The sequence below is a fragment of the Ursus arctos genome, unplaced genomic scaffold (genome assembly GCF_023065955.2).
Source record: "Ursus arctos isolate Adak ecotype North America unplaced genomic scaffold, UrsArc2.0 scaffold_28, whole genome shotgun sequence".
Taxonomy (NCBI): domain Eukaryota; kingdom Metazoa; phylum Chordata; class Mammalia; order Carnivora; family Ursidae; genus Ursus; species Ursus arctos.
Window position 1 is genome coordinate 9799243 of NW_026622963.1, and position 141293 is coordinate 9940535.

A 141293-nucleotide genomic window follows, 5' to 3' on the forward strand; every position below is an offset into this window, starting at 1 on the left:
GGTCAAGTTTATGTCTTCTCCATACAAGAGACCTCCTGGGCTGAACCAAAATCTCTCCATCCCAATTCCACTTCCTGGGAATTGTCGGCTCCATTTGCTCTCACTGAAATTCAGCTTTTTCCACTGTGAAAAACAGATCAGTTGACAGTTCCCAAGTTCTCTCTGTGTCCAGTCTTCAGCCCTGGAGAGACTACGATTATGTCTCCAGTCTAGTGATCAGGAAGGGCCCATTGGCTCAGCTGGGCTCGGGACCCAGTGCTGGACCCATCCACTGAGAACTCAGCAGCCCGCACAGCAGTGGTGTGAATGGCAGGGAGGGCAGAGAACATTTTGCAGAAGACGACGCTGGAGAAACAATCTCAGAAGTGTTCTGTCCTTCCACCCTGCCAGAGTCCCCGTCTGCAAAACTCTGCTTCAGTTAGGTCAGTAGATGGAGGGCGTATAGAGTGACGGAGTTGCGTAGGATTCCGATTCTGGAAGCACGTGGCCCAGCTGACAAAGCTCTGTAGGGCAAGGAAACACACAGCAGAGTGGGGAAGGAAGTTCAGAAAGAGAAAAATGGCCAGGTGACCTCGAGGGAGGTTAACTCTAAGCCGGCCTTGCCTGTGGCCATTGAAGATGGCCATTCTATCAAGCTCAGAAACTGAGAAACCACCTTTCTGGGACAGGTTAGGGGAACCAGGCAGCTTAGCTGCTGTTTTGCTGTGTGACTTTGGGCACGTTACTGCCCTTGTCTGGGCAGTTTCCCTATCTGTAAAATGGGGACTATAGAGTGATCTGAGACAGAAGTGAATCAGAACTCACTTTGAAAACTCTAAAGCCCAGTGCCCAAGGCCTTCCCCAGTAAGGCAGAAGGTCCATGGTCATCCTTCTGCCGGCAGCAGAGCGGTGAATGGATCCACCAAGCCCCACGAGGACCCCAGCACCCCACTGGCCACTCCCTGCCCAGCTCTACTCCTAGCCACAAGGGTCCCCCTGGGAAAGAGCAGGTGGCCTCATCCACCGAGAGTCAGGAACTTTGTGCCAACATGGGCATTTCAGGCCCTATGGCAGGCAGGGGACAGGGAGGCTTCTGACCACAGCCACCTATGACAGGTCCCATGGCTCAGGCCTGACACAAACCCTGGCATGGGGGGCTAAAGGCATAACCATACAGGCCTCCCCTCAACCCAGGGAGTCCTTGCCCACTCTTGGTTCCTGAAGCCTGTCAGTCCGCTGTCAGCTCACTGAGGCACAGGGCTGACCTCAGTCTCTTGTGTGGCAGAGTGAAGCTGTGAGCCTCTACCCTGGTGGCTCTAGGCCTCAGTCTCCACACCACCTTTCTCCCCCAGTCTGGGCATTGCCCCAGTTGCCAGCTTTTCTCAGACCTCTCCTCCCTGGCTCTTGGACTTTGTCTGACATCTGAGGACAGATGAAGCGGCATCTGACCCCGTAGAGGGCAGAGAGGCAGGACAGGTACCAGGTGTGGAGTAACTCCAGCTCTACTCAGGGAAGGGGAGGCAAGCTGAGGAATCAATTCAGAACCAGCAAAGTCCCAAGCTGGAAGGACCCTTTGTTCCTGTTTCCCCCTCCAGCTTGCAGATGGGGAGACAGAGGCAGAGAAACTGGGCCTGGGTCCCCCAGGGAGGCAGGGGTCTGCCTGCTCCTCTGGAGAGACCCAGCTGTTACCTTCAGGGGTTGAGAGGTGGCTGGAGGTTCCTGCCCTCCCAGTGCTGGAATGCTCAGAGCTGTACCAGACCCTGTTCCCAGCCTGAGGGTCAGAACTCTTGGGGTCTCCCAGGTCCCACCGGCAGATATGACCGCATTCTCTAGGGATCCCCAGAGAGCAGTTGAGGGAAAAGATATAGGAGTCCCCAGCCCATGAGGCTCGCGCATGAGGCTCCTCCATGCAGGGTCAGAAAGATGAGGACCTCCGTGGTATTCAAGCATAAAGCAGGAGCTGCTCCGGGCAGTGCAACATGCTACGTTGTCTGTCATTGGCGGCTGCATATTACACATTGTTTCCTGAGTTTATTAATTGTGAACAATGCCTTGTTGATGAAATACTGGAGAAACAGACTTAGTGACTAAAGCCCTATATGCGGGGGTCTTGGGCACACCTCCACCGTTCTATGACTTTAGTACTGACCCTACCTGGACCCCAGGGGACACTCAGGGGGACCAGCAGCAGGCACTGAGCCAGGTGCACTGTCTCACGTAATCCTCACATCATCCTCTGAGGTAGGTAGGATGGTATCCCCATTTTACAGATGAGGAGACTAAGGCCCCGAGAAGGCAGACTTGCTCATTCCTCACTGAGTGGGTGAGTGGTGGAGCCGACACGAGCACAGGACTCTTTGGCTCTGAACGCCACTCTCCTTTCATTTGTGACCGCAGGCCCAGGAACCCAGAAGTCCTAACACCCTGTCCCTCCAGAGCCCACCTAGCCATGCCCCTCCTGCTTCTCCCCCTGTGCTCCCCTCCTCAGAGAGAAGGCAGGCCAAGAGATACATCAAGCCCCAGGCCTGCAACTGTGTCCCCCGGCCCCTGCCCAGGGGATGAGAGGGCTCTCTCAGCGTGTCTCCGGATGCCCTCTCCTGTCTATCCCAAATCCTTATGGAAAGGAGAAGAGCTGTGAGCACCTCTGTGAGGGAAGGAGATTTCTTCCCGCAGAGCCCCTCAGATCCGGGTACCCCTCCCTCCATGGTCCTCACTTTTCTACCAGCTCCTGCTCCAGGGCCCTCAGCTGCTGCTCTAGCCCCAGCTTCTTGGCAAGGCTCTCTGCCACCTTGGGGAGGAGGGCAGAGAGGCAGTGAGAGGTGGGGAGGGGTTTGACCGAGTCTGGGAGGGGCAGATCAGGGGCACGTGGGATGAGCATAGGGGACTGTAGGCCCCCTGGGCATGCAGGCCCGGCAGAGGCACAGAGGCGAAGCAGTGCTGAATACTGGGTTCTGGGCACCCTCTGAGGCCAGCTGCTGAGCCCCTCCAGCTCCGGATCCCAGATTCTCTGGAGCTCAGCTCACAACCAGGCCAGCTCCAAGCCCACCTCTTTCAGGGAAGTCTGGGCAAGGGGGGCGGGGAGAGGAGGTCATTGGCTCCTAACCTGATCTGGTGCCTCAGGACATCACCCCACTCTGGTCCCGGAGCCCCATTCTCACAGGGGCCTGCCTGGGACCCTGCCTTGACCCAAACAAGGGGCATAATGGCCATCAGGTGCTGGGAGAGGCTGATAGAACAGCACTTGGGGGAGGGAGCACGATGCCCTCATATTCCCGCGTATCCAAAAATACAAATGGGTGATACTCCCTCAGTGCTCCCCATAGGCTACACCACCCAGCCTGAGGGCTCTTGAGAGGACACCAGGTCTCCAAACCCTCCCCATCTCCAGATCCTCCCGTCTCCCTGCATGCAGGCCCTGGCCTGCAAAGCCTTAGCCCTGATGCACTTTGCATTGATTGGTAAGCCCACCCTGTGTGCCCGGGCCCCTCCCAGGGCCACCCCGCAACAGTGCAAGGGTGGCACCACCAGGTGCTCCAGCCTGGGATGGGTCTACGGTCTGCTCTTGGCCCTCAGTGAGCACACCCTGATCCCAAGTCACTTGTTCCAACAGGCCAGGCACCCCACCCTCCCTGCCTCCTGAATTCAGCCCTGCCTTCACCTCCCCACATGGCCTTGGTCTCAGCTACTCTGGTCCCTGGTCACCAGGGCCCAGTGTGGTCTTAGAGGGCCTGGGCCACACAGCAAAGATGGATCAGAGTCTTGTCCTCTGCCTGAGGAGCCCCATCTCTAGCCCTGCCCCCACCTTGATCTGAGGGAGGGCAGCCAGGACCCCAACCAGCTTTTACCTCCTGTGGGGGCAGGAGGAGCTCCTGCCCTGCCTGCCCCCGAGCTCTCCCCTCTGCCTCTGGTGGTGCCCACCCTCAACACTCCTTGGCTCCTCTGCCAGCTTTGGCTCTGGCAGCTCCTGGGGCCTGGTAGGGACAGCAAGATCTGTCCCTTCGTCCCCATCCCATTCTGAGCATCATTAGCCCACCCAAGGCCAGTGGGCCACTCGGCTGGGGCACAGGCCCAGTTCTTAAGAGCTGGAGATAGTGTGACCCGGGGAGAGTGACCCACTGGGTAAACCAAACAGGGTCATAGGATCAGTGAGGATCAGAACCCCTGAGTAGTGCCGACACCTCGCCCAGTGTACCGACGAAGAGCTGAGCCAAGACAGCCATGGCCACCAGGCCACAGCCTCATCTGTGTCCTTAGGAACCCTGTCCTCCCCACCTGGGGGGCCCAGGGAGGATTCCACAGGGACCTCCCCGACAGGCTGTGTGGCAGAAGCTGAGGAGAGTGTGCTTGACTGGTGCCCACTCAGCAGGTGCCAGTCTGGTTCCCAGACCTCTGCAGGGGGCCTAAGGGTGGAGTGGAGCTCACCTGTCCTGTGCAGATTCTGGGGGCTTGCCCGGGGGCTCTGCTGTGGCCTGTGCCTGTGGGAAGAGAGTGGGTGGCTAGGACTCAGGGACACTGGCCTCCCTTCTAGACTGTATTGTCCAAGTTCTCCTTTTTGTTCTGGGCTGTGGGCAGTCCCGGGCCACGCTGACCTGAGGGAACCCCAGGCAGCCTTTAGCTCTTCCCCACCTTCCACCTCTAGATCCTGGCAGCCATCTGGCTTTTCTTCCCCAGAGCCTGCATCTTGCTCTGTTGCTGGTCCATCTGAGGGGACCCCCACCCTATCCTCTCATGCCCATAAACTCACACAGGCTCTTGGGTCTAGGTTGGGCCTGGCCTGCAAACGGGAGCCCGATCCCCAGCCTGGACCCGAGCCTGCGGGGGCTCACTGAGCCGTGCCCACCCCTCCTCACAGTGGCCCCTCCTGTGGCCCCTCCAGTCTTTCTGCAGCTGTGTCCGGGGCCTGGGGTTAAATGAGGGGAAGAGCAAGACAACAGCTAGGTCCCCAAGATCTCAAGTCATACCCAACCCACCCAACAGGAAGGTAGAGGGAAGCAAATGGGGAGGTGTTACGGGTTAACTGTATACTCCCTGCAAGAGCTATGTTTGTGTTTAACCCCAAGGACCTCAGAATGTGACCTTATTTAGAGATAAGGTCTTTGCAGAGGTAATCAAGGTAACATGAAGCCATTAGAGACAGCCCTAATCTAATCTGACTGGTGTTCTTCTAAAAGGGAACTCTGGGGACACACACTCACACACACACACACCCGGGAGCTCCTTGTGAACAGGAAGGCTGAGGCTGGGGGGATGCGTCCCCAAGCCGAGGAACAGCAGGGACTGGCAGCCGCCCCCAGAGCCTGGGAGAGGCAGGCCGATGCCCCTACAGCCCTCAGAAGGCACCGCCCCTGCCGGCACCTCCTCCCAGACTTCCCACCTCCTGAGCTGTGAGACACGAAGTGTCTGTCGCTTACGCTCCCCCCACCCGGGCTGTGGCACTTGGCACTTGTCGGGGCAGCGTTACCACACTACCACAGACGGGGAATGAGGCAGTTCCCCGGGGCCCAGCAGGGCCCTGTTGGGAAAGGGGCCGTCCTCCTCGAGGCAGCCATGCCTGCCCAGCCTGAAGCGTGGACGGATAGCAGCGAATGTTCTGTGGCTGCATGCCGACCCTGCTCTGAGCCTTTTACATGCTTGCTGGACTGAGCCGTCATCCTCAGCTCAGGGAGAACTGGAACTGTTCCTGGTGTCTGTCTGTCTGTCTGTTTACAGAGGAGGCCCAGAGAGGGAGAGTAACTTGCCCAAGGTCACGTAGCAAGCACACTGTGGAGGCAGGATTTCTGCCCAGGATTCATGCTCCAGAGCTCAGAATCTTACCACTGATTTGGGGACAGTGAAGAGCACAGAATCCTGGGATTGGGCAGAGGAAGACAGACTGAGGGAGAGCCCTGGAAAGGGTCAGGTAGGAGCTGAGGTTGGGGATGGGATGGAGATGGAGGATGCTGGAGGCCCTGGGAGCCCCTCATGCCTCTTGCCAGCCAGCTGTTGCCCAGTCTCCCTGAGAGCCTCTGCCCTGCTGTGACTTTGGCCAATTGGTTGCTCCCCACCAGACCCTTGCCCATGACCCAGGGTGGAATTCTAGGCCACCCTCCCTGGACAGGCGCAGAGCCCGGGGCATCCACTTGCTCACACAAGGGGAGTCCTGGGCAGGCCTCCCTGGTGAATGGCGAGAAATGGCCTACGCTGTCCCTGAGAAGCAGAGGACTAGAAGGCCTGGAGTTGGGGCCTACATGGACACCTGTTTACCGGTCCTTTGCAGGTCGTTTGCATAGGGCCCACCCTGCACCACTTCCTTCTGGGCACCTGAATGTGCCCCGAGGGCCCACCCTCCGGCACTATGTGCTGTCTCACGCCGTTGTCCACTGCAGACCCCCGTCTTGACTAGCATGCACACCCCAGAAAGCATAGTCTCTCACCAGGCCCCGAGGAAGGAAGCTCTGATCCTCAGGGGTCTGGGTTGAGAACAGACAAAAACTTGAGATTTCTTTCTGTACAAACACGCAGTTGCAGACAATCACTGCAAATTTGCTTCCCTGAGGAACTAACAGCCCTCCCTGAGCAAAGCTCTGGACCCCAGTTTGAGATACAGTGATTTAGACCAACCCCACATTTAATGAGCCCAAGGCCAGCTAAGCAGTGCTTCTAAGACCTTCCCTCACGCTCCTTCCAGCTGGATCAACAGATCAGCCCCGCTGCGGCAGAGCGCGCCCCCATCCTGGGCCCTTGCAGCTCTCCATCCCTGGGCCTCCCAGCCACCACCTTGCTGACTCTGCTTCTGTGTGTCTGTGTGCACATCTGGGAGCATGTTTGTGTCTCTAGGGCCATGGGTGGGTGTGTGTCCACCAGTCTGTCTGCTTGTGCACCCAAATGTTTGCTCTGGGGGACTAAGGGAGGGCACCAGCCGGAAGGAGGCGGTCACCAAACTGGAGTGCAAGTCTGGTGGACAGGGCCCAGGACACCTAAGCCCTTGCTCTCGCCCCTGTTGCACATTTCACCCCCTCACCCGCTCTACTTCTCAGCTGGGTCAGGGACTGTTCACAGCACTGCCACCTCCACGCCTCTCGTCTTTGGGTTTGCATGTGCTCCTCCCTCTTGCTGAAATGCCCTTCATTCCTTCGCTGAGGATGCCTGTTCATCCTTCCATGATGGTTCAGAGGCTCCGAAATCCCCTCGATGCAGAGGACCTACCCATCTGCTGCCCTCCTCTCCAACTCCCACAATGCCTTTCCCTGCAGCAGGCATATTAAATTGTAATTGCTCACTTGATGATTGTGTGGCCCCAAACCACAAGCTTTTGGGGACAAGGAGTGGTCTGATCTGACTTTGGTTCTCCTGTGCACAGAAGAGGGCCAGACACGTAGTGGATGTTCAGTGAAATTACGCTAAATGGATGGATGCCTGGATGGATGCCTGGGTGTGTGGTTGGCTGGGTGGAACATAATGAGGAAGCCGCAGCAGAAGGTCAGCAAGTGTAGGGTAAAGCTAGGGGGCATCCTCAGAGCAGGAAGAGACTAAGTGGCCTGCAGTAGGGAAGACTGGACAGGGGGGAAGAGAGTGAGAAGGAGGGGCCTGTAAAGGAGGGAGAGGAAGGTGGACAGAGGGCACCCAGCTGGGGAGGCCAGGCCTCACTCTATCTCTGGCAGCTCCTCTTTAAAGTTCAGGGCAAATGCCACCTCGTGCTCGTGTGCCTTCCAGGATTTGGCCACCTTCTGATGTGATTCTTCCGCCTCTAGCTTTCCCTGCAGGGGCACTGGTACTTCCTGGGCCTGGAGGGTGCTAGTAGAAACGGAGCAGGCTGGACACTGCATGGGCCCCAGATCGCCCCAACCCATTTTCAGTGGTTTCTTTCCAAGTTGCACAGATGTCCTCACGATGTCTCACTGGCTGGGATGGGGACGGGGGCAGAGATGCCTCCTCTGTGGCCCCTACCCCCCCCCACACACACACGCGCGCGCAGCCTCTGTCCTGGACCCTTCCACTCCCGAGCATCCTGACTTGAGCCCAGCAGCTAAGGTCATCTAGCCTCTCCCCTCGCCCCACCCCCCAGCCTGGCCCTGGGCCAGCAGCAGGGGCTTGCCCATGTGTGGCAGAGACAGGACTTGTTGAAGCTGAAAGATTTCCCACATGCTCCCCTAAAACAGCCAAAATGGACAGCCAGGAGTGTCGATGCCTGGGGAAAGGAGCTTGGCTTTGGCCACATGGTTCAGGGTTTGGGGTTCTGGACTGTTCCAGCTGGATACAGAGGCTGGCCCACCTCCTGCCTACAGGGTCATCTCACCCAGTGTGGGAGCAGGACACCCACTCTAGCTTGGACAATCTGAGGGTAGGCCTGAGCGGCACTTGCCGGGTCTCAACACTGCTCTCCCCGCATGAGCCTTGGTGCTCTCTGCCTCTGGGGCCTGCACGGGGACCTCTGACACCTGCTCTCCTTGAGGCCGCTAGGATGGCTACTCTAAGCAGACCACTGGTCAGTGGCACTTCCGCCCAGCTCTTCCGAGTCTCCTGTTCACCTGTAAAGAACCCCCACGCCACCCAGTCATGGCTTAGCGTCCACCAGGGCTGTGGGGCTCACGTGGCTGGGATCGGTCTGCTCAGGCTAGCTGCCAGGGCTTTGCCTGTGAGCCCGCTCCCGCCAGAGCCCCTGCTTTCCTCATCTTCTGGGACGCAACTCTTCCAGGAGGCCTCCTCTAACCGCAGCCCACAGAGGCTTCTCCAAACTCCAGGCTTTGGTTCTGGACCATCTAAGATGGTCTAAGGCGGGACAGTACCAAGCTGCACATTACCAAAGGGTGCTGTTGTTCTGCGACCACAAGGTGAATGGTGCGTGCTGGAGTTGTGTTGTGTCAAGGCCCTGCTCCAGTCTGTCCCTCCTGGTCATTCTCTTTTACACGGTGGCCCTAGAGCCCCTCACCTGACTTCGGAATCCCCCAAGGACAGGGCCTAGACTCCCCTGCATCTCTGCCCCTCAGCACAGGGGGGCACAGCCTGGCTCCATTGGTGTCCTGGACTCCCTGTGGGGCTGACCCTGCCGGCTGTCTTGGGCTGCCTGGGCGAGCATCAGGAGCTGCTCTGCAGGAAGGTCGTGTCCTGAGCCTGGGCCCTGTCCCCATCCCACCTCTGCTCCTGGCCTTGCAGGCCTGACATAAGCATCTCCTGCAAGGACATTCAGTCCAGGATCCCGGGGTCTCCTCACAGCCTCCAGACCACACTGTTTTGAGCCAGACCCCACCCTTGGGGCTTCCCATCTGAATCAGGAGGGGAGTCGACTGGGTGATGGCACCGTCTTCCCAAATGTTGGGGGGTGGAGGTGTCCCTCTCTGGGCTGCACAGAAATCTTTGCGCTGCCCTTCCTCCCCAGCTGCTGCTCCAAGAATGAAGACCAGAGAATGAAGTATAAGGCAGGGCCAGTGTTCAGGGCCATGCCATGCACCCACTTAGAGGAGGGTTCTGGGCCAAGGGGCTGTTGGCCCCTCTGGTCCCAACACAGCTGGCCTTTTCCACTTCTGTCTGCAGTAGCAGGATCCTGCCCGACCTCTTGCCACTAGCCTGCCGCCTCCTCCCCCGCCAACACTGGGCACCCTGATTTGTCTTGTGTGTCCTGGTCTGGCCTCCTCCACTCCTGTCCCTGGGACCCCTGCAGCTGGTGCCCCTCCGGCTCCGGTGGATCCCGGAGCATTGTACCTGCTGCGGGGAGGGCTGAAGGCAGCACTAAGCCCCGGAGAGGGCCGTCCCTGCCCCCAGGCGCAGCAGTGCCACAGATTCTGATAAAGCAGGCTGACTCCACCAGCCCTGCTGGCTCCGCCACCTGTGAAAAGCCCAGCCAGGGGCCCAGCTGCCAGCCCAGTACAACCTGTGCCCTGGCTTGTACACAAGGGACACAGCTCTGAGGGGGTGCCCGGTTATTATCACTACGGGCTCCAGATGTGTGACCCTCCACCTCCAGCTGGACCTGAGACATACCAGCTGCTGATGGCTCTGGAGCTCCAGCAAGGGGACCAGTGACACTGTCGTGGGATGCTGGAGAGCTGGGAGGCAGGAGCAGACAGGCGGTCAGGTGAGTCCCCAGGTCACCCCAGGCACCATTGGGAGCAGGAGCTCTAGGAGGGGCAGCTGTGGGCTGAGACCCCCAGGTCACTAAAGGCTTAGGTACCTAGGCCATCACAGGGTGGCCCTGCCCACCACACCCTCACATGGGGCAGGGGTGCTGGGCGCCCCTCCAGAACCTTCGGCTTGCATGAACCTTCACCTTCCTCTGTCCGTGGGGACTGCAGCTTTCACCAGGGGCAACTGGGCCTTGAAGGAAACTCTTCTGTCCACTGAGCTAAAACCAGCCCCTCCCTCTGACTCTCCCTGGGGGGGGGGGCACAGGGACTCCAGCTCTTCCTTTGCCTACAACCAGAGTCTCCAGCCACACCAGGCAATGCACTGCACACCTCCAGAGGGCGCCATTCACAGAGATGACCCTTCAGCACAGCAGCCCTGTTGGGGACCCAGTTCCCGTCTGTCTCCTTTGGATGCCCCACACCTTGACAAGCCTTCTTCCTGAGAACGTGACCCCAGATGTGAGCACCAGCCCCAAGCCTTCTGGAGCTCTCAGCCTGGGAAGAGGACCTTGCTAGCTCAGGGGACCTCCCTGGGGCTGTGGATAAGCAAGGAAGATCAGGGAGAGAAGGATGGGTGCCTCCCTTTCCGCTCCTGCGCGAGCAGCTCACCCCGGGCCCTACAGTCTCAGCTCACACCCCTGCTCTGCAGCACGTGTGCTGGCTCGGCACGGCCTCCAGCGCTGCCCGCAGGTGGCCAACCAGCTTGGCCCGGTGCCCCCAGCTCTCTACCAGCCATACCCACAGGGCCTTCTCTGAGGGCCTCCCGTCCTGCTCCGGGGCTCCATCTGAGCACCTGCCAGGAAAGAGGAGCCAGGCTCCAACCTGGGCCTCAGGGGCTGCCATGCCCACCTTTCCCACACTCACCTGCACCCTTCAGTGGGGCTCAGTGAGCAGACACAGTCCAGTGGCTGAAAGTGACAGGAGAGCAGGGAGAGCAGATGGGGGTGGGGCAGCAGGTCCATGGGGCTCTGTCTCTAGGTCCTGAAAGCAGGACAGATGGGAGACCCTGGAGCTAGAGCATCAGCTTCTGAGACCCTCCTCAGATAAGGAAACTGAGGCCCTGGGGCTGAGCACGCACCTAAACCTGACAATGCCTTGGCTCAGGATTTTCCCTGGTGATTCAGACTTCAAACAGACATCGGTCTCAACCCCACTAAAAAGCTCTCATCGCAACAGCTTCTATGAGCTGCGGCGCTGACTCCGGCCCAGCCACATGCTTAACAACCAAGCTCACCTGGCCCTCCCTGGCTTCCGTAGGGGGAACTGAGGCTCCAAAGGGGACGTCAGTTGCCCCAGGTCATGCAGGGGGGCCACTGCAAACTGGGCCCACAGTCCCCAACCCCTGCTGCTCCCATTCCCAGTATGGGAGTCTGGAAATGGCAGGGGACAGGGGAACATTTGGGGGACACCATGGTTTAGCTCTAATGTAGGGGGTCAGAAGCCCTTAAACCAAGTTACTGCTTCAGTACCCCTTTGGCTTCCACAGCTTTAGCTGGAAGATGGGGGCCCTGAGCCCTAGGCCCCACCCACTTCACTTCCAGGGACTGAGCCTCAGAATCGTACCACTGTCTTCCCACCCAAGCACCCTGCCCCAGCTCCGTGTGGGCACAGGGAGAAGGGCACAGAAGAAGTACTCAGTGGGTACTGAGAAGAGGGTCACTGGGCTGAGCTCCCCCACCCCCCTAACTGACTTGCTCACTCCTCTCACATTCCCAGACCCGCTCCCTGCTCAGACCTACCACCCACCAGCCTTCTCCCCGTAGACACCTTGATGCTCTACTCTCTCAACTCCAGGCCCATGTTCTTGCAGCCCCTTCCGAGCTCTGTCTCTACATTTCACCAGCACACAAGGCCTCTCCAAGATGGACTATGAGGACTGTCCGCCGCCCCCATCTCCCACGCCCTGGCGCAGCGCCCACAACTCCACGCTGGCTGGGTGCTCTGTTTTCCCACTAAAAACTGGCGCTCCCCACAGAACGCCCCCAGCGCTTACTGAGAACCCAAACTCTGCCTGCCTTGGCTGTGGAAGGGCTCGTGGTCTCCGGGCCAGACGCTGAATTTACAAAGCCCGCGCAGAGGAAGGCACAGCCTCCAATGCTGTGGGAGCACAGGGAAGGGGAGCCTGATTCTGCCTTGGAGCGCCCAGGAAGGCTTTCCAGATAGGTGACCCTGGAGCTGAAGCTCAAAGGTAAATTAACTGCCCCAGGGAAGGCAAAGATGGATGTGGCAGACGAGAGAAAGCAAGGGCGGCAGGACGAGGGGATCAGAGGAGCTGGGGCCTGGAGAAGGCAGCAAGCTGAGCCAGGAGCCCAGCAGAGCAAAAGAGAGATCAAGAGGGGCAGGAGCTGCTGTGGGTCTCGGGTGGCTGGTAGCAGGGCACAGGGCATGGGCATTTCCCTGGTGCCCTTGAACCATGTTGCAGTTCTCAGGCCGCACAGAAAAGGCTTGGTGGGCACAAGTGTAGAGGCCTGGGGAAAGAGGCGGGCCCCAAGGGGCTGGGGATGTGGAGCAAGGGTCCTCTGGAGGTGGCCCACCGCTTGAACTCCCCAGCCAAGAGCTGCCAAAGTCGTACGCAGCCTTCCAGCACTGGGGGGAATGAGGTGGGAGGGTTGGGGTGGCGGACTTACCCGTACTTCACCTCGGGTTAGATCTTTTTCCAAGTGCCTATCTGATAACTCTGCCTCTTTTTCTTCTAGGTGTGAGTTCTTTCAGGGACAAAAAGAAGGAAGCTCTAATGGTAGAATCTGAGGCATGGGACAGCTACTGAACTGAAGACTTTGGAGAAGGGTCTGGGAGATGGCTCCTACTCCGTTTCAGAGAATGAGAGCGGCTTCCTTACAGGGAGGCAGGGACTCCGGGGTTCCCATTGTGGGAAGGGCTGCTGGGAAGATGGGCCCGACTTACCCCCTCGACTTACCCCCTTGGAGCCTGGCGCCCAGGGCAGGGCTGGAGACAGGAGCCTCTCCGCGCTCCCCCACCCTCAGTGGCCCACTTGGTCCTGGCTTCCGGGAGCCATGGAAACCGCGGGCCACACCAAACGGTGGGGGGAGGAGACACGGAGTCCTTTCACCTCGTCTGAGTGGATGAAACCCTGAGATGAAACCAGGCTGGTGTGGCCGTCGGCGTGGCCACAGGCCACGCATGGGGGCCCGGGCAAGAATGGCAACTCATGACCTCCTGCCCCCGAGGCAGGATCCTAAGGGAGCGGGACCGAGGGGCGGGGACAGCGGGCCCTCGGTCACCCACAGCACACTGGAAGCGCCTTCTGAATCTGTTTGGGGGGGCGGGTGCATTTGGTTGGAAGGGGACCGGGATCCGTTCTTGAGGCCGCATTAGCGTAGCAAGCCTCCGTGTTGCCTTAGCTTCACTTGTTTACTTCCGATGGGGTGGTGGAGCTAAGAGAGAACTGGGGGCGGGGGGTACTGAGCGCCCCCTCAGGCCACGCCGTCGGACCTCAGTTTAAGGGAGAGCCAGAGACCAAAGACCACAGGAACCGCCGTAACTCCGGAAGGAGAGGCTCCGCTCGCAGAGCGCCTGCCCGGGCGGGAGGAGGACGCCTCGCGTCAGGGGCGTGCCCAAGCACTCACTGGGGGAGTGGGGGCGGCCCGGGAGGACGCCCCCGCGGGGCTTGTGGGCCACCAGGGACCGTTCCCGCCCGCTTAGCTGGGCGATGCCCTAAGGGCCCTGGGGCGTGAACGCTCACAACCCGAGAGGTCGCCCAAAGGACCTCCTGTGGAAAGTGGGGTCTTGTTATCCCGCCCGGACGAGGGGCGGGACAGTGGGTGGGAGGGGCTTCAGCGATCCCACTCTCGCCGCCTGGCCAAAAGGGGGCGTCGAGTGGCTCAGAGAAATGGCCCGCGGGGCCTGACCGCGGCCGGGCACGGGCTTTCCTGTGGCAGGTGTTTATTGAGACACAGTGCGGGTCTGAGTACGGGGCTGCTCAGGGAGAAGGGGACTCCCTTTCCCGCAGACTCCGTCCCTCCAGAAGCCCAGCCGACGCGGCTTTGGGTATCTTCCCCGAAACTGTTCTGCGTGCACACGCGAATGTGGGCGTGCCGCAGGTCTTTAATAGACCCCCCACACAAAGAGAATAAGGTTTCATTTGCTTCTTCCACGAAACCGGGAGTGGCGCCCGCCTTCCCGAGCCTCAGGACATAGGCCTCCGTCATCTTTGGCGCCCTCCGGAGTCCCAGGGCCAGGCGGACACTCAAGGCCCGCCCGGTTTTCTCTGAGGCAACAGCGAAACAATGCCGCCCCTCTGCGCGCAGGAAAGGGCTGGCGGGCACGGGCGGGGTCGGGTGTGCAGGGTAGGCAGGGTCCCCCGGCCGGGTCGGGGTTCCACCTCTCGGCTCCCAGCGCCCGCGGCCGGGGACGGAACCCCGACGGAGTCTTGGGGCCTACGTGCGTCGCGACACGGCGGGGGGCGGGCCGCGGCCGGGGACGTCCCCTCTGCCCTCCCGGAATCAGTCTCCACTGCTGCCGCCCGGACCGCGGCCGTGAAGGCGGGTCCTCCAGAGCCTTCGAGTCGGGGGCTAGAGCGGCCAGGCCACCGAGCGGGGTCGAGCGGGGACTGGCGACGGCTGCGTCACGCGAGGGGCGGGGCCGCCGCGGGCGGAGGCCGCAGCCGGAAGCGGAAGAGGCGCTCGGAGCGGGGAGTGGGGCCTAGCCGCAGCCGGATCCTGGGAGACGGTGAGTGTGGGCCCAGGCCCGCGGCGGCGGCGGCGGCGGCGGCAGCGGCGGGGGGTGAGTCGGTGGGGCGGGCGCGCTGGGTGTGGGACTCCGGGCTCCTGGTTCCGTCTCGGCCTACTCTGTTTCTTTCTCCCCCTCAGCCCGCCTCTGGCCGCGGCCCCGACCTCTCACCCCTGACCCGCCGCTTCTCCCCCGGAGGGGCGGTCACCGCAGACCCCGACCTCTCGATCCCGCGGTGTCGGAGTCTGAGCCTGAGCGGCCTCTGAGGCCCCTGCAGGGATCCAGTTTCGGTCCCGCACCTCCCGCGGAATGGGGTCGGGGTCCTACCTGGGAGAGCCTGGAGGGGCCTTCAGACCCCTCCCATACCCTCTGCTCGAGGCCTGCAGACTCCTCCCCGCGTGGCCTGAAGTTTGATTCTAGCTCAGGCTGGCCATCCGCCTGTCCCCGGGTCGCCCCTCTCCGCCACTGGCGGCGGTTATGGGGGAAGGGGCTCAGATCTCTGAGACCCAGGGCGCGTCAGGAAGGGACGCGAGTGAGGGCCGCAGGCCTCCAGCGTGTTTTGTTGTGATGATGGAGCCGCTCCAGCCCGGGGGAGGGGCCGGGCCAAGCTGACAGTACCAATGCCCGGGCTGCTCCCTGGTCCGGGAGTCTCTGTGTGCTTTAGTTCCGGGTGCGGGTGACCTGGTGTGGAGCTGGGGTGGGAGTTGCCTGAGCCAGGCCCCCGTCGAGGCGGAGTTGGCGGCCTTCCAGCTTCCCTCCTCCATGCCCTTGAAAAGGAGGAGCGTTTCACCCGGTGGTGGCGTCTTGTAAGGTGGCAGGTTTGAGGTTGCAGTGGTGGGGCAGCGTCAGCCAAAAATAACCATGGGGCGCTGGAGTGGCTGGGATCTGGGAGGGCAGACGCTGACCTGGCTGGCTGCTCTTCTTGTCAACCCAGTTCTCTGGCCAGGAACTGCAAATGAGAAGCCGACTAGGCCTGTGCTCAGAGAAAAGCTGGCATCCTTGGCCTGGTTTCCTTTACATTATCTTTCTTCGCTGTGTAAGAGCAGAGCCTTCCTGAACATAATTGTGACCCTTAGCTTCTTTAAATAACCTGTTTGCTGGGGTCTCAGAGCTTCAGAGATAATTGATGAGAAATGGGATCTAGAGCCCTGGCTGGGAAGATAATGAGGGACATCTGGTATTCCCAATATTACCTCTGTCTAGATTGTGTTGAAGCAGAGGTTATCTCCGCTCTGATTACCTGGTGTGGTACCTTATAGTTCTCATCCTTGTCATCTCCACTGCCAAGTTAGCTGGGGGGTGTTGTCTCCAATTTTCAGGTATGGTGACCAAGGCCTAGAGTGACTTGTGTAAGGTCACTAGGCCAGTAAGTGGGAGCACTGGGATTTAGTTTGGGGTTTTCTACCCAGAGCTCTCTCTCCCCTTGGAGGGAACTTATAAAATATTCTTTATGTCCTAACATAGACCCAGAGGTGTTAACTGGAATCTTTATAACCTTGTTCATGAAAAGCTGACTTAAGTAAAGCATTTGACCTAAAGGCGTGTGCTAGGCATTGTTAAAGAAGCGGCACAGTGTAATTCTCACAGAGCCCTATAGAGATTACTATCCCCTTGTTGCAAGAAGAAGTTGAAGGTCACAGTGGTTTAATAACTTGCCTAAGGGCACAGAGCTAGAAGTGGCAGTGTCGGGACTCAGACTGACATCTGTCTGGCTCTGAATTTGTGCTCGGTCCACTAACGTGAACACGGTGGGCATAAGAACCCTCTAGGTCCCAGGAGGGAGTCTTTGGCTCTGGTGTGGACCAGACCACATCCTCCAGCTCTGGTGCTTTGCCTGTGTGGCCACCAGAGCATCTTCCATGTCACTTAAGGAGATGCGAGATTCCGCCTTCCTTCCATAACTTGGGCACCTGACCCAGGGTAATTGCAGGAAACAGTGAAACCTTAGTCAGCTGATCGTCAAAACAGAACAACAATTTAAGCTCTTGAGGAGCTGTGGGTGATTTTACATTGTATTTACCTCCAAGGTTTGCTGGGGCCTGGGCTTCCGGGTAGATAGGAGAAGAAACCTGCTGGTGGGGAGATTGAGAGCAGTGATTTTCTCAGGATCGTGGAGAAGCTCCCAGGGGTGTAGTCGGATATGCCTGGCTGCCCTGCCCATCCACAGGGAGCTGGTTCATTCTGCTCTCCTGACAGACCCTTCTCATGGGAGGGGGCAGCCTCAGTGGGTTTGTCCAAATGTGCTTAGTCGGGCGAACCCATGACTGACCACTGTTGGAGTTTGGCTAAGCCAGGTAAAGGGTTGGGAGGAAGGCTGGCCGTGATCTCTGCCCAGCCCTCCGATGGAGGCAATGTCAGGGTTCTGGTGGGTGGAACAGTGAGCTGGCCTCACATAGACATCTTCCTCAGCTGGTGTCTGACCCAGCCTGGCAGTTTTCTGTAGCAGATTTAAGTCTCTGCTGAACAGGGACAGTGAGGTAGGGCCCTTTTGGCCTGCCTCTCGGAGCACACAAGCTTGCCAGCCCCTCAGCCCTCCAGCTCCTCCCGAGAGGAGCACAGGAGAGGGGACTGGAGCAGGGGGTCTAGCAGCGGTGGTACGGTTGGAGGCGGGGCACTGCCTGGCACGGTAGCGCGGGTGGTTGGAGCGTGCCACAGGGGTCTTGGGCAAGAAACTCGGGGGCTCTGAGGATGCTGGTATCAGCTTACTGGAGCTGAGACAGAGTGTGGAGCAGCGGGGGCTAGACAGACCCCCAGCTCTGTTTGGCCGGCCCCTCGGATCGGCTAGGAAATGTTTGTGAGACCCTGTGCACCTTGTGTCTGCCGGCGGCCCCTCACCCTGATGTGTGGTCTTTGCTCCCTTGAGTGGGGTCTGGCTCCGGGCCTCAGCCAGGCAACTTGGCTTCGGACTGGAGGGCTTTCACCCTTGGCTGCTGTGGGTTGGCTCCCTGCCAACAGCCCTTTGACTCTGGCCTCTGGCTTGACAGACCGGTCGCTTCATAGAACCCCACAGACAGGAGGGAACTGTGCCCCGGACGCTGTCCTCTCTCCTTGGCCTTGGTCTCCTGCGATGGCGCCCCGCATCCCTGCACCTGTGCCAGCTCGCGGTGCCCCGGGCGCCCAGGCCCCAGGCCCCGCGCTGCTGTGCGGGGGAGGCAGCTGTTTGTTTGTCCACTGGCGCGGGAGGGTGTTGCCCGTTGTGTGCTGTGTGACCAGTGTGACCTCAGAGCTCTTTTTTGCTTCATAAACCCCTGGGAGGGGCTGCCCCCAAACACAACAATGGGCCTCTTCTTCAGGAGCGCCTCGGCTCCCCGAGCAGCCCCTGGGCTGGAGTGGCCGGAGGTGGCTGGCCGCCCGGCTGCCCGCTGAGCACGGCTGTCTCTCCCGTGGCCTAGATGCATCACTGTAAGCGATACCGCTCCCCTGAGCCAGACCCGTACCTGAGCTGCCGATGGAAGAGGAGGAGGTCTTACAGTCGGGAGCACGAAGGGAGACTGCGGTACCCGTCTCGAAGGGAGCCTCCGCCCCGGAGATCTCGGTCCAGAAGGTGACGGGAGGCTAGGTGGGAGGAAGGGGCTCCATCCCTCGGCAGGGCTGGGGAGACAGCGGGGAGCCTGGGCTCCTTCGGGGCCTGCCGCCTCTGCCGCTGCCTCCCCCCCCCTGCCCCCCCTGCCGTCCCAGCGGCAGTCCCGAGCCTCCGTGTTTGCTGCTGTCCTGCTGCCCCTTTCTCTGTCCTTGAGTCTTCCTTGTCCAGACGCGGTCCCCATTTTCTAGGCCAGCAGCTCCCCTGCTGACTTCCGAGCCTCCCTCGGTGGGGTTAAGAACACAGCCTCTGTCCTTTCCAGAGGTTGGCCCCTCATCCTGTGTTAGCAGCCCCCAGGAGCTCTGGGGTGCTGGGACCCCCCGAGGCCCTTCACCCTGCTCTCCTTCCACCGTGCTCTGCCTCCTGCCCTGGAGGGGTGCCGCCAGCGGCCCAGCTTCTGGAGGCGGGACTTCACGCACACGCTCTCCCCCCACCCCCGCCCCCATCTGGATGCCTCTGCTCCAACAGGCCACCCTTGTGAGCTCTTTGTGGGGGCCTCACCACACGCCTTTTGCCCAGAAGCGAAACCTGGGCTGGTGGGAGGAAGGTCCCCATCTTACCGGTGTCTCACCCCCCTCCCGGCAGCCACGACCGCCTGCCCTACCAGAGGAGATACCGGGAGCGCCGTGACAGCGACACATACCGGTGTGAAGAGCGGAGCCCCTCGTTTGGAGAGGACTGCTATGGGTCTTCACGTTCCCATCATCGCCGGCGGTCACGGGAGAGGGAGCCGTACCGGACCCGCAAGCACGCCCACCACTGCCACAAACGCCGCACCAGGTCTTGTAGCAGCGCCTCCTCGGTGAGTGATGGCCAGAGTGTGCCGGCTGGGGCTTAAAGGCCTCCTGTCTTTCTAGCCTTCTCTCAGGCTGGCTGGTCTGGGTGAGTACTGCCAGCCCCACGCACGCGCATTGGGTGTGCGTGCATGTGTGTGCGTCTGTGTCGTCTGGTCCAGGTGCCGGGCTGAGCAGGGGGCCCGGCTCCTCCGTCTTCTGACCACTGGCAGTGGAGGCCAGAGGGGCTCTGGTGCTGGCGCCGGCTGGCCCCCGGCCCGTCCGTGTCTCCGCGCTGCTCTGGACCTGGGCCACGTGGTGCGAGTGGCCGCGGACACTTAGGGAACCTGATAGGGTTGCTGGTACATGGTCTGGAGCTGCGTGGCCCGGTCCCTCCCACCCGGAGATGGGCCCGCACCCATGGCCGCGTGCGCTGACTGGCGTGGCCGGCACCCCCCTCCGCGGCCTCTCGTCTCCACACCCCTCCCTGAAGGCCTGGAGGCTGCAGTGCACTCGGGTAGGGGAGGTCTGCCTGTCAGTCAGCTCAGACCGGGAGCTTCCCCTCCGACCTCTGATCTCCAGCCAGGCCCTCTTCAGCCTCGCCTCTTCCCGTGAGGGGCGGTCAAGACAAGGGGGACAGCCGCCTGTGTGACGGGGCACGTGAACGAATTGCAGAGAGGCCCGCAGCCCCAGGCCTCATCCAGTCGCCGGCCGCACGCCCGGAGCGGGGCCTGGCCGTGTCGTTAGCGCGGAGGAGGTCTAGATCTCTGCCGACTGGGAGCCCACGCTGCACTCGGGCCCCCTGTGTGTTTGTCTGGTCACGTGCTGTCTTCTCTTCTCCTCCCCCCACCCCGTCCTTCTTCCCTCCCGCTGGCCAGGAGGCCCCAAGGAGTAGTGGTGGAACCCGTGCGGGGGGCCCGGCCTGTCTTCTGCTCAGCTTTCCCATGACTTCCTTGAGCGGCCACGGGGTACGGGCTGGCTGCGGGCGCCCAGCACTGCCTGGTGGCCTCTGTGCACGCTGCCACACGCTGCTCCAGGATGGCGGTGCAGGTCTGTGGCTCCGCGGCTTCTCTTTCTGGTGCCCTCTGTCGTCATGAGCTCAGGATGGCCTGGCCTGTGAGATCATGGGCGCCAAGGCCAGGGCAGGAGCTGGCGTGGGGCCTGTGTGGCCCATCGTGGTAGGTGGTCGCCTGGCCCAGAGGATCCTGGGCTCCTTCCCTGCTCGAGGCTGGCGGCACAAGGGCCGCCGGCGGAAGGCCGTTTCTGGTGGTGATGTCGAGTCTGGCCGTGATGCCGTCTGGGGGCAGGTGGCGGCTTGGCTCTGAGTGGCAGCTGTCGGGTGTGTGCAAGGCTGCGTGTGCGAGGCAGGCAAGGGCAGGCCGGGCGTTCTGCAGCTGAAGCCAGCGTGGTCTCTGGCCGTTCCGGACCACCGGACCCAGGCTGAGCCAGCCACCTTCTTGCGCCGTTCTCACCGCGTCTTCGCGCTGGCTGGAGCCATCACGGGAGGGCCCGGGAGGGGGACACTCAGTGGCGAAGGGAGCCGGGGCTGTGGCTCTCCGCGCGGCCCGGCCCCTCAGCAGCGGAGGCTTGGTCGTCTTTCTGAGCGTTTGCGGCGCCCTTCTCTTAGATAATGTCCGAGTTTTCTTTACATACCTGTAGCTGTTTTTACTTTTCTGTTTTTGAAGTCAGTTTGTGTCTTGACGTGTCCCTTGCAATATCCCTATCGTTATATATGCTGTGTGCCTTATGAAATGCTGGGATCTGGAAAATCCAACCAACCAACCCACCGGCTCCTCACCGTCTCCACCTCTGCCTTTGACTGACACCTCAATCTGTCAATCGGAACCGCCTACCATGCGATTGGTCGGATGGCGTTTCGGGGGGCGGTGCATGCAGAGAAGCCAACAGAGCAGTAAGCGCGGCAGCCGGAGTGTGGAAGATGACAAGGAGGGCCACCTGGTGTGCCGGATCGGCGATTGGCTCCAAGAGCGATGTACAGCCACCTTTCGTAAAACTTTACCTCTCTACTTTCTACCCCCTTGTTAGACGAGACCTCTCCTGCCCGGAGGGGCCTCTAGTGCGCGTGGCGCCTTAGCGGGGCCACCAGTAATTGCCTGAATGACACAGACGCTAGCAACTTCTGTTTTTAAGAGTGTAGCCGTGAGAGAGAAACCTTTTTTGTTTTTGAGAATTTGAATGCTGTGAACTTGCAGGAGCTGCCAGCCCTCTGCCCTCCAGGCCCTCATGCCCTGCTTCTTTTCTCTCCTAGATGAGATCGTGGGGAACCTGGGCGAAGGCACGTTTGGCAAGGTGGTGGAGTGCCTGGACCACGCCAGGTGAGCCGTCCTGGGCGGAGCCAGCCTGCGGGCTCTGATGGGGGTGGGCGTCGGCTTCCCCTTTGGCTTTCTGGAGGGTTGCGCCGTAGCGGGGTGCCGGCCTGCGCTTGTTGGACTTCTGCTGATCTCCTGCAATAGGGAGAAACTCCCGGGGCTCCGCAGGCATGTGGCCTCCCTGCCCACGAACTGTTGGCCAGCGAGGGGCGCCGCCCTGGCGGCCCTTCGAGCCGGTGGCTGTGATGGTCGCTGTCGGCACACGGCCGAGGCGCTGGCCCTTCTGTGGTCTGGGTCCGCTTCCTGCCATCTCGTGTCGGGTTAGGAATACTGCTGAGTCCAGACCAAGCCCGAGCCCCCCGAGCCCACTTGGGAGGTCTGCCCGAGAGGCTGTGCACGGCCCGGTTGCGAGGAACAAGACTCGGGCTCTCTCACCTTGCTGGCCGCTGCCTTCTCCCACGTGGCCAGGCTTGATTCCGGGTCCCTCTGAGTGCGCGGAGGTAGAACGGGGCTCTGCCTGTGTGTGTTTGCGTGCTTCTGGGGAGCCTTGCTGCCTTCCAGGGTGCACGGTGAAAGGCTTTTGTCCCTTCGCCCTTCCTCCAGACCAGAACTCGTGCCCTGGCTGGGAGGCCACCTCCTGGGAGCCCGCTGCCTCCCTCCTCTAATGGCACTCTCATTGGTCTGGTGCTTCAGCTACCAGGTGCCTGTGTCCTTGCTGTCTCATTGGAGCCACATGCTGCCCATCACAACTTTTCTGCTCTGTTAGAGGTGAAGAGAGAGGACCCATATCCCCCAGTTGTGGAGTGCTGGCTCCGAGTACCACCGTACGGGGTGCTCAGAAAGGACAGTTATTAGACCTACCTGTCCAGCTAACCCTGTGGCCTCCATGTAAGGTAGTGACAGTGACTGACCGGAAACATCCCTGGGCTCCCAGTTCCCATTTAAATACGCCTCAGACCCAGTGTGGCCCACGAGGTTAGGGCTGGGGCCAGGGGGCATCGGGACGTGTAGGCCATACTGGCATCAGAGAGAGCGGAGGCCGATCTGCGAGCTGTGGCAGGTGGGGCAGCTCATCTCTCTGGGCTGTGCCACCCTGAGTAGCCGGAGGGGAAGTGAGCCTCTGGAGTCAGGAAGGGGCAGGCACAAGGCTCGGGGGACTTTTGGGGGGTCCCCTCAGCGAAAGGAAGGGCCTGATCCTCAGAGCCATACACCTGGTGGTGGCTGCCTGTGGAACTGATGGGCTCCCTGTGCTGCAGGTCACAGTGCCGTTGAGGGATCCTGTTCTAGGAGCCTGGAGGGTGGTCTTTCCTCTGAGGCCTTTCCCTGCCCTGAAAATCTGGGAAAGGGGGATAGGGAGAAAATAACGGTATTCTCCAGAAGATGCCTCTGCCCTGGGGCCTGTGAGCTTTTTCCTTAGGCACCGACGCCAGCCTCCCAGAGGCTTCAAGCCAGGGCTGTCTCACTCTGGTTCCCCACCAGGCTTCTGAAGTCTGGCCGGCCTTTCCTGATAGCCGCCGGGCCTGGCAGTCGAACCTCAGCACGTTCCCTGCTCTGCCGGCGTCCTGCAGGTGGCCTGTTAGGCCGGGCTGGCGGGTGGGACGCACAGAGCAGGAATTCTTAAAGTCCTCGCTAGACACTGAAGAGGCCTCCTGGCGCTCGGTGGTCTCTGATGAATGCTGTGGCTCTTAGTAGGCAGGCTGGGGGGCGAGAGGGAGTGCACTAAAGGGAGCAACCTGGGGACTCCCGGCGAGAAGACCCTACCGCTGGCACCCTTACCCTCTCACCAAGGCTTTGTCCCATCCTGGAACCCCACCCCAGGGGAAGCTGTTTGCCCAGACCTGGAGATGTGCTTCAGGAAGGGCAAGAGGTGCTGCAGGAAGGTCCTGGCTGGGATGCCCTGGCCGGGGTTAGGGCTGAGCGGCCCCCAGGTCGGGTTACTGAGCGAGCTGGTGCCCGTGCCGGCCGGCGGGCCAGGCCTCTACTCTGCCCACTCTCCTGGGAGCTGGCTGTGGCTGGCATGAGAGAGGCCCAGGCGGGCCCCGACGCGCTGGCTCACCGATGCCAGGGGAGCTTGCTTCGGAGCCTGGCGGTGCGGCGGAGCCTGGGGGCGGGTTGGGGGGCAGGTGTCTGCGCTCCCCAGAGCAGGTCCTGTTCCTGGAGTCCCGCGTGGTGTCGGCCAGGAGTTGCCAGGTGGGGCTGGAGGGTCGGGGGGGGAAGGGCTGGGGCACATCTACTGAGCACGTCTGCTTCCTTCCCGGGTCTCAGAGGGAAGTCTCAGGTTGCCCTGAAGATTATCCGCAACGTGGGCAAGTACCGGGAGGCCGCCCGGCTAGAAATCAACGTTCTCAAAAAAATCAAGGAGAAGGACAAAGAGAACAAGTTGTGAGTGTCCCAGGGAATGAGAGGGAAGCTTTCGATGGGGACGGCATCTGCTCCAGCCCCAACTGCCTAGACCCCCGGGCGGAGCCGGGTGCTCTCCCCTGGTTGTCGCGCAGAGCCAGTGGCCAGGCGCAGTGAGTCCTGCTCTGCCCCAACCGTCTGCGCTCTGCGGTGGCCTCCCAGGCCCGCTTCCGGAAAGAGGGGCCGCGCAGGTCGCGGCGGGGGTCTGACGACACAGCCCCAAAGCCGCTGCGGCTCTCACGCCGTCGGCGAGTTCCCAAGGCCCACTGAGAGGTTCCTCTGCCGCCAGCCCCGGGCTGAGCCCTGCGGACTCGGGAAGCTCCGTGAAGGGAGTGGGAGAAGGGAAGGCATTTTTCCATCTCTTTCTGAGGTGCAGGGATTAGGGCTGTGTCACAAGTAGACGGGGCAGGACCCCTCAGAACTCTCCCTGTGCCAGTTGGAAGTTTAGTCCTTGCCCTGAGCTGATCTGGGTGACCTCTGATGGGGGACGTGCTCTTTGTAACTCCTGGTCTCTCTTCATGAGCACGTGTGACCCGGCAGCCTGGGAGCGGGGACCGGCTTCATATGAGGGAGAGGCAGGAAGCCAGCCCCCCGCAGAGCCTGAGCCCCCCCCACATCGTTCTCCCCTAGCCTGTGCGTCTTGATGTCTGACTGGTTCAACTTCCACGGTCACATGTGCATCGCCTTTGAGCTCCTGGGCAAGAACACCTTCGAGTTCCTGAAGGAGAACAACTTCCAGCCTTACCCCCTGCCGCACGTCCGGCACATGGCCTACCAGCTCTGCCACGCCCTCCGATGTAAGTGCGGCCGCCCCCGCTGCAGCACATGGGTCCCCTCCAGCTGAAAGGCCTTCGGGGAGGAGGGGGAGGCATCGGTCCCCTCCAGGGGGCTCCGGCACCCACCTCGGCCCCAGGCCGTCAGGGAGAAAGGAGGGAGCGGCTCCAGATCAGGCCAGCTCGCCGTCCCCCCTCACCGTCCTGCAGTGGCTGGAAAGGTGGAAGCCTGCCCGGTGGATCCCAGCCCCTGGCACTGCCCGCGCAGACGCCCTCCCGCTGTCCCTTCCCCTCTGCCTGCTGGCCTGTCAGGGGCCCCAGCCCGCAGGACGTGGTGGGCGGCGCGGAGGGGAGGTAGCTAGGCCTGGAGCTAGGCTGTCCGGGGTCTGCACAGATGCAGGGGGCAGGGACGAGCGCTCTGAGCAAGGTGGGCGGCTCCGTGAGGGCGCAGCCCCCCGGGCTGTGCTGAAACTCACTCCGAGGAAGCAGAGGGCCATCGTTGAGGGGAGGCGGGGCACACCACGGGAAGGTCTGGACCGCTGGCTGGGAGCCTGGAGCCAGAGTGCTAAGGGCCGGGTCGCCACCACTGGTGGGGCAGGGGCTGGAGGAAAAAGGTCTCCCCCAAGGCTGAGGGGTGGGAAGAGGCAGGGCTGGCTTCGGGTGGCCCTGGGGTTATTAGTTCAGTGTTCCGTTGCTACCATCTGAACATTCTTCGTAACTTTTGAATAAGGGGAACTGCATTTAGTATTTTGCCCCCGGCCTGCAAATAACGGAGCTGGTGCTGGGGAGAGGGAGGCTTCCCAGGCTGAGGACGTGGAGGGAGGCTTTCTAAATGGGAACAGTGTCCCCTGCCTCTCTTGTTAAGTGTCAGAACCGGCCAGGGCCCCAAGCCCCGAGAACTCGAGAGGGAAGCCGGTGTGGAGGCGGAGTCCGCTCTGCCCCCCGGGCCCCTGCAGAAGTTGGGGGTGCGAGGGGGTGCGGGCGTGAAATCTGGTCTGGCACCGGCAGAGGGGCGTGAGATGCGGCCGGGCTGCTCAAATTCCTGCTTCTCGCCTTCCTGCGTCCCCAGTTCTACACGAAAACCAACTGACCCACACAGACTTGAAGCCAGAGAACATCTTGTTTGTGAATTCGGAGTTTGAGACGCTCTACAACGAGCACAAGGTAGGGGTCGGGAGAGGCAAGGCCGCGCTCTGGGGTAGCCCCGGATGGACCGCTGAGCCGCCGCCTTCCTTGCCCCTCAGAGCTGCGAGGAGAAGGCGGTGAAGAACACCAGCATCCGCGTAGCTGACTTCGGCAGCGCCACCTTCGACCACGAGCACCACACGACCATCGTGGCCACGCGCCACTATCGCCCACCCGAGGTGATCCTTGGTGAGTGACTGGACGGCCCCCACCCCTGACAGAGTGGCCTGCTGTCGGGAGGGTAGGACTAGAGGCAGGGATGTGCCCGCCACCAGGGCCGCTGTCACTGTGGTTGCTCACTTGGCCTTACCGAAAAGGGGTCTTCTGTTGGGGTTCAGGCAAGGGTCCCTGCCGCCTGAGTGGCAGCTGTCCTTTGATGTCTGGGCCGGGAGCACGGGGCTGAGTGTCACAGTCGTCCCCCCTCCCATGTTGGCTTTCAGAGCTCGGCTGGGCACAGCCCTGCGACGTCTGGAGCATCGGCTGCATTCTGTTCGAGTACTACCGCGGCTTCACGCTCTTCCAGGTGAGGCCTGCCGCGCCACCGGGCTCGCCTGAGCGCCGCTCCTCGGGCGCACTGCTGGGGCTGGCGTGCGGAGCCCGGTGACCGCCCCCCGGTCGGCATGCTGGGACACTCGGGCTCCCGAGGTCAGGGGAGTGGAGTGCTCAGGGCGTCCTGTGCTCGGCCTCAGCTTGGAGGACCGCGGCAGGCAGAACGAGCATTTGAGGCGGGGGGCACAGCCCGAGGGAGGGTGCAGAGAGGGGCTGGGGCGGGCCCGTTCTGGGGAAAGTGAGGAAAGTCAGGTGTGGTGACGGACAAGTCCACCCGAGAGGCTAAGGAGCGTGAACTTGACCTCGAGAGAACGGGCTGGCAGGCTGCCACCAGGTCAGAGGCCGGGCCTGCTGTTCAGTGGTGGCTTCACATCTCTTGGGGCAAGGTGGCACCTGCCCATCTTTTTTTGTCCTTTATTTTTTCTGAGGGGGCGGAGGCGGATACTGACCCCTGCTTGCTGTATCCCTGCCGTTCCAACAGACCCATGAAAACCGAGAGCATCTGGTGATGATGGAGAAGATCCTAGGGCCCATCCCGTCACACATGATCCACCGCACCAGGTAAGGAGCCCTGGGGGCGCCCTCAAGGGCTGGCCGTGGGGGCCTCTCCCGTCTTGGCCGTGGGTCACAAGCTACCGGCCCGTCTTCCGGGGACACCCTGGCTCCTCCAGGCTCCTGGCGGCCTTCCCTCCTGTACCCCAGTCTGAGTGACCCAGCAAACCACTTGCCCGGCCCTTCCTGCCCTGCTGTGTCCAGGCCAGCTTGGACCCGCCACCGCAGACGTGTCGCCCCTGCTACCCCTATCGCTTGACTCTTTCCTTCCCTTCGCTTCCAGGAAACAGAAATATTTCTACAAAGGGGGCCTGGTTTGGGATGAGAACAGCTCTGATGGCCGGTATGTGAAGGAGAACTGCAAACCTCTGAAGGTCAGTTTCTGGCTTCCCCCAGCTCAACTCATGCCAAGGAGACCCCAGGCACTGGGCAGACATACAGCAGAGAGACAGGCCGGGCAGCTAAAGGCTGCCTCCTCGCTCCGGCTCTGTGGGAGGCCGCACCCGAGGCTGCTGGGTGCCGGCAGCAGGGCTGCTCGCACACCGCCCCCGAGGGGCCCTTAGCCCCACCCCTTCCCCACAGGGTGGCTATGGATGTAATGGGGGAACACGAGAAGAGCCAGCTGTCAGAGACACTGCTGCCTCCTGTCCCCCTCTTCTCGGTTTTGGGAAGAACTAGGCAGGACTGAGGTGAGGGGGAGGGAAGACGTAGACATGGCCGGAAAGCCTCTGTCGACTGCATTTGGTGCCCGGACCAGTGAATGCTGCAGAGGTGATGCCACCCACCTGTCAGGACTTTGCATGCGGGGGCAGAGGCACCGAGCCGGCAAGACACCCAGTAGCCTGGCAAGTTCAGAGCCAAACGCTCTACGCAGGCATGAGAGGAAAGGAGCCGCTCGCTGTCCAGGAGGGCACACGTGGTCCTCCGGGGGGCAGCCCTGCCTCCTCGACCCACGCGGCGAGGCTTCCCAGAGGCACGGGGCCCCGCCGCGGCATCCCGCGACCCCGCCATCACACTGAGGCACCTTGTGTCCCTGAGCAGAGTTACATGCTCCAGGACTCCTTGGAGCACGTGCAGCTGTTTGACCTGATGCGGAGGATGTTAGAATTTGACCCTGCCCAGCGCATCACACTGGCGGAGGCCCTGCTGCACCCCTTCTTTGCTGGCCTGACCCCTGAGGAGCGGTCCTTCCACAGCAGCCGCAACCCCAGCAGATGACAGGCGTAGGCCGCCCCGCGAGCTGGAGAGCGGGACTGGGCTGCCCGGCCTTTCTCCACCGCCGGGCCCGCGGCCGGAGCCGCCCCGCGAACAGTGCAATGTGAAGGAAGGCGGGGGCCTGCAGGGGACGAGACTCGATGCCCAGCTGCCAGAAAGCACAGATTTGACCCAAGCTATTTATATGTTGTAAAGTTATAATAAAGTGTTTCTTACTGTTTGTAACCCCTGGTACCGGTGTGTCCGTCTCCAGGCTCCTTGCCTCCCCCCCCCCCCCCCGCATTAATAAAGTCTTCTTAGCACTTCAGCTTGTGGAGAGCTAAGTGTGAACTGGGCTGGCACGGAAGGGCCGGCCGGTGACGCATCAGGCAGAAGCCAGGTGTCCCTCTGTCCCATGGAAGGGCCTGCTGGAAGGCACCGGTTCCCCTCGGCCCCACGGAATCTGAGGGCCGGCCGGGCCAGGCAGCGGCTGGTCTCGGCTCTCCCCCCAGCCCCCTCCCTGGCCACATTGGCCCCACTGCAGCTGCTGCTGACTGAAGGCCGGCGAGCGGGAGCCGGCAGGGCTGGGCTCCTCGGGCCGGGGCGGCAGCATTTACCACGAGCCTGGGACTCTGTCATTCAGCTTTATTTTAAGTGCTGGTTTTGGTTCCCCAAGAGCTGCATGAGTGGTAGTCCTGACCACCTGACTGGGGCCCCCTGGGGACTGGGCACTCGGGGGCAGGAGGCCTCTGGAAAGAGCTGAAGGTGGAGGAGTCCTGCCGATCTTTAGTACCACCGGGGAAGGCCTGGGCTGAGGGCGGGAAGAGGCTCCAGAGCCACCCGCATGGAGAAGACAGGTTTGGGCACAAGCTCCCAGCGGCCCCTCGACAAGGCCCTCAGGCCCAGGGCCACTGCCACTTACCGCAGCAAGCGTGGTCCGCCGGGCCAGGGCTCTGCGAGCTCCTCTCCCGCCGTACCCAATCGGGGGGCCTTACTGCATGAACAGGCAGGCACCCAGACACTTTAATGGTGGCTGCCCAAATGCCTATAACCCAGCACTGCTCCTCAGACTACGGCCCTGCCTCTAAAGAGAGGGCTCCATCTTGGGAGCCGCTTGGCCCTGAGAGTGAGCAGAGGCTCAGGGAGGATACAACAAGCCTCACAGTCTCTGGCCTCCTCCCACTGCTGGAGACAACTTAACATCTGAGGGAGGATGGGAGGACTGGAGGGACCAGCCCTCAGCCCTGCCTCATCTGCTCCTGGCTATGTTCCTATAAGAAAAGCGATAAGTAGCCTGAAACCCATGGTAGCAGGGCCTACCCTGTGTCCATGATGCTTGGCGAGCCCCTCCCACTCACCCGCTTAACCAGAGTGGGTGGGCAGAGAGCAGAAGGTAAGTCTGAAGGCCTGAAAAAGGCTTTAAAGCACGAACTTTTTGCAAGGGCCCCTGCCAGGGACTCTAGGGCATGGCTCCTGTTCTGAAACCAGCCTCCGAGGCCTAAGCCTGTGAGATCCAAGGCCTTTCCCGCCTTAGGATTTGAGCAGCAGTACGTTCCTGTGGCTGAGCCCTGCCAGCCAGCTCATCTAGAACTAGCCTCATTTTGGCATCTTTTGATACAGGGCACTGGCCCCAAGCCTACTCGTCTAGAGCGGACGACCACAAAGGGTTCAAAGCCCAGACACTGTAAGACCTGGGGTGGAGCCCGGACAGGGGAGGGGGACATGCACCCTGCTCCGGGATGACAGCTGCAGAGGACCGTTTCAGGGGAAAGACGGGGGGGGGGGGGAGAAGGAAGTGGGGTACATAGGCAGGATGGAGGTGGGAGCGGGGTAGTGGTGGCCTAAGACAGAAGCACCAGGGAGCCTCTTGTGGCTCAGCACCAGGCTCTCCCAGGGGCCCCCCAATACTGAACATGAAAGCTGCACCCTGAGGGCTCTGGCCCCAGACTAGGCAAAGGCTCTGCCCCCAGCTAGAGAGGGTACGGGGCTGGGGGCACTACTGGCAAGATGGGCACTGTGGTTCTACAGTAACGTAACCTCGTACTACCTAGGCTGAAAACAAAAACAGTATAAAATCCCAATACAGTAAAACCATCCTGATGCCACCCCCTTTCCTGCCTCTCAGAGTGATGGAGTGGAAAGGAAGAAGGACCCTTGAAAAAAATCCCAGCATAAAACTTGCATCAGCTCAGGAGAAAGGGTCAAAAGCCCCCCAAATCAACTTGTGGCGGGACTCCGGGAAGGCCTCCTCAAAGCCCTCGAAATGAACGGAGTGCAAGTCTGCCCTCTGGCGGGCAGCGGCAGCACAGCCAGCTCGACATGATCAGAGGAAGGGCTGGGGGAGGGGAGGGGGCAGAGGACACGGAGCCACAGCAAGTACAGGCCCCCAAACAGGAGCCCCCCGCGAGGTGCTTGCCCCGGCCCCAGTGACTGTAAACCTGAAACACAGTCCGAGAGCTGCCTAAGTCTGTAAACATAGCCCCACGCAGCCACGCGGGGGGCCAAGAGTAGAGATGCCTAGAGCCACTCAGCCTGCCGCCCACCCAGGACACCCAGTGGGAGAGCCTTCCCCGGCTACGGGCAGGTGACAGGTCATTTTTAAATACGATCTGTTCTCTCACAGAAGTAACAAATCCAAAAGCGAAAAAATTCAACACGGTCCATGAAGCTTCACATCCTTAAGGCGTTCGTTGTCAAGTTCAGTGCGTCCGGAGCAGCGGGGGACTGCAGGGTCCAACTCGCCCAGAGCCCCTCTAGGCAGAGTGCAACGGAATGACAAACTTGCAGCCGAAGGGTGAGTGGTAGCTGATGCCCACCTCCTGGAACACCTGCTGGGGGAGGCCGATGTCGCACAAGTAGACGCGGCCCGCACGCTCCCCCAGCGGCAGAGGCAGGCCCAGAGCCAGCGACCACTTGGCGTCGATACCCTGCTCGCCTTCATGCACGGGAGGGTCGATGCTGAGCACCGGCGCCCGGTTCCGGTTGGCCCAGGCCACCGCTGCCTTGTACCAGGGCTGGTCCCGCAGGAAGGCGTTCTCGGGGCAGTCCAGGCAGTTGATGACCAGGTCCACGGGGCTAGAGGGCAGATCTGCAGGTGGAAAGAGCGCCACATGGGAACCGCTGTAAGCAGAGAGAAGTCCAGGTGGGGACTAGAACCCAGACGGCCCCAAGGGGGTCTTGTTCTGACACCACTCTGAGGCCTCGCCACAGGCCGGCTTTCTCAAGGCTGGGCCGGAACCCTGGACTTCCAAGACCTGGCGGGGCCGGGGACCAGAGACGAAGGGCATGTCAGCCCGCTGCACCCCTGTCCTCGTGGAGCCCCCAGGCCGAAGCACACTGTGCTGGCCGTGCAGGCCGTCTCCGGGCACAGCAGATGCACATCCGACTAACCCCCTGGGTACATTATGAGCTCTGAGAAGGGGGAGCCCTGCCCAGAGCCCAGCAGAAATGGGCCGCCTGCCATGTGCTGACTAGCCCAAGAACTGCAAGCAGGCCAGAACCCTGGGCTAGCCTTCTCACCCGACCGGAGCCAGCCTGGCCTTGCTGCGTCCCTCCCCCCCGCCCCCACCCCATCTTATGAAAATGGGTTCTCCTTGCAGCCCAATCTTAGGGATGGGGAGGGAACCCATCATTTCTCCAGGCACTTAAAAAAGTTTCTCTGCTCGGGGCGCCTGGGTAGCGCAGTCGTTAAGTGTCCGCCTTCGGCTCAGGGCGTGATCCCGGCGTTCTGGGATCAAGCCCCACATCAGGCTCCTCCGCTGGGAGCCTGCTTCTTCCTCTCCCACTCCCCCTGCTTGTGTTCCCTCTCTCCCTGGCTGTCTCTCTGTTAAATAAATAAATAAAATCTTAAAAAAAAAAAAAAAGTTTCTCTGCTCAAACCAAGCCTCTGGGACAGCGTAAGAACAGATGTCTCAACAACTATGTAAGTCTTGACCAGCCTAAGAGGATAATTTGAGAATAGGAGAAATCAGACCACATTCAAGGTCAGCATCCTCAGACTCGGCTCCTGGAGTTGAAACTGGAAAGCTTTTAGGTAGCCAGAGGAAGAACTGACTAAAACACGGCATCATGTTACAGATCTCAAGCGGGGGGAACCCAGAGCAGACCCGCGTCCTGGCTACGGTATGATATTTCTCAATTAGGGACTCAGGGCTTCCTTACTTAGAACAGACCACCATGACGGGGCGGGGGGTGGGGGGGGCGGATGTCGCCGGGGGCCAGTAGGCTCTCAAGAATAAGAACGGGGTCTTACCTTCCACATGCACACAGGAGCCTGAGGTTCTGGCCCAGGGTCTGACACCAACTTGCCATCTGACCCCTGGCAAGGACCTTTCTTTGTATTTCTTCTCTCTCCTCCTCCCGCACTCTCACTAAAACCTACTCCAATCACTTTGTCCCCCACCCCACCCCCCTCGAAACTGCTCTGGTTGAGATCATCAGGGGCATCCACACAGCAAGATCCAGCGGTCGATTCTCGGCCTTCATCTGAGCCTGACCTAGAGCGGCTTCTGGCAGAGCTGACCGCACACCCCCACTCTGCACTCGCCTTCCAGGTGCCAGGCTCTCCTGCTTTTCCTTCTCCCTCCCTGTCTCCTGAGCTGCTCTCTCAACTCCCTGACTTCTAAACAAAGAACCTAGACTTAACGATTTCCCCACCTCTTCCTAGAAGACAGCTTGCCCAGGCTCGTTAGGGCTCGTTCCCACCTACGCACTCGGCACTCCAGGCCAGACTCCTTCACCTACTCACGGACTCATCTATATCGGTCAGTCGCCATTCCCACCTGCATATCCAACAGGCACCTTCCCCCCCCAAGCCTCCTCCCTCAAGTCTTCCCATCTCAGGATGGCACCTCCATCCTTCTGGTCACTCAGGCCAAACGCCTTGGAGTCGTTCTTAACCCTTCCCTGTCATATCCCTTACATCCGATAGTCTGCAGCCTCTAGCTCCAAAACTAACTTAGAAACTCAGCCACCCCCCCCCCCCACCACTGTCTCCGCCACCAGCATCTCCTTCCGGTTTCGCACAACAGCCTCTTAACACCCTTCTTTGCAAGCCTCCAGTTTACACCCAAACAGCAGCCACATGATCACCTGGAACCCAAGCTGGATTCTCTCTTCCTTCTGCTTATTCCTCCAGTGACTCTCCATCGCAGCCAGGGTCGAAGTTCCAGCCCTTACCGTGACCCACAGGCTCTTTACCACCTGACCCTGAAATGTCCAAGTCTGCTAGTCCCTACCCAACCCTCCAGCCCTCCAACCTCTCTAGCTCCCTTCCCTACTTTGTAACACCACCAGCTGGCCTAATAGAAAGGTTACTTATTTGCCTCTTTGTCTGTCCTAAGTAGAATGTAAGCTCCAAGGAAGCATGGATTTAAAAAAAAAAAAAAAATCTACTGCCACAGCCTCGGTGTCAGGAATAGTGCCTATTCTGTAAATGTTTGTAAAGTGAACCAATGGGTCCCCAGCTCTCCATCTGAGTAGTGGGAGAGGAGGACAGCGAAGGGATGGGAAGTAAGCAAGTCAACATCCAAAGTTTTTCCTTTGCGTACGAAGACCCCTAACAGGCAGAGGATGCCTTACATCTGTGACGTTCCACCCGTCGCCACTGGGCGGCAGCACCAGACCATCAAACTACGTGAGGAGGGCGGAGGCCTGAGACTCTAGCCCAGCCCTACGCAAGTGCTCACCTTTGAGGTTAGATACTTGTTGGCCTTGGGTCTTGCTGAAGAGAGACAACTCGTTGGTGATGGACTCCAGCATCTTGACAAAGTTGGGCAGGAAGAGGATGACCTGGACATCATGGTTGGCCAGGTGCCTTCCACAGCTGATCCCCTGAGCCCCTTTCACATGGGGGCCACAGAGCAGGGCCACTGTGGGCCTCTGATGAACATTTTTGGGATTCAACCTGGAACAGAAGGTAAATAAGCATCATCAGCTGCAGACCTGCCAATCCCTTGCACGCGAAAGCAGATGAGTGCCTCTCAGCACCTGTTGCTCTCCGAGTTCTTAACAGTCCCAGGTCCCAGAGGGGGTGAAAAGCCACCGCACCCCCAGGACTACAGGTCAGTGTTCCCACGGCCCCAACATCCCAGTGTCACTTCATCTGCTAGGTTCTCTCACTAGGAAGTTCCCCCCAGATCTCATTCCACAGAACACTGCTGCCAGAACACTGCTCTCCGACCAGAAACACAGAACTGTTCTGTGGGACCTGCGAGGTCCAAACTCTGATCAGCAAAGAGGCTTCCCCACCTCGACATCCTTCTTGGCTCTTCTTCCCCACATGCAGCTCCACTGCGGCGAGGCTGGCCTCACTCTTTGCCGTCTGTACTTTTAAGACTCTTTCTTGCTTCTCCTCAGAGATGGACCCTGCCCAGAAAGCCCTTCACTTGTCAAACTCTGGCCCATCTTTTCTTTGAAATACAGCTCAAGGCTCACCTCTTCCAGGATGACTGTGGCTCAACGCCTAAGAAACTCACAGCAAGTACCAAACACGGCCGTTCTAAATCGTCCGCCATCAGGTGCCAGGCCAAGTTCTCTTCACTGAGCTGCCAGGAAGTGAAGTAAGGGCAACACTAGATGCTAACAGGACCCCTTCCATGGGACACCATGTGGACTGACACGCGCACAGCACTTGGAACAGGGCCTGACACGTTATAGTGCGGGTCAGAGGGGGCAGCAGGCTGGGGGCCTCCTGGTCTCCTACTCAGGCAGCCCCCTTGGATACCCACTTCCGATGAAGGCATTTCCAGCTCCTGCCATTCAGAGCTGAGCCACAAGTAAGGACGTCTGGAGGATTAACTCTGGAGCTGTTCCCAACTCACAGGCAGCGCAGTCGGCCTCCGGGGCGGAAGGCAGGGGGAGACGGACAGCAAGAAACGGGCTTGGGTCCCTCCTTAGCAGTCACAGTCACTTACTAGTCTCCCAAAAGGAGGCAGATGACAGGTGCTGTTCCAGTCAGAGAGGAAGCCCCTGTGCTCCAAATAAATCTGGGGGGATTTAGCGATGCACTCTGCTATATACCAAAGCATTCATTTCCCCCACTACGTCTGCATCTAAGGAAATGACGAGCACTCCTCCCTTCAGACAGACACTGCTGAGCGGTGGCATCTGACTCGCCCATGTCTGTCCCTGAAGACTCTTCCTCTCACAGAGGCGTCTCCCGTCGGAGGACTCACAGCAGGCCCTGGCATCACACAGCCAACAGCAGGGGGCAGGGTCCAGACACTCGCAACAGACCTATGTGGACAGGAGACCTGGATCCTCCACGTTCCAGGGGCGCCAACGTGGGTGAGGCTTTCCGCTCTCGGAGCCTTAGCCGGCTCGCCGTCACAACACCAGGCTACTATTCACCTTCACGGTGAAGTCATGAGGATCAAATTAAACATGGTTGTGAAAGCCCAGTGAAAAACTGCACGGTACTGGACACACTGAAAGATTACAAGCTGTGGTGACCCTTCTCAAAGCAGCTGCAGGAGATGGCCCTTCTGAGAGGTCAGAGGCGGCGAGAAAAGCCAGGCCCAAGGACAACCGGCCCCAAGAAGCTGGCCAGAGGGCGAAGCGATGGGGTGAGGACACTCACATCCTGTCCCCACACTGCTGTTTCTGAAATCCCGTCGGCAGCTCAGCTCCTTACCGTGCAGCAGTTGCAAAGCCCTACTTCCCAGCCCCACAGGATGACTTCAAAGACCCCGGCCACGACCACGCTCTCCGTTCGGTCCGCCCTCGGCACAGACTACTCCCCAGAGCCGGACTCCTCGCCCAGCCTGCCGGCCTGTTAATTCCCCCGCCTCCGCAGGACTCCGCCTGGATGCTACTGCGGCTTCCCAGACAATCCTGTTTCCTCTACCACCACAATGTACTTTCTGGAGACCTCACCAGCTTTCCAGAGGGCAGGCGCAGTCTTTTATTCTTTGTGTCCCTAGTCCTAGCACAAGGATTGGCACACGGTATCAGTAAATGACCACAAATAAAATTAAGCACTGCTCCTGACATACGGGCCTAGAGGGCAGGTAGGAAGGCATCAAACTCCAGCTCTCCCACCCAGTTGTCAAGGTGGTTCTAGAAGTTCTCAGGTATGGAACTCGGGGTTAATCTGTATCCCAGCCCCTCTTAGTGAAGGACAAGTGCCAAAGCCAGCTGTTATCAGGGAAGAAAGGGTCAAAGGGCAGCTTGCTGAGAGAAGAACGAGGACTTCCAGGAGGTGGGTGAGAGGGGCAAACAAAACCCTCAGAGCACCCAGGAAAGGGACTTCACAGAGGGACTCACACTGAGCAGCTCCTTTGTGTGGGGCACTGGTGGTGCCTCGGCAGAACAGCACCCCCCGCCCCATGCAGCCACAGCCAGTCCACAGGCGGTTACCTGTTGGGTCCTCCAAGCAGGGTCAGGGCCATCTGGCTGGCGCACACTCCTGTCATCTCCAGTCTCCGCTCCAGAGTCAAGCCGTGCTTCTCGGCCACAGACAGCAGCTTTTTATGCAGTTCATAGGAAACACTTGGGACGACCAGGCCAGAGTCTGCGGTTCAAAAGGAGGTGAAGACAGAAAGGGAAAGTGATCACAGGAAACCAGACCCACAAATGGATGTACTCGATCCAGGATTCTGTGAAAGCCAAGACTGGCCCTCCCCTAGCCTAGCCGCCTAATGTGGGATGTGTACCATGGAGCCCTCCAGAGGAGCGGGAAGCTTAAGCTCTCTTAGCACTTTACTCTTTAAGATTTTATTTATTTGAGAGCGAGCGAGCAAGCGTACAGAGACCCACGAGAAGGAGCAGGGTAGAGGGAAAAGGATGAACAGACTCCTGGCTGAGCAGGGAGCCTAACACAGGGCTTGATCCCAGGACCCTGGGGATCCTGACCTGAGCCGAACGAAGTCGGGCACTTAACCGACTGAGCCACTCAGGCGCCCCTCTCGTAACAGTTTCACTTCAGACCACAAAAGCCAAATGCACCAAGTCTATTCGGTTATTACGGAGAAAAGGCTGGCACAGCACATAACAGCAACCTGTGGGCCACGTGAGAAGAGAACATGCTTTTCCCGAAGTGGGGGAAATGGCATCCGTGGCAGGGGGGTGCGAGTAGACTCCTCCTTCCCCACAAACAAGTGGAACAGATGCTGACTAAGCCTCCTGACCCTCAGCTCCCCGCTGTTCAAGGTCTTGGCTGGATGACTTGCTCATCCTCTCTGCTTCCCACTTCCTCTTCCTCCTCCTCCTCCTCCTCTCTTCTACTTAGCCCTTCCTCTTTGCTTAAGAAATTTAGTGAGCAACTTGTTTTCTCAAATAATTTGTCATTTTCTCCCCACATTTGGAGTGAATGTAACCTAATACTCAAACCTCAGGGCAAGAGTACATGGAAAGCAACCTACTCAGAAGAATCTTGAACATTTTATTTGCCGTAAAGAAAGGAACTCTATAAAGGTTAGCGAGAATCACAATCACTGAAAGTACAGCATGGAAAATACTTGGTTTTATAAGGCCAAAGTCTGCAGCAGCTGGGACACTTGAAAGTCTTTTTTTTTTTTTTTTTTTTTTTAAGATTCCATTTATTCATTTGTCAGAGAGAGAGAGAGTGAGCACAAGCAGGGGGAAAGGCAGAGGGAGAAGCAAGCTCCCTGCCGAGCAGGGAGCCTGATGAGGGACTTGATCCAGGACTCCAGGATCATGACCTGAGCCGAAGGCAGCCACCCAACCAACCGAGGCACCCAGGCGCCCATTGAAAGAGTCTTACCTGCATCAGCACCAGCACACCAGGTGCCGTTTCAGGGCCCAGAAAACCAGGAGGAAAGAAACAGCAAAGTAAAACATTGTGATGTGTAAGGAGCAGCTCGCCGTGACAACCAATGCTATCTTACAGATACCCAGAAGCCACTGCACTGGCCCCAAGGGAGCAGACCTTTGCCAAAGAGCCCCACTTGGTCTCACTGGCTGACAGACCAATGCACAGATTCCAATTAGCAAGTCATCGTGGGACTGCAAGTAACTAGTTTTGTCTGGCTGGTCAGATGCCTTTTCAGATCCCGTGTCTTCATCCTATACTGGACTGTAAACTCCTCAAAGCAGGAAAATAAACCCTTTACTTCTTTGGCCCCCATCTCCTCAACTTGCTCCAGCTACATTTACCAACAGAGATGAGTTCTCATCACGCACACAAACATATAAACGATGCAAACCTAGTGCTATTTCTGGTCTGGCCTAACTCTCCGGTAGAAATTTTTAGGAAGTTCACCATTTATCCTATTGGTTGCAAAGCCCTGTCTAGAAAAACTTGTCTTCCTCCCTGATCATTTCAGGAATAATTCCTTGAAGTTCTATCAGATAGCCAGTCCTGCCTACACAGACTCTTAAAACCACACAGAACGAGGTTATGGTGGTACACATCTGAACAAGAGGAATCCAAGCGCAAAGACTGAACCGAAAGCACCAAGGTCTATATCCTCTCAAAGGAAGGCCAAGTAATATCTTAATGCAGTAACGACAATAAAAGATGTCTACACATCAAAATTAATGCTATCCTGTTGGTTAACTGGAGCCTTCTACCCGCCTGAATCCTACTCAAGCCTTGGCACAAACGGTGCCATTAGGAACACGGTCTCTTCTCCCTTTCTGAAATGTCGGTCCCAGGTGCCACTGCTGGAGGTTGCGGCCTGGCCTTGCATGCCAACAGCTGATTAAAACAGCCATTTTTATGGCCTGCTCCAGACACGCACATATTATCAGAACTAATTAAGAATCACTGATAGCAGTGTGAAGAGGCCAAAGGAATTCTCAGGAGTCCTGAGCCATTAACAACCCTAAACCTGTCAGACAAGTCATGCCTACTTCAAACATCCTCTTTACCTGCAAAGTCACGCAAGAGAGAGCTTTCCCTCGACCCTATGCATTTCTTCTGAGGGCTCTCTGGAGGCAGGCTGAGCATTTTCTGCTACCTTTCTCCTCATAGTCCTGAAGGGTACAAAACTCACAGTACAGGGCCAGGAGAGCAGACCCCACGCCCTGGCTGGCCAGCTGCTACAGCTCGAAGCTGACGGTGGGGGGCACTGCTGACCAACTGGCACACTTTGCGGCCTAGGGCCAGATGAGGCCGGACTCCTCTCTGCTCACTCTGTCGGTTACCGGGCCTAGGACTCCCCTGTACCCTCCTCAGTCTCTCTGAAAGGAAGCACCACAAAACGTTCCTTTCCAACATTTACACACGAAGTCCCACAGTCAGACTGGCTTATCAGAAACAGGCAGAGGGAATAAAATAAACTCCAAAGGAAGGGAACCAAGAACATAGCGTGTAAATGGCAAACAATAACACTGCCAAAGCTGAACATGAGCCAAGCCTAATTATGTTTGGGCTGGAAGGTGGATCTTTATTGTTCTGGAACCAAGGCAGTAAAATCAGTTGGTAGGGTTTCTCTCAGTATGTATTTTACAGCTGTCAGTGAAACAAGAAAGGGAGATATAATTACAGCCAGTTCGTGACAAGCAGAGCACATCTTAGGATCTGATTAAGCTTAGAGTATCCAGGAAAACGGCTTAGGGCGCACTCTGTGCAGGCTGGGAGACAAGACTCCTCCCCACAAGCTCACCCCACAGCATGAGGCTAGGTGTGCAAGCTCACTGGCCGCCACGAGAGCCACCACAGTGCCTGCTGCGGCCTCCTCTTCTTCAGGCCTTTCCCACTTCCACACGGCTCCTTCCAGTACGTGCAACTTCAGGCCTCCGCCTCTCTTACGGACATCTGTACACGTTCTCGCACCCTCAAGCACCATGTGCAAACCTGCCCCAGCAGCCTCCGCGTGTACCTCCCTCCCTGTCCTTCAAACCTCCCAGCCTTCTGGTTGTGTGACAAGACTCCCACAACAGTGGCAGCTCAGATCTAAATTCAATCCTCACGCTGACATGGCCCTTTAGTCAGAAAGGCTGTGTGCACCCCATGTCTTACTAATGAGCACAGCTCACTGAAGGCTCAGTGCCTCAATGAGGGCCTGGTGATTTTCCAGGGCCAGGAATTCTGATTCCATTTCTGTGGGGGTCACAAAACCGTGGGGAGATATTCTTTTTTTTTTTTTTTTTTTTAAGTTTTTATTTTAAACACCCAGTGCTCATCAGGACAAGTACATACATTCCTTAATCCCTATCACCTCTGTCACCCATCCCCCTGCCCACCTCCCCTCTGGTAGCCATCAGTGTGTTCTCTATAGTTAAACACAACTGGTTCTTTTCGGGAGTATAAACCAGTAAATTCATACCCTCGGGCCCACTCTGCACAAGAGAGCCCCTGGAGATTTACATGAAAGGTACACAAAATGAGACTGGTGTAAAGTGTATCTCTGAGAGAAGGACTTGTTACAACAGAAGCCTAAATACTCAATACTCTTTCTTAGGACCCACAAGGCCTCCATGATCTGGCCCCTGTTTACTTTACCTCCTTTACCTTGGACCCCAACTCCCACCACGTTCCAAGGCATTTTGGCTGCTTTCTGGTTCCTAAAGACGCCACGTCCCTTCTGGCCTCTGGAAGCACGTCCCCTCTTCTGGGATTCTCTTCTCTCTTCCAATACTCTACCCACACTCATGGCTGGTCCCTCATTCTTCTTCCCCTCTTCCTAAATATCCCCCAGTCTCAGCATGCTGCTTATTTTCTTCGCTGTACTTCACTGTAAATAACTGCTTTTGTCTTTTCAGACTGCCTACTTTGCCCGACTGCGAGCTCCGTGCAGGCAGTGCCTGTGTCTGTCTCGTTTGCTGCTCTAGCCTGTTCGTCATGGTCCTTCAGTGGCAGCACAGGGCCTGGTCGGGTCTACATAAATATGCGAGAATTAATAAACGAACGGGAAGGAAGCCTACCAAACTCCCTCAGCACATTCTATTCCCAGCTGGGTAAGAGCCCAGCTTTAACCGAGGTTAAGTGTGGGTGAGATGTTGCGGACTCCTTCCCCACCTTTTCCTTCCCCCATTTACAACAACCAGACAAACCCCCGTCCACCCTGGCCCTCGTTCCTTCGGGCTAAAGCTCCACTGGCACAAGCTTTGGATTCAAGGGGTAAAGGACCTCCTGAAAAGAGGACTCATTAATTATGAAGGGGAGAAGTACCTTTACAAAGAAGAAAGCCAGGGGGTGATACCTTACCAAGTGGTTAACTCAGCCCCAATGGTGAGACAAACTGACACTGTATATTCTTACGATGTGATACCCTGAGAGACACAGAATCCCACCAAAACCTTGGGGAAAATGTTTAACATGAATCACATGGAACATGAATCACATGAATCAAAAGGAACAATCAGTAAATAAAACTAAGGGCTATCCTGCAAATCAACCGGCCTAGACTCTTCATAAATGTCAGTATCACAAGAGATGCCAGCAGCTGTGGGAACTCTCCTGGTTACAGGAAACAAAAGAGATACAACTGTACCTCAACAGCATCTCATACAATGTAGTGCACAGCTGTTGACTAAAATACAGCTGTAAAGGACACGACCAGGAACTGGGGAGCTGTGGGAAAGGAGTACATATTAGATAAGGGCTTGGTGTGAGCTGTAAGTTTCCTGAGAGCCATCTTACAATACGGCTGTAAGAGCAACGCCCCACTGAAGGTACAGGCAGGTATGCAGGGGTAACGTAATGAACTGTAACGAGAGCAACGAAATCTCAAGTGGCTCAGGTGTGCTCCTGTGTGTGTTTATATTGAAAAGTAAATGTGGCAAAATGTTAATAGGTGAATCTAACTGAAGAGCGCACGGTGTTCATTATACTATTAGCAACTTAAAGTGTAAAACTGCCTTCAATAGAAAAAGGGGGGGCACCGGGTTGGCTCAGTTGGTTAAGTGTCTGCCTTCGGATCAGGTTATGATCTAGGCCATGATCTCAGGGTCCTGGGACCGAGTCCCGTGTCGGGCTCCCTGCTCAGCAGGGAATCTATTCTCCCTCTCCTTCTGCCCCTCTGCACCGCTTGTTCTCTCACTCTCTCTCTCATTCTCTCAAATAAATAAAATCTTTAAGTGGAAAAAAAAAGAATGCTAAAATATTTAAAAATAAATAAGTAAGTAAGTTAGTTGGGGGCAGAAAAGAGAGAGTTAAGTGCCTTCAAAGCAAATATTTGCAGAGTAGTAACACATCAAGCTAGTGGTGGGGTGGGGTGGGGAGTGGCAGGAGACAGAGAGTAAATTACAAAAAATATAACAACGGGGGCGCCTGGGTGGCTCAGTCGTTAAGCATCTGCCTTCACCTCAGGTCATGATCCCAGGGTCCTAGGATCAAGCCCCACATCGGGCTCCCCACTCAGTGGGAAGCCTGCTTCTCCCTCTCCCACTTCCCCTGCTTGTGTTCCCTCTTTCACTGTGTCTCTGTCAAATAAATAAAATCTTTTTTTTTAAAGATTTTATTTATTTATTTGAGAGACACAGCCAGCGAGAGAGGAAACACAAGCAGGGGGAGTGGGAGAGGAAGAAGCAGGCTCCCAGCGGAAGAGCCTGACGTGGGGCTCGATTCCAGAACTTGGGATCACGCCCTGAGCCGAAGGCAGACGCTTAACGACTGAGCCACCCAGGCGCCCCCAAATAAATAAAATCTTAAAAAGTATATATATATATATATATATACACATATACACACACACACACACACACACACACACAGACCTTGTTTCCTACAGTCTTTCAGTCTAGCTGAAAACAGAAAATATATATGTGCAAATACCAGAAAATATGCACACTAAACTGTTATCCTAAGCACAAGTGTAAAGTATCGATTTCAAACCAGGAGCTGCAGGTGATAGGTTCAAATTCTCAAACTGAACCATGCCTGCAAAGGCAGGCAGGACTGTAGTCAGAAGGACAGGAGAGAGAGAGAGCACTCCAGGTGGAGTGGGGAGGAACCATGAACAAAGTTCCACAGGCTGGGATCTGGATGGCCTGTGCAGATGGAAATTCCCTGCTGGAGCCCTGAGGCTGATGTGAAGGCTGGCTTAGACTCAGAGTAGCGGGCAGGCCCAGACTTCAGAAGGCTCTAAAGGCCAAGTTGTTTTATGCAGCGGGAAGTTGACTGGGATAGAAAAGAAAGACAGAAAGACTGGGTAGAACTGATGTCAATCAAGGGACACACGCAGCCTGTGGGGTAGCACAAGAAACTAAAAAGTCATGAGCATTTCAATGGCAACTGAATAAGGAATAAGAGGGCCCCAAGCCAGAATGAATACGGAGGATAAAGGAAACTCCTTGCCAGGGCTGCTACAGAAGGAATCACTATGTCTACTATTAAATTAGAAAAAAAGGATGTCAGGGCAATCTGGCTGCGGCATCCGTCACCCCACTGATCGCCAGGGTTCATTCGACTGGTCTGGCTGGCTAGGCAGGTGTCCCCTTCCTCCCTCACCACTCCATGTGTGTCCCTCGTGTGTCCCTTCAGGAGGGCCTGAAGCTGCGTGCTGGTCGAAGAGGATGACCTTCCCCAATAGAGAAGGGCTGTTCTCTCGTCAAGGGTATACGAGTACCTGCACTCCCCTGTTAGAAACTCCAAACAAGTCTCTCAGGGTCCAGCTGCAGGAGGACACAGGGCAGTCAAGCCTCCAAGGCTCCAGAAACATCCAAATGAGGCGCTGCACGTGGCATGAATTTTTATGAGAAGGAACAGGCGAAGGTGGCTGCAAAGTTTTAGGCCAGACACCTTAACAATGGCGACTACGCGGAAAGAAACACGAATGCAAGGGAGGCAAAAACACTGTGAGACTGCCTGCCAATGCGTACAAGCAAGCCCTTCAGGCCTCTGGTGAATATCCACCTGATTACCCAGGCCCAGAATCTCTGGGGGACACCACATTAAAGGGATGCACTACTCCCTCAACCCCTGGCACTGGGGATGTGCTTAGAACCCGAGGTTCCTCAAATCAACCAAGTCACTATCAAGGAAGTCTGCCTGCACAGACACCATTTCAGAAACTAGGTTCATCAGCTCAGTCTCGTGAAAAGTCACAGTGGCACCTGGCGCAGCACAGGTGCGTCAGTGCAGGCGCTCGGACCCAGAACACCTAGAATTTACCTCCTGATGCGCCCCTGCGGCTCTCAGGAGCACAATCGCTGAAGGAGGTCTCGTTACCCTTAGGGTAAAATTCTTCAATGGCCACTTCTAAACTCAAACATTTATTTCTTCCTGAATTCCTGCTGAACACACATACAGACCCAAAGCAGATTTCCTGATTATCTGTTCTTCAAGAGACAAGAACACTGGCAGCCAGAGCTCAGAGGCAGAAATGGAACACCAGCTGTGGAAGACAACTGCCACCCTCAAATGTGAAGGTCACGCTTGTCCTGACAGCAAGACACATCCCCACTGATGTTCAGAGAGTTAGCCAGCCAAGGTGGGGAGAGTCAAGAGGCAAGCCATGAGGCAGCAGGCACAAACCGACTGGGGCTTCACCAGCAGCTCCCCTTCAGAGCAGGAACCAGAACTGCTTTTCCCAAGAGAAATGGGCATGTTTAAGTGGTGCTGGACTCAAAGGGAGCTCAGACCAGAGTGCCTCACTCAAACTTGGACTTGATCCTTTTGCAAGACAGTAAACAGTAACTCCACCTCAGGTCATTCTCCTCATATACTTGCTGCTCCCCAAATCTCAGCAGACAGACAGACAGCATGGAGGCAAAGGAACACGCTTCAGGCAAAGCAAATGGGACAACCGCAGAGACTGACTGCACCGGCAGCACCCCGCTGCCTCCCATCCGGTCTTCTAAACACTTGAGGGCAGGAGGAGGCTACACAGTAGAAAACAAACAGCAGAAGTCAAAAAAGAATGCTACCCACTAGGGAGGGCTCTTGAACAAATACACCCAAGAAGAATTTATTAGCACTCAGGAAATGAAGAATTCGAGACACTTTAAAAGTCATTACTGATTTGAAAGGTTTACTGGATCACTTAACACCAACAAAACGGGGATAATAACAAAATGGAGAGAACAGTGCAATCTCATAGATGCACCATGAAAACTGTGACAAACATGAAGTGCTCAGAATGGTGCCAATGACACAGTAGATATCCAATGAACTTTCAATAGTATGACACTGATCATAATAACGTTACTTCTACTGAACCAGGCTCCCACCATCCCCTTGCTGCCACCTCCAAGCCCTGGACACACTTCTATAATTTGGTTACAGTACTCTGTAACAATGGGTTACTCTGTAAGGCCCCTGGGGTGACAATCACTTACCCAGAGGATCCAGAATGGTGCCTCGCACGTAGTAGAAATTTTATAAACGTAGATGCTTTGAAATACCCTTACTGAGGCAGGCTTTGCAATTCATATTTGAAGTTAAAAACTAACAATCATAAACTGGGCATTGTACCAGCTGCTTTTCCACATGATCTCATTTAATTGACAATTTTATCCCACTTTACAGATAAGGACGGGCTCAGCAGCCCCCATTTGGCTACGTAACTCCATTCTCTGACTTTACAGAAGCCTCCTCATCGAAGCTTTAATAACTCCCTGACCTCTCTCAGTGTGGTAACTCGACTATTTGCTTTCCCGGAGCTCAGCCACAAAACACCACAGGAGGGAAATCTCAAAACCATGCAGACTTGGCCTGCTACAGACTTAGGCAACCTAATGACAACTAGACTCTCACTGCCATTCTTCCTGCCCCACAGGTCCAATGCCTTTGAATCCTTCACTCACTCAATCGTTTTCCACCTGCTTTCAACCATCAAATTCCCCTTGGTCACTTCTCTCACACCTTTGTCATCCTTTCCTTGCAGCGGTCCCAACCTCTGGTACGTTAGTTATGTCATGAACCTAGTCTTCCTACTCTGGTTTCTCTCCTCTCATTCCACCCTGAAATCTATCATGAGACCAGTCTTCCTCAAGACTCTAAATCTTCCTGGGGCACCTGGCTGGCTCAGTCAGTTAAGCGTCCTGGGATCAAGCCCCGCATCCGGCTCTCTGCTCCTCCCTCTCCCTCTGCCTGCCACTTCCCCTGCTTGTGTTTTCCCTCTCTCTCTCTGTGTGTCAAACGGATAGAATCTTTAAAAAAAAAAAAAGACTAACTGCTGCAACAACGCCCGTGGAGCAGCCGCGCTGATTCGGGAGAAGGACGAGGCACAGACACGTTAGCTTGCGAAAGAGAGCGTGGGTGCAGGGGACAACAGCCAGGCGCGCCACCGCCAAGAGTGTGATCTCCCCGAACAGCTGCAACCTCGCGTATTTATTGGCAATAAACAATCAAAGACAATCAAGGGAATAATCCGTATTACATCCTAGTGAATAGTAGTACATCACGGGGATTAGATGATGTAACGTTCAGCAAGTGAGGCCTATTCTTAAACATGTTTTTATGGACCCCGCGGGCTATTGTCAAGAGCAATCAAGTTTCGGTTGGGGCAGCGTTCTGCCCTGAGCGAGCCGGGCGTTCCCGGCCGCTGGGCAAGCTGGGCGTTCCCAGCCGCTGCGCTCTGATGTTTACGCTAAAGCCCGCAAGGTCACAAACATGTTTTCCTATTATATCCTTAGCATAAGCTCTCGGCCAGGGACTGCTGCAACTAACTCTTCCTAAAAGAGACTGGTTTTACATCATTTTCTGAATCCTTCAGTTGTTTCCTTCAGCATAGGACAAGGATAGCATACGCACACAAGGCTCTGTACTCTTGTGGTCCAAAGCTTATTTAATTCTTGCTACTCCCCCACACAAACCCTCTCTGCCCTGGCCAAACCAGCTGATGGACAATCTCCCACACGGCCCTTTACTCACACTATTCACCAGCACCCACCAGCCTACCCACACATCTCCTCTTCCTCTCTGCCTGCTGAAATCCTGACCATGCTTCAAGGCTTCTGTCCTGCTCCTGCAATTAACATCCATACTCACTGGACTCCAGGCATATACGGTATCCTTTCATTTCCTAGTACATTTTTTTAAATTTATTTTTTAAAAAAACTTACTTGAGAGAGCACGCACGTGTGCATGTGTGTGGGGGTTGGGTGGGAATCTCAAGCAGACACCCGCTGAGCACAGAGCCCGATGCAGGGCTCGATCCCAGGACCCTGAGATCAGAGCCAAAATCAAGAGTCGGATGCTTAACTGACTGAGCCACTGAGGCGCCCCTTCCTAATGCATCTTAATAACAAATACAAGATCTCAGAGTGACTTACACAAAATAAGCAGCAGTATTTAGACTAACCTATTTCTTTTAGAATAATATGAATGTTGAGCAAAGATTCTTCTAACCAGCGTTCTCTGAGAACGTCTAACCACTGAACAGAGTGCTCGCACGCATCTTGCATTTGACAAACTTGATAAACAAGTATGTGACCACTGCATATCACTATTTAGCAGGCTAAGTCCAAGCTGGAGGGATGTCTGACAATCCGTGATTGTTGGAGACAGCAGCACTGTCAAAGGACTCAAAAAGGCTTTCCAGAGAGAAAAGATTTGAGTTAAACAAAGAGCTAAATTTAGTTGCTTCCTGAACGTGTTTTCCCAATGAACAGACCTTTTAGAACCCTGCCCCCATCACATTCACACACACACACACACACACACACACACGCACACACACACAGTTGGCAGCGTACTGCCAAGAGGAGTGTTAGCCTTACAGCATAATGGCTGAGAAACTGCTGACACCACTTAGCATGCAGTCAATGTGCTGGATACCAACAGCGAGCTGTCAGAATCCTAAGACCCAAGCCATCACATGACGTGGGTAGTAAACAAGTTGCTCTTTTGCCACGCTGGGGATTAGTAGAAAATACGGTATTTGGGGTTCTAGGACATGAATGCCAAAAGGCTAGCTGGGAAGCTCTCCAAGCCACCCTCCAACAACTGTTGATCTAAGCTGGTCCGTTTCTGAGGACACTGCAGAGAAATGACGGCGTCTATTGTGCCGTTACACTGCCTTTCTCCTCTGATACTATATCCTTCCTCCTCTCTAACTTAGCCACCTTCCGAAGATGAAAGGAAATGTGATAGATAGGGTTTGTGAGAGTCTTTATCCTTCTGAGCTTCGATGTCCTCATCTGTAAAACAAGAAAATCATACTAAGTGATCAAGTAACCTAACACTAACATTTGATGGTCTTAGGTTGTTTTCCCACACGTTCTAGATACTTTGGCTTACTCTGACTGTAACATCTGCACAGAAGATCCAAGTGGAAAAGCGTCCCAAGCCAAGCACTGAGTAAGAGTAGAAACCAAATTTGAGGCTTTTGTCTTGTTGCTGGAGCAGAGACAAAGCCACCTATAGGGGGCGCCTGGGTGGCTCAGTCATTAAGTGTCTGCCTTCGGTTCAGGGTGTGATCCCAGAGTTTTGGGATTGAGCCCCACATCGGGCTCCTCCGCTGGGAGCCTGCTTCTTCCTCTCCCACTCCCGCTGCTTGCGTTCCCTCTCTCGCTGGCTGTCTCTGTCAAAATAAATAAATAAAATCTTTAAAAAAAAAAAACAAAAACAAAAAACCACCTGTAGGAGAAGCTAGCTGCTCAGCAAGGCAATGGCTTGCTTGCTCTATTTCCAGCATAGACCCTGCTTGGCAAAAGGGCTTCATTTGTACTCCTATCAGTACTGAGGACAAAGAAGAAAACCAGATGGCATGAAGCCGCAGGACCTCTCACACCCTCACTGTCATGCCTCAATGAAGTGCAACTGGTCACCAGCACACCACAAGCCGCCATACCTGAGTGCCTGGCTGAGGACCAGCTCATGTGGTTTGTCGTAGGCTTGTTAATGGCAATTCTGGAAAAAGAGCTTCATGCGAGAGAAGGGAACTTCTTACTTCTGTCATTAAATTAAACAAGGTGTGAAAATCAAGTTGGGGAGGTGGGGTGCGTAGTAGGAAAAACTTCGCACCCTAGAATGCAAGTTGGTACAGCCACTCTGGAAAACAGTGTGGAGGTCCCTTAAAAAGTTAAAAATTGAGCTACCCTATGATCCAGCCATTGCACTACTGGGTGTTTACCCCAAAGATACAGACGTAGTAAAGAGAAGGGCCATATGCACCCCAATGTTCATAGCAGCAATGTCCACAATAGCTAAATCGTGGAAGGAGCCGAGATGCCCTTCAACAGATGACTGGATTAAGAAGTTGTGGTCCATATATACAATGGAATATTACTCAGCTATCAGAAAGAACGAGTTCTCAACATTTGCTACAACATGGACGGCACTGGAGGAGATAATGCTAAGTGAAATAAGTCAAGCAGAGAAAGACAACTATCATATGATTTCTCTCATCTATGGAACATAAGAACTAGGAAGATCGGTAGGGGAAGAAAGGGATAAAGAAAGGGGGGGTAATCAGAAGAGGGAATGAAACATGAGAGACTATGGACTCTGAGAAACAAACTGAGGGCTTCAGAGGGGAGGGAGGTGGGGGAATGGGATAGACCGGTGATGGGTAGTAAGGAGGGCACGTATTGCATGGTGCACTGGGTGTTATACACAACTAATGAATCATCGAGCCTTACATCGGAAACCGGGGATGTACTGTATGGTAACTAACATAATATAATAAAAAATCATTAAAAAAAACACAGGGGCGCCTGGGTGGCACAGCGGTTAAAGCGTCTGCCTTCGGCTCAGGGCGTGATCCCGGCGTTCCGGGTTCGAGCCCCACGTCAGGCTCCTCTGCTGCAAGCCTGCTTCTTCCTCTCCCACTCCCCCTGCTTGTGTTCCCTCTCTCGCTGGCTGTCTCTATCTCTGTCAAATAAATAAATAAAAAATCTTTAAAAAAAAAAAAAAAAACACAAAACTTCCCACCCTCCCCTTTGTCTACTTGAGCAATGTTCTCTCAGGCTCTTTTAGATCTGAGAATCTTTCCTGAGTCTACTATTATTCTCTCCCTTTTAGCCACTTCACTCCAAGGCAGGCTATATTTCCCCAAGCTCAGGAATTTCAGGGAAAGGACCTGCTGCATGACTGGACCACCGCAGCTCAGAGAGCTACCAGCAGAGGTGGCTTATTTTGCAAATGAGGGCAGTAAAAGACGGGAGCCGGGAGCCGAGGGGCAGATGAATGGCAGGAACTGAGAATGCTACCAGACCTGCTGGATGATGGCTGCCTCTGAAAAGCTTAACACCTGGCAACTGAAATGAAGCCTGATTCTGAGCTGGGCTGTTTGCCTACACACAGGTGGTAAAAATTAAAGGAGTTCAGCAAGTCACACTGTCAGTGCCACTTAGGGAAACTACCTTAGTAAAGAGGTATGCCCACCAGAGTCCTCCAGCAAACAATGGAAAAATAATTTGGTACTCTCTCTGCCTTTTTTTCCCCCCACATGGAAAGCATGTGCAAACTTCTATACTCAGCAAACCAAAGAAACACAACCTTACTGCTGTCTACAAAAAAGCCACGCCATATCTAATTTTCCTCCAAATGTAATTAAGCCATCTCCGTAATACTTCCTATAACCACTACTACTTTTCTAAATTTATCCTCCCTATATTCAAACCCTCAAACCAAAATGAATATTGTACTTAGTTCCTTCTCTACTTAATTAAAATGATTATGAATCCTCCTTCAGCTCTTTAAAATCATTCATTAAGAATGGTTTTCAAACTGTATTCAAAGAAGCCCAGATAATGTGGTTTAGTGGGAAGGGACAGGGACAGCGGTGACGTAGACCACCTCTCCCACAGCTGGTTTTATCTGCATCTAATGCCATGTGTTTTTCTTGTGTGTGGTTTTTGTTGTGGTGTTTTGTTTTGTTTTTTTTTAAGATTTTATTTGAGAGAGAGAGCATAAGAGTGGGGAGGGTCAGAGGGAGAAACAGACTCCCCGCTGAGTGGGGAGCCCATGGTGGGGCTCAATCCCAGAACTCTGGGATCCTGACCTGAGCCAAAGGCAGATGCTTCACTGACTGAGCCACCTAGGCGCCCCTCTAATGCCATGTTTGAAGAAAAGATCCTAATGTTAAAAAAAAGAAACGTAAAAACCACTGAGGTAATAGATTAGACTATCCTATACAATGACCGACATAACTACCAAGCCACTACTTTGTTACATGAGAAATAGGACCAGCCAAACCCTCCCTGACCAGGGATAGCAGGAGATGAGGCCGGTGCAGTAAACAAATGTAATTTATTGAAACCCCAATTTTAGCCAGTGGTTTCAACCATCCATCTCCGACTGTTTTTTACCCCAACAAACAACTAGTGAAACAGAGTCGAACTTCTGCTGAAATGTACAGGTAGTAACAGGCAAGCCAAAGTGAAAAGCCAAAGATCTGATTATATGCATCTAGACAGCTGGCTCCTATGCCTTTGGTTGTTAATCATGACACACTGAATAAAGAGCAGACCAGAACCTGTCAGATGTAGGATATAAATGGACATGAAATCAGCCCCCTACCCCACACCACTACATCCCCCGTGGTAGGTAGGACGCCATATTAACCACAACTCCCAAGAGATAATAATAATGAGCCAACCACAAAGCCACTTTAGTTAATTCCTACTGCAAGACTCTGATTCAGAATTTAGGTCATTCTCTTTCAAGCATAACAGAAAGGGGTGAGCAGCCAGTGGGATGTAGGCCTGGTGCAACTCACCCGTGCAGAACTCCTTGCTCACGTTGTGGGGCACTGTGATCCGCCGGTAGACAATGGGCTCTGACTCCAGGATGTTCTCATCGTGGCGGTACCGAGCTGGCCTTTCATTTGGGATGCCCCGGGAACGGGTACCGCTTCTCCTCTCATAGGTATCGATCTCCTCAAACACAGCTGCTTTGTCAAAAAGGGCCAGGTTCCCTTCAAAATCAAAATCTGTGTCTGGGATCTCTTCAATATCATCCCCGAAGCACTCATCATCTTTATTCTTCATCTGGCCATTCTTTAAGCCACTTTTCTTTGGAGTTGCCTGATTTGGGTGTCTGCTACTAGATGACCCTGGAGAAAAAACAGGGACTAAAATCAGTGTGCCCACGGGAAGCACTCAGTGGAAATGGAAAACACATTAGTCTTTTATGGACAGTGTTACAGGAATCAAAGTGAAGATGGTAAAGATGAGTTATTTTCAGATCATATTAAGTAGCACAACCTACCACAAATCTCATGGAATAACAGATTTCATATATTACCCAAGTAACAGTGAATATAAAATAAGTACAATTCCTGGAAATCTTAACCAGTTCTATGCTTCCTAAGGAAATTACTAATGATCGAGGCTTTTCGGACAACTGAACATCAAAAAAGTGGAAGGGCAAGAGTACAGCAGTCTCCTCCCACAGGTCTGGGTGGTTTGATTTCGAATGTCCAGCAGCCGTTAACAGAGAAATACCCCTCCTCCCAAGTAACATAAGGCCACCTCCTCGTAACCTGAAGCTCATAGGAAGAGAATACTCAACTGGCTCCTAATTCTATGCTTACCAAGCAAGCAACCTTCTCATTTTTAATTTGATCTCAGCCTAGACCCCAGCAGGAGAGAATCTCTGGTTTAGAGAGATTCCAGATCTTGAGCCAGGCATACCTATCACTGCAAGTTGGTATTTTGATTTATAAACCTGTTTTTAGATCTCTTAGTTAATGTGATCTCTTTTTCTCAGAACTTAACACTTGTCGGTAAGCAATTTCCACACCACAAATACAAGGACCACACTGACCCGATTCTACAGCGACAAAGCAAGATGCACATTAACAGCACAGCAGCCACCCTCCATGTGGCCGCCACACATCCATTAGCTACTCTTCCGGCAGCCAAGACAGAGCACCCCACAGAATTCTCCAAACTGTCCATTCTCGGAGAACCCTGAATTTAGTTTATACTCTGACCCAATATGAACACCCTGAAAGGGTGGACCAGGTTACTGGTAAGCCAAATGGAACCTCCAATATGGTTTAAATAAATGAACCTCCTTTTGAAAGACTGAGCTCCTCAATTATTAAAAATACTCAAGTAGAGGTTAGAATGATCATGAGCAAACCCCCTCACAGGTATCATCCCAACTATACGACTCTAGCTTCTCACAGCAACTCCCTTCTACCCTATAGACCAGCCAGGAAACACAGGATCTAGCTGCAGTTCTCATGAACATATTATCTTACACCTGTTATCCAACTTTTCAATTTCCCTGTATGTAGAATGCCCACTATAGTATCCCTAGCACAGTTCCTAGCACATAGCGGGCAGTCAATAAATATTTAACAAATTAATCAACACTGACAAAATCAATTACAATAATTATTCTGAAAGATGTGTACTGGGCACCTAGGTGGCTCAGTTGGTTAAGCATCTGCCTTCAGCTCAGGTCAGGATCCCAGGGTCCTGGGACCGAGCCCCATATCCCCCATATCGGGCTCCCTGCTCAGCGGGAAGTCTGCTTCTCCCTCTGCCTCTGCCTGCCACTCCCCCCGCTTGTGCTTTGTCAAATAATAAAATCTTAAAAAAAAAAAAAAGAAAGAAAGAAAAGAAAAAAGAAAGATATGTACTGTGTAAGCAGAATTCGTGTCCAAGTCTTCCTAGTCAAATACTGGTATGGAAAAGGGCTGAGCTGGAAGATGAGATTTAGGCCTCTGAACAAAACTAAGGCTGGCCAAAATTATAAAGTAGAGGAAGATCTAGCTGAGGCCCCATAAACAGCTTGAATTATGAAACAATGATGAGCTCGTCAAAATCTGGGTTAAGTTCTAATTCCAATAATCTGACAAAAACATTTAGTGAAATGTTTTTGCTGTGTGCCACAGCTAGGTGCTAGGAAAACACTGTATAACCAAGACAGGCTACTCAAAAAGGAAGGGGAGCTATGTAAGCAAGTAACTGAGATACAATGTGGTAAGAATTACAGTAGAAATTTATATAAAGTATCATAGAAATGTGGATGAGAATGCAGAATTGGATTAGGAGTGGGGGAGCAGGCATGAAAACAGGTCAGGATAACACCATCAGCAATATAAGTAGGGAGGGGAAGAACCAGAAAAAAAGTCCATTGTACAGGACTAATGTTCGGCCTCAGTCTTTTTTTTTTTTTTTTTTAAGATTTTTATTTTTATTTATTTGACAGAGATAGAGACAGCCAGCGAGAGAGGGAACACAGCAGGGGGAGTGGGAGAGGAAGAAGCAGGCTCCTAGCGGAGGAGCCTGATGTGGGGCTCGATCCCATAACGCCGGGATCACGCCCTGAGCCGAAGGCAGACACCCAACCGCTGCGCCACCCAGGCGCCCCCTGCCTCAGTCTTAAATCAATGCATACTATTAGAAAACAGGTCTCTAGCCCAGGGGTTTCTCTCCGATGGGTGTGTTCATACCCAGGAGTGTCAAGGTTGATCCACTGGGATGCAGGAAGAAGACACTGAATCTTCTCTTTACATTTTAACTAAAAAGAGTAGGAAATTCAGATTTATGAACTAAAGGTACAGACGGAAATTTGCATCCTTACGAGGTTTCATGCCAGCCAATCACTGCCAGCATTTGAGGTATCACAGGAAAGAGTGATGTTCCAAAATAAGAAGTATGTCCGTGCAATGGACTTAACACCGATTTTTTTTTTATCATGGTAAAACATACATAACAAAAAACTTAACCATTTTAACCATTTTTAAGTCCATAGTCCAGTGGCATTAAGTACATTCGCACTGTTGTGCAACTGTACCAATTTTTAGCTACTGAAGCATACTAAAATAAGTGGCTTAAGAAGATGATGATGATGATAATGCAATCATAACTGAACAAGAGCATGGCAGAGCTAACACTTCCTCTATTCCTTTTATAAGCCTTCCTTAGCTACAATGAAGTTCTTAAAAAATTAATCAGATCTAAGAAGATGGTCTCCCAAATTAAAAAGTATCAAGGTTACTCCAAACACGAATCCATACGGACTATTACTAACTTCACACTAGGGTACATTCTACGTCAGGAGTCTGCAAACTATTTGGACTCTGCCAAATCCAGCCCCACTGCCTGTTTCTGTAAGTTTTACTGGAACAGCCCCGCTCATCTGTTTACACAATGGCTAAGGCTACCTCTGTGCTACAGAAGCAACAGTAAGTACTTAAGACAGAGACCTTATGACCTGCAAGGCCTAAAGTATTTAACATCTGCCCTTTTACAGAAGAAGTTTGCTCACCCTGCTCTCCATCATGCCTCCCAGAGGTATTCTTTTTGTTTATTATGATCTTTCTTTTTCAGCTAATGACTCTTCAGCCATGAAAAATATTTTAAATTTTTTAATTAACTGAGCCCAGGACCAGTTCTTTGAACCTCTGTTTCAATAATAACAATAATAGTAAGTGTATCACTTATTAAACTACTGTCTTTAAGATTTTATTTGACAGACAGTGCATAAGCGCAAGCTGGGGGAGGAGCAGAGGGAGAGGGACAAGCAGACTCTCCGCGGAGTGCAGAGCCCAACTCGGGGAGCTCAATGTGGGGTTTTCAACCCTGAGATCATGACCTGAGCCGAAATCAAGAGCTGGACGCCTAAGCGACTGAGCCACCCAAGTGCCCCTAAACTACTGTCTTTCAACTCTACACTCAATCTTCGCAATTCCAAGCTGGAACTCTACAAACTACATTTTTCCTTCCTTAACTGGCTTCCTGTTAGGTTCCGCTACCAGTAGGAGATACCTGAAGATAATGGAAGGAGAAATGAGAAGGGACTTTCTCCTTGTTTGATTGCTGTTTGCACCAGCACTGCCCTGGCAGTTGGTTCCAGCCTCCAATTTTTCTTTCTGGCACGTGTAGACAGAACAAGCTTTACTGCAACTCCCTAGAAGTACTGGCATGGGCTCTGGGAAGCCCGTTCTCCGAGCCTCCAGGAAACGGCAACCTCTTCCCTGTCCCCTCAATGTCTCTTCTTGCTTCTTTGGTCTTCTGACACCTACTTAACCAATTCTATTAAATTTCATCAGAAATAACTAGCACGGTTACTATTTTCTTTAGTGGCATACCTAATAGTGGTATAAAAAATTTAAAAAAATTAATGACCCACAGTTAATTACTCTTCTAATCAAATGTTAATGTTTAATGAGCAAAAAAATTCTGAAGCATTAATAAATTAATATTACTTTAAAATTGTTGTTTATTTAATCCTTTTTCATTTGTAAAGGTAAAGAACTTTCTGAATTACAGACACACAGACATACAGAGAAATAGCACTTACAGCTCCAATTCTATAATCTCAGACATGGGCCAAGAGTAACCACAGACCAGGGGGCCCGGATGGCTCAGCTGGATGGGCAACTGCCTTCGGCTCAGGTCATGATGCTGGAGTCCCAGGATTGAGTCCCAGGATTGAGTCCCGCATTGGGCTCCCTGCTCAGCAGGGAGTCTGCTTCTCTCTCTGACTCTCCCCCCTCTCATGCTCTCTCTCTTTCACTCTCTCAAATAAATAAATAAAATCTTAAAAAAAACAACAACAGTAAACACAGACCAGTCTAGATGTTAAAGAGCTCATCTTCTCCCAGTGTGGATGGAAGTCTTAACTGACTTGAGCTCAAAGTAGATAAACAGACAAATAGAAAAGACTAAATAAGACTAACCGGATTCTCTGTTGTCTCTGACCTGAGAGTAGGTATCTAGGAACATTAATCCCCTAACAGAGATCGAGTCATCAAACCATAAAGCCAAACCCCTAATCACTGCTGCTACCAATGGGGGAGCAGCTTAGCTATAAACACACCAAAAACAAAGAAAAACACAAAATTAGTAGAAAGGGAAAACACTAAAGAAATACAAAGTCAGCCAAGGTCTACTGTGGCTCTGGATTCACCCTGGGAACAAAGAAAAGAGGCACCCGGGCTTCATCTGCTCAGACGTGCAGCCCTGATTTCTGTTTCTACAGCTTTACTGAAGTATAATTGGTATACAAAAACCTGCACATAATGTATACAATTTTAGAAGTTTGGACATATTCAAACACTTGTTATACCATGACCACAATCAAGGTAATAAACCTGTCCATCACCCCCCATCACCCCCAAAAAGTCAATGACTCACAGTTATTCACTGTTCTAACTAAATATTAATTTTTTAATAAGCAAAACATTTTGAACCACTGAGCCAAATTTAAACCAATATTACTGTAAAGATTTACTTTGTGTTTATCTGGTCCTTTTTAATTTGTCCTTTGTATCTTGTATCTGATATATACATAGTACGTACGTAGAGAAGTCAATAAATTGGTGAGCCAATTAAGAGTTCTCAATGTCACAGAAATGCTTAGATTTATTTATTTATTTATTTATTTATTTATTTATTTATTTATTTATTTAAATTCCTTTATTTGACAGAGAGAGAGCACAAGAAGGGGGGAGCAGGGGAGGGAGAAGCAGGCTCCCTGCTGAGCAGGAAGCCCAGTGTGGGGCTCGATCCCAGGGCCCTGGGATCATGACCTGAGCCGAAGGCAGACGCTTAACCAACTGAGCCACCCAGGCGCCCCCAGAAATCCTTAGTTTTAAAAGAGGAAGTACAAGAAACCTAATGAAATAACATCAACATTATGAGTCAAATACTTCACGCTTATTTTAAGGTACTATTTAGGCCAAAGCATAATTTCTTTGAAGCTTTATACAGTTTATCTGAAAGACACAAATGGGGGTGGTCTCCATGAGTGTCTTCATTGCAGCCAATGGCACCTATAATCACACCACTGCTTACTAAATCCAAAACACATTTCACTCAGGAGAAAATTCTGATCAGCATTTTTCTATATTCGTTCAAAAATGTTCATTAAGCATCTGCTATCCCCTGAGATCTGTGCTAAGTGCTGGAGAGTCAACGGTGAACAATATAACATAACCCCGGTCCTTTGTGACTCTCACCCCCCTTTACTATCACTCCCAATCACTTCTGCAGACCCAACAGTCAACCTGCCTGCATCTTCCACCATGCACTTTCAATAGGCCCCTCAGGGGCGCCTGGGTAGCGCAGTCGTTAAAGCGTCTGCCTTCGGCTCAGGGCGTGATCCCGGCGTTCCGGGATCGAGTCCCACATCGGGCTCCTCCGCTAGGAGCCTGCTTCTTCCTCTCTCACTCGCCTGCTGTGTTCCCTCTCTCGCTGGCTGTCTCTCTGTCACATAAATAAATAAAATCTTTAAAAAAAAAAAAAAATAGGCCCTTGCCACAGATAAGCAATTTTAGAGTTTGCCCTGTAAGCAGACTCTGTTGTTGCCTATCCAATACCCAGACCTCTCTACCCTCAGAATAAAACCCATTTTTGTTCAGATAGATACGATACCCTCCTCTAAGGTGAAGGAATGGATTAATTTCTGAATCAATCATGGTGGTGCTCTTGCCAACAACTGATTTAAGCATGGGCATGAGAAGAATACTGGTCAAGACAGGATGGGGGGGGTTGGTTGCAGAGGGTAGCTCTAGAAGAAGTTTTGGGTTTTTTTTTTTTTTAAGATTTTATTTATTTATAGGGGCGCCTGTGTGGCTCAGTCGTTAAGTGTCTGCCTTCGGCTCAGGGTGTGATCCCAGAGTCCTGGGATCGAGCCCTGCATCGGGCTTTTCCGCTGGGAGCCTGCTTCTTCCTCTCCCACTCCCCCTGCTTGTGTTCCCTCTCTCACTGGCTCTCTGTCAAATAAATAAATAAAATCTTAAAAAAAAAAGATTTTATTTATTCATTATGTCAGAGAGAGAGAGAGAGAGTGCACACAAGCAGGGGGAACAGGAGGCAGAGGGAGGAGGGTCCCCGCTGAGCAGGGAGGGCTCCGCTGGGATCACGACCTGAGCCAAAAGCAGATGCTTAACCAACTGAGCCAGGCATCCCAGCAGTTTCTGATAAAGGTTTCCTCACTCCTAAAGAACTTCTGATTCTCAATCAGAGGCAATATTACCCCCATGGGACATCTGACAATCTGACAATGTCTGGAGACATTTTTGGTTATTACAGCTGGTGGTGGTTGGGGAATGCTCCCGGCATCTAGAAGGTAGAGTCCAGGGATGCTGCTAACCTTCTACAATGCACAGGACAGTCCCCACAACAACAACAAATTAACTGGCCCCAAATATCAAGAGTACTGAGGCTAAGAAACCCTGCTAAAGATGATACACTGTAAGAGACAGTGTCTTCTTTCCTGCTGAAGAATCTGGATGAGACACATAGAACTGCTGAACCCAGCTAGTTTCAGTCTGAGGACAAAGCCAACACACAAAGGAGAGCTTCCGAGAAACAAGACTGAAGGCCTAATTGTACTATCCCTGGAAATGTCCCAACTCTGGACTTCACCTGTGACATAATTTCTCTCTGTTATTTGAGCCATGAGGTAGGGTTTCTATTACTCAGAGCACCCTGATATAATCCACTGGTACATGAACATTTACCACGAGCTTTTTCACAAAGATAACTTCGTTGCTATAATACTTTAAAGTACTGTAAGGCGGGGTGACCGGGTGGCTCAGTCGGTTGAGTGTCTGCCTTTAGCTCAGGTTATGATCCCGGGGTTCTGGGATCGAGCCCCGCATGAGGCTCCCTGCTTGGCGGGGAGTCTGCTTCTCCCTCTCCCTCTGCCATTCCCCCTGCTTGTGCTCAATCTCTCTATGTCAAAGAAATAAAAATGTTTTAAAAACTTAAATAAAATATCGTAAGGTATTAGAAAAGCAAGAAAATAGTTAAGATGGTTATTACTGTCTACAGTCATTTACTAGCCGAGAGCAAAGGAAGACACTAAGGACTCACTCTACCTTGTCATCTTGCAGAACCTATGTACCCGGCACCATCTTAAGCTTTGATATGCACATTGTATCAGTCTGTCTTCAAAACAACCCGATTACAATTACCATTCTACAAATGAAGAAACTAAGGGTGCTCCAAACCGATATGGCTGATAAATGTCTGAATTAGGATTTGAACTCTGAGCTGTCAGACTCCAAATTCCACGCTATCTGTGGAAACAAGAGTAGGGAAACCATATAACTCTGACAGACCTAGGCGAAGTCGAAAGAACGAGCAAAGAATCACATCTAGAAAATGAGCATATAAGGCAAAGGCAAAAAACCTCCTCAGTACAGTACAACGCTAATAAGGAATTCAAAAGGAACAGGAAACAAGCATTCCTTTTTTAAAAACTTTTTGTTAACATGTTCACAGTAATGCATAAAATATATAGAAAATTGCAGATACTCACTTCACATTTTGACATGTTTCCTTTTAGTCAAAAATATGCATCCATTGCACAAAATGTTACACCTTGCTTTCTTGCTTAGGAGCTTATTTCTGTTTCGTGAAAGATTTCTCCAAATCTTTTTATATGATTTTTTATAGATTATACCCTGTTGATCTATACCATACCCACTGATGAGCTTTTAAGCTATTTCTCACTTTTATTGTTACAGACTCAGCCCGAACACACCACCTTGATCACTGCAGCTGAAAGACCACCCCCATCTGCCGGCCTGCAGCAGTGTGGGTACCGTTCAGCTGGCACTTGCCCTAGACCACCTACTTTGTTCTGCAGTTATCTGTGTTCTTACTCTAACTCCCCAAGGGCGCTGCAAGGCAACAGAGGCCAGAACCATGTCATTCAGACCTGTCACCCAATTCTATGCCCGGCCCACCACCAATACACAAATCTTTGAATTAATAAAAAAGCCATATCAAAACACACACACACACACACACACACACACACACAAACCAAAAACACCCCCAACAAACAACAAAAGAGTCTTAAAGAGGTCACAAAAGAAAAGGCAACTTGAGATTAACCGTGGGAAAGAAAGGGAGCTATCAAAACTGTGCGTGACTGAAAAGGACAGGAAGATGAAGTTGTCAACAATATTACAAGAGGGAGCATAAGGCATAGGCTTCAGAGGAAAGGAGTTCAGCTGTGCCCTGCAGGAACTGACAACGAACTATCCCGGATCTACCACAATGACAGATGAGGACAAGCAAGTCATCAATTTAAGAGAAGACAGGGTAAAAGCAGCAAAATGGGAAGCCATTTTGGCTCGGCCTGAAGACTCTACAAACAGCACTTGCAACCAAACCAGAGTTGTGCCTTTAGAAGGTATCGGGTACTTCTCCTCACGCTCTCTCTGAAGACAGGTCTGACATTCACTCGCTTGACAAATGCACACTTAGGGCCAGCTATGTTCCAAATACTGTCAGGAAAGTAGACAGTGAAAAAAATACCCAAGAGGAAATACTGACATCATGGGTCAGCAAGAAAAAGGTAAGACGACATAAAGTAAATGAAAGGCAGGCCAATATGCTCAGTTGTCTCTTATTCTTCCTTTTCCTCATACTTTAATACAAATATTGGGAGGTCCTGGGTGAATAAGCGGTCTCAGGACTCGGCTTACTCAGCCCAAAGGGCCCAGCTCTGTATTTAAAATGGCCTTTGGCCACTAAGGGAGAAAAGCACTTCCCTTGAAAAAGATAAACAGTGCTTCACAGATTTCTTTGCCTTCCAATTACAAGGGCCAAGTATGTGTTAAGACTAGAGGCTGGCCGCCTTCCTGTGCCATTCTGCTGCCAGCCTTTGACACAAAAGCCCTTTGGCCAGGATAACTTACAACAAATCCATTGTTGGGTAACCCTCACTGCCACTTATTTATTGGTTTTTGTCACACACATATTGTAAAGGGGAACTTTGTCCTGCAGTTAGCAAGCTAAAGGGCACCTGAAGGTCAGACTGCAAATGTTTTAATGTCAGACTCAACGGGCTTCATGAGGAAGTGACTGAGAACATCTGGGACCTTCTTTTCAACTCCCCCAATTCCAGGCCTTAGTAATCAGTCAACTTCTTGGGCTCCAGCAGCAGCACCAGGGTTTTCAAGCCTGTTGGATGAAGCACACCCAAGGAGGTTAAGTCACAGTAGGACCTCTAGGACCATAAAAACTTTCTAACCTCAGGTGGTGGGATCACTGTTACACTGAACAAACAATACACAGACCTGTATCCTTAGCTGGTCTCAAATGGTTTCCCTCTACTCCCCAGCACTCACGTTCCATTCACCTACTTGACAAATATTCTCAGTGGTCAGTTCAATGACCAATGTCACAGGAACTATCCTCTATAACCACCCCAAATATACACATAACCTAAAGAAGAGATTAAAATCTGCTTGTGCTAAATCTCTCATCAGTGTTGGATTAGGTAACCAGAACCAACAAATTCTCAACAACTCATCACTAACCTTGAAAGAACCCTAAAAGCCAGAGAGATTATATTCCTATAGCTTTATCAATCTACTAGTCTCAATATCAATGCACATATACCAGAGAAAATTCTATTTATATATCTCTAATGAGAAAAATACTTAATCTCCATTTCTTCATTCATTGATGAGAAAAACACTGATAACCTACATCACAACTACGGTGGGAAGAAACCAACCTATTTTCTTGGAATCCTTAAAATGCCACATAAAATGAAGAGTCTCTGGCAGACCCTTCTACTCATCTTACAGGGTTCACTGAACAAATGAATAAAGGCGACTCTACCGTCTATCACAGACCAATTCTGAGCCACATCTCGTAACAAATTCCCAAGCCACAGACATTTTCCACGCTAATCTGGATTCAAAAGAAGTTCTCTGAATGAGAACATTTTACTGCCATGATCTCTTGACCTTATTTATGTGCACTTAAATAACCTCGGGAACAGACTAACCAGCAAAAGCCAAAGCAGCATCAACCAGGGGATGCTTCTGAGAGTGATCCCACTTTTTTACCAGAGTGACTTATTAAGGATCAAATAAATTACCTGTTTTGAACTTAACTGCACTCTTTCAAGGGAGTTGGTATAATTGTTGTTAAGGGGAAAAAAAACTAGAAAAAGATAGTCTTACCATAACATCCAGCAATCACGCTCCTAGGTATTTACCCAACTGATCTGACAACTTATGTCCACACAAAACCCACACACAAATGTTTATATCAGTTTTATTCATAATCACCAAAGTTGGAAGCAACTAAGATGCCCGTCAATAGGTAAATAGACAAACTCTGACACATCCATACAGTGGAATATTATTCACTAATAAAAGGAAATGAGTTATCAAGCCACAAAAAGACATGAATAAATTTTTTTTAAAGATTTTATTTATTTTGACAGACAGACAGCCAGCGAGAGAGGGAACACAGCAGGGGAGTGGGAGAGGAAGAAGCAGGCTCCCAGCGGAGGAACCCGATGTGGGACTCGATCCCGGAACGCCGGGATCACGCCCTGAGCTGAAGGCAGATGCTTAACAACTGAGCCACCCAGGCGCCCAAGACATGAATAAATCTTAAACGCACATTGTTAAGTGAAAGAAGCCAGTCTCGAAAGACTACATACTGCATGATTTTAATTATGTGTTATTCTGGAAAAGGCAAAACTAGAAAAGGTGGTGAAAAGATCAGTAGTTGCTGAGGTGGGAGAGAGGTCATGGAGGAAAAAGGCGAAGGACTGAACTGGTGAAACAGGGATTCTGTACGATACTGTAATGATGGATACAAGGCACTGTATTTGTTAAAACCCACAGAACTTAAAGAGCACAAATAAGCCCAGGGGGCACCTGGGTGACTCAGTTGGTTAAGCGTCCGCCTTCGGCTCAGGTCATGATCCTGGAGTCCCAGGGTGGAGTTCTGGGACTGATCCCACATCAGGCTCCCTGCTCAGCAGGGAGTCTGCTTCTCCCTCTCCCTCTGCTCTTTCCCCAGCTCGTGCTCTCTCTCTCTCCCTCTCAAATAAATAAATAAAATCTTTAAAAAGAAAATAAGCCTAGTGTATGGAAATTTTAAAAATATCTTTGAGGAGGTGGGAGGATCCCAGGATGGACAGAAGGCGACAAAACAATTTGTTACAAATGTATAAAACAAGTCAACGAAGGGAGTGTAGGTCCAGGTTGGTAATTCTAATAGTGCTCTACCTGTGTAGTAGAATGGAATAATTTAAGCCAATGGATGGCAGATGGTAGGAGAGGTGTCTCTCACTGTTAGAGTGAGAAGTAACACAAAAAAAGGAGGCACCTAGAATGATGCAATGTGGTAATGGATTCGAGTTGGGGACATCAGTATGAACTCACATTTAGCTTAATATAGTACAGAAAGTTACACAGTAAAATAATAGTAGATACATGTATATACACTGGACAAGTATACAGATATCTATGTCCCTGCTCTGTCAGCCGAAAAGGCAACACCAGTAGCAATGAGCACACCTAGCACCCAGATAGTGACTTGTAATACCTTTCTGCAATAAAAGAAACAGGGCTCCCTAGAGACACGGTTGATTCTAGGGCTAGGGTAGGAAATAGAGAAGATACACCTGGAACATCTTGTGGTGCCAGAAAGTACAGAAGTACTAGGGAAAAACCCACCCATGAGAATGGGGAAATGTCAAAGGAAGACAGGAGCTAACTGAAACAGCTACCAGTGGCCAAAATGGAAACAATTTGAGCACTAAAATAAAGCAGTGATGAATTATAACCCAAAGTATAAGATAAATACCTATGAGTCCATACTGATAAAAAATAAATAACTGAATAAACAAGGGAGAAGAGACAAATCTCTGGCGTAGAAGAATTCCAAACAATTTATGCAGATACCCTGCCTATCTTTCTACTCCTCAGGTGTGGGCTGCACACAGAGACCTCCTTCCAATATGGAAGGGGGTGGGAAGACCTCTACAGAAGAAATGTGACACACACACACTCCCTCAGCCCGGATGTCAAGGTCAACATCAAGTCATAAACCATGCTGATATTACATACCCTTAATACAATGTGATGAAAATAACTTACCACTGTGGTCTTCCTCCCCCAAACACATAACCCCAATCTAATCATGAGAAAAACATCGAACACCAATTGAGGGATAGTCTACAAAATACCTGACCAGTACTCATCAAAATAGTCTAGGCCACCAAAATCACAAATCAGTCTGAGGAACCGTCGGAGGCAAAAGGAGATGTGACTACTAAATTTAAGGTGGTGCGCTGGACAGAAGCCTCTAACAAGAACAGCAGAGAAACACTTAGGTAATCAGAATGAAACACAGACTTTAATTAATAATAATGTATCAACAATGGTTCATTAATTGTAACAAATCTACCTTAGTAATAATGTAAGACGTTAATAACAGGAGGAAAAAATATGTAGGAAAAAATTGCTAATGAAGGTTGTCTTCAAGCACAAGAGACACTATAAACTGCTTAAATATTCGAACCTTAAACAAACAAGTCCAGGTTTTCGATAAAGAAAAAAGGGCTTTTTAAAGTGAGAGTAGGGGCACCTGGGTGGCTCAGTCGGTTGAGCACCCGACTCTTGGTTTCTGTTCAGGTCAGGTCATGATCTCAGGGTGTGCACACTGGGCATGAAGCCTGCTTAAGATTTTCTCTCTCCCTCTCCCTCTGCTCCCCCCTCCTGCATACACGCGCATGCGCGAATTCTCTAAAATAAATAAATAAATGTTAACAAATTTAAAAAGGGAGAGTAAAGCAGAGAGGGTGATGGTCGAAATGGAAAGAATTAATTTTCTACCAAAGCATTCTACATTTTTTTCAAAGGATACAGAAGTAACAATTCAATTTCAGTCTCCGGTTTTCAACTGTTGTCAATTCGGACAGTTACTTTTTTTTTTTTTAAGATTTTATTCATTTATTTGAGAGAGAGAGAGAGGGAGTGCGCGCACACAAGCCGGTGGGGGGGGGGCGAGGAGGGGAGAAGGAGAAGCAGACTCCCCACTGAGTGGGAAGCCTAAAGCAGAGCTCGATCTCAGGACCTTGGGATCATGACCTGAGCCAAAAGCAGATGCTTAACTGACTGAGCCACTTAGGCGCCCCAATTCAGACAGCACTTAAGTAATGAAGGAAAATGTCTAGAAATACATTTTTTTTTAATTTCCAAAATTTCAACAGCTTATTCACAAAGCCAAGGCATTTTCAAAACTTAAAAATGTTGGCCCCTAACACAGATTCCAGCGAATCTGTTATAATTCACTTTTATAACACTATTCTAGTGAATATGTTAAAGAGCATACCAGATTCTAGTGAATTACCTACGGTTCCATAGTGAGTAAATGGTATTCAACAATTTGTTAGTGCCAAACAAAACTGGGCAACCAATACACCTGTGCATTTTCTCCTTGATGTGTCAGTAAGGACAGGGAATACAGCAAATTTAAAATTGTAGTCTGTCAGAAACTGATCACAGGGACGTGTAAGCCAGTCCCTTCCTCTCTTCTTGAGGATGGAAGCCAAATCACAAGTTGTTCAAGAATCCCCCGGAACAGCCAAGTGCAGGCTCAACTCAAACATCACCACCTCAGTCAGTGACCAAATTAAAGACAATAACGGCTTTCGTCTATGTGAACTCCAGGCAGGTCACTGACTTTTCTTAAAGGAAGTTAAGTGGAGGGAGAGGGCAGGGAGCTGGTGTGAGTCTCTAACAGCTTATTTTCTTCCCCTTAATATCCTGAAAGACCAGCCTCGCTTAATAAGACAATCATGCTGCATTTTTGTGAAGCTCTGCCAGCATCCTTTTTTATGAGGGTAATAAAGAAGCTGTTTAAAGAACAGCAGTGGATAAGGGCTCATAGCCATGAAACACAAGGTTAAGAAGAAACATCAACTTAATCCAACTTACAAGAGTTGTGCCGACGGCGGAAACTTTTGGACTGACTCAGGGACTCCGTGTGCCTGTCCACATAGCTCTTTGAGCACTGCTGCTGCTGTGGGGAAACGGCAACATCCTGACTCTTCACATCTGTCCTCTTAGGGATATTCTGAGGGGCACTGCTGGAAGAGGCTGGCTTCTTCACCAGCTTGCCCATGCCATTCTGATTGATACCCACTTGGTACCCAACACCAGATGGGCCTAATTCTGTCTGATGAAGGTCTCCAAAATGTTGGTTTTCTCCAGGACCTGGTATCTCCAGAATTTTTAATTCTGTAATGTCACCTGCCCTGAAATACACAAAAGAGTCCAAGTCTCAAAACTGTAATAGTGTCACAACCAATGTGCATAGCAGCATACTTGACAACAGCCAAAAGATGCAAACCCAAGTATCCCCTTCATGAATGGATAAATGTCCCCCTAAGATGAATGGATAAACAAAATATGGTACAGACATACAGTGAAATATTTACTCAACCTTTAAAAGGAGGGAAATTCTGACACGTGCTACAACATGGATGAACCCTGAAGACACTACTGCTAAGTAAAATAAGCCATCACAAAGGGACAATTATTAAATGATCCCACTTATATGAGATATCTAGAATAGTCAAATTCATAGCAAAAGAAAGTAAAAAAATGGTTATTAGGGCTAGAGGAAGGGGGATTATAGTGTTTACGGGGTATGAAGTGTCAGTGTGGGAGCATGGAAAAGTTCTGGAGATGGAGAGTGGTGATGGTTGCACATTATGTGAACGTACTTAATTCAGTGAATTGTACACTGAAAAATGGTTAAAATGGTGAATTTTATGTTAAGGATATCTTACCGCATTAAAAAATAATACAGGCGGTGTAAAACACACACACGCACACCCTAACCGTAATAAAAATGATGCAACTGGGATCAACAGCAACCAGCTACACTTTTGCAGAGCTGTGTTTTTTTCTCTAACTCAAGTATAGTTGACATACAATATGATATTAGTTCCAGGTGTACAACGTGGTGATCTGATATTTATATATACTGTGAAATGATCACCACAATAAGTCAAGTGACCATCTGTCACCATATAAAGTTATTTTATATTAATAACTGTATTCCTTATGCTGTACTTTACAACCCTATAACTTACTTGTAACTGGAAATCTGTACCTCTTAATGGCAGGGCTCCATTTCATTCAAGTATCAGACACGAAAGTGAGGAAAGGTGATAAGAGTACTTAAAGACAAGGCTCAGGCACCAACAGTCAATGGACAGCACTGGCCTTTAAAGAGACCAATTGTTAATCACAAAACTATCACCAGCATCTTAGATCTCCAGAATGCCCAATGGCTTTCTTTTCTTCATTCATTCACTCACTTTGTCACTGGGTAAGCATATATACAGTACTTACTATATGGTAAGCCCTGTGCTAGGGATGGAGTAGAGATGAAAAGCAACACATGCCCAAAAGGAACAGTCTGGTCAGTGGAAAAGTTGACAATGAAAAGTGTTAAATACTATAACAGAGGTGTGTATAGGGGACCAGAGAACCCAAAAGCAAAATACGTAAGTTACTTTGGCAGAGATGGATGTTACATTTAAGCAAAGCCTGTGTGGGGAAGGAAAATAAGAGTTGGCCCAGCAGAGTATAGTAGGGAGAGGGGCATCACAGAGCAAGGCTCAGAGATTGAGAAAATGTGGCCCACTTGAGGAAGTGCCAATGTCATGGTGTTACCAACAGGAAAGATGCTTGTGGAGGGCCACCAAGAGGTAAAGCTGTGGAGATAATCAGGGGCTAGATCATAATCACATTAGATTTTTCTAGTGGCTTAGAGAAGGTGGGGAAAAACTAGAGGGAAGAACACCCATTAGGAGATCAGGCAAGAAATTAGAGGGGATGAACAGGACAAGTGACAATGCAAAGGGAGAGGAGAGGATGAACCCAAGAGACATTTGGAATCCATAGGGTTTGGTGACCAACTGAACATGAGGAACAAAGAAAAAGAAGGATTTACACTGATTCTAAGTTTCTAACTTGGAAAGATGTCATTAGCCACCAATTAAGGGCAGACGTTCAGAAGAATAAACCTGCAGGGGACATAATGAGTCCAGCTTTGAAAATCTTAAATGTAAAATACTTTCTGGGATATCTACCTGGAAACGGCCAATACACAAAATAAGTGTCTGGGGCTCAGATAATGGGTCTTAATTAAAGATTTGGAGTCTCATTAATGTGTAAGAAGTACACACATGAAATAGTCCAGGGAGATTGCAGACTAAGAAAAGAATCAAAAATAAAAGTTGAATAAACCAATCTTAAAAAGTGAGTAGAAGAAAAGGAATGTGGTGCCGGGGGGATATAAAGGAATGGAGGAATACATGGAAAGAAAACCCAAAGGGGTGACAGAGAAATTAAAGAGGGCACTTCAACACTTAGGGAGCATCTGAATAAGGTTAGCATTAAGACAATGCCACTGAATTTGGCTATTAGGTCATTCGTAACTTGGGCAAGAGCTAGTTCAGCAAGATTGATAAAGTTAGAAAAAAGATAATGGTGGGGGTAAGGAAGGACTAGAGAATGAGGCCACAAAGGGAATGAAAACAGACCAGTTTGCTCTGAAAAGAACTGTGGGTATAAAGAGAAGGGAAATGACCAGGCCGCATGTAATGGCAAACGCAAGGTGTGGCAGGTGTGTGGGTGTGCACGTGTGTGTAGGTGGGTGTGGGTGTGCAGGAGGGTGTGAACTGTGGGGAAGGCTGGGCACATTAGAATACAAAGAGGAAAACAAGGTATGAAGGTTGAAAATGAAGGCACAAAACAGACAGAGAATGATGTCGAAGGAGACAGAAAAGAATAGTATATAAAGCATATGGGATAAGGGTAGTCCTGAACACAAAGGGGGTATGTCTTCTATTGAGACTTCATTCAGAAGGGGTAAGACATTAAGAATGGATACTCCTACAGAAAAGATTAAGTGAAGGTATTGTTCAGGAAGTCAAGGAAGCTCTTGTCTGACAGTTTTGTTGTTGTTGCCATTTTAATCTAGAAGTGGGAGATTCTGTGACAAACTGGTGAAAACAGGGATAGGAAGACAACTGAACTTGCGATCCGCAGACAATCACTAAGAAACATACGTTCCTGTAACTAAGGACATCAGTTACTGGCGACAGTGCACTTCTGGAGACAAATTATAATACAAATCTACAAAGAGAGATACAATTTATGTGTGTGTGTGGGGGGGGGGATCAGAAAAGGCCTTAGTATAAGAAAACACAAATAATAAAAGCCTAAGAAAATAGAAAGATTATTCTGAATTTGACCCATTTAAATATGAATATTGAGTGCTTGCCAGAGATAAAAAGGGTTTCACAAACCCTAATTCATTAGCTGAAAGTTAATTACGACACAAAGTCTATACTGAAACAGCAGCTAGACTATAAGCATTAGGACTGCAAAATCTGGGGCACCTGGGTGGCTCAGTTAGTTAAGTGTCTGCCTTCGGCTCTGGTCATGATCCCAGGGTCCTCAGATTGAGCCCCGCATCAGGACCCCTGCTCAGTGGGAAGCCTGCTTTTCCCTCTCCCATTCCCCCTGCTTGTGTTCCCTCTCTCTCTGTCAAATTAATAAAATCTTTAAAAAAAAAAAAACTGCAAAATCTCACCCTTGACAAGACACTACTCAAAAGCAGTCCTATGCAAGAGAATATTGGCAAATGGACCTAGATTCAAGCTCCACAGACCACCAGACTGGATTTGAAGAAATCAGTAAGGACACTCACCTGAAGGTGACTTCTGGCACGAGGCACTTCACTCCATTGTGGAAAGGCCGGGTGAGAGAAATGGTCTGGCTGATCTGATCCACTGCTGACACTCTTCCCTGATAGACCCCCAAGCTATCTCCACAGTTGATGGACACAATACTGCCCAGCCAATCCGTAGCCATGTTTCTGATATAAGACCACTGTAGAGAGAAGGAGCCATGCAAATCTTGAGAAACAGACAAACTTTTCATTAAATTCAGCAAATATTATGTCAGGCTCTGAACCAGGTGTTGCTTAATAATACATATTCTGAGCGTGCTGGGTGACTCAGTCCATTAAGCATCTGACTCTTGATTTCGGCTCAGGTCATGATTTCGGCTCAGGTCATGATCTCGGGGTTGTGGGAGAACCCACGGTCATGAGATAGGGCCCTGCACTCAGTGAGGAGTCTGCTTGGGATTCTTTCTCTCCTTCTCCCTCTAACCCTCCCTGCCTGCCCCCCCTCCATGTGCATGCACACTAATACATAAATCTTTTTATTTTTTTTAAAGATTTGAAAGAGAGAGAGAGAGAGCAAGACTGCGGGGTGGGGCAAAGGGAAAGGGAGAAGCAGACTCCCCACTGAGCAGGGAGCACGAAGCCACGCTCTATCCCAATCCTGGGATCATCATGACCTGAGCCAAAGGCAGACGCTTAACTGACTGAGCAACCCAGGTGCCCCAACACATAAATCTTAAAAAAAAAAAAAAAAAAAAAAAAAAAACCTTGCATATTCTGTCACATCCTTAATTGAAGTAATAAAGTATAAAAAATAAAACTTTTGATGGGAATGCAAACTGGTACAGCCACTATGGAAAACAGCATGGAGGTTCCTCAAAAAATTAAAAATAGCACTACCCTATGATCCAGTAATTGCACTACTGGGTATTTATTCAAAGAACAGATATGGTGTATACACATACATACACACACACACACACACACACACACACACAATGGAATATTACTCAGCCATAAAAAAAGAATGAAATCGTGCTATTTGCAAAAACATGGATGGAGCTAGAATGTATAATGCTAACCAAAATAAACCAGTCATGGGGCGCCTGGTTGGCTCAGTTGGTTAAGTGTCTGCCTTCAGCTCAGGTGACGATCCCGAAGTCCTGGGATCAAGGCCCACGTCCGGCTCCCTGTTCAGCGGGGAGTCTGCTTGTCCCTCTCCCTTGGCCCCCCCACCCCATTTCTCTAATAAATAAGTAAAATCTTAAAAAAAAAAAAAGATAAGCCAGTTGGAGAAAGACAAATACCTTATGATTTCAATCATATATGCAATTTAAAAAAACAAACAAGGAAAGGGGGGGAAGAGATCAAATAAAAAACAGGCTCTTAACTATAGAGAACAGATGGTTACCAAAAAAGAGGTGGGTGGGAGATGGGTGACACAGGTGAAGGGGATTAAGAGTACACTCATCTTCATGGGCACTATGTATAGTGCTGAATCACTATACTGTACACCTCAAAGTAAGATAACACTGTATGTTAACTACACTGGAATTAAAAAAAATTTTTTTTACCTTTTTTCAGAAGGAACATGCATATTAATGAATACCATAATTTTATGATTGCTTTAAAGAACAAGTAGTAAAGATGACATTTACCCAGACATCAAATCATACAAACTATTTATAGCTAAATCAATTTTGACAAGAAAATGGGAGGAAATCAGTCTACCCAATTTCAATACTTATTATATGTATAGTAATCAAGACTACGTGGGAGGACAGATATATAAATCAAGGGAATAGGATAGAAAACCCAGAAATAGACCCACACAAAATAGGCCCCGAACTGATTTTGACAAAGTGCAAAAGTAATTCCACAAAGGTAACACAGCTTTTACAAATGGTGCTGGAGCAAACGGGTATCCATCAGTAAAAAACAAACCTTGACCTAAGTCTCATAATTTACACATTTACTAAAAATGATTATAGACTTAAATGTAGTATGTCAAACCATAAAACTTTAAGGGAAAACATAATAGAAACCTTCAAGATCTAGGGTGAGGCAAAAGGTTCTTAGACACCAAAAGCATAATCTATAAAAACACAAACTGATACACTGGAGTTCTCGCAAACTAAAAACTTTTGTTCTGCAAAAGACCCTGTTAGGAGGGAAAAAAAAAACACAAGCCACAGGCTGGGAAAAAAATATCTGCAAACCACATATCTGGAAAAGACAAAGGACTAATATCTAGAATATATAAAGAACTCTCAAAACCCAGTAGTAAAAAAACCAAACAATCCAATAAAAAAAAAGGTAAAAAAACACAAAGACATTTCAACCTAGAAGATATACAGACAGCAAGCAAGCACATGCAAAGATGTTCAATGTCATTAACCATTAGGGAAATGCACATTAAAACTACCGTGAGGTATCACTACACACCCACCAGAGTGGCTTAAAAAAAAATAGTGACAATACCAAGTCCTGGAAAGGAAGTGGAAAAAACGGATTTTTCATACATTGCTCATGTAGCCATTTTGGTAAACAATTTGGCAATCTATAAAAAAATATATAAACTTGCAACTACTACATGATCAGCAACTGCACCACTGGTCATTTATTCCAGAGAAAGGAAGACTTAAGTTACACAAACAGCCCCAAACTAGAAACCGAGATGACCTTCGATGGCTGAATGGTTAAACGAACTGTGGTACACCCATACCATGGAGAAAAAGTTAAAAAGCCAACCCCCAAAGTTACATTCTGTATGATTCAATCTGTGTTAACATTCTTGAAATGACAAACTACAGACATGGAGATGAGTGGTTCCCAGGGTTCAGGGAGGGGTGGAGACAGGAGGGAAATGAGGATGGCTATAAAAGGGGCAACATGAGGGATCCTTGTACAAATGGGAATATTCTGTACCTTGACCACATTAATGTCAATATCTTGGTAGCGACACTGTATTACAGGTTTTGAAAATGTTATCAATGAGGAAAACTGGGAGGGGTATATGGAATCTTCCTGTATTATTCCTTACAAGTGCATACGAATCTACAATTATCTCAAGTAAAAACTTTAATTAAAAAAAAAAAAACAATGTTCAGCAGGGAGTCTGCTTCTCCCTCTGCCCCTCACCACACACTCTGCTCTCTCACTCTCAAATAAATAAATAAAATCTTAAAAAAAAAAAAAAAAGCAACACAAATGCTGGAAAGGAAGAACTAAAAATGTCTTAATTTTAAGCCATATGACTGACTGTATATGTAGAAAACCCTAAGAAATGTACCAAATTAAAAAAATCCTACTAGAATAAACTAATTTAGCAAGTCATAGGATACAAGCTAAAATAAACTATAATCTTTACAAAAGCAACAAAAACACTGAAGATGAAATTTTTTTAAAGATTTTATTTATTTGAGAAAGAGATAGCAAGTGACAGCGCAAGCAGGGGAAGGGGCAGAGGGAGAAGCAGACTGCCGCTGAGCAAGGAATCCAACGCAGGACTGGAACCCAGGACCCCAGGACCACAACCTGAGCCAAAGGCAGATGCCCAACCGAGCCACACAGGTGCCCTGAAACTGAAATTTTAAAATACTACTTATAATTGTATTAAAAAACATAAAGTACTTAAGAATAAATCTAATGAAAAATGTGCAGAACTTCTATAATGAAAACTACAAAAGGCCCCTGAGAAAAATTAAAAGACCGAAATAAATGAAGAGATGCACCACCTACATAAATCAAAGAGCTCAATGTTGTCAATTCTCCCCAAATTGATCTATGGGCCAAACGCAGACATCAATAAAAATCCCAGCTGGTCTTTAGAAGAAACTGAAAAACTGGTTTTAAAATGTATATGGAAATGCAAAATACTTAGAATAGCCAAAATAATCATGAGAATATAAAACAAGGCTAGATGTTTTATACCACTTTATTTCAAGATTTGTTATAAAGCTACAGAAATCAGTGTGGTGTTGGGGCACCTGGGTGGCTCAGTCATTTGGGCAGCCAACTCTTGGTTTTGGCTGAGGTCAGGATCTAGGCGTCATGAGGTTGAGCCCCAAGCCAGGCTCTGCACTCAGCACAGTCGGCTTGTCCCTCTCCCTGCCCTTCCCCTGCAAATAAAATCTTAAGAAAGAAATCAGTATGGTGTTGGTGCAAGGATAGGCAAATAGATCAATGGAATAGAACACAGTCCAGAAACAGACCCACACTGACTACTGATCAAGGCACCAAGATAAATCAATGAAGAAATCCAAGTATTTTTCAATAAATGGTGCTAGAACTGGACATATATGAGGAAAAACAACCTCCTATTCCTATCCCACATCAGACACAAAAAATCGATTTGAAACAAACTATCTAAACATAAAAGCTAAAACTTAAGCTACTAGGAAAACAAAAATTGGAGTATCTTAGTGACCTTGGGGGAGACAGCTTTCTTAGAGAAAACACAAATAAGTACTAATTGTAAAAGAAAAAAATCTGATGAATAGATTTCATCAAAATTTAAAAGTTCTACTCAGTGCAATAGAACAAGAAATAAGAAGCACAAATATTGGGGGCACCTGGGTGACTCAATCAGTTAAGCATCTGACTCTTGATTTCAGCTTAGGTCATGATCTCAGGGTTGTGACACTGAGCCCCACACTGGGACCCCTGCTAAGAGTCTCTCTCTCCCTCTCCCCCCACCTCTGTCTCTCCCCCGCCCCACAAAAAAAGTAAATAAATAATAAATAATGAAATAATGGTAATGTAATAAAATATTTAGGAAGGTATTCCACATAACCTAGCCACATCCCAAAATCACTTCAATGGAGGCTACCTCCCAGGCAGCCAAGCGAAGTACTTCAAGAAGCAAAAAGAAGTTTCTGCCCTCTTCTCTTACCATCCCAAAACAAGAGGGGGAAAAAAAAGGTCAAGCAAGTCAAGGAGAAAACACAATCAATATATCTGATAAAGGACTTATAACCAGAATACATAAGGAATATTTACAAATCAGCAATAAAAAGGAAACATTTTTTTAAAAATGAGCAACAGAAATTATCTGAATGACGAAGAAACATAGGAAGGGCTGCTCAACATCATTAATTACCAGGCCAATGCAAATTAAACAACTCATATGTCCACGATAGATGAATGGATAAATAAAATGTGGCAAACACATACAGTGGAATATCATTCAGTCTTAAAAAGAAATTCTGATAATATGTTACAGCAGAGACGAATCTTGAAGACATTATGAGAAGTGAAATAAATAAGCCAGACATGAAAGCACAAATCGTGTATGAGTCCACTTGCATGAGGTTCCTAGAGTAGTCAAGAGTCTACTCATCACAAGAGACTACTCTATCCCAGAGACAGAAAGTAGAAGGTGGCTGCCACAGCTTGGGGAACAGGGAATGGTGTGAACAGGGAATGGTAAATTATTGTTTAATGGGTACAGAATTTCACTTTGGGAGCCTGAAAAAGTTCTGGAGCCGGATGGTGGTGATGGTGGCACAACAACGTGAGTGTACTCAACGTCACTGAACGGCACACTTAAAAACGGTAACTTTCAGATGTATTTTACAACAACAAAAAATCATTAAGTTGGGGAAAACACTGTAAGATACCATTTTACATCCACTACAAATGGTTTAAAATTAAAATGGCTGGTAGGGTAATACCAAATGTGTGTGATGTGGAGCAACTGGAACCCCCATACATTGCTGACAGTGTAAAATGATACAACTTTGGAAAAGAGTTTAGCAGTTTCTTATAATATTAAACACACACTTATGACCCAAATTTTCATCCCCAGAATTTGCCCAAGAAAAATGAAAACATATTCACAAAAGAACTTGTACACAAATGTACAAAGCAGCTTTATTCACAAAATCAGGAGAACTGGGAAAAGGAGAAGAGACTGAACAAATCATGGTATTATACAACAGAACACTACTCAACAAAAAGGAAAAAAAAGACGCTACAACAAAACTCTATGAATAGCTAGTTCTATCTTGTCTTTCTGGTATCTGCTAAAACGTAACCAGCCCAAGGAGGCCTTCCCTGGCTACCCCAATCTAATGTCCCTACTCCCCATCACTCTTCAACACCTCACCTTCTGTTATGATCTCAAAATTCATCACTACATGAATTATCTTTTTGGTTTATGTTGTATCACCCCACTAAAATGTAAGCTTCATGAGGGCAAGGAACCTTGTCTTGTTCAGCCAACAGAGTGCCTACAATGAAAAAGGAACTCAAATATTTATCCAATCAATGAATGAACTACATGTAATAAATCTGACAGAAGTTAATCACTGAAAATCTAGAGTATCTATTTATACCTAAATGTCGTGGCTCTTCTTGGAAATGGTTCTAAAATCATAATACCCTTTAAGCATACTCTATGCAAAATCCTGTGTAAGATACAGAATCTAACACTGCCCTACACACAGAAGGAAGTCAGGAAATAGTACACAAGCATAAACACATAACATACAATATTAAATACAAAATGAAATATTGCTTAGGGTTCTCCATGAAAAATAAAAAAAGAAATAGAATAGCATTTCACGCTGTCTTCAAATATCAATTTCAGAAATATACCTACATAAGGGGCACCTGGGTGACTCAGTCGGTTAAGCTTCAGACCTTTGGTTTCAGCTCAGGTCATGATCTTGAGGTTCTGAGATCAAGCCCCAAATGGGGCTCTGCGCTCAGCGCAGATTCTCTCTCCCCCTGCCCCCTCTCACTTGCTCTCTCTCAAATTATTTTTTTAAAAAAAGAAACATACCTACATAAAATATAGAGGTCTAACGAAGGAAAAATAAACACGCTTGTGGGGGGAAAAAAGAGTTTCACCCATCAAACACAAAAACCTAAAGAGAAAACTCAGGTTATTTTCCTGTGATCTAACTAAGCCGTATCAGAAAACTAGGCGGACAGAACACAAAAGAATGTATTAGCAGGCTCAATCGTAAGATTTTTTTTTTTACATTTTATAAAAAATTTCAAACATACACAAATGTAGACAGAACAGCATAATGAACCCTACATACTCATCATTTAGCTGCAATAATTATCAATATAAGAATTCAAGATCAGGTGAATTTCCAATGCAACACAATTTCCACAACACTGATGATGGTAAAAGGCACAAAATACACACACTTTAGGCTTATTTCCCATGTTTTAACAAGACTTTGTCTACTATCAGAAAAGTATGAATTTCCTTTCCTATCACTTATACTCCATCATAATCCTACTCTAATGCTTGTATTAGATAGATGCAGAATGACACCTGTAATAACAAGAATTTTTTTGAATATCAGTAATTAATCAGATGTGAAAGACTTTTATTTCTTCCCCATTCAACATGCATCTTTAAGACTAATGATAAGGGGCGCCTGGGTAGCTCAATTGGTTAAGTGTGACTTTGGCTCAGGTCATGATCTTGGGGTCCTGGGATGGAGCCCTGCATCAGGTTCCACACTTAGCGGGGAGTCTGCCTGTCCCTCTCCCTCTGCCCCTCCCCACATTCATGTGTGCTTTCTCTCTTAAAAAAAAAAAAAAAGGCACTGATGTTGAACCAAAATAAAAAGCTTTTGCACAGGAAAGGAAACCAACAAAAGGAAAAGGTAGCCTACTAATGGGAGAAAACATTTGCAAATGATATATCCAATAAGGGTTTAATATCCAAAATATGTAAAGAACTTACACAACAAATACAAATAATCTGATTAAAGATGGCCAAAGGATCTGAAAAGACATTTTTCCAAAGAAGACATACAGATGGCCGACCCCTGAAAAAAGATGCTCAACATCACTAATCATCAGGGAAATACAAATCAAAACTACAATGAGGTATCATATCACACCTGTCAAAATAACCAGTATGAAAAAGACAAGAAACAACAAAGGATATGGAGAAAAGAGAACCCTCATGCAGTTGGTGGGGATGTAAACCGGTGCAACCACCGTGGAAAACAGTATGGAAGTTCCTAAAAAATTAAAAGTAGAAATACCATACAGGGCACCTGGGTGGCTCAGTTGGTTAAGTGTCTGCCTTAGGCTCAGGTCATGATCCCAGGGTCCTGGAATCAGCCCCACGTCAGGATCCCTGCTCAGCAGGGAGCCTGCTTCTCCCTCTGCCCCTCCTTCTGTTTGTGCTTTCTCTCTCTCTCAAAATAAATAAAATCTTAAAAAAACAAAAAGATATATGCACCCCTATATCACTGCAGCATTATTTACAATAGCCAAGAAACGGAAATGAACTTAAGTGCACACTGACAGATGAATATATAAGATGTGGTGTACAAACACTGCTCATCAGGAAGCCTGCTTCTCCCTCTCCCACTCCCCCTGCTTGTGTTCCCTGTCTCTGTCAAACAAAATAAATAAAATCTTAATAATAATAATAATAATAATATTGTAACAACAGTGTATGGTGACAGACGGTACCTATACTCACTATGGTGAGCATAGTGTGATGTACAGAATTGTCAAATCACTGAGTTGTACACTTGAAACAAATATAACATTGTATGTCAACTATAATTTAAAAACACTGTATGTCAACTATAATTTTAAAAGACACTGATGTTGTATGTTCAAGTTTATAGTGTTAATAACTGAGTAGACTTTTTAATAGTTTCAAAATGTGGACTGCCAGTTCTACAATAGAAACTTTTTAAAAAGTAACTACTCAACATGTAACAAATTGCCCTTTCTTTTTATTATCAAAAACTTCCTTCTATGTAAAATACAACATTAATGCATTATTCAAAACTCATCAAAAAGGTTTATTCTATAAAGAAAACTCCTCTATTAACTGAAAACGGTGAATCTAAAACAAGTGAGTGCCACCATCTGGGTTCCCAATCAAATGAACACACTAAGGAAGGGCCTTCACCAATGCTAGCACTAACACCTTCATGTCAAAAGAAGAGCAACAGCTAAAGCAGGAGATCTAGGAGCCACAAGGAGACCAATCTTTGATGCCTTTTACTTTCTACTTTTCCATCAAGGTATAATATATATAAGTCTACGTATTTTAAGTGTACAGCTGAATGAATTTTTGCATACCAATTCACCCACATAACCACCACCTAATTCAAGACATAGACTATTCGAAACACCCCGAAAGGTTCCAGTGTGTCCCCACAAAGGTAGCCATTATTCTGATATCTAACACAAAAGATAAGTTTAGCCTGTTTTCGAACTTCATGTAAATGGAATCATAAACGTTCTTTTTAAAAATGTTTGGCTTCTTTTGCTCAATATTATACCAGTGAGATTCATCCTTGTTGCTGTATGTATCAACAGTTCGTTCTTTCTCATGGCTACATACTGTCCTATAACGATGCCTCAATGTATAAACCCATCCTACTGGTGACAGACAGCTGGGTTATTTCCAGTTTGGGGGGCTATCATGAATAAAGAATTAAACATTTCTGAATTTGTCTTTGTGGGGAACAAATGTACCCATTTATGCTGGCCATATTACACAGGAGGTCCTAGAGTATGTATGGACTATTCTGCCCAAATGCTAAACTATCAATATTTCCCCATTAAGGATGAGACTTCTCTGTATCATTTCTCTCTTAAGAAGCCTTTAAAAAAAAAAAAATGGTGTTTTTTTTTTTTTTTTTTTGAGAGAGAGAGAGGGTTGGCGGCGGGACAAGCGGGGAGGAGGGTCAGAGAGAGCGAGAGAGAGAGAGAGAGAGAGAAGCAGACTCTCTGCTGAGCAGGGAGTCCGATGTGGGACTCGATCCCAGGACCCTGAGACCACGACCTGAGCCGAAGGCAGACACTTAACCGACTGAGCCACCCAGGCGACCCATAAGAAGCCTTTAGATAACAAAGTGGGGTAGCCCTAAATGATCTTCTACCCACAATGCAACTGAGGCAGTTGCCAAAATAATTCATAAACTACAAATGAATAACTTGCCAATTACAGACCAATCAACTTCCATTTCATCTGCCACATCAGACAACGCACACCGTTCAGATCCAAGGAAAAGCTCTGGTCCACTAAGGACGGCTATAATCAACAGCTGTACATGAGTAAGTGGTTAGTTACAGACTTCTGAAAAACTAGGTATTTTTCCACACAATTATCTGGAAAGCTGTTTAATCAAAATCTTGGGAATGGCAGAGACCTTAAAAAAACATCCAGTACAATCCTAGTACTAATTCCAGATCTTCCATAAAAAGCAGCATAGTGAAAAGGGCATGGACTTCTTAAGTCAGACATCACAGGCCCAGATTCACTTCTGGACTTCACCATTTACCAGCGCTGACCTGAGCAAATTACCCTAATCTGAGTCTCAACTGTCTCAACTATAAAATGGCTATTATACCAACTATACCACAACCTCACACAACCATTGTTGAGATTAAATGAGATAATCTACATAGTTTCTATCATTAGTAAATTTTATTTCAAATGTCTCCTTTTAGCAGAAATATTGACCAGATAAAGGACTTGAGTTATGGCCCTAGAAAATCATAATGTGAGGGCCACCTCCATTCTCACCCAAACAAAACTACAAAAATGCAACTACAAAAACAAATTCTCTACATCTTGGAAATGAAATCCCAATCTCCAACTGAAACACACATACCTTTAGGGGTACACAAAGATAAAAAAGCAAGGGAATCAGTTTCCACACTCTTTCATAAACCTGATCAGCCCACGTAATTGGATTATCAAAAGATTTTCAACCATAAAATTTATTACTTTAGGACATAAGTCCGAAAACTACAGCCCATGAGCCAAATAGGGCCCACTACCAATCAAGGTTTATTAGAACACAACCACACTTGGGAGTGCCTCAGTGGCTCAGTCGGTTGAGCCTTGGACTGCTGATTTTGGCTGGGGTTGTGAGATCAAGCCCCTGAGCTCAATGTGGAGTCCACTCAAGCTCTCCCTCTCCCACTCCTATACTCTCACATTCTCTAAAATAAATAAATCTTTTAAAAAAGGAAAAATATGAAATAGACAAATCCCCAGTATAATACAAATCACCAAAAGTGACTCAAGAACAGAAAATCTGGATAGACCTGTATCAAGTAAAGAAACTGAATTAGTGGGGTGCCTGGCTGGCTCAGTGGGTAGAGCATGTGACTCTCGATCCTGAGGTCCAGAGCTTGGGCCCCATATTGGGTATAGAGATTATAAATAAACAAATTTTTAAAAGGTGGGGGGCAGGGTGCCTGGCTGGCTCAGTCGGTTAAGCATCTGCCTTTGAGTCAGGTCATAAACCTGGGGTCCTGGAATCCAGCCCTGCATCTGGCTCCCTGCTCATCAGAGAGCCTGCTTCTCCCTCTTCCTCTCTGCCTGCTGCTCCCCCTGCTTGTGTGCTCCTCTCTGTCTGTCAAATAAATAAAGTCTTAAAAAAAAAAAAAAAAAAGAAACAAACTGAATTACTAATTAAAAATCTTCCCACAAAGAAAAGCCCAGGCCCAGAAGACTTCACTGGTAAATTCTATCAAACATAGAAAAATAAGAAATGCTACACAAACTCTTTCAGAAAATAAAAGAAAGTAACATCTCCCAACTCATTTTATGAAGGTACTATCACTCTGATACTAAAGCCAAAGACATCATAAGAAAACTTCAGTATCCCTCATGAACACAGACATGAAAATCCTTAACAAAATATTAGCAAATTAAATTCAGCAACATATTAAAAATATATACACCATGACTAAGTGGGGTTCATTCCAGGAACACAAGATTGGTTTAACATTCAAAATTCAAGTAATGTAATACACCACGTCTACATATCTTATACATATCTTTTTTTTTTTTTTTAAGATTTTATTTATTCAACAGACATAGAGACAGCCAGCGAGAGAGGGAACACAAGCAGGGGGAGTGGGAGAGGAAGAAGCAGGCTCATAGCAGAGGAGCCTGATGTGGGGCTCGATCCCATAACGCGGGGATCACGCCCTGAGCCGAAGGCAGACGCTCAACCGCTGTGCCACCCAGGCACCCCATATCTTATACATATCTTAAGACGGTTTTTTTAATATAGAAAAGGTTATTTGCACACTTTAAAAACATTAAGGGGCACCTGGCTGAGTCAGTCAGTAGAGCATGTGGCTCTTGATCTTGGGGTTGTGAGTTCAAGCCCCACATTGCGTATGGAGCTACTTCAAAAATAAAATTAAATAAAAACATCAAATTGTGTATTTAGATAACTTTGTATTTATTTTGTATTTATTTTTTTATTTAAAGATATTTATTTAACAAAGATAGAAAGCGCTCAAGCACAAGCAGGGGGAGCAGCAGAAGGAGAGAGAGAAGCAGTCTCCCCACCAAGCAGGGAGCCTGATCTAAGGGCTCCATCCCAGGACCCTGGGATCATGACCTGAGTCGAAGGCAGACACTTAATCGACTGAGCCACCCAGGCGCCCTTTGTATTTATTTTTTTTTAAGTCAATATTTACATGTCAAAAATGACATCCTAAACTATTTAAACTACTTAAATTTATGATGAAAAATTTCAAATGACAACTTAAGGTGGCATACATAGATTTTCTAATGTTCTGAACACTAAAAACATGTTTTAAGACCTGAGTAACAAGGGAAAAAGAATCATTCATGCCAAAACAACTCCACCGTATTTTCAGACAACCAATAAAAAATTATTTTTGAAAATATGACAAATTCCAACTCCTTTAAACTTCTACCCCCACATTAACTTACTCTTGTAGAGTATCCAGGCATAAACCTAACACTCCAGGACAGAGCCAACCAGCGCTGGGGTCAACCTTCCTTTCTTCTTCTAGATTCTACACTCTCCTAATGTAATCTACTACCGCAGGTCACCTCAATTCTAACCACATCACTGATCCAGATGACTGAGACTCCACTTGAAGCCCCTCTAAGTCACATCTCTACCTTCATTAGCTGGTATAATTGCCTTTTTGGACCCAACTGAAATTTCTCACATGTATATGACCCTTCCATTTCATTAAACTGCATTGGACAAATCTTGAGATTAACCTGATAATATTTTCTCTCTTCACTTCACAAAGGCAACAAATCTGGTAAGCACACCTTCCAGATAAGGCTTGCAATACATAAAGAACGTGATATAGCCTCAACTCACCAGAATCCCAGCTGTAAGTTGTATCCACAAATCAAACCCCTCCAGACACTGATGCTCAAAACCAGGATTCCATCCAATTTTACCACAATCTGGCAAATTGCCCTATCTCACCCACCACGTCATCATAAAAGACTTAACAAATGCCTTGCTAAAATTCTGACACACTATCCCTATATTCCTTTGAGATACCAATTTGAATGTCCTTTCCTGTTGTTCTGGGGGAATTTATAACTCTAGCACCCCTGCTCCTCTGGCTATTAAGGAGAGAAAAAGGACACATTTTCCACTTTGCGTTAATTACAGCATCTCAGGAACTACAGATATTTTAAACATTTTCTAGTCCATTGTTTTTCAAAATACGGGTCTTTAGCGGTCAGATATATTAGCAGTCAATTTAGTGAGTTGCAATCAACTTTTTTTTCTTTTAATGAAATATAAAATATCAAAGGGCATCATATACAGAAAGGGTAAACTTTGGGGGTGGGGGTGTACTCTGTGCATGCTGGGAGCACATTAAGTCATAATGTAAATGTTTCTAACTGCGGGTTCCAGGTCAAAAAAGTTTGAAACACACTCTGCTAGACCCGCAGCCCTACCCCCACAAGGAAGCTCCACCAAAAAAATTCTCAGTAATCAAAAAGTTATGTTATTTGTAATCATCTTCATTCCCTACAGAGAAACCAACAGGAATTTTGAACTCGGTACACCTAATCTGCCATTCATTTAAAAAAAGCCTAGAATCCATCTGAGGTTTCCAGTTGAAACACTAACCGGCTCAGAGACAGTCATTTATGTTCTGATGTTAGTAAGACCTGTATTTGACAGCAGACTGAAATCAGTTTAGTCTGTGGCTAGGGAAGAGAACAAAAACTATTCTGACTCCTCATCCGTAACCACAGGAGAGAACTGTTAGGAGTCCTCCTGGCTCTGGAATTGGGAGACTCACTGAAAACCAACTGGCCAAGCAGGCGAGGACTCTGCCTCGCACACGCCAAAACATCTGAACCACTCTACAAGCCAATTACTGATAAAACATCACACAAAGAGCACTTAAAGAAGCTCAGACTTAACACCGACAGCTGGAAAGAATCAAGAAGCTGCGCCCGGGCGGGTATCATTAATTTCTCAACCAACCTTCCCTCTCAGACCCCAGTTCACCTCTATCCGCAAGCTATCGGTCACGGATGTGGTACCCGCGCCGTTCCATGCCACCCTACTCGACTGTGCAAAAGGACACTGAGGCAAGAAGCAAAGAGTGGGGGTGCTGCAGCGGCCATCAACGAGGCGAAACCGAAAGTCTAGGCCGCTCATGCCTCCCACCTCACACGATTCCCAAGGCTATTTAGAACCCTGATGCCCTCAGCCTCCCACCTCAATCCATAGCCCCTGAGGCAAACCCTGGGACCTGGCCCCCAGCTCGCGCCGGCCTCGATGAAAGTCTACAAGGCCTGGAACCCCGACGCCTAAAAGCAAACCCGCCTGGCAAGCCCGGAAGCCCCCTCCGGCGAGCGCCCACAGCCCAGCCGCCCCTCGCTCCCACCTCTACGCCGTCTGGCCGCCGCCTCCTCCGCACACGTCGCCAAGCGGACCCCGCAACAGAAGACCCAGAGGCTGAGGGGCTTCTCCACACCGACCCCCACAGCCGCGGCCGGAAACGCCCCGCGTCTCCACGCCACCGCCGTGAGGTCACTTCCGGCGCGACGCCTCGGAAACCGGAGGGCACGCTGTTAGGGGGCGGGGCGCCCGGGAAATTTGAGAGGTTAGGAGAGCGGGGAGAGAGCGGGGGCTGCCGCCTTCCTCCTCCGCGCCTAGGCGTCCGTTTTGTGAGCCCCGCCTACTTTTGTCGAGTAGAGGCCTGGTTGGAGTTGGCGTCCTGCCCCACTCTCCCACCCAGAGACTTGGGGGACCCCCCTATCTCGCGCAGTCCTGATGAAAAATTCCCGCTTTCCAACCAGACCCCTTGGGCTTATCCCCGAAGAAGAGCGGAGGACGTTGGGGAGGAGAGAGTGCCTGGTGACCTAGACCCCATCGTCAATCAGTTGCAGCTGTGGGATGCAATAAGTAGGCCCCCGCGAGGGATTAAAGGAAACAAATTCCCTTCCTGGTTAATCCTCAGAGTGTATGAGCTTCAGCTCATTTTGGATTTAGGGCTAAGCCAACCTGTACGTGGGTTCCTCCTCTGCCCCCCATACACACACACCCCAGTACTTGGTACAAGGGAAAGTGCCACTCTCCTTGGGGCATTTTAGAGCCCCGCGATGGGGTTTTGGAATATAGGTGAGGTTCGGTGGGTTGGAGTCCGAAGCCAGCAACCAAGAAAGAATTCTTGAGATGTCTTTGGTGCAAAATAGTGGTTTTGTTAAAACCCTGGGGACAGGACCCGTGGGCTGAAAAAGCTGCTGCCCCAGGGTTGTGAGGGGTGGCTGATTATATATATACTTGGGAGTTGGAGGAGGTAAGGAAAAGGGAGGTTTTCAAAAGGATTTGCATATGCTAAAGAGGACCTATAAGATACCTGAGGCCTTGCCAACCCACAAGGGGTTTTTTTCCTTCTAGCAAGGCATTAAGATAGTTGGGAGCTTCCTGGAGGAACTTGACACTCAGTCTTCTTCAAGTATCTTCATTGGGCTGCAAGTTATAAGGACATTTAATTGTATCTACATTTCCTTCTGGAAGCTAGATTATTGATAGAACTGCTTTGTTCTTGTAAATTGCTAAGACATTTGTAAACTGAGGGAGACTCATGTCTTGCAGGATTGTGATCTCTATAACTGTTTTTCCTTTTCTTAGCTATAGGGCAGCCAGGAGTGTCTGAGGAATGTCACATATATCCCATCTGGGGGGGTGGTTTGTGGGGTGTCAACTTCTGCGTTGTCCTCAGCTTGCCTTCTGTTCCCTCATCACAATCCTTTAAATAAACTGTGTCTCCCGGGTTTATATGGGGTGGGTTGCTAGTGACTGTCAGACCAGGTTTAGGGAGGATATGGTTTGCATATTCATTTAGAGATTTATGAATTAACCCGGCCTGAAGTGAATAATTTAACAAAGCATTATATTCGCCATCTGTTGATAGGTCTACAGTGAGAAAAGGTTTTCCATATAGTAACTCAAAAGGACTTAACCCTATTGGTTGTTTTGGGGCAATCCCCATTCCAGTTTTCCTGAGTCTCAATGCTTAAGATTGAATATCTGCAAAAATGTGTTATTGTAACATTTTCTCTCTATAATAATTCTCATTTTTTAACCAGAGATAACCAAATCAGGACTAATTCATTTCTAAAACAAGTCCAATTTTAACAAATTGGCCTAATGATTTATATAAGCTCAGCAAGAAGTGATTGATACAGATGTTTTAATCTGCTTTGCTGGGTGCCTGAGTGGCTCAGTCAGTTAAGCGTCTGCCTTCAGCTCAGGTAATGATCCCAGGATCCTGGAATCGAGCCCTGCATCAGGCTCCCTGCTCAGTGGGGAGAATGCTTCCCCCTCTCCTTCTGCCCCCCACTCATGCTTGCTCACTCTCTCTCAAATAAATAAAATCTTAAAAATAAATAAGATCTGCTTTGCTGGAACTTCTTATACGGAATCTCTAAGTTGAACTTTTAGTAGCTTCTCTAGGTCAGAAACCAAGCCAAATACTTGCCAGACATACCTGTAAATTTGGGCAAATTCCTCTTCTCAAGGTCCCCAGTATATGCTGAGAGTCCTGCACCTTCCAGGAAGTGATATTCTTTACTCACCTGGTAAGGCTGCTGGGAATTCTGTAAACAAGGTATCAGGCCAACATTTACAAGGGATTCTATTGGCTCTGTGCTTCATAAAGTCAACCTTAATTCCTTAAAGCTGTGTGGTCATATGAGTGTATGCAAGTCTCTCAAATATGACATTCCTGTCACAGTTTTGGTAAAATAACCAATGTTTCCAATGGTGTCCTGTAACAAGGAGAACAGTTTCTTTTTTTTTTTTTTTAAGATTTTTGTTTATTTGAAAGAGAGTGAGAAAGATGTCATGAACAGGGAGGAGGGGTGGAGGAAGAAGCAGACTCCCTGCTGAGCAGGGAGCCCAGGGCAGGACTTGATCCCAGGACCCTGGGATCATGACCTGAGCCTAAGACAGAGGCTTCACCAACTGAGCCATCTAGGTGCCCAAAGAACAGATTCTTAACGAACTTATGCAAATGACTGTAATTGCCATGAAAGAAGGAATACTTACAGAGACCTTTTGAATTTCAGAGGGTTCCGGTAAAGAGAAAAGCTAAAGGCTCTCATTTATTTTATTATTATTTCTTTAGATCATTTATGTCTTAAGAGAAAGTTTCCTTAGTCTGGAAGAATAAATATTAGAGAACCAATGTTTTAAACAAGAGTCAAACTATAATCATCCTCAGCTTAGTTCTGGAAATTCTTACCCATTTCAATTCTTACCCATTTATTATCTTAAAGATACTAAAAACCTGTATTTGTCTAAAGCCCTTTTTATGAATCCCCTTGAAGATGAAACCTGTTTTGCAAGAGAATATGAACAATAATTATGCATGACAAAAGATTCAAAAATGGACATGGTTAAGGATCTGATGAGAGATTACAACATAGCTGGCAAGGAAATCTGGTTATTTCTGTGACACATAACCACTTCAGTAATCAGAATATTAAGTAATGGCCTTACCCAGAACATATTAAAACTTTAGGAACTGCATATCATCTTTAGAATGGTTCTAGCAGGGGCGCCTGGGTAGCGCAGTCGTTAAAGCGTCTGCCTTCGGCTCAGGGCGTGATCCCGGCATTCCGGGACGGAGTCCCACATCAGGCTCCTCCGCTATGAGCCTGCTTCTTCCTCTCCCACTCCCCCTGCTGTGTTCCCTCTCTCGCTGGCTGTCTCTCTGTCACATAAATAAATAAAATCTTAAAAAAAAAAAAAAGAATGGTTCTAGCATTTACCCAAGCAATACAACCTAAGGCTTATTATTTAACTGTGCTTCCCTTATTTCCATCAGACATCATTACATTTAGCAGAATTTAACTCTTAGAGACCTTACTCTCTTGTGAAAACTAAGTAATAACCAATTGTGAACTGTCACACCAGAATTTTTTAGATGGCAAGTTTATGAATCTATTAAGCACAAAGCAGATTTACCAACAGACTTCAATATCCTTAGTTTCTTCGCAATAAGAAGACAAAAGCACAAACCTACACCCAGTACTCAATGCTTTAGCACTTTATCCTATTTGTAAAAGCCCTAGATGTCCAATGAATTCAATCCCATTTATCATCCAAGCAAAATTTTAAAGTTTCAGGTTACCAAAGACTGAAAGCTATCTTAACAATTATGCATGAAAACTTTGAGACAGACAATTAACCATGATTTTAGTCATCTTTTCACTAAAATTGCAACAGAGGGGCACCTGGGTGCCTCAGTCAAGTGTCGGCCTTTGGCTCAGGTTCATGATCCCAGGGTCCTAGGATCAAGCCCCACATTGGGCTCTCTGCTCAGCGGGGAGCCTGCTTTTCCTCTCCCCTGCCTGCCACTCTGCCTACTTGTGCTCGCTTGCTCTCTCTCTCTCAAATAAATAAATAAAATCTTAAGTAAAATAAAATTGCAACAGAAATAACACAAGCTTATTTGACCTTCAGTAAATCTTGGTAGAATAAAAGTTTCACATTTCATGCTGAGAACTCTAAAAACAGGTCTACCTTAATCAAACCAAAAAACTTAAATTAGTTTAAATATGAAACTACGTCCACCTGGGTCCGCTTTTAAAGTCAGTGAGTTTGCTCCCCATTGTCAATTTTTACCTGAGACACTGGTGGGGAAATCTGAAGTGGGCAGTATTAAATCCAGAGTATGCTCTCTGCTCCTGGGCAGTGAGGGGAGGAGGAGGAGCCAAAGGTGCCAGAGGCACCCAGGATGGTCTAGAAGCCAGTTATGGTGGTGCAGAAACAGGAGGAGGGGAAAGAGGAGACCGAAGAGGCAAAGTGCTGCCAGAGGCAGACAGAGGGTTCCCCCTTCTAGAGGTCACCAGCTCAGCAGAGGAGCAGATGCCGTGTTTTCCTGCCAAAAAGAAGGACTAGGCAGTCCGCATCCGGCTGGAGAAGACGGAATTATCCGAAATGAAGGGAGTTTCAAGAGCTGCTTGAGAACATTCCTTTTTGTGTGTGTGTAAAGATTTTATTTATTTGTTTGGCAGGGAGAGAGGGAGAGAGAGAGCACAAGCAGGGGGAGTGTCAGGCAGAGGGAGAGGGAGAAGCAGGCTCCCCTCTGGGCAGAGAGCCTGAAGTGGGAGGCCCCACATCTATTAGGAGGAACAATGAGAACGTCCCCTTTGTCAGGGATGGCCTGTGTTTCCTCCAACCTGGGTTTATTCAGAGGAAGCCTGTTTAGAGAATTATCCAATATATCAGCAAGGAGTTTATTGGTCTGGTTACGACCAAACACATTCTGCAAGAGGCATTTAGGTCTGCGTCCTGATTTAGAGCCCCGAAGGCCTAGATGGACCTAGGTACCTCCATCTATTTGCCCTGCTTCCTGTAGAAGAGACCTAATGGGTAGATCCTACCGAGGCCATGCAGTACCTTTCTTAAATTCTGCAATCTGACTTGTTTCCAGTGGGTTAAAAGGCATCCCAAGGAAGCGTCCTTGGGAACTGAAGAAAGAAGGTCCATTACCAAGAAAATCACCCCCCCAGACGTCTGACCCCTGACCCCCAACTCCCGACTCCCAGGTGACGTCCCCCACACAGGATATGCCAGAGGTTCCTAGTGCCGAAGTGACCCAAGGCATCCCTCGAATGAAATTGCTATGATCGCCGCCTGCCATAAAGGGCCTGTAGGAGGGAGGCCTGCCCACCCTTCCCCGTCACATTCTAGACTATGCCGGGTGTACGGGCTGAGTTTGCCTTGCTGTGAAGGCTCCACCGCGCCTTGGATTGTCTCACTGAAGGCCCCGCTGTGAAGGCCACAAAGAACCCATCGTTTTTAGCCCATGGAAAATGCTAGAAAAGTTTTTCAATTAAAAAAAAAGTTTCAAGAGGAGAGTACCTAATTTTGTAGCTGAAGTAGTTTGAGGACATTGACAGAAAACAGTAAAGATAGAACTCCATCACGGCCTGAGCAACATTCCAACACAGGTAGTCTTCACAGCCAACCTCCCTAGGAAAGGGCGCCTGGTTGGTCTTTGACTCAGTCGGGTACTGGTTTCGGCCAGCTCTCAGTGGCTTTCTCATGACCGGAAGCAGCTAGCCCAGATTTGTGGAGAGGAGCACATTAGACCAACGAGGAGGAAACCTCACACGGGAATCTTAAGATTGGCAGCCGTCCTGGTAACATAGGCGGCTGTCCCATGACCAAGACAGACAATTTGTATAAGAACAGGAATAAAGAGAGGGCATCAAGTTTCTGGGTTTTATTACCGTCCTGGCCAGGGTACTAACTTCAGCCAAAAGGCAGGCTTTCTCCTCCACATAGAGTAGCCACGGCCTAGAGGATTGCAGCCTGAGCAATCGGCATGAGTGCTCCATCAAGACCATATTCCTTAGGGGCACCTGGGTGACTCAGTCAGTGAAGCACCTGCCTTCGGCTCAGGTCATGATCCTGAGGTCCTGGGACCGAGCCCCGCATTAGGCTCCCTGCTCCTCGGGGAGTCAGCTTCTCCCTCTGCCCCGATCCCCACCCCACCGGCCCCAGCTTGTGCTCTCAATCTTTCCTCTCTCTTTCAAATAAATAAATAAATAAATAAATAAAATCTTTAAAAAAAAAAAAGACCATAATGATGTGGTTTTGGAATGTAGGTGAGGTTCAGTGAGGTGGAGTCTGGAGCCAGTGACCAAGAAAGAATTCTCGAGACATCTTTGGTGCAAAATGGTGGCTTATTAAAGCATGGGGACAGGACCCGAGGGCAGAAGGAGCTACTGCCCCCGGTTGTGAGGAGCAACTGATTATACACTCTGGGGTTGGAGGAAGTAAAGATAAGGGAAGTTCCAAAAGGACTTTTTATGTTAAAGAAGACTCACAGTAAGTATACCAGAGGCCTTACTCTTGTCAAGCTAAGGTTGTTTTTCCCTCTAGCAAAGCATTAACATTAAGACAGTTGGGAGCTTCTTGGAGGAACATTATATATACTCTGCTTGCCAGATACTCAAGTATCTGTCAATGGGCCACAGGTTATAAGGACATTTAATTTTATCTACATGTCCTTCTGCCTTTGTTTCCCACATCAACAACCATAATGAGATACCCCTTCAAACCCACTATGATGGCTGTAATTAAAAAAAAAAAAATTGCAAAGAAGTGTAGGTGAGGCTATGGAGAAATCGGAACTCTCATCCGTTGCTGGTGGGAATGTAAAATGGTACAGCTGCTGTGCAAAACAATTTGACAGTTCTTCAAAAAGCTAGACTATCCATACGACCCAGCGATTCCACTTCTGGGTATATGCCCCAGACAACTGAAAACATATGTTCAAACACCATTTTGTACACGAATGTTCACAGCAGCATTATTCACAATAGGCACAGGTGGAAACAACCTAAACGTCCATCAACAGAAGAACAGATAAACATAGAGACAAATTAAATTAGAGGTTGCCTGGGGCTCAGGGGAGGGGCAAATGGGAAACAGCTCTGCATAAACGGGTCCAGGGTCTCCCTAGATTCACCTCTTCTGGACATTTCACATAAAGGGAATCATACAGTACATGGTGCTTTGGGACTGGCTGCTTCCAAGATGAGAAGAAAGGCAAACTCCCAGCTGCCTTAATGTTAACGCCTTACTATAGGGAAAAACAACCTTAGCTTGATAATAATAGCAAGGCCTCCATTATCTAGTAGGGACTCTTTAGCATATGAAAGTTGTTTTGAAATCCTCCCTTTTCCTTACCTTAAAGTACTCTGGAGAGAAGATCTCACCGTACAGGTACAGAGAGGGACCAAACAAGTCCAGAGGTCAGCAGGGAGGGAGTTGTATAGAAAAAGCCTTCTGGGTCTGGGTCATCCTGGCAGATGGCCGAGAGGGTGGGCTCCCTTCCAAGTTCATTCTGCTCCTGGGGACCTAGAAGCCAGCTGTCCTCCCCCAGCATACCTCAAGGGTCGAACTCGCTGTGCAGAATGATGAGGAGTTCAGTACACTTCTGGGTGTGCCCCACAGCCCAAATGGGTGAGGACTGCGAGTTGTATACCTCCGTGATGCCTTGTTCTCCACTACCACTCACCTGGGTACCACGCCCTGAGATCTCTGACATCTCCCCTTCAAGAGAAGTGCCAAGTGGGAAATTGATGAATAGTTTCACATGCAGGCTAAGAGCCTTTAAGCAGATTTTGTGATAAACCCAAGAATTCCATGGCCTGTTTCATGAGTCTGCATTTTTCTTAAATAGTTTGAGTCTTCTTTTGGAGGACCCACCAAAAAATGCTCAGTGATGTGGGAAACAAAGGCAGAAGAAAAATTAATAATTTTCCTTACTACTTGCAGCCCTTTGACAGGTCCTTGAAACAGGCAGAGGGACGTTCTTCTAGGAACTCAGCTGATGTTAATACTTTGCTAAAGGCAAAACGCAATCTTAGCCCAATCTCCAGGATCCTGTTAAGTCGGCTTTAACATATAAAAATTCCTTTGGAAATATGCTTTATCTCTCCCCCTCAAGATACATGTTGGCAATCATCCCCCAAGCATATGACCCACCGATATACATCTGAAGGGTCTCATGACTGAGTTTTTACTAAATAGTAATAAATGATCTTTTCCTAACAATAGCTAGCCCCCTAGGATCCTGGAAACCTCGTTTCCAAAATACCTGGGAGGCTTAAGCTATCCCTAACCCTTTCCCAACTTGAAAGTATATAATGGGCCCCTCCTCACAATCCCAGTGCAGTTCTTTCTGCCCCGTGCGTCCTGTCCCATGCTTTAATAAAACCACCTTTTTTCACCAAAGACGTCTCAAGAATTCTTTCTTGGCCATTGGCTTGAACCCTAACATCTCTCCTACATCACTCAGGAACTGGGGCACCTGGGTGGCTCAGTTGGTTGAGCATCTGACTCATGATTTCCTCTCAGATCATGACCTCAGCGTTGTGAGATTGGGCTCCATGGCAGGCCCTGTGCACTGGCCATAGAGTCTGCTTAAGATTCTCTCTCTCCCTCTGCCCCTTCTCCCCTCGAAAGAAAGAAAGAAAGAAAGAAAGAAAGAAAGAAAGAAAGAAAGAAAGAAAGAAAGAAAGAAAGAAAAGAAAAAGAAGAAGGAAGGAAGGAAGGAAGGAAGGAAGGAAGGAAGGAAGGGAAGAAAGAAGGAAAGGAGGGAGGAAGGGAGGGAGGAAGGGAGGGAGGAAGGGAAGGAGGAAGGGAGGGAGGAAGGGAGGGAGGAAGGGAGGGAGGAAGGGAGGGAGGAAGGGAGGGAGGAAGGGAGGGAGGAAGAGAGGGAGGGAGAAAGGGAGGGAGGGAGAAATGCTCAGGAAAAAAGCCCCAAGAGGGCAATTTACATCTTTATTTATTCACGACCCAGTCGTGTGGACCCTGGCCAGAGTCTGTCTGGTTTAAGATGGCCTCGACTGCTCTCTGGTCCACATAGTCTTGGATTCTCTACCAGGCTAGCCGGGGTGTCAGGAGCCCAGGAAAGAACGTAGCGTGCTCAGGACTAGCACACCACCCCTTGCAATTCATTCTGTTGACCAAAGCAAGTAACAAGGCCCTTCTCTTGTGGCCCTGCATGGTGTGCGGTGACCCCCTCTCTGGGACCTGTGGATACAAATTTCTTCCTTCCAAGCCTCATTCCTCTTTCCTCCTGTAGCCTCACCAACTTTATCATACCACATGCAACATGTACACGATAGAACAGATAGGAAGTATTACCCCATTTCATCGTTGAGAAAATGTGGACTCAAGGAGTTGAGGTCACTTGCTGAGGACCATACAGTAAATGGAGGAGCTGAGATTTGCACTATTGATAAGATACCAAGACCAACAGAAAGACAAAACGGAATGAATTAAACTTGGCCGGCAAGAGAGCCCTGCGTCCATTCACAAAGTCTCTCAGCAATGCTTGAGCAGATCTGATAGATTATACACTGTGTAAACGCAGGAGATTTTGATTGGCTATAACAGAGACAGATTCTAAATGGTCCTAAACAGACATAGGAAAATATTCTGATTGGTTCTTAGCCCAAAACTGAGCAACTTCAACATTTCACAAGGGTCCCACTCCTTATGAGTTTTTTTTCCTTTACTTAACAAAAATTTTTATTGATGTAAAATACACATAAAATTTACCACTAGTGACATTTAGTATATTTACACTATGCAACCATCACCACGATCTAATTCCACAACATTTCATCATCCCAAAGGAAACCCCATATCCATTCAGCAGTCACTCCCATTCCTCCGTCCCTACTGGTCCTGTTGATCACTAATCTGCTTTTTGTCTCTATGGTTTGCTAACTCTGGATGTTTCGTATAAACGGGATTATTACAATACGTGGCCTTTGGGTGTGAATTCTTTCACTTAGAATGTTTTCAAGATTCATCCATGTTGTAATATGTACCAGCACATCATTCCTTTTTATGATTGAGTAATATTCCATTGTGTGGACATACCACATTTCATTTATCTATTTATCAAATGATAGATATTTGGACTGTTTCTACCTTTTGGCTATTGTGAATATTGCTGCTATGAACGTTTGTGTATAAGTTTTTGTTTGAACACCTGTCTTCAGTTCTTTTGGGTATATATCCAGGAATGCAAATGATGGGTCATATGGTAATTCTGTGTTTAACTTATTGAGAAACCAACAGACTGTTTTCCACAGCGGCTGCTTTTTATAGTCCCATCGGCAATACACAAGGGTTCGAATTTTTTCATACCCTTCCAAAGCTTTTTATTTTCCTTTTCTTTTCTTTTTTTTTTTTTAAGATTTTATTTATTTATTCGACAGAGAGAGACAGCCAGCGAGAGAGGGAACACAAGCAGGAGGAGTGGGAGAGGAAGAAGCAGGCTCCCAGCAGGGGAGCTCGATGCGGGGCTCTATCCCAGGACTCCGGGATCACACCCTGAGAGGAAGGCAGACGCTTAACGAATGAGCCACCCAGGCACCCCAAAAGATTTACCTTTTAAAGAAAGATTTAGGGGCGCCTGGGTGGCTCAGTCGTTAAGCATCTGCCTTTGGCTCAGGGCATGGTCCTGGAGTCCTGGGATCGAGCCCTACATCAGGCTCCTCTGCTGGGAGCCTGCTTCTTCCTCTCCCACTCCCCCTGCTTGTGTTCCCTCTCTCGCTGGCTGTCTCTCTCTGTCAAATAAATAAATAAATAAATAAATAAATAAATAAATAAAAGATTTAAATCATTAACAATGTATCTTTTCCTGGAATCAAGCCCCCCATCGGGTTCCCTGCTCAGCGGGGAGCCTGCTTCTCCCTCTGCCCCTGACACGGCTTGTGCTCTCTCTCTCTCTCTCTCTCTGTCAAATGAATAAATAAAATCTTCAAAACAAAACAACCTGAGCATGGCAAGACTGAATGGCTCTGGTTAATTTATTTTAATATCAACAATACTACAATGAGGAAAGTGGAATCCTTTCTTAAGAATAATGCACATTCAGTCTGCCACTTATACCACAAAGTTTTTCTTTCTTTTTTTTTAAGATTTTATTTATTTATTTATTTATTTATTTATTTTAGAAAGAGAGAGGGAGAGACACCGAGAGAGAAAGTAAGGTGGAGGGGCAGAGGGAGAGGGACAAAGAGTCCTAAGCAGACTCTGCACCGAGCGTGGAGCTGATGTGGGGCTCAATCTCAGGACCCTGAGATCATGACCGGAGCCGAAATGAAGAGTCAGATGCTTAACCGACTGCACCTGCCAGGCGCCCACCAGTTTTTGTTATGACTGTTCCCAACTGAAACGGGTATTTGAGCCCCGAAACCAAAGTTGCTCATCCATTCGTGCGCAGTTACGGTGTCACTTGTTGCAGGTGAACGTGAGAATGCCCGTTCTCGAGCTAACGTGCATGTAGTCCCTAAAACATATTTACATTCACATCAAAACTGAACTCTTTTTTTTTTTGATGTGTTAGATTTAATTTATTTTCATCCGGGGTTTAAAAAACAAAAGAATTTTCCAATATTTCCAGTTAAATAGAATCTAGAAATTAACAAGTGAACCTATTATTCCTCCTTCGATGAGAAGAAGCAAATCTCTGTGGTTCCTCTCTGACCATCTGGGAAATCTCAAAGTCAATTTAGGTACCAAAGACCCTTGTTCTTTTAAAAATTGTGGTAAAATACATATAACATGAAATTTACTACTTTAACCAATTTCAAGGGTTCAGTTAAATGGCATTAAGCACCTGCACAAGGTTGTATAACCATCCACCACTATTCCGAAGACTTAATACTTCATTATTTTGAATTTTGGAAAGGCAGTGTCAAAAAAGTTGTTGGAACAGACTGGCCTCAAGAACAAGGAATATGTTATCTTGACTACCTCATTCATCAGAATAACAATAGCAATATTTAACAACAACATAATAAAAGTTAGCATGATAATCATTAAGAATTTTAATCTTTCCTGAAGCAAAGAATCCTTGTTGCTTTATTCAAAACAACATAGAAAAAAAATAAAATAAATAAAAATAAAAGAACCTAGGAGTATAGGAAAAGGCAGCTGGGAAACAGAAATCAGATTTTTGAGAATTGAGAGTATTTACATATGTGAGGCAAAATATAATTGTCTGAGTAGAATGTACAGAGGACAAAGAACATTATTTGTTTCTCCATATCCAGAGCGAACAGTATATTCCAGGCCATAATATTCCTTTACCTATAAGTCCCCTTTTCCCTACCAAATTTAAATTTTTTTTGCTAACTGACATTATTATGTGAATATATTTAAAGATTTAGTCATACCCTACAATGTTGGATGACAATATTACTTAAAGTTTTAATTTTTAATCTTAAAATATTAATTTGATGACCATATTAAGTAACATATATCACCTCAGCTATTTCAGTTAAACCTTGTACAAGATAAAGATTTTTCCTAACAAAAGCTGAGGGAATTTACCACCACTAGACCTGCCTTGCAAGAAATGGTAAAAGGAGTTCTTCAAGCTGAAACAAAAAAGGCTAATTCATAACATGAAAGCATTTGAAAACATACAACATAGCGGTTAAAGGTAAGCACAGAGTCAAAGTCAGAATACTCTGATACTGTACTATGGTGACGTGTTAACCACTTAACTCTAGTATAAAGGTTAAAGGGCATACACTTATCGTGATGAGCACTGCGTAATGTATAGAATTGTTGAATCACTATATTGTACACCTGAAACCAATATAACACTAATTACATTTAATTGTACCGGAATTTAAAAAAAGAAAAAGGTTAAAGGCCAAAATGATTACAATAGCTACAGTTACAATAATTTGTTAATGGATACACAATATAAAAAGATGTAAATCATGACATCAAAAACAAAAGGACGGAATAAAAGAATAAAGTTTTTGTACGCATTTGAAGTTAAATTGCTATCCATGTAAGACAGACTGTTACATCTAGAAGTTTTATGTAAGCCTCATGGTAACCGCACAGCAAAAACCTGCAGCAGATTGACAGAAGACGAAGAGAAGGGAGTCAAAGCATACCGCTGTGGAAAATCACCAGTTCCCAAAGGAAGGCAGAAAGAGAGGAGGAAAGACACAAGGGAACTACAAAATAGCCCGTAAACCATTTAAGAAGATGGCATTAGTAAGTCCCTACCTATCAATAATTATATATATAATATATATTTTAATATATATAAAATATATTTTAATATATATTAAAATATATATATAATATATATATATATATTTTTTTTTTTTTTAACTAGGCATCTCACCCAATGTGGGCCTTGAACTCACTCACCACCCTGAGATTCAGAGTTGTATGCTCTACTAACTGAGCCAGTCAGGCACCCCTCAATAATTATTTTATTATTTTTCTTTTTAAGATTTTATTTATTTATTTGATAGAGAGAGAGAAAGCACAAGTGGGGGTTGGCTGCTGCAGAGGGAGAGGGAAAAGCAAACTCCCCACTGAGCGGGGAGCCCCATGCGGGGCTTGATCCCAGAATCCTGGAACCAGGACCCAAGCCAAAGGCAGACATTCAACCAACTGAGCCACCCGGGCACCCCAATAATTATTTTAAATGTAAATGAATTGAATTCTCCAATACAAAGACGTAAAGTGGTTAAATGGATAAAAAAAAAAAAACCCAAGACCTAACTATATGCTGCCTATAAGAGACTCACTTCAGTTTTCAGGACACACAGAGGCTCAAAGTGAAGGGATGGAAAAAGATACTCCATGAAACTGGAAACCAAAAGACAGCACAGGTAGTTGTATTTTGACAAAACAAGGCTTCAAGCCAGAAATGCTAACAAGAGACAAAGAAGGGTATTATATAATGTTAAAATGTTAAAAAAAATACAAATATAATGTGAATGTTACATTATATAATGTAAATGTCAATTCATCAACAAGATATAATCATATACATATGTATATATGTGTGTATATGTGTGTGTGTGTGTGTATATATATATATATATATATATACTGCACCCAACATCAGAGCATCTAATATATACTAAGAAAAATACTAACAGGTCTGAAGGGAAAAGCAGACAGCAATGCAATAATAGTAGAGGCTTTCAATATTCCACTTTCAACAATAGCTAGATCATCCAGAGAGAAAATCAACAAGCAAACATTGGACTTGAACCATACTTTATACCAAACAGACCTACCGCACATATACAGAAAACTCCATCCAGTAGTAGCAGATACACATTTTATTCAAGTGCACAAGGAACATTCTCCAGGATAGATCATATGATAGGTTACAAAACAAGTCATGGCAAATTTAAGAATATTGAAATAATACTGAATATCTGTTCCAGCCACTTTGGTATAAAACTAGAAATAATTGAAAGGAAGAAAGATGGGGAACGCCTGGGTGGCTCAGTCAGTTAAGTGTCTGCCTTCGGCTCAGGTCATGATCCCAGGGTCCTGGGATCGAGCCCCACATCAGGCTCCTTGCTCAGGGGGGAGCCTGCTTCTCCCTCTGCCTGCTGCTCCCCCTGCTTGTGCTCTCTCTCTGTCTCTCTGACAAATAAATAAATAAAATCTTTAAAAAATGTTTTTAAAAAGGAGGAAAAATGAACAAATACATAGAAATCAAACAACACACTCCTGAACAACCAATGGGTCAAAGAAGACATCCAAAGGGAAATCAAAAATACCTTGAAACAAATAAAAATGGAAACACAGTACAGCAAAACTGTATGTGCTGCCATAAAAGCAGTTCGAGGAGGGAAGTTCACAGCGATAAATGCTTACATTAAGAGAAAAAGAAAGATCTCAAATAAACAACTTAACTCTATACCCCAAGGAACCAGAAAAAGAAGAAACTAAGCCAAAGTTAGCAGACTTAAATAATAAAGATCAGATGAAAGAGAAACAAAACAAAGACCAGAAAAATAATAGAAAAGATTAATGAAGCCAGCTTTTAATTGTTTTTTAATTTTAATTTTTTTTGAAGGTACGAGCTTTTTTTTTTTAAAGATTTTTTTGAAGGTTTTATTTATTTATATGAGGGAGAGAGAAATAGTATTCCATTGTATGGATATACCGATTTTATTTACCCATCCATCAGGTGATGAATATTTGAATTATTTCCACTTTTTTTTGCTATTATGAATAACACTGTTATGAACACACATGTGCAAGTTTTTGGGGTGGGTATATGTTTTAATTCTTTTGGAATTACTAGATTATATGGTGACTCTGGGTTTAGCCTTTTAAGAAACTATCTTCCCAAGTGGCAACATCATTTTACATTTCTACAGCAATGTATGAGTATTTCTTTTTTTCTTTTTTTTAAGTATGATTGACGTATAATATTCTATTAGTTTCATGTTTATAACACAGAGATTCAATATTTGTATACATTACAAACTGGTCACTGTAATAAGTCTAGTTATCTTCTGCCACCATAAAAGGTCAATATAATGTTATTGACTATATTCCCTCTGCTGTACTTTACATCCCCATGACTTACTTATTTTATAACTGGCAGTATGTACCTCTTGATGCCCTTCACCATTTCACACCCCTAATCCCCTTCCTGTCTCACAACCACAGCTCTATTCTCTCTTTATGAGTCTGAATTTTGTTTCGTTTGTGTGCTTTGATTTTTAGATCCTGCTTATAAGTGAAATCATGCGGTACTCATCTTTCACTGTCTGATTTATTTCACTTCGCATAATGCCCTCAGGGTCCATCCATGTCATCACAAATGGCGAGATTTCACTCATTTTTATGGATAAGTAGTATTCCATTGTGCGCGCGCACACACACTCACACACACACATCTTTAACCATTCATCTATCGATGGACACTTAAGTTGCTTCCATATCTTTGGCTATTTTTTTTAAGGCTTTCTGTATTCATTTGAGGGGGAGAGAGAGTGCATGTGTCGGAGCATGACTGGGGCGGGGGCAGAGGGAGGGGAAGAAGCAGACTCCCTGCTGAGCAGGAAGCCCTCCGTGGGGCTCCATCCCAGGACCTGGAGATCATGACAGAAGCAGGAGGCAGACGCCTAACTGACTGAGCCACCCAGGTGCCCCTATATCTTGGCTTTTGTTAAGTAATGCTGCAACAAACATGGGAATGTATATTTTGAGTTAGTGTTTTTGTTTTCTTCAAATAAATAGCCAGCAGTGGGATTACTAGATCCTATGGTAATTACTAGATCCTATGGGATTACTAGATCCTATGGTAATTACTAGATCCTATGGGATTACTAGATCCTATGGTAATTACTAGATCCTATGGGATTACTAGATCCTATGGTAATTACTAGATCCTATGGTAATTTTCAATTTTTTTAGGAAACTTTATACTTCTTCCATAGTAGTTGGACCAGGTTACAGTCCCACCAACAGTGCATGAGAGTTCCTTTTTTCCCACATCCTTGCCAACACGTGTTATTTCTTGTCTTTTTGCAATAGCCATCCTGACGGGTGTGAGGGGATACATCGTGGTTTTCATTTGCATCTCCCTGATGATGAGCGATGTTGAGCATCTTTTCACGGGTCTATATTTTTAGATACTAAAGTACACATGCTTCCCTAAAAAGATACTCAGAAGCCCCCCAAATGAGGCAAACACAGATTATTCAGGAGACCTTCCAGAAGGGATAACTGATTCCCTCTTCGTGTGCACTCTGCCAGCTACAATTCCCACAGTGGGACTAGTACAAGTAGAAAAAGTTCAAAGCTTCATAATCATATATGACCACACTTCTGCTCGAAACAAACTAGTCCAAATTCATTAACTAGAGTTGTCCTTGGCTTCCAGACCTGTCAAAAGACTAACAGTCATTTTGATTCTGATAATTGCCTATGTTACAATTGGCCTATATAGACTATCTAGGATCATAAGTATTACTAGGACACTACTGGTTGGGCAGCCATTGTCACATCGGATGGCCCCATAACTCATCCTACAACAGAAGAAGAAAAGATGAATCCTGGGTCAATTACAGATGACATTCAGGGGATGTTCTTCTTAATCAGCAAATTTAATCGGCAAACCCTTGGCAATGATGGAAATCTGGATATAATGGATGAATGTCCTAAGACCTACCTTTGTCTGCACTTGACCAAAAAGGAGGACTGAGAAAGAACAGCCCCCAATAGCTGGAAATAATCTGCTAGTCAAAGCTAGACCTCACTATTACTGCAAGCCGGTCTAACGCTCAGGTCTCCTCTGTTCCCCTCTTCTCTGGCTCTTTTCTCACGGAACACCAACCTCATACAAGGTTATTCTGAGAACATGATAAAATGAAACAAATAAGGTCACTTTTTGTAGAGACAGAAGTAGAATGGCTGCAGGGAGGAGAAAACAGGGAGTTTTATTTCACGGGTATTGAGTTTTAGAGTTACAAGACGAAAAGTGTTGTGGGCATACATGGTGGGAATGATTGCCTAACCTCACGAATGTATTTAATATCACTGAACTGTACGCTTAAACATGGTTAAGATGGTAAATTCCTTTTTTAAAAATATTTTATTTATTTATTTGACAGAGAGAACAAGAGAGCACAAGCAGCGGGAGGGGCAGAGGCAGAGGGAGAAGCAGGCTCCTCGTTGAGCAGGGAGCCTGATGCGGGACTTGATCCCAGGACCTCAGGATCACGACCTGAGCTGAAGACAGACACTTAACTGAGCCACCCAGGTGCCCCAAGATGGTAACTTTCATGTTATATGTATTCTACCAAAATTTTTTAAGATGGAGGGAAAAAACCAAGGCCACTTCTTTGTTTTGTCTAAGCATACACAAAAGCAAGGTCACAGTGCTACCCACAAAATACCCAATCACAGAATTGTCTCCATTTTCTAACAGCATCCAATCTAGAGCTAACCCTCCCCTAAATTACTCAACCAAAGCCCAAATTGTGTAAGAGGTTCTAACATCCTCTTATTGGGACACCCCACAGTTCCCTGTGGTGGGCGTTCTCCCTCGCTGCAATGAATAGTAAACCCAGCTTGCTTCACTACCGGTGTGTTCTCGGTGGTCTTTGGTTGAAAGACATTGACCATATATATTAATTACATTCCTAAAAAGTAAAGAGAAGTACAAATTGTTTTTTTCTTATTTTTATAAAGCAAGTATCTTTTTTTTTTTAAAGATTTGATTTATTTATTTGACAGAGAGCGGGACAGCCAGTGAGAGAGGGAACACAAGCAAGGGGAGTGGGAGAGGAAGAAGCAGGCTCCCAGTGGAGCAGGGAGCCCGACGTGGGGCTCAATCCCAGGACCCTGGGATCAGGCCCTGGGCCGAAGGCAGCCGCTTAACGACTGAGCCACCCAGGCGCCCCTATAAAGCAAGTATCTTTGAACTACACCCAAGTTAAGAAGTGGAACTTTATGCATTATCCTGGAAGCCCTCTACATGTCCCATTTCAATTATAACACACTCCCTCCCCACCAGAGTAACCACTCTCCATATCCTGATTTCCTATCCCCCTTTTTTTTTTAAGATTTTATTTATTTATTTGACAGAGAGACAGAGAGCACAAGCAGGGGGAGCTGCAGAAGGACAGGGAAAAGCAGGTTCCCCCTGAGCAAGGAGCCCAATGCGGGTTGATCCCAGGACTCTGGGATCTTGACCCGAGCTGAAGGCAGCCGCGTAACTGACTAAGCCACCCAGACGCCCTCATTCCCTTATTCTTATTATAAGATTTGTTGCCAAGTGTGTATTTCCAGACACCGCAGTTTAATATTGTTCATTTCTTTTTTTTTTTTTTTTGAAGATATATTTATCTGTTTTGGACAGAGAAAGAGAACATGTGAGTGGAGGGGAGGGACAGGAGAGGGAGAGAGAATCTCAAGCAGACTCCCCACTGCACACACAGCCTGAGGCAGGGCTCGATCTCACCACCATGAGATCATGACTTGAGCCAAAGTCAAGAGTCGGAGGCTCAACAGACTGAGCCACCCAGGCACCCCCTGCCTCTCATTCTTTGAGGAGGAATCTGCATAGATATCCCCAAGATCTGCAGCATCCCCCTACACGCACGCGCACACACGTACACACACACACACCCCGCCCCCCGCCCCCCAGCCCCAGTTCCGGGCCTCACCTTCCTGTATGCATCTGTCAGGTAGAGCCCTCATCACAGTGAACTGGATGATGTGCTTATGAGCTGGCTCCTCTAACCAGTTCAGGAGACTTATTTGCTTTATATCCCCCCGCGCCTGGTCTGGAGAATGCACTTCATCGATGTGTGACCAGTTAGGAAGGCAGTGAAGGGACAGTCTTGTGCCCCAGCTGGATGGTGAGCTTCCTGAGAGCCGTGGCTTCACCTCTTCACTGCCTCCTCTTCCTCTTCTTCCTCCCACAGTAAAATCCAACATGAGACTGGGCTCAGACTGGGCAGGTAGAGGAGTGACGGATTCATTCAAGAGTCGAAAAACGTCCACAATAGGACTTCTGGATAATATCTTTATTTAGCTTAGATAGATGTTTCTTACACATTTCTGAATACTTGGGTTAGAATTTTCTCTATTGCACTCAATAAATGGTTCTTAAGCTCTTCTCTATGATAAATGCAGACATGCCAGTACAATGCAAGCGAAAAAAAAGCTTCTTGTGTTCAAACATTTTTAAAAGGCATTTTTATATAGGGCATAGAGACCTGGTCTTTGGTACCTGAATCTGGGCACTCCCTTTGATCTCTCTCTCTACTCCTCTTAGACACAAGTTCCCAGCCGCCCCTCCTGGACAGGAACAGGGGCCTTCCAGGGCCAGGAGGCACCCCTGCTCCTGCCTGCAGGGAGAGCAAAAAAGGCATCACAGTGTCCCGGAGCCATGTGGTCAGATTTCTCAGTAGTATCCCAAGCTGCCTCTTCCCTTCACTCTTGACAGCTCCTACATGTCCAAGAAATTAGACAGGCCCTGCCGTGGCCTGCTGTAGATGGTTCTCAAGCCAGTCATCCCCCACAGAAAATCAGCCAGCCACTGGGCTTCTAGAGCATTCCCTCAAGGTTTCCAGGGGCTTAGGACCTCCTAACCCAAGCAAGCCTCCTGGCTCAAGCACATCTCCAGAAGGCTCCATCTGTTCCTTTGTGGCCCCTGCTATGTCCACTGTCTGTGGTCAGTATGCAGAGGAGCAAGTCCAGGGTGGTGGGCAGGCATGATCCTTCAGGCTTGCCTGCCAGCCCAGACAGCAAAACCCAGCCAGACCAATATCTATGGGTTGCAGGCCAAAGTTTAGAACAGCCACTCCCCCCCCCCCCATCCCTGGGCCAGCCCCCTGGCCTGGCCGCCCAGATAGGCCAGGTAGACAGAGTCTAGGCTGCAGGGCTCTCGGTCCCCTAAGCGCGCACCCGCACTTGGAAGTGCTCACAGCGGGCGTGCTTCATGGTCAGCCCGTAGGTGGGGGTCATATCCACCTTCGTGCCCTGGGGCACACTGAATTCCACCTGCTGCAGCAGGATGGCCAGGAAGAGAAAGACCTCCAGTCGGGCAATGGTCTCACCAATGCACTTCCGCTTGCCCATACCGAAGAGAATCACCTTCTCACTCAGTGTCTTGTTGATGGTGCCATCGAGAGTGAGAAATCGTTCTGGCCGGAACTCGGATGGGTCACCCCATAGCTTCCTGTAATCAGAGAGAAGCCGCTGAAGTGGCAGCCTGGGGGTGCAGAAGCATCAAGTGGGTTGAGCCCCAGCCCAAAAGAGTAGGGGATGGCAAGTGGCCCAGGGACAGCAGGGTCTGGAGCTTGGGAGAGGGCAGAGTTGCCCTTGCCTCCTCTCAACTTACTGGTCATGGTTGATCTGCCACTGGTTCACAAAGACACAACGTCCCTTGGGGATGTAAAAGCCACTCAGACTTGTGTCTCTTGTGGTACTGGGGAAGAAGGAAGCCCAGTCAGGCTCAGGACCACACGGACATCCCCCTGCCTCCCGTACCTGTCCCTCCCACTGGCCCTGATTGGGTACATGGACTGGAGGAAGGCCCAGTATTAGACAGCAGTGGATCCATGGGGCCTCACCTATGAGGGATGGTGAAGGGGACGAAGGAAGCATGTCGGAAGACCTCCAGGATGAATGCCTCCATGTAGGGCAGCTGGGGTCTGTCGGAGAGCCGGGGCTGCCGGGCCCTGCCAATCACTATGTCTGCAGAACATAGTGGACCATGGGGAGCGCCCGGGAGGATCAGTGGGGTTAAACGTCTGCCTTCAGCTCAGGTCATGATCCCAGAATCCTGGGATCCAGCCCCACATCGGGCTCCCTGGTCAATGGGGAGTCTGCTCCTCCCTTTCCTTCTGCCCCTCCCCCAGCTTGTCCTCTCCTCTCTCTCTCACTCACTCTCTCAAATAAATAAAATCTTTAAAATAAAATAAAGTAAAGTAAAATAAAAAAGGACCATGTGGATGAAGGGGCCACCCAGAACTTGGCCAGGCCCTCTGCCTTGAGCACTTTAAAGGAAGCCACCACCTACCCAGCTCCTCCTGGATCTTCTTCTGTACATTGGGGCTCGTCACCAGGTACAGGAGGCTCCAGGAGATGGCAGTTGTGACCGTGTCAAATCCTGACCAGGGGAGAACGAAGGGAAAGACTAAGCGGTTGGCCAGTCAGGGCGGTTGGGCACAGGAAAGGCACAATGGGGTAGCTCATACCAGCTCCAAAGATGTCCAAGACAACATTAACAATCTTCTCGTCAGACAGCTGGATATTGGCATTCTCATCCAGCCTCTTGTCCCGACAATGCTCGATCAGGCTGTCTGTGATATCCCGAATGTGGCCCTGGGTAGGGAAGGCCTACAGGTGAACAAGATCCCAAACCCAGACCTACCTCTCCATCCAGGCCTACTTCCTCACCATCCCTAGAATCTTCGTTCAGGAGGGGACCCCTCTGCCCCAAGGCTGCCCTCCCAGCTTCTCCTACCTCGGAATACTGGCAGCCCCAATTCAAGGGACACCTGAGACAGAGGGCTCATCTAGACATGCTTTTTACCCTTCTTTCTCCCATGAGGCCAGGAGACCAACTTTTTAATTCTTCCTGTTCCCCACAGCCACTGGCCTTGGGTCCTCACAGACTGTGTATTCAGTAAATGTTGCTGTCTGAGGGAAGGATAGAAAGGCTAATCAAGGAAAAGTTCTATTTCCCTGCCCAGGACAGAGTCCACTCAAGCACTCGTCTCAGAATCCCAGGGTGAAGGCCCCTGAGAGCCTGCCAACCCCCCTACTTCTCCAGTTATCTCTGACCTTCTGGCCCCAACCCTACTGCTCCCCCCCCCCCACTGGCTTTCCCCACCAGCCTGTACCTTCTCAAACTTTCTGTAGTGTTCCTTGACCAGCTTCTGCGTGAAGGCATAGAACCTTTTATTCAGGTCCTTGAAGACATCCAGGGCGGGGTTGGGCAGGTATCGGAGGATGGGGAAGAAGTCCACCGGGCTCCCAGAGGCAACCGCCTCCCCGAATTCGTTACTCAGGTTGACTAGGCTAAGCAGCTCTTGGTCATCGTGGTCATAGCGTTTGCCAAAGCACATGGCACAGACGACATTGGCCACCGACACCACTACGTATCTGTAGGGTTCAAAGCGCCCCGCCTCTGCCATCTGCTCCTGCAGCCTGCTGAGGAGGGCCTCGGCCTCCTTGCTCACGTGCTCCTCCAGGTAGCAGGAGGACGCGGACGCCGGGTCCGAGGCAGTGGAGAAACTCTTCAGGGCGTTCTGGGCCAGGCGCCTGCGGGTAGCCCACACTGGTCCAGAGTCTGGGTTGAAGATCATGCTCTGGCCATCTGTGACCAGAGTGAAGCTGTAGAGGTCGGGCCGGCCCTTGAAATCATCACTCTGCCGCACCAGGGCCTGCCGGATGGTGTCCAGGCCGCTGAGGACCAGCACGGGCGTTGAGCCGATGCGGATTTGCAGCACGTCCCCATAACGCTGGCTCAGCCTCGACAGCGCCAGATGCGGGCTCTTCCCCAAGGTCAGCACGTTCCCCAGCAGGGGCCAGCCCCAGGGCCCCGGGGGGCTCTTCAGGCCTTTGGGAGCCCGAGGCTGCCAGGCCCTGACCACCCAGAGCACCAGGCAGAAGACGGTGGAGGCCAGGAGGAGCTCGGTGGCCGAGATGGGGATGGAGAGTCTGAACGCAGAGAACATCGTCTGCGCAGAGTTCTCAGGACGGCAGCTGCTGAGAGCGGGGCAGGGAAGAAAAGACCAAGATATCAGATGGGGGGATATGAGGAACCAATGTCCTAAAGTGTCAGCATGCTGGTCAAAGAAAGGAGAAATTTTCCTATCCAGCACAGCTAACTGGACGTGAAGGGGAGGAGACGGGAGAAGCTGTTTGTGTGCCATGAATTTCACAGCCATTCATTCGGTCCTGGTCACAGCCTGAAAGGTAGACTGCAGTGAGGCTCAGAGAAGGTAAGTGACTTGCACAAGGTCACACAGTCAGGACGTGTTGGATCCATACTCCCAACCCAAAGTGCCCAATTCCAGAATACGGCTGCACCAATCTAAAACAGGGTTTTCCTTGGGGTGCCTGGGTCGCTCAGTTGGTTAAGCATCCGACTCTTGGTCTCAATGAGGTCTTGATCTCAGGATCGTGAGTTCAAGCCCAGCATGGAGCCCCCTTAAAATAATATATGATATGATATGATATGATATGATATGATATGATATAATATAAGTGAAATAAAATAGGGTTCTCCACACATCAGTCTGTGATTCCCATACAGCACCTGTACTGTTATTTTTTGCTTTTCTAAAATCAACTTTAAATCTACCCACTTAGCATCATCCCAAACAAAAATATCTGCATCAAAGTACAGGTCTGATTCCCCCCCACAATGTATATGGAACACATAATCGACATGTGTCACCCCCAATCCCCTTGAGCACTTATCCACCACACTTGGGGAAACATTGCCATCAGGAGAACTAGGGATCATAGGCTCCTTTTGCCTCATGTCACATTTGGGGAAATTGAGCTCCAGAGGGGCCACTGACCTGACTAAAGTTCCCGGGCACTCAGTGACAGAGCCCCGACTCAGACCTCTTAGGGAAAGTTCCCCGGGAAGCAGCTCCTGTCACAGGTACCTCCCTTTGAAGACTGGTCAGATTCTCTCCCAGAACTCTCCGTTTTCTATTGCTCCATCCATTCCAGGGTCTAAGGAATCCTGCTAGACCAGACCCTGTGACAGGGTAGGGAAGGGACAGGGGACCCGAAGGCCACTGCCTAAGCCATACAACTCAGCCTCAGCTCTCTGAGTTCAACTGACCCAAGGTTTAAAAGCGGCCCGTGACAAGCTACATTGAGGCTCCGGGTCACAGAAATCCAGGCCAGGGTTTTTGCGGGGCTCAGTTCTCGATGAATGAACAGTCTGGGCCTCCCCCATTTCCCAGTCACCAGAGAAGAGAGATAAATGGAAGACTCCCACCAGATAAGGGCTGCAAGAAAATGCTAGACTGGAATTCGGGAAATTAGGAATCAATCTAAATTTAACAGAGGTGGAGACTAAACTTTCTCTCTAGGCTTGTTCTAGAAAGGGTGCGCAAATCCATGGAGTATTCTCCGCAAGACATTGGCCTCTGACTGGGGCACCTGCCAGGTGCTCTGGACTGGAGATGAGGAGCTCCAGTGTTGCAGGCTCCATGGCTCAGCCTTGGACTTGTCATTTTGCCTTCCCGGGCTCCAGCTCTATCACTTGGGGTGGGGGTGGAGAGGTGATATGCCCAGCTAGATCTCAGAGAAGAGAAAATCCAGATCTGACCTGGGGAACCTCCCCATCTGAATCCTGAACTTCCCCACAGGAGAACCTCCTAAGATGGGGAGATTGTCCGGCTCCTACCTTAAGTATACAGCCATCTGTCTAGGGAGGCCCCCTGCAGGAGCCAGATCCCAAAGCACACTCAAGCCCTGACTCCCTGAGTGAACTAGGGACAGGTCTTGGGGTGCTATGGTTTCCCTTCTTCACACTGGGTGCCCCGGGGACCTCCAGCCCTAGCGAGACAGCCAGAGGCCAAGAAAGATGTGACTGGTGAGTCTTCAGGGACTGATACTCCAGCTCTCTGCAGCCGGCCATCTCTCACACAGATTGCCCCCTAGTACAGGACAGAGAAGGCAGTCAGTGGGATAGGGAAGGGCCCTGGGCAGTGCCCGGGACTCTCGTTCAGATCAGCATCTCTTCTCCTGGCCAGTACATCTTGGCTCTGACAAGCCAGGCCTTGGGAGGGTCGAGACAGCCAGGGGTAGCTTTTAGATAAGGCAAGGTACAGCTGCTAAGAACCCAACCTGCCCCCTCGATCCATCTTGACCACCCAGGGGGAAGCCCCCCTCCTCACCCTGCCTGGACATCATCCTAGCTTGCCACAGTTGTGTCCTTATTCCAGCCTCCCAGGTGACCCTGATGGGGAAGCCCTAGGACATTCAGGGCGTGGGAATGGGGATGGAAATGGAGCCTGAATCCTGGAGTCCTGGAAGGGGGGCCATCTAAAATCTAGAATTCTGGCACTAGCTATGGGACCTTGGGCAATTCCTGCCTTTCCCCGGGCCTCGGTTTTCCCACCATGGAGCTGGAGTTCCTGGTCACGAAGGACACTCTTAGCCTCCTTTTTTGAGGTGCTAGACCAGTGGCCACCTAGGAAAACCTAGGAGGCATCAAAATTTTCTTTTTGTTGGGAGGGAAGGGGCAAGCCAGAAGCCCCCAACACTCACCTGTGGCTGTGAGAAGGTACTGAAGTGAGCTGGGACGACTGGTCTCTTAAGCGAGGGACCCGAAAGAAGATCAGGAAAAGCTCCTAGGAACTGTCACCTTCGGGATGAGGGTGAAAGCGCTTCCACCTTTATAAACAGCTCGTGCGCTTGGCCACACCCCCTGGAGCTAGGAGAGAGGGAGGGGCGGGCTGATGGGGGGGGTTGCTCTAAGACGGAGGGGGAGGAGGGAGGAAAAAGGGAAGAAAGGGGGTTGGGAAGTGGGGGAGAAGACAGGGTTGGGGGAACTCAGAGAGAGAGGTAAGAACCCACTATGGGGACTCCTCCTCCAAGTGCCAGCAGGCAAAGGGGTGAGGGCTGGGGACACCTGAGACCCCAGTTCCAAGGTCCCCATGGACAGCGCAGACCCCAGCTGAGGTGGGGATTGGAAGAAGTCCCAAGACAGCCCGAAGACACGGTAGGGGAAGCCCTCCATTCCCCGGTGCGGGGACCCCTCACCCTAATTTTTGCATACACTGGAACACTGGGCTTGGGAGTGCCTCCCCCTTGCTACTAGTTGACAGGGGCCAGGCAGGCTGGGCGGGGCTGCTGTGTGATGACCTCTTTCCCCCGGGTTACCGAGTCCGGGCTCGCGTGAGAAGCACGGCGACCCCAGCCCCGAGGTCACCGGGGCCGGAAGGCCAGAGGCGCCGAAGGGCTGGCTTCGTTCCCCAAGAGCCCCCAGAGCCCGGGTGACTAGCCCAAGTCTGAGCTCCCGGATAGACAGGCGGGAGTGCATGGAAACGCGCAGCCTCGCTGAGCGCTCACGGGCCCTCACTAGCTGGAGGGCCACTTTGGAACGCTGCAAACCGGGGGTACCTCCAGCCGGGACCCACAGGCCCTCGAGGTTTCCTCTTGACTCCCGGGGCTCCTGGCTTATTGGCGGGGCGGAGAAATTGGGCGGCGAGGGGGGCTGTGTGCGGCTAGCTCCCGGGGGCCGAGGAAAGGGGGACCCTCGGACCGGGCAGGGGAGGGGGCCCAGGGACCGAGGAGGGGGGCGCCCAGCCAGAAGCCTCCCTAGGCTATCGTGCACGTGTCCGGTACGTCCCTCCAGGGGGCAGAGGTCACGCGGCCCATCCCCGCCCCACCTGGCCGGGGGCGAGGTGCCCGGGAGTTGCGTGAGAAGGGCCCGGAGGCCGGCGCAGCCACCCAGCTGCCAGACTCCCCACCTCGGGTCCCGGCACAGTCACGCGAAGGGGGAGGGGAGTCGGGGGCGGGGCTCTTAAAGAGCTAGTCTCCAGGCGAGCCTGTAGGTGAGGGTGGAGGGAGGAACGGCGAAGCCGCGATTGGATGGGGGGGCGGGCGGTGCAAAGGGCCCAGGTTTGCGTGCGGAGCTAGGCTTTTGCCTGCGAGCAGGAGCCTGCGTGTGTTGTATTTGTGGTCCACGCCTGTGGCAGGACACGCAGCCCCAGCGCCACATGGCTCGCCTGGCTGGCTGCCTAGGACGCTGCCCCTGCCCCTGCCGAGCCGTGCCGCTGTAGAACGCGCAGGGGGAAAAGCGGCAATTGCGTGTCTTGGTCATCCCGTCCCCAGCTGACCACCTCACCCGCCCTTCCCGCCGTGCTCCCTGACCCAGCGAATGACACCGCCATCCGCTGGCCCAACCAAAAACAGAGCCTCATCCCGCCCGTTCACCACTCCACTCAAACATTGGGCAAATATATACCAAAGGCCTACTATGTGCCACGCACTGTTCTGGATACTGGCGATTAATATGCACGTGAACAAAACTGAAACTGCTCCTGTTCACATGGAGCTTAGATTGGGGCGGGGGGCGGGGAGCGAGGAGGATGCGTAGAGAATGTCAGAGGCTGAAAAGTGCTTTAGAGAAAAATAAAGGAGAGAAGGGCGAGAAATCACCCTGGGGGAAATTGCAATTCAAAATAGGGTGGGTGGTCAGGGGCGCGCCTGGCTGGCTCAGTTGGTGGAGCAAGCGCCTCTTGATCTCCAGGTCAAGAGTTCAAGACCCACGTTGGGTGTGGAACCTACTTAAAAAAAATAGGGTAGTCAGAGAAGGCCTCACTGAGAAAATGACACTGAGCAGAGGCAAGAGTGTGGAATCAAGACTCAGAGTGCACAGGTATCTGGAAGCAGAGGAAACAGCAAGTTCAAAGGCCCCTACAGATGGCCCTTGGGAGGGAGGAAGGGAGGCAGCAATACCAAGGGCCCTGGAAATGGGCAGTGGTCTTGTGACTGGGATTTCTCCTAAAATTGAGTGCCCCCCCCCCCAGGTGCAGTGAGCACCCTGTTGAGAAACATCTCCTGTGTGTGAGATGGACACATTGTGGGGAGTGAGGCAAGGAAGCTCACTCTGGCTACTGTGCGGAGGAGGGGGTACTCCGCCCTGCCATCTGTCCACTGCCACGGCCTCATTCTCTGCCAGGACCCCATCACTGCTCCCTGGAGTAAAAGTAGCCTCCAAACCTGGTTCCCACTTGCCTGTCACTCCCTCCAATTCCTTCGCAAGCCTGTGGCATCTAGAAGGGTCTTTTCAAAAATGGGAAAACTCATCCTATCGCAACCATGCCCCTTCAGTTGTTCCCATGTGAACGAAAACCAGAATCTTTGACGGGACCTACCAGGCCTGACCACCTCTACTTCCTCCTTTTTTTTTTTTTTTTTTTTAAGATATCACGCTTTTTAAAAAGTTTTGATTTATGAGAGAGAGAGAGCACATAAGCAGGAGGGAGGGGCAGAGGGAGAGGGAGAAGCAGCCTCCCCACTGAGCAAGGAACCCACCACCTCTACTTCTAATCTCCCTTATTTTAAAACTCATCTAAGGGGCACCAGGGTAGCTGAGTCAGTTCAAGCATCTGACTCTTGATTTTCAGCTCAGGTCATGATCTCCGGGTCATGAGATCCTCTCTCTCCCTCTGCCCCCCCCTCCACTGCACACGCCCTCCCTCTCTCTCCCTCTCTCTTTCCGTAAAATAAATAAATAAATCTTTAAAAATAGATTGATAAGCCAAGCCTTTATTTTTAAAGATTTTATTCCTTTATTTGACAGAGAGAGAGGGGGGGGGAATACAAGCAAGGGGAGCAGCAGGCAGAGGGAGAGAGAGAAGTAGGCTCCCCACCGAGCAGGGAGCCTGACATGGGACTCAATCCCAGGACCCTGGGATCATGATCCGAGCCAAAGGCCGATGCCCAACCGACTGAGCCACCCAGGCATCCCTGATAAGCCAAGCCTTCGCGAGATATTAATAATCAGTAAAGCAGTTAAATCCACCTGGGGGATGGTTGAGCCCAAAGTACTGATGCTGTAAGAGTGGAATTTGGGCATCAGAACAGGCAGGAGACAAGGAAGGTATTGCTGGGCTTCCATTCCGCCTAGCATCCCTCCCTTCATTCCACTTCTGCATCTCTGGCTCAGCCTGGGGAGCCTCATGGTACCGAAGAGAGGTCTGTTCAATCTCGGTTGGAGCTAGAGCCACAGAGAGTAGAAAGAACCCATGTGGAAACCGTGGCACAGAAGGCAGGAGCAAGGCACCCCCAGAGCCCTCCCCTGCTCTGCAGCCCATCTCTGCCTGGGCTTCCCAGGGTCCCCACCAAGGCCCTAGCCCTAGAGAATCGTGGCGGCCTCCTCAGTGGCTCTGCAAGATCATCGGCTGGGGCTCCTGCCCAGAGACCCAGCAGACTCCTCCTGGTAGAAGATGCTTTGCTCACATTCTCTAAGGGGCTCTTGACCCCAAAGAAATCCATCAGCTAATTAAACCAATGTCTCTCCCACTTCTCAGGCAGCTGGAGCTGGAGAGACTTATGCCAGAAAGGAGAAGGCCCAAGGACACCTAGCAAACCAGAATCTAGAGCTCTGGCCCCTTGCTTCCTGGCCAGGACTCTACCCAGCACGATGTCTTGTCCCAGACTACCAGCAAAACCCCAGGGGTCCAAAGGCAGACAGGCTCAGCCCCTGGGTCAGGGCCCCCCATTTCCCCATACTCCCGGCCAAGAGTCTGGTGCACTGGGATTACAGAAGGCATTGCACTTCTCATTGGCAAGCCCTGTCTCAGGGAACGGCCCAGACAAAGGGGCCTCCGGGATCACCAGGCTGAGAAGGAGGGAGGCAAGCAGGCAGGAGGTTAGAGGGCCTTGGTGTGGAGCTGAACAGCCCATCCTGGGTCAAAGTTCGCATGCCTTTGCGTGAGAAGAACTTTGGCTAGGATTCCCCAGCCATTGATCTATCTGCTACCAGGAACAGGGGGGCAGGGGGCAGTGGGGAGGGGAGAGGGCTCTGGGCTGAGGGTCTTGGGCTAACCAAGGGTGTTTGATCAGCACTGCTAAAGGCCATGGCGGGGGGGGGGCAGGGGGGATGGAGAGACAATAAGACCCACAACAAATCCCTCTCCCACAGGGGAGGTGGGAAGCACGCCCCAAATATAGCCTATGCCTAATCAGGAAATGCTCCAGGAGCTGTGAGAAGGCTGAGACCCTGGGGTGGGGACAGGTAAGGGGCTCTGTGGGAGGGTAGACTAAGAAGAGTATAAGAGGGGGTGTTCCACCTTACGCCAGTTAGAATGGCAAAAATAGACAAGGCAAGAAACAACAATTGTTGGAGAGGATGTGGAGAAAGGGGATCCCTCCTACATTGTTGGTGGGAATGCAAGTTGGTACAGCCACTCTGGAAAACAGTGTGGAGGTCCCTTAAAAAGTTAAAAATTGAGCTACCCTATGATCCAGCCATTGCACTACTGGGTGTTTACCCCAAAGATACAGACGTAGTGAAGAGAAGGGCCATATGCACCCCAATGTTCATAGCAGCAATGTCCACAATAGCTAAATCGTGGAAGGAGCCAAGATGCCCTGCAACAGATGACTGGATTAAGAAGTTGTGGTCCATATATACAATGGAATATTACTCAGCAATCAGAAAGAACGAGTTCTCAACATTTGCTACAACATGGACGGCACTGGAGGAGATAATGCTAAGTGAAATAAGTCAAGCAGAGAAAGACAACTATCATATGATTTCTCTCATCTATGGAACATAAGAACTAGAATGATCAGTAGGGGAAGAAAGGGATAAAGAAAGGGGGGGTAATCAGAAGGGGGAATGAAACATGAGAGACTATGGACTATGAGAAACAAACTGAGGGCTACAGAGGGGAGGGAGGTGGGGGAATGGGATAGGCCGGTGATGGGTAGTAAGGAGGGCACATATTGCATGGTGCACTGGGTGTTATACGCAACTAATGAATCATCGAGCCTTACATCGGAAACCGGGGATGTACTGTATGGTGACTAACATAATATAATAAAAAATCATAAAAAAAAAAAAGAGGGGGTGTTCCAGGCCTGGGCAGGGGGCATGGCAATGAAGAGGCATGGTAGGAGGAGGCTGGCGTCAGGCTGTGGGGCAAGAGTGGGGTGTGAGTGGATGTGGAAAACTGGGACTTGCCTCCCAGTGTGTCTTCACATCCCACCACACCTGCGCCCTGAACCCTGAGCACCTTCCCCTCTCCTAGCTGCGCCCAGACAGCCAGGGAGATTGAGGTTGCTGGATCCAGGGCTCAGATGGGGCACCCCTTGGCTCTCTGGCTCTTCGCTACTATAGTTCTATAGTTCGGGCTGACAACACTTTCCCAGGATAGCCTTGGTCTAAACCTGCTGAACAGACATAATTATTCAAAGTGCCTTCTTTCACTCTCCAGAGAGTGCTGACTTGTACAATAAATTATATGGTTTCCCCAGTGTTAGTGGCCATCTGAGGGGTTTTGTGTGCCCAGCATTCTCTCCTCTTGTGGCAATACCACTTCGATTGTCCTTTGGGGACCACTTCCTTCCTCCTCTTAGCTAGTAGGTTTGGTAGAACTGGCCCCACCTCAGGCTATCAGGTCAGGCCACTGAGAGCCTTACAGAGGTTTTTATGAAATTGTTGGACAAGAGAAGTTCTCTTTTTGCCAGTGGTGGCTCAGCGGATTAAAAAATAAATCTGGGGCTACTGGTGGCCATGTTTAAAGAAGGCCTACTTCAGAATGATGCCCATTCAGGCGGAGGCAGAGCTGGGAGACGAGGGGAGAGAGGGAGAATTGGCGACGTCGAGCACCTCGGTCCAGTTATTCCTGAAGCCAGTGAAATTCACCCGCAGAACATCGCTAGTACCCGAGTCCGCATCACCACCGCCTCCCCTTTTTCCTCTTTCCTCCTTTTTCCATTCTTCTTCACCTCCTCCTTTTTCCCTTCTTCCTCCACCTCCTCTTTTTCTTCTGCTAGGAGTTGGGGTTGGGGACTTGAAACCAAAGAATTGTAACCAAAATCTGCCTGCCAGAGAACTCTCTGAATGATTAAACCTTGGCCCTTGAGGCTGACCCTAAGACAGCCTGGGTGAGTTGGACAGAATCCTAAGAAGTCACTCCTAGTAGCTTCCTTGTGGCCTGCCCCTGGGCCCCAAATGCCACCATCAGCACCTAGGGGGAGGCTAATTCTATCTCCAGAAGATGCCACCACGGTGTTGAGGAGCTGTTGGTTGGTGGGGTCTGGAGGGAACCCATGCGGGAAGCAGAGGCCATCAGAAGAGTGTGTGCTCCTCGTGTGCTGGGAGCAGAGCTCACTGTTCTGCTGGCTGGGGCAAGCCCTGAGAAGGAAGTGGCCGTGGCCAAGTCCCGGTGCCCCATTTCCACAGCTTCTAGCTGAGGAAAAGATACCTTCCTCTCGCCAGGTTCAGGACAGAACAAGGTGAAGTTTTCAGAAGGAAGCTGATGAGGAAACAGTGCAAAGCCCTTCCAGATGTGGCTCCTATTAGCTCTCTGACCTCCTCATCTGTGACCCTTCCTTCCCCTGGCTCACTCCTCTCTATGAGCACAATTTAGAGAGGCCGGTAAGGGACAAGGCAGCACCCCAGGGCTAACAACAGCAGGGCCAGATTTGGCGAGGAGACGGAACAGAAGACAGACCACAGAGAAGGTAGCTGTCAAGAGTCTCCACAGAGGGAGCAGTGGCCCTCATAGAGAATTGCAGCTAGCATGCAAAGACCCTGCAGGGAGAGAGCCTATGTACTCTGACCTCACTCTGTTCATGCCCTCTCATGGCCTGCTGGTGCCTTCCATGGACCCAACTGAAAGCCAGAGAAAGAGAAACCCATTCCTGTAGCCCACAAAGTCAGCCCTCCAAGACCGAGAGTGAAGAAGGGTGGAGAGTAGGACTGGAGGGGCAAGTGGAAGCTATCCAGCACTCTGCCTCAGGGCCTTTGCACTTGCTGTCCTCCCTCCCCCTGGAAACTTCCTCCCCAAATCTTCCTGTCTTACTTCCTCGTATATCATCTTTTCAATATGCCTTCCTTGATCATCCTGTGCAAAACTATACCCTGACTCCCAGTCTACCCCACTTCTCAACTTGAGTTTTATTTGTATACATACAAACTTCAAATATACTCTATATTTTATTATGCTGTGTATGGTCAATGTATCTCAACTAGAACGTAAGCTCCAACAGAGTATGGACTCTTGTCTGTTTTGTTTTGTTCTGTTTTTTTTTTTTTTAAAGATTTTATTTATAGGAGCTCCTGGGTGGCTCAGTTGGTTAAGCGTCTGCCTTCAGCTCAGGTCATGATCCGAGGGTCCTGGGATAGAGCCCCACATCGGGCTCCCTGCTCAGTGGGGAGTCTTCTTCCCCCTCTCCCTCTGCCTGCCATTTCCCCCTGCTTGTGCGTCCTCTTTCTCTTCTCTCTCTCACTCAAATAATTTTATTTATTTATTTGAGTGAGAGAGAGAAGAGAGAGATTTTATTTATTTATTTGAAAGAGAGAGAGTGCGAACAGGGGAAGGAGCAGAGGGAGAGGGAGAGGGATAAGCAGACTCTGGACTGAGCACAGAGCCTGATGCGGGGCTCCATCCCACAGCCCTGAGATCATGACCCGAGCCAACAGCTAGAGTGGGATTCTTAACTAACTGGGCCACCCAGGCACCCTCTCTTGTCTGTCTTGATCAGTGTTTCATCAATAGCAAACTGGCACACTGTGGGTGGAGAATGCATATTTGTTACATAAGTGAATGGAAACATGCGAAACCCCCAAATAGGAAAACACATCTAGTTTTCAATAGCAGAAGCCTAGTGAAATTCTGGGTCTTTGTACACAGGGCACCAGGTCCAAGGTGGTCAGCCAAATGGACCTCCACCCCAGATCCTTTCTTCAGCACCTGCTCAGTGAATGGCAGTCATTCTGCTCCCAGAAGACAGGCCGTCAGGCACCGTCCCGCCTTCAGAAGCTCATCTCAGCCTGGCCCAGATCAGACATCCGACCTTATGCCTCCTTCACTTCCGTCCAGGGCCAGCATCTGGGCAAGGCCACATGGTTGACCAGATGGCCATGGTCACCAGAAGTCCTCAATTTCTTTCTGTGTCGAAGCTTCCTGTTTCCTCTCAATGGGGCCACGATCAGGTTCCCCATGATAATCGGCAGAGGGCAGGCTCTGCGGTGGCCCCCAGCAGAAAGAACTCTGCAGGATCCGGATGAGAGACCTCCAGAGACTTCTGTGTTTTGATAGGTGGGGAATGGCTGGGAAGGTGCAGGCCTGGGAAACGACACAGAGAAGGCTGGGGAGGGGGGAGAGTGCCCGCGGGCTCTGGGCTAACTCTAGAGGGCAGGGGAGGTGAAGGCAGACCTTCTTTTTCCTTTTTCTCTTCTTCCTTCAATAGCAATGGATATGATTAATTTAGACCCATAGTATATGTCTGAGTTTGACTCATTCTCCTCAGGTTGGCAGTTGCCTTTACTGTTGGGGGAGTGTTTGCCAAGCCAGCGAATTGTGAAAACAGCTTTGCAAGGAAATGTTTGACCTGCCGAAGGGGGGGGTTGGGCATGCTCAGGGGAATGCTCTGATTCCCAGTTAGAGATGCCTTTTTATATATAAACACCGAGGTCTGCTGAGAGCGAATGTTCTCATCATCTCATCAAAGCAAGGCCTCTGCTTTGTCAGCCAAATGCTCCTGGATGACCTCCCACTGTCTCTGGCAAGGAGGTGGTCTCATTCAGACCTATTGGGGCACAGCCTGGCTGCCCCAGCAGCCAGGGCCTGGGCACCCGACCAACTAAGGAATCTTTTCCCAACTGCCCCACCACTTGCAGGCACCCAATGGACTTTCCCCCTCACCTTGAGTTCTCCTCCTTCCTAACACCCTCCTCCACGCCCGTTTTGGGCAAGTATTTTCCATCTTCCTTTCCCGAGCTATGTGCCTTTGGAGGAGGCTGACCCCAGCCCCCCAGCCTGAAGTAGTGGGTCTTGGCGGCTCTGCACCAGTCATTGTGGCCACAGTTGCCTTGCTGGTGACTGGATTAAACACAGATCTGTGATAGGATTCTGGCCAATGATATGGAGGAGGAATCTGGTTCATGATAGGAATCTGGTTAAGAAAGACTGGTTAAGGGGCGCCAGGGTGGCTCAGTCGGCTAAGCATCTGCCTTCGACTCAGGTCCTGGGATCGAGTCCCACATCAGGCTCCCCGCTTGGTGGGGAGCCTCCTTCTCCCTCTGCCTGCAGCTCTCCCTGCTTATACCCTCTCTCTCTCTCTCAAATAAATAAATAAAGTCTTCAAAAAAAAGACTGGTTAAGGGGCACCTGGGTGGCTCAGGCAGTTAAGCGTCTGCTGTGGCTCAGGTCATGATCCCAGGGTCCTGGAATGGAGCCCCATGTCAGTTGGGTCCTTGCTCAGCGGGGAGTCTGCTTCTGCCTCTGTCCCTTCCCCTGCTCATGATCTCTCTCTCTCTCTCTCAAAAAAAAAAAAAAAAAAAAAGACTGGTTAATGATAACAACGCATCACAAAACCTTCAGAAAGAAAGGAGAATGTTTTTTGGACCATTTGTGTTGTCTTGTGTGTGAAACAAGGTCCAATTGAGGCGGCTGCCAAGGGGCCTGGGAGGAGCTGAAAGTCAAGGCCACTGCTCTTCCTAAGGGTGCTGGGTCCTAGACAGTGCCTGCACCACGGGCCAGGAAGACAGAGGCTCCCAAGGGCCTGGGACAGCCCAGCATGCCCACCAAAGCCTCGTGGCCAGCAGGGAAACAAAAGCCAAGAGCAAGTGATATGGTGGAGAGAGACTGAGATGCTGCTAGAGTTTTTATTCCCCAAAATAAAAAATAAGGAATGGCCATCAGGTATCTACAAGTGGTGGGGCAGGTGGGATAGGGTCCCTAAGTTTGTCGAGTGGCCCATCACTGGCTGGTGGGGCAGCGAGGCTCTGCCCCAATAAGTCTGAATGAGACCACCTCCTTGGCAGACACTGTGGCAGCACATCCAAGAGCATTTGGTTGACAAAGTTGTTTGTTTGTTTGTTTGTTTGTTTGTTTACTAAGAGTAATTTTATTATAGCTGGGATCAAATACTTTCTGGAACACATTTGTGATTGTTTACTGAAAGCCGCAGGAAGGACAGGGGAATTCCCTTAATGAAAAAATGCTTCAGGTAAACTATTCTGAAAACCAGGGTCAACTGGGACAACTTTTGGGAAAGTCTTCTTCACTCTGAAAAGGAATACATGGCAAGATGTGCAGTCTTGTCCCTCTGGCCCTTGTCATGTCTGAATGTGATGGCTGGAACTGCAGCAGCTATCTTGTGACCAGAGGGAGCCAGCTTGGGGCAAAAAGCTGAGGTTCCAAGGATGGTGGACCACAGATTTGCAAAGAACCCATTTATTATTCAGGGTCTTTGCAAGAAACAGGATCCATTCAAACTGGGTCATCGGGGAGCGTTTAATAATGATGATTTACAAAGGTGTGGGCAGGGTTTGGGGAAACCAACACAGGATAGGGTGGTACCATACAATTAGTAATAGAGAAGAGCCCTCACTCTCTTGGGCTGGAAGCGACAAGAAGAAGGTGTTTCATGGACCCAGAGAGAGACTAAGGAGAGGAGGACTGCCTGGCAGGAGCTGTGGCCTACCATAGTGACTGTTGTGACCTGTGGAGTAGAAGTACCCCAAGTTCATTCTCTTCCCACCTTCACATCTCATGCTAGTGCCTCTCATTGACTGAACCCAACAAGGAGTCAGAGGATGGAGGGAGCCCACTGATACAGTCTGCTGAGGTCAGCCTCTCGGTGCACAGAGCAAGGGTGGGGGTTGGGTCTGGAGGACAAAGAAGAGTTTCAGTAAGTCTGCAATGATCTCATTCATCTGTTTGCCTGCTTGTTGTCAGTCTCCTCTGTGAAGGCAGGGCCTGTCTTGTTCACTGCTGTAAGTTTTCTTCCAGAACAGTGGCTGACAGCACAATTTATGCTCAAAGAATATGGTTGAACATCTGCTAGTGACAGGCACGGAACTAAAAATCGAGTGAATAAGAACACGCTTGCCTCAAGTTGTCCCATCTAGAGAGGGCAAGGGAAACCAAGCAATATGACACTGGAGTGTTGGTACCATGAGACAGCCATGCCCAAAGAGGAGGATCTGAACCAGAGTAAGGGTTCAGGATGCCCCAGAGGAGGTGGGCCTGGGGCTGAGGTTGGGAGGATTTGCTCTCCTGGAAACATGAGAATCCTTTGTCATTAATGCATCCCAATACCACAATATAAGTAAGCTTTTCTTACCTGGAAGCAGTGCATTTCCTGGAGGGTTGTTTGTTGACTGGGGAAGAAGGTTGGGAGGAAGGTAGGGTGTTCCAGGCAGAGGGAACAGCATATGTGAGAGCACAGAGGCAGAAAGCTGGAGGAATGAGAAGCTGCTTCCTATGACTGGTGGGAAAGCTGTGTGAGGAGAGGCTGTTGGGAAATGAGGAGAGAAGGGAGCAGGAACTGGCTCCCATGCTGAATGAGTTGGAACTTTGTTTCCAATGCCTTAAGAAACTGCTGAAGGATAGGAAGGGGGGATGCTCAGATTTTTAAAAATTATTTAATTAATTTATTTCTTTGAGAGAGAGAGCACAGAAGGAGAAGCAGACCCCTGCTGAGCAGAGAGCCTGATGCGGGGCTCAATCCCGGGACCCTGAGATCATGCCCTGTGCTGAAGGCAGACGATTAACTGACTGAGCTCCCCAGGTGCCCCAGGACACGCTCAGATGTGCAGTTAAGCAAGTTCAGGTGGGTGGCGATGTGGAGCACGGATTGGAGAGATGAGCTGAGGAGGGAGCCAAGAACTGTGCCGGCCAATATGGCAGCCAGGAGCCACGTGTGACTACTTCAATTTAAAATTAAATGGAATTCTGAGGCAGCTGGGTGGCTCGGTCGGTTAAGCTTCTGCCTTTGATTCAGGTCATAATCCCAGGGTCCTGGGATTGAGCTCCACATTGGGCTCCCTGCTGAGCAGGGAGCCTGCTTCTCTTTCTCCTGTTCCCCCTACTTGCGTTCTCTCTCTGTCAAGTAAATAAATAAAATCTTTTAAAAAATAAAATTAAATGGAATTCAAGTTTCTGCTCTCAATTGCACTAACTAACCACATTTCAAGTGCTCAATAGCTGCATGTGGCTTGTGGCTACCCTATCGGACGGCACAGACATACAAAATTTCTAGCACCGGAGAAAGCTCCGTTGGACAACATTAGCCTACATGTGGTGAGATCAAGTAGGAGGTTCCTGCAAAAGCCCAGGCGGGAGACGGTGCTGACAGCCTTCTGCAGACAGTGCCACAGGAATGGAGAGAAGGAGTGAGACCCAAGAGGTATTTAAACAGTAGGATCCTGAGAATTCTGATGGTGGTGAATGACAGAAAGAGACTTCCAGGATTCCCAGGTTTCTGGCTGGGTTGAGGATCAGAGGGAAAGTGCGTGTGCAGGGAAGTAACACGCTTCATTTGGGCACGATGAGGATGCTGTGAGTGGGGGGCCTCGGGGTGGATATACGCAGCAGGTGATTGGATGTCCAGGACTGAAGCTCCAGGTCCATATCTCATAGAATCGAGACGCCCTAGATTTAATTTAATGTGTCCAGCAAGGTCCTCCTTCTCCGCCAGGTCTGGGCACAGAGACAAATGGGATTCAGCCCCTGCCTTCAAGGAGCCCACAGTCTCGGCTGGAGTTTGGGTTAGACAATGGGCCAACCAAAAACCACAGTTCCTTGTGACCAGAGCCGTGGCAGAAGTGAGAATGGAATGATGAGAGGCACAAAGAAGGACTTACCCAAAAGGAGCAGAAAAGGGGCTGTCAATTACTGAGTCCTGACCAGCAGCCAGATCAATGAATGAGCACTGAATAAATTTGTTGAGTGACCCAGGAGTGCCCTTCACCCTTCCCCTCACCTAAACCTTAGCCATGCCCTGCGTGCTCCCCCTGGGATCCTATCCTCAAGATAGGATTGCTATGACGCTAAAACAGAGATGGCTGACATTAAGCACACAGCACAGAGCTTAAGGCATAGCAGGTGCTCAATAAATTTTAACCATAAGGATTATTGCAAGTTCCATAAAACCGATGCAGGAAATGCCCAAAGCAGAGTCTTCACAAAGTTGCTGTGCCAGTTAGCATTTTTACTTGGGAACACGAATTGATTCAACAAATCTTGTTCTGAATGCATGCCATGTGGCAGTCCCAGTGCTAGGAACTAGAGATAAGAAGAGACGCAGAGGCTACCTCGACCTTTAAGTTCACAGTCCAAAGGAGAGGCAGCACGAAGGGTGATGTTAAGGAGGCAGTGTGGCGCCTGTGGTAATTCAGAGGAGCAGCATGGTGACAGTTGAGCAGGGTATAGAATGATAGACAGGAGCTGGCCAGAAGACACAGGGTGGGGGGATGAGTTTCAAGCAAAGGGATCAACATATGGAGAAGACGATGGGGGTGGGGCAAGGGGATCATGGGGGTGAACAGAGCCAGAGCAAGAGCTGTTGCTGAAGCCTTTGGGTGTTAAGCGAGGGAGTTTGGTTTTTATCCCGAAGTCTATGGGAAGCATTGAGGAATTTTAAAAAGGGAAGTAGTCAGTACACACTCCAGAATGGATACAATTAAAAATATTAAAAATATTCCATGGTGGAGCACCTGGGTGGCTCAGTCGGTTAAGCATCTGCCTTTGGCTCAGGTCGTGATCCCGGGGTCCTGGGATGGAGCCCCACATCGAGGTCCCTGCTCAGTAAGGAGCCTGCTTCTCCCTCTCCCTCTGCCTGCTGCTCCCTATGCTCGTTCTCTCTCACTCTGTCAAATAAATAAATAAAATCTTTTTTAAAAAAAAAGATTCCATGGTAGTAAGCATGAGAAGCATGGACCCTCATACATATTGGTTCAAGTACGCTGAAAAATTGGTAGACTCTAGTAGCACTGGACATATGTCTAGCCTGTGACCTAGCATGTCTTCTCATCGGTCTATACATAGCAGAAATACATACAAACACGTGTGCAAGGGGCACCTGGGTGGCTCAGCCGGTTAAGCATCTGACTTCAGCTCAGGTCATGATCTCGGGGTCCTGGGATAGAGCCTTCCATCGGGCTCCCTGCTCAGCGGGGAGCCTGCTTCTCCCTCTACTTCTGCCCCTCCCCCCTGCCCATGCTCTCTTTCTCTGTCTCGGTCTATCTCTCTCCCAAATAAATAAATAAAATCTTTTTAAAAGTCTATTAATTTAAAAAAATTCCACAACCAAAAAAAAGAGTACACACAGCATGATTTCATTTATATAAAGAACAAAAACAGTCACAACTCATCTACACTATTAGAAATTGGGGTTGTGGTTACCCTTGGGGAGGGCACAAAGGGGATTTCTAGGATGTTGGTAATGTTCTGTGTCTTGATCTGAAGGCTAGTTATGTGGCTTTGTTAAATCTATAAAAATTCATCAAGCTGTACATGATAGCTGCACTTTTCTGGATGGATCTTGTAATTTAATTAAAAGTTTTAAGCTTTTTATCAAAAATAAAGGTCAATGGTCTGTCATGTACAAGTTCAAATATTTTACGTAGATACTCCATCCTCAAGGAGGGGGAGCAGAACTCCCCACTCCATAGGTGTGGGTCGCTCACAGTGACTTTCTTCCAAGAGCACACATGGCAAGGGGCAGAAGGAGTGACTCACCATGCAGAAACTAACAAACACAACTTCGGCCAGCTGATCAAAGCCAACATCACCCAGCCTGAGTCAGGCTGACAATATGTAACCTTGACATGATATGACTAAGATGACACTTTACTTCTTGCTCTTCCTACAAAGAACCCATAACCCCAGCCTTATCATGAAAGAAACAGACAAATTCCAGTACTGGGCATCCTACAGACTACCTGACTGGTACTCTTGAAAAACTGTCAAGGTCATCAAAAACAAAGATAGTCTGAGAAATGTCACAGTCAGGGGGAGCTTAAAGAGACACGACCACAGTATAATGTCATGTCTTCCTTGATGGGATCCTAGAACAGAAGACACCAGGCAAAAGCTAAGGAGATCTGAATAAAGTATGACTTTAGTTCATTGAAGAATGAGAGCAAGAGAGAGGAGAGGGAGAAAGAGACAGAGGTAGAGAGGAGAGTGAGGAAGGGAAGGAGGGAAGCAGGGAGGGAGGGAAGTGGGGGGGAGAGAGACACAGACAGACAGAAAGAAAGAGAGAAATAGTTTTCTGTGAAACGTAGCCTCAGATCTTGATCATTTTATTGTGTGAGCTGAACCCAGTAGAGACAGACAGAAAACAGTTGTCCTTTATCTCAGCTGAGGTCTTCAAATGTGCTCCGCAGCTCTATCGGACTTCCCAAACTTGCCCCTTGACCTCAGCTCAGTTTGACCCCACAGCTTTCTCATTTTCAGGAATTAGAGAGCCCAGTCCAATCTAAATCAAAATTGCCTTCTCACATCCAATTTAGGGTGAATTCCCAGCCTTCTGGGGACCCAACCAGCCCTAGTGGGAAGGGGAGAAGTTTGCTCTGTTTCTGTATTCCTTCCTTCCACACCCTCCCCCCCACCCCTTGCTGGCCTCTCCATCAGGGAGGATGAGGGGGGAGGGTGCTGGAGGAAAAGCCAATCTCTTTTCATCTGGCTGGTGCTGTGTGTCTTCTCTCTGGGTTAAGGATGCTTTATGTAGCAGATGTTCCACTGCCAGCTTTTCATCAAGTGCCTTAGAGTCCCAACTGTCCTCCACATCACAGAGTCCCTAAGTGGCTGATGGGCTGGCTGACAGCTCACTCCCACAGGTGCCCCTCTCCTCTACAGTGAGGTCCCATGTATGCAGCGTAGGTCCCAACCCTACAGGATGTCTACCTGGCTCTCGGAAGACTCATATCCTGGTACTGCACCCCACTCTGGTCATGCAGGCTACCCTTGCTGCCCCCACCATTCAGCTGCTCCCCCCAATCCAGGGATACTTTTCAAGCAGGTATGTAGCGTGCAGGTCCAGGTACAGTCTTCTGAAGGTTTGGGACTCAGCTCTAACACGCTGCTCTGGGACCTAGAACAAATCACACCACTTCTCTGCGCCTCTATTACCCCATTGTAATATGAAGATAGTATTAAATTCCCTTCCACAGGATTACTGAGAATGTTTTCCGTTCGTACATGTAAAGCTCTTAGAACAACTGGGCCCATAACTATTAAGCTTTATAAAGTATGTGATAAACATGCAAATGGCATAGTTCCCCTCCCCATTCTCCAACCCACCTGGACTCCTGTCTGGGAGGGAGAGGCCATTCTCCCCTCTTGCAGGTATCCCACTCTCAAAGCTAGGGTCTCCTGGACTCACCTCACTTGGCTCCTTGAGCCCTAGAGTTCCTCTTGCCTTCCCCAGGGGAGGAGAGAGAATCACTATGGAACTCCTTAGCAAGCAAGAGCCCTCTTGCTACCTTAAAGCTCCTGTACTTTCACTGAACGCCCGCCTACCTTCCCCTGGGACCTCGGATAGCTGACATTTGCCATATTTACTCTCTCTCCTCTCAATATACATACACACATGGACGTACACTTCTAAACAGACTCATTTATTTTTTAATTTAAATTCAGTTAATTAACATATAGTGTATTATTAGTTTCAGACGTAGAGGTCAGTGATTCATCGGTCTTATATAACACCCAGTGCTCATCACATCACATGCCCTCCTCAATGCCCATCACCCAGTTACCCCATTCCCCCACCCACCTCCCCTCCAGCAACCCTCAGTTTGTGTCCTATGATTAAGAGTCTCTTACGGTTTGTCTCCCTCTCTGATTTCGTCTTTAAACAAAATCACTTAAAAGTAAGTTTTATAGATTTAACAAAACCATGACATGCTACAACATTGATCTCCTAAGATTGCCTGCAATATCCTCCCACGTAACTGCGATGCTATGTTCACAGCTAAGAAAATCCACATAAGGGTCGCCTGGTGGCTCAGTCGATTAAACATCTGCCTTTTGGCTCAGGTCGTGATCCCAGGGTCCTGGGATGGAGCCCCCCCACAATCCCTCCTCCTCCTTCTCCCTCTGCCCCTCACCCTAGTTGTGCATGCTCTCTCTCTCTCAAATAAATCTTTTTTAAAAAAGGAAATACACATTAATTCCATAATATTTTCTAATCTCCTGTCCATGCTCATGTGCCTCCAATTGTCCCAAAAATGTCTTTTGCAGATTTAAAATATGTTTTCTTGAAGTCCAGCGTCCAGTGAAATTTTACATATAGCATTTGGTTGTTCTGTCTCTAGGCTCTTCATTCCAGACAAGGACCTTTTATTTTTTAATGACATTGACTGTTTTGAAGAATCTAAGTCAGTTGCCATGAGGAACAGCCCACAGCCTGGACAGCCTTCGTTTGATTTTAAGTTTCTTATCATCTCTTACCAGGAGGGAGGAGGGCTAAGGGGTCACCCTTTAGAATGCAGGGTTCTTCTCATCTCTTGTTTTCATATTAAGGACTTGGGCTGAAATTCAGGAGTGGCCAGAGCATGCCTGTTCCCTACCTGGTTTTGCGGGTTGTCAGAGGGGTGCTACAGAGCACCCTCCCTGAGAGGAGCAGATCGGCCTGGTCTGAGGGCTCAGGCAGGGTCTCTCCTCATGCGGGCAGTGGGAAAGGAGCCTGGAACAACCCAGGAGACTTTTGTTCCCAGCACCCTGCCCTACCCCGGAGAGAAAAACGTCTATTGATCCTGAACCCTGAAAAGAGCTGGGCATTCCTCCATCGGGACATAGCACTTCTTTCCTGGGCCCTGGGTGGCAGGCGGAGCTGAGGGATCATGGCGCAAAGCCAAGGGCTGACCCTTCCAGCTTCATTTGGTAACTTTGATATCAGGTGACCAGGATTGCAGGGCCAATCTGACAGAGGGTGGTATTTATAAAAGGTCATCTCCCCCAGAGCCAGAAGCTCTGTACCAGCCTCCACAACCCCACTGATCTCAAGCACCCGCCTGGACAGGTACCTTTCTTGGGTTCATTTTCCAGTCCCTGGGACTCCTCCCCCGCCCTCCCACCGCCAATACATCCTGGAAACCAGAGGAGATGGAGGAATGAAGGGACTCTGGGTTAGGTGTAGGAGGCCTGAGTTCTAGTCCTTCCTGCCCGACATCAGACCTCACTTTCTCCATTTTTCAATTGGCAGCTTGGACTGGGCCATCTCTAAGAACCCTAAGCATGATTCAAATGGAGAGATGGGGAGGGGTCCCCACCTGGCACGAGGGCAGCCGTGGCTCTAGCTGCAGCCAAACCTCAGCCTCCAAGATTGTGAGGGGATGGGGAAGAGGTGCTCTTCTTGGATGTGGTCAAGGTCCCTGGGTGGGACCTCGGTGTTGCTGGCCGGGAGCAGCTCCCTATTCCCTGGGTAGGAGGAGGTATTAGCAGGAAGCCAGCATTGGCAGGGACCTTTGGCATAGTGCCCAGCATAACCCTGAGCTGGGGGCCGGCAAGGGTGCTTCCCTGTTTGAAAGTGTCAGTTGCCTCCACTCCAGGCTTAGAACTGGAGACCGAGGTGGTGGGCAGAAGGGAGGGTCAGGGCTCGAAGGGCAGACCCTCGGGTTGAGCATTCTGAGGTTCCTTTCCAGGCCTCAGATTCTGCGATGCTCTCAGGGTGAGCTCCCGGGACACAGGACCCAAGGTGGATGTATCTTAGTCTTTCTGGTGTCCAGCTGGGAGCCAAGTACCAAGCATATGCCAGTGTTTATTGACTGAGAGAGTGAATGAATGAGGGAATGAATAGCTCCATCTTGACACTCAGCCTGGCTCCTCCTTCTTCCCCAGTAGTTGGTACAGATGGCATTGTCCCAGATGGCCACCGAGCTCCTCCTGGCCTCCGCCGTCTTCTGCCTGGTGCTCTGGGTGGTCAGGGCCTGGCAGCCTCGGGCTCCCAAAGGCCTGAAGAGCCCCCCGGGGCCCTGGGGCTGGCCCCTGCTGGGGAACGTGCTGACCTTGGGGAAGAGCCCGCATCTGGCGCTGTCGAGGCTGAGCCAGCATTATGGGGACGTGCTGCAAATCCGCATCGGCTCAACGCCCGTGCTGGTCCTCAGCGGCCTGGACACCATCCGGCAGGCTCTGGTGCAACAGGGCGATGATTTCAAGGGCCGGCCCGACCTCTACAGCTTCACTCTGGTCACAGATGGCCAGAGCATGACCTTCAACCCAGACTCTGGACCAGTGTGGGCTGCCCGCAGGCGCCTGGCCCAGAACGCCCTGAAGAGTTTCTCCACTGCCTCGAACCCGGCGTCTGCGTCCTCCTGCTACCTGGAGGAGCACGTGAGCAAGGAGGCCGAGGCCCTCCTCAGCAGGCTGCAGGAGCAGATGGCAGAGGCGGGGCGCTTTGACCCCTACAACCACGTGCTGCTCTCGGTGGCCAACGTCATTGGTGCCATGTGCTTTGGGCAGCACTTCCCTCAGAGCAGTGAGGAAATGCTCACCCTCATAAAGCACAGCAATGATTTTGTGGAGATCGCCTCCTCCGGGAACCCTGTGGACTTCTTCCCCATCCTTCAGTATATGCCCAGCCCCGCCCTGCAGAGATTCAAGGCCTTCAACCAGAAGTTACTGCGGTTCCTGCAGAAAATTGTCCAAGAGCACTACCGGGACTTTGACGAGGTGAGCCCAGGGTGCTGGTGGTGAGGGGGCACCTGGGTCTGGCTCCTCTCACCCAGCCTCCAGGTACACACACAGCTGGTGTGCTGCCAAGGCCTAGGAAGGCTCTGGAACGTCTTGGATCAGCTGCACTACCTGGAACCAATCCCTCTCCCTCTCGGGTCTCAGCTTCCTCATCCAATTGCGTCCCTCTCAGAGTTGCTCAAAGCCGCCGAGATATTTGCCTGTGAACGGGGCCCTGGCAGAGTCCTGCAACGTGGGGGGCTGTTATCATGAGAAGGCTTTTGTGCGGTAGGAAGCTGAACCCTCACAGAAGCTAATCTGCAGCTCAGGTGGCACTTGGCTTCCCAGTACTCCCCCCAACGTCCTCCTTTGAAATTGGACCCCTGGGGTTATTGGGAGGAAGGGCACCCAGGGCTGCTACCAGCTCCCCCCTGGAAGCCCAACTTACTGCCTGGAGGTCGGGTGGGAGTGCCATATGGGGCAGGGCAAGGTCCGACCTGGAAGTGCCAGGGTGCCCCAAGCTTGTGTCTCCACAGAGCAGCGTCCAGGACATCACAGGCGCCCTCTTGAAGCACAGTGAGAAGGGCTCCGGAGCTAGTGGTGGCCACATCCCCCATGAGAAGATCGTCAACCTTATCAACGACATTTTTGGGGCCGGTAGGAACCAGACCCATGCCCCTTCCGTGCACCAATGCCTGCTGTTCACCCACAGACTTGCCCGGCCCGAGTCCATCCAATCATTTGCTAACCACACACCAGATGGTGCAGGGCAGACACCTGGCCCATGTTCAGGGTCTGAGTCTGGGCCAGGCCCACAACTCCTGGTGAAAATTCAACTAAGCCCCTCTCTGCCTCTGGGCCTCAGTTTCCCCACCTGAACAATAAGGGGTTCTCTAGCCTGTCAGTTTCAATCCCTGTAATTCCAGCAGCTAATTATGAAACTAGTCACTCAAATTTGTGTTGAGGAGACTGGGTCTCTGCCCTCGGGAAACTCATGGGGGGGTGGAAGATGTAGGGGGAAAGAGGCAGAGAAAACAGTGCTTGGTACCTAAGTGCTGGGTGCTTAGTAAATGCTGGTTTCTTGTTCTTGTCTTCCTCCCTTCCTCACCTTGCACCATGCTGCCCAGGATTTGACACCATCACAACAGCCCTCTCCTGGAGCCTCATGTACCTTGTGACAAACCCTGAGATACAGAGGAAGATCCAGAAGGAGCTGGGTATGTGGTAGAGATGCACAAGCTGAGAGAAGACTTGGGATCCCCAGGTCATTTCTTCAGTGTACATATAGCTGTTTTGTGCCCACTATATGTCAGCCCTCGGCGTACAGTGGTGCCCGCCCTGGCCTAGAACATGCTGGGGGTAGGGTGGTTAGTGGGCCTCAGATATAGAACAGGTATAGTACCACGTAATTGGGGACTTAGATGCCATGGAACAGTCAGGGCAGCCCTAAGCCTTGTTTGGTCTTCCGTGTTCTGCAGACACAGTGATTGGCAGGGCCCGGCGGCCCCGGCTCTCCGACAGACCCCAGCTACCCTACATGGAGGCATTCATCCTGGAGATCTTCCGACACACCTCCTTTGTCCCCTTTACCATCCCCCACAGGTAAGGCCAGCTTATTCTGCCCTGCCACCTTTGTAGTCCTCACCATGTTTCTTCCTCCCATCTTCTCAGCCCTGGCCCTGGCTCAGACCTTGGCCTCTCATTTCTGGCCATGTCACCAAGTTCCTCATAGACCCTCAACCTTTAGGCTGCCCCTAACCAGTCCAACCATGATCAAACTACCCAGCTTTCAGGAGAAAGTCACACTCCTGACCTCAGCTCTCCTTCACCTCTGCTCACGTTCCCTCCCTGCAAGTACCCTCACCCCAGCCGGGCTGGCCTCGCTGCACCTGGCCAGCATGACGCAGTCAACCTCCAATTTTGCTTATGCTGGACCTTCTGCCTGGAATGCCTTCTAACCTCTTCTCCCACTACCAGAATCTTATCCTTGCCCGAGGTCAATCCTGACACAAACTTGCCCTTCACTAGCGGGCTTTCCTGACTCATCCAGCTGGCACAGCTTCAGTCTCTGATAGATTGTAGGACTTTAAGTCATTTGTTCTTGGTTATGTCCTGGGATGTTAACAATGTCAAAAGAGTTTGTGAACATTTACTTCTACCCACATGTTGGTCTAGTTAGTTCCTCAGCCAGGCTGGGAACTCCCCAGGGCTAGCCCAGACTGCCTGTTCCTTGGCTCCAGAGGATGGCCAACTGCACAGCTGGACACAAACAAAAGTTCAGTAAACACTTGTCGAAGTTGAAGAACAGGAAGAACAGGAGCTGAGGAAGGGGAAGGATAGTTTCACCCCCTCCCTGCTCCTGATATCCCCTCCCAGTGTAGTATATGGAGACTATGGAGATTGTGATGGGCAAACTATTGGGGTGAGGTGTAAGTAGGAGCAAGTAGCTCCCAGAGACATGCTCCAGTCTTCCTGCCCTGAGCCTGACAGAGCCCTCTTCCCTCCTCAGCACGACAAGGGACACGACACTGAAAGGCTTCTACATCCCCAAGGAACGCTGTGTCTTCATAAACCAGTGGCAGGTCAATCATGACCAGTGAGTATAACTCCCCCACTGAAAAATACATGAGAGTCAACAGACAGGAAAGCTGTTTGTCCCCCTAGGAACTGGGTATAAATAGAGGAATGGGGCTTCCATTGCTATATATGCTCTGCTCTAAGTAGCAAAATTTAGGTCCATGTTTCTCAAACATTCATGTACATAGGAAATTACCAGAAGGTTGATTAGATTAAGGGGCCTCATCCCCCAAGATTCCACTTTGGTAGGTAAAGTGGAGTACCTCAGGTGATTGTGGTGTCCATGGCCCAGCAACCTCTCCTTGGAAAATCCCACTCTAGCCTATAGGTAGGGGGACCATATAATTTACCATCCAAACTGAGGCACTTCTGAATGTGAAACGGGATGCTGTCAACAATTACTCCAAAACAATAAAGCATAAACCAGGATGTACTGCTGATGCTCCTTGTATATTGAGTGGGATGGAGATAATGTTTTCCTTCTTTAAATTTCTTTTAGTTGAAGCACTATTTCTTTAAAATAACAAATTGATACAACAAAGTACCATTTACAAGGCCAAGCATTTTAGAGAGAGCTTTGTAAAAGAAAAAGCATGAAAGTACAGTTTGGTTCCTCTCTTCATTCTCTTCTCATTACTCTCAATCTATTCTAACATTTGTGCCATCCACAGAAGTCTCCCCCAGGCTTTTTCTCCCAGGGTCTCCCCCGACCAGAAATCCCATCTCCTCTGTTCCTCTTGCAGAAAGGTGTGGGGGGATCCATCTGAGTTCCGACCAGAGCGATTCCTCACTGCTGATGGTACTGCAATCAACAAGACCTTGAGTGAGAAGATCATGATCTTTGGCATGGGCAAGCGCCGGTGTATAGGGGAGGTCCTGGCCAAGTGGGAGATCTTCCTCTTCCTAGCCATCTTGCTGCAGCAGCTGGAGTTCAGTGTGCCAGCAGGCGTGAAAGTAGACCTAACCCCCATCTTTGGGCTGACCATGAAGCACACCCACTGTGAGCATGTCCAGGCACGGCCACGCTTCTCCACCAAGTAAAGGCACCAGCATACCAAGGCAGAGGGAGGAGTAAGGATCACCCATGGGTCCTCAGCCCTTGTTTTTTGGTTTTTTTTTCCTTTTTCTTAAATAAAATCTTTATGGAGGTATAATATACATACCATACAATTCACCCTCCAATGGCTTTTAGTATATTCACAGATCTTTGGGCATTCCTGGATCCAGTTTCGACATGGGAGGTCCCCACACACACACCACCAAGCAATTCTCAGACACCAACAGGGTGTCCAAGAATTCAACTCCATTCTGACACTACCTACCCAGAGATAGCATGACACTTCACAGGTTAAGGGCTAAGTCCTGTAAAACTGCCCCTCACCCCTGACTTCAGTTGCCAGTCACAAGCCCCAGGCTGTTACCTATACTTCTGATCAACCAACTTCAGATTGGAGTTTCCAGTGACCTCCTCATTAGGTTCTTTAATTTGCTAGAGTGGCTCACAGAACGCAAAGAAACACTTAGGTTTACCAGTTTATTAAAGGATATGACAAAAGATATGAATCAATAGCCAGATGAAGAGATACACAGGGTGAAGTCTGGGGAAGGGGCACGGAGCTTCCATGCCCTCTCCAAGCACCCCACTCTCCCCACTCTCTGTGTGCTCACCAACCTGAAGCTCTTGATCCCAGTCCTTTTGGGATTTTATGGAGGCTTCATTGCATACTCAGGACTGACTAAGGCTTTGGCCATTGGCTGATTGATCCTTCAGCCCCTTCCCCCTCCCTGGAGGTTAGGGAGTAGGACTTATCCAACACTCTCATCACATGGTTGGATCTCCTGGCAACCAGTTCCTGCCCTTGAGTGCAGTCCAAAAGTTACCTTCATTAATATAACAAAAGACACCTTCATCACTCTCAACACTTAGGAAATTCCAACGGTTTGGGGAGCTATGAGCCAGGATCCGTGGACAAAGACCAAATATATATGAGAAATGTATTTTGGTCATCTGAATGACCAAACATATTTCTTATAAATCACAGTATCACAACAGAGTTGTACTACCACACCATAATCAATTTTAGAACCTTCTCATTAACTGGAAAAGAAATCTCATACCAGTTAGCAGTCACTCCCCATTTCCCCTTAACCCACTTCCATGTCCCAGCAGTTCTAGGCAACTACTAATCTACTTTCTGTCTCTATAGATTTACCTACTTTGGACATTTCATACACACGCAATTATATAAGAAGTGGTCTTTTGTGACTGGTTTCTTCACTTAGCATAATGTTTTCAAGGTTCATCCATGTTGCAGCATGTATCAGTAAGCCCTGGTTTCTTGAGTCCTAAGAGTAAGCCCAGGTTTGTTTCCTCAGTCATTGATGGGTACATTGTTCTCTGCTCTCTCTTCTCTCCTTTCGGTTTGACCCAAGTCTTTGAACACTTGTAGGGACTATGAGGGAAGGGACCCACCCCTGTGGGCCAAACCCAGATGGCTGAATGGGGATCCCTCATGTCCCATCCTCAAAATATCTGATTTCTCACAAGGCCTTGATTTGTTCATGCACAGCTCGGGGAGTATAAGATCCCCAGGAGTGCTTGGGTTATCTGAAAAAGGCCCAGGTCTCATCAAAAGGCCCTATCAAAAGAATGAAAGCATAAGCTACAGAATAGGAGAAAATGTTTGCAAATCATATATCTGACAAGGGATTGATATCCAGAATATACAAGGAAATTCTACAAATCCACAGGAAAACAAACAACTCAGTTCAAAAATGGGCAAAAGTCTTGAATAGAGTTCTCTAAAGAAGATATGCACCTGGACAACAAACACATGAAAAGATGTTGAACATCATTAGTTATTAGAGAAATGCAAATCAAAACCACAGTGAGATACCACTTCACACATGCTAGAATGGTTATAATAATGATTTTTAAAACCAGATGGTTATAAATATAACTTGTTATATAAAGATAAGTGGTTACCTCATTGTAATCATAAGGCAAAAATCTATGGTAGGGGGCACCTGGGTGGCTCAGTCGGTTAAGCATCTGCCTTCAGCTCAGATCATGTTTTCAGGGTCCTGGGATCCAGCCCCCCATCCAGCTCCCTGCTCAACAGGGAGCCTGCTTCTCCCTCTCCCTCTGCCATTCCCCCCACTTGTGCTCTCTGGCTCTCTCTCTCTGTCAAATAAATAAATAAAATCTTTAAAAAAATCTATGGTAGATGTACCAAAGATAAAGCGAAAGGAACCCTAGCACACCACTACACAGATGCATACATATTATACATAAGTTAAGAAAATACAGAAAATTAGTAATTGTGGTAAGTACTACAAACAAGACTGTCCACTCACTCTTAGGTGTGTTAATTCCTATAAAAGGATGAATGGTTGAAATGAACTTCATGTGGTAGCCATTTTTGCTGCCATTTATCTAGTATCAGCTGTAGTACTGGTCTCGCACTGTTTAATTCTGTTAATATATAAATTTTGCTAGTAGTACATCTTTTTTAAAAAAGATTTATTTATTTATTTCAGAGAGAGAGGTGGGGAGCACCAGTGAGGGGAGGGGCAGAGGGAGGGAATCCCAAGCAGACTCTCCACTGAGCACAGAGCCCAAGGTGGGGCTCAGTCTCATGACCCCAAGATCACAACCGGAGGAGAAGTCAAGAGTGGGATGCTCGGCCGACTGAGCCATCCAGGTGCCCCACTAGTAGTATATCTTGATCCAAAACTACAATGATGGAATATAGAGTTTGGAGAATGGCAGATATTCACATGTTTGTCCACAAGTAAATTAGTAAGACCAGACAATGGAAAAGTACAGGCCAATTTCTTTTCATACAATCTAGTTTAATATGGGTATTGAGCCCTTAATATGTGGCTAATCCAACTTGACATGTACTATCAGTATAGAATACATTCAAGATTTTGAAGATGTACAAAGAATGTAAAATATCTCAATTTGTATATTGGTGGAAGTATATCTTTGATATAGTGTGTTAAAATGCTACATTCAAAATTAAAAAAAAAACAAAAACAAAAATAAACACACCACTACAGAAAATCATCAAATCACAAGGGAAGAGAGCAAGAAAAGAAGAAAGGAGCAGAAGAAATACAAAAAGTCACAAAACAATTAACAAAATGGCAATCGGTATCAATAATTATTTTAAATTTAAATGGACTAAACTCTTCTATCAAAAGACACAGAGTGGATGAATAGATAAAAGAAACCATACCTATCTATATGCTGCCTCCAAGAGACTCATCTCAGATAGAAGGCCACACACAGACTGAAAGTGAAGGGATGAAAAAAGATATTCATGCAAATGGAAACTAAAAGAAAGTTGGGGTGGCTATACATATATCAGACAAAAAAGACTTTAAAACAAAGACTATAATAAGAGACAAAGAAGGTCATTACATAATGATAAATGGGTCGATCCAACAAAAGGATATGGCATTTGTAAATATGCACCCAACATAGGGACACCTAGATGTATAGAGTAAATACTAACAGACCTAAAGAGAAAAATAGATAGTAATACAATAATATCAGGGGACTTAGATACCCCACTTCCATCAATGGAGAGAACATTCAGATAAAAAATCAATAAGGAAGCACTGGCTTTTAATGGCATCTTAAACCAGATGGAGTTAACAGATATATACAGAACATTCCATCTAAAAGCAAGAGAATGTACATAAAATACTTTTTAAAAACGGTTTTATTTATTTAGGGGCACCTGGGTGGCCTAGATGATTAAACATCTAATTGCTTCAGTTCAGGTCATGATCTCAGGGTCCTGGGATTAAGCCCTGTGTCGGGCTCCCTGCTCGATGGGGAGTCTGCTTCTCCCTCTCTCTCTACCTCTCCCTCTTTGCTCTCTCACTCTTGTTCTCTCTTTCAAATGAATAAATAAAATATTTTTAAAAAATTTTTAATAAAATTATTTTATTTATTCATTTGAGAGAGAGAGCATGAGCCAGGAAAGGGGCAGAGGGAGAGGGAGAGGGACAAGCAGCCTCTCCACTGAGCATGGAGCCCAACTTGGGGCTCAATCCCAGGACCCCAGGATCATGACCTGAGCTGAAGTCAGATGCTTAACCAACTGAACCAGCCAGGTGCCCCAGAACACTCTTTATGATAGATCACATGTTAAGCCACAAAACAAGTATTAATAAATTTGAAAAGATTGAAATCATATCAAGCATGTTTTCACAATGGTATGAAACTAGAAATCAGTTACACGAAGAAAACTGTAAACTCACAAATACATGGAGATTAAACAATGTGCTCCTGAACAACCAACGGGTCAAAGAAGAAATCAAAAGAGAAATAAAAAAAATACTTTAGGGGTGCCTGGGTGGTACAGTTGGTTAAGCATTCAACTCTTGGTCTTGGCTCAGATCATGATCTCAGGGCTGTGAGATCCCACCCTGGGTGGGCCTCCATGCTCAGCACAGAATCTGCTTAGATTTCTCTCTCCCTCTTCCTCTACCCTCCCCTGCATGCATGCTCTTGCATGCTCTTGCTCGCTCTCTCTCTCAAATAAATAAATAAATAAATCTTAAAAGAAAATACCTTGAGACAAATAAAAATGGAAACACAACATACCCAACCTTATGGGATGCAGCAAAAACAGTTCTAAGAGGAAAGTTCATAGCAATAAATGCCTACCTCATGAGACAAGAAAATCTCAAATAAACAACTTAACTTTAGACCACAAGGAACTAGAAAAATCAGAAGCCCAAAGTTAGTAGAAGAAAGGAAATAATAAAGATGAGAGTGGAAATAAATGAAATAGGGACTAAGAAGACAACGGAAAAGATCAATGAAAAGATACGCAAAGCTGACAAACATTTAGCTAGACGCATCAAGAAAAAAAGAGACTCAGATCAATAAAATCAGAAATGAAAGAAGAGACTTAACAACTGATACAGCGGAAATACAAAGAGTCGTAAGAGACAACTATGAACAGTTATATGCCAACAAATCAGACAACATGGAAGAAGTGGGTAAGTTCCTAGAAACACGTAACCTACTATGACTGAATCATGAAGAAACAGAAAATCTGAACAGGCTAAGTACTAATAAGGAGACTGAATCAGTCATCAAAAACCTCCCCACAAACAACAGTCCAGGACCAGATGGCTTCACTGGTGAATTTTGTCAAATATTCAAAGAAGGATTAATACCAATCCTTCTCAAACTCTTCCAGAAAAGAGGATGGATTTTTATGAGGACAGCATTATCCTGATACCAAAACCAGACAAGCACGCCAGAAGAAAAGAAAATTACAGGTCAATATCCCTATGGAACATAGATGCAAAAGCCCTCAATAAAGCATTAGTGTGCCGAATTCATTTAAAAGGATTGTACACCACAGTGAAGTGGGATTTATGCCAGAGATGCAAGTATGATGGTTCGACATCTGCAAATCAATGTGATACACCCCATTAACAAAATGAAGGAAAAAAGTCAGATGATCATCTCAAGAGATGCAGAAAAAGCATTTGATGAAATTCAACATCCATTTATGATAAAAACTCTCAACAGAGTGTAGAGGGAACAGACCTCAACATGATAAAGGCCACGCGTGACAAGCCCACAGCTAACGTCATACTCGATGGTGAAAAGCCAAAAGCTTCTCATCTAAGATCAGGAAGAAGACGAGGATACTCACTCTTGCCACTTTTTATTCAACTTCATATTGGAAGTTCTAGCCAGAATGGTTAGGCAAGAAAAAGAAATAAAAGGACATAGTAATACTGTCACTATTTGCAAATGCTATGATATTAAATACATAAAACCCTAAAGACTCCCCCCAAAAACACAAACAAATACTTATTAGGACTGATCAATGAATTCAGTAAAGTTGCAGGATACAAAATTAATATACAGAAATCTGTTGCATTTCTATATCCTAATATGAAGTAGCAGAAAGAGAAATTAAGAGGCACCTGGGTGGCTCAGTTGGTTAAGCGTCTGACTCTTGATTTCAGCTCAGGTCAGATTTCAGGGTTGTGAGATCAAGCCCCGTAGTGCTCTGTGCTGGACGTGGAGTTGGCTTAAGATTCTCCCTCTCCCTCTGCCCTTCTCCACTGCGCCCCCCCCCCAACGCATGTGCTCTCTTTCCCTCTCTCTAAAATAAAAGAGAGAGAGAGATTAAGAAAACATCTCATTTACAATTGCTTCAAAAACAATAAAGGGGGGGGTACTGGCCTGGCTCAGTTGGTACAGCATGAGACTCTTGATCTCAGGTTCATGAGTTTGAGCCCCACATTGGGTATGGAACTTACTTAAACTAACAAACAAATACTTAAGAATGAATTTAGTCAAGTAGATGAAAGACCCATCCACTGAAAACTGTAAGACATTAATAAAAGAAATTGAAGAAGACACAAATAAATGGAAAGATATTCCATACTCATGGGTTGGAAAAATTAATATTGTTAAAATGTCCATGCTACCTGGAGCAATCTATAGATTCAGTGCAATCCCTATAAAAATTCCAAGGACATTTTCCACAAAAATAGAACAAACAATCCTAACATATATATGGAGCCATAAAGGACTCCAAATAGCCAAAGTAATCTTGAGAAAGAAAAAAAAAGCTAAGGCATCATGCTGTCTGATTTTAAATTATAATACAAAGCTATAGAAATCAAAACAGTATGGTATTTGCATTAAAACTGACATGTAGATCAATGGAACAGAATAGGAAGCCCAGGAATAAACCCATGAAGAGCACCTGGGTGGCTCAGTCAGTAGAGTATGCGGCTCTTGACCTCAGGGTTGTAAGTTTAAGCCCCACGCTGGGTGTAGAGATTACTTAAAAATAAAATCTTAAGGGGCGCCTGGGTAGCGCAGTCGTTAAGCGTCTGCCTTCGGCTCAGGGCGTGATCCCGGCATTCCGGGATCGAGTCCCACATAGGGCTCCTCGGCTGGGAGCCTGCTTCTTCCTCTCCCACTCCCCTGCTGTGTTCCCTCTCTCTCTGGCTGTCTCTATCTCTGTCACATAAATAAATAAAAATCTTTAAAAATATTAATAAAAAATAAATAAAATAAAATCTTAAAAAAAAAGAAAGAAATCCATGCATTTAT

The 141293-nt window shown here is 49.2% G+C and overlaps 4 protein-coding genes and 1 long non-coding RNA gene across 15 annotated transcripts; 3 read left to right on the top strand and 2 right to left on the bottom strand.

Annotated features, from left to right (window-relative positions):
• Nucleotides 1-500: 500 nt before the first annotated feature.
• LOC130541938 (uncharacterized) lies at nt 501-14240 on the top strand. 2 transcript variants are annotated; one of them, XR_008956071.1, is made up of 3 exons: nt 501-10030; nt 10376-12267; nt 12776-14240. It is a non-coding gene; the product is annotated as an uncharacterized LOC130541938 (long non-coding RNA). The 2 variants fall into 2 exon arrangements; XR_008956072.1 differs by having other exon boundaries at nt 11796-12267.
• A 421-nt stretch (nt 14241-14661) lies between these two features.
• Nucleotides 14662-28350, top strand: CLK3 (CDC like kinase 3). Of its 4 annotated transcripts, none has more exons than XM_026478515.4 (13): nt 14662-14768; nt 18161-18312; nt 18934-19150; nt 21018-21114; nt 21391-21457; nt 23717-23833; nt 24482-24648; nt 25694-25788; nt 25869-25998; nt 26250-26332; nt 26840-26919; nt 27194-27284; nt 27952-28350. In XM_026478515.4, exons 2-13 carry the CDS (start codon nt 18161-18163, stop codon nt 28126-28128), a joined length of 1473 nt encoding a protein of 490 aa, XP_026334300.1. In that variant the 5' UTR covers nt 14662-14768; the 3' UTR covers nt 28129-28350. The 4 variants fall into 4 exon arrangements, with proteins under 4 accessions (XP_026334300.1, XP_057159619.1, XP_057159620.1 ...); XM_044392002.3 differs by having other exon boundaries at nt 14720-14822; XM_057303636.1 differs by having other exon boundaries at nt 27194-28350.
• A 384-nt stretch (nt 28351-28734) lies between these two features.
• Nucleotides 28735-85161, bottom strand: EDC3 (enhancer of mRNA decapping 3). Of its 2 annotated transcripts, none has more exons than XM_026478514.4 (7): nt 85006-85161; nt 70372-70553; nt 66579-66898; nt 51621-51956; nt 36463-36616; nt 33792-34009; nt 28735-31192 (listed from the first exon to the last, which is right to left on the bottom strand). In XM_026478514.4, the coding sequence occupies exons 2-7, from the start codon at nt 70533-70535 to the stop codon at nt 30858-30860; spliced, it is 1527 nt and encodes a 508-aa protein (XP_026334299.1). In that variant the 5' UTR covers nt 70536-70553; nt 85006-85161; the 3' UTR covers nt 28735-30857. The 2 variants fall into 2 exon arrangements, with proteins under 2 accessions (XP_026334299.1, XP_044247936.1); XM_044392001.3 differs by having other exon boundaries at nt 28735-31224; nt 85006-85153.
• Nucleotides 85162-104482: 19321 nt separating this feature from the next.
• Nucleotides 104483-111914, bottom strand: LOC113240972 (cytochrome P450 1A1). 3 transcript variants are annotated; one of them, XM_026478518.4, is made up of 8 exons: nt 111845-111914; nt 110721-110886; nt 107324-108188; nt 106676-106802; nt 106498-106587; nt 106049-106172; nt 105817-105903; nt 104483-105654 (listed from the first exon to the last, which is right to left on the bottom strand). In XM_026478518.4, the coding sequence occupies exons 3-8, from the start codon at nt 108158-108160 to the stop codon at nt 105369-105371; spliced, it is 1551 nt and encodes a 516-aa protein (XP_026334303.1). In that variant the 5' UTR covers nt 108161-108188; nt 110721-110886; nt 111845-111914; the 3' UTR covers nt 104483-105368. The 3 variants fall into 3 exon arrangements, with proteins under 3 accessions (XP_026334303.1, XP_057159723.1, XP_026334302.1); XM_057303740.1 differs by having other exon boundaries at nt 107324-108191; nt 111845-111907; XM_026478517.4 differs by having other exon boundaries at nt 107324-108191; nt 110721-111914.
• Nucleotides 111915-128855: 16941 nt separating this feature from the next.
• On the top strand, nt 128856-134350 carry LOC113240971 (cytochrome P450 1A2). Of its 4 annotated transcripts, none has more exons than XM_057303762.1 (7): nt 128856-128954; nt 129773-130603; nt 131125-131260; nt 131731-131820; nt 132082-132205; nt 133113-133199; nt 133924-134350. In XM_057303762.1, exons 2-7 carry the CDS (start codon nt 129785-129787, stop codon nt 134219-134221), a joined length of 1554 nt encoding a protein of 517 aa, XP_057159745.1. In that variant the 5' UTR covers nt 128856-128954; nt 129773-129784; the 3' UTR covers nt 134222-134350. The 4 variants fall into 4 exon arrangements, with proteins under 4 accessions (XP_057159745.1, XP_048078011.2, XP_044247918.3 ...); XM_048222054.2 differs by having other exon boundaries at nt 128857-128954; nt 131140-131260; XM_044391983.3 differs by having other exon boundaries at nt 128904-128954; nt 129776-130603; nt 131140-131260.
• Nucleotides 134351-141293: the final 6943 nt, after the last annotated feature.

What these genes read in the sequence shown, in the direction of transcription:
- CLK3 (XM_057303636.1), top strand. Translation starts at nt 18,161, where the DNA reads ATGCATCACTGTAAGCGATACCGCTCCCCTGAGCCAGACCCGTACCTG. An exon ending in CGATTGGCTCCAAGAGCGAT is followed by an intron (nt 21,115 to 21,390) that starts GTACAGCCACCT and finishes TTTCTCTCCTAG; the next exon opens with ATGAGATCGTGGGGAACCTG. An exon ending in GCTCTGCCACGCCCTCCGAT is followed by an intron (nt 24,649 to 25,693) that starts GTAAGTGCGGCC and finishes CTGCGTCCCCAG; the next exon opens with TTCTACACGAAAACCAACTG.
- EDC3 (XM_044392001.3), bottom strand. Translation starts at nt 70,535, where the DNA reads ATGGCTACGGATTGGCTGGGCAGTATTGTGTCCATCAACTGTGGAGAT. An exon ending in GAGCAAGGAGTTCTGCACGG is followed by an intron (nt 36,617 to 51,620) that starts GTGAGTTGCACC and finishes TTTGAACCGCAG; the next exon opens with ACTCTGGCCTGGTCGTCCCA. An exon ending in CTGCTTGGAGGACCCAACAG is followed by an intron (nt 34,010 to 36,462) that starts GTAACCGCCTGT and finishes CTTCTGTTCCAG; the next exon opens with GTTGAATCCCAAAAATGTTC.
- LOC113240972 (XM_026478518.4), bottom strand. Translation starts at nt 108,160, where the DNA reads ATGTTCTCTGCGTTCAGACTCTCCATCCCCATCTCGGCCACCGAGCTC. An exon ending in CTTGGACATCTTTGGAGCTG is followed by an intron (nt 106,588 to 106,675) that starts GTATGAGCTACC and finishes TCCCCTGGTCAG; the next exon opens with GATTTGACACGGTCACAACT. An exon ending in CCCTTCACCATCCCTCATAG is followed by an intron (nt 105,904 to 106,048) that starts GTGAGGCCCCAT and finishes CTTCTTCCCCAG; the next exon opens with TACCACAAGAGACACAAGTC.
- LOC113240971 (XM_057303762.1), top strand. Translation starts at nt 129,785, where the DNA reads ATGGCATTGTCCCAGATGGCCACCGAGCTCCTCCTGGCCTCCGCCGTC. An exon ending in ACTACCGGGACTTTGACGAG is followed by an intron (nt 130,604 to 131,124) that starts GTGAGCCCAGGG and finishes GGGTGCCCCAAG; the next exon opens with CTTGTGTCTCCACAGAGCAG. An exon ending in GAAGATCCAGAAGGAGCTGG is followed by an intron (nt 131,821 to 132,081) that starts GTATGTGGTAGA and finishes CGTGTTCTGCAG; the next exon opens with ACACAGTGATTGGCAGGGCC.